Raw genomic sequence first — 144,179 nt, forward strand, 5'->3', positions numbered from 1 at the left:
CATCGACCCCATCTATTCTTCCCATAGATGAAACTGCCGCGAAGTGTTGCCCTGAGTTGGTTAATTCGATCTCATCTTGCTTTAGCGTGTTTATTTCCAGTCGTTGCAGAAGATTGGCGTCATTTGATAGGGAAAAAGAGCGGGACCAGGCCCCGTCCGAAGATGTTTCTTGAATGCAGGTTTTATCCGGAGTGTCCATATTTTGGGGGGATTCTTTCTTGTCTGAATTTAAACTGCTGGATACTTCCTGTTTCAAATTCTGTGTAGGCTCACTTATGTGAGCCTACACAGCCTACCTATGCAGTTGTTCCTAATATTACATGCGGTGTGGTTTTCCACTGTCAGGCCAGGTTCTCTATGCTGTCTGTTCGGTGAAGTTTCTGTGCACTAGGTGAGCTTTCGTTGAACTTAGTTGGCCTGGCATGTAGTTTGGAAGATCCTTGTTTGTGTTGACCTACTTTGTCCATTTGGTTCGGAATTATTGTACTTGGTAGGCCAGGTGCCTCGTCTGTTGGGGCGTATATAGCGGACATTGGGTCTTTTAATAAAAAAAGAATTTCTGTTTTCAATTTTTTTCACTGAAGTTAAAGTGTGCTAGTTCTGGTGTTGGTGCTAAGACCAGCCCCTCTTTCCGCCTGGTCATGTTCTTTTTTTTTTTTTGCTCGAAGTAGGCATGACAACCTTTGAGAGGTCGTTTTTCCTGGTTTTTCTGGTTACAGCTTGACAGATCTTTCCTGATCTCATGTTCTCCGATGAGGGATTTACTGTTTGGAACAAGTTATAAGTTTGGCAGCTTCTTTTGTTTGCTTAGTTTATGTGGCGTTTTGTGGTAGTCTTACGTGGTCAAAGGATTTCTGGTACCATCTGAGAGCCAGTAGTGGTCTGGTTTCTGGTGGTCTCACTCTCTGGGACTGTTACAGGTATTTCCGTAGTCTCTCTTGCAGGAAACTGGCCTTGTACCCAGCTCAATGTTTCCGTGCACCTGCCCGTGATCCTGATTTAATGATGGGTAATTGCCCGTGGCCCCTGCTGCACCGCTACTGGGCTGTTACTCGTCCGAGCCAGGGGAATGCTACAGCTGGTGGCGTGCCTAAAAAAGAAAAATGAGTCAGAAGAAACAGAAGAGACAAGGTGAGCGGAGGGGATCACATTCTAGCCTCCAGTGTGCCCCCCTGTCACTCTAATGCAGGAACGCCGCCTCCGGGAGTCTGCGAGGTTTCATGGGCTTGCTATATAGTATTGGCCTGTTATTTGCCGGGAATGTGTACCTCCAACCTGAACCCTGCAGCTGGCATGGCTGCCCTTATGCAGCTGAAGTGAGCACTAAAATGAGATGGATTGATCCCTGCTGCTCTTGCACACAGGGGCAACACCCTCATAAACTGGAATCTGGACAGTAGTGATCCACCTTAATGTAAGAAGAAGATTCTCACCAGCCCCTGAATGTGAACCACAATGTACTCCTTAAGTACCCAAACAGAGTACAACACTCAAAGCTATGAGCCCTATTTATTACGATAAGCTCCCCTTGGCCCAACTGGTCTGTTTTAGAAAATGGTAGAGCCACTGCCAGAGACCTGCCCAACCAGCTGATACCCTCTATCAGGAGACAGCCATTTATGTCTTTCATTAAATCTGCCACTAACTCTCCTAGTCTTAAAGCTTTATAAAAGGCCAAAAAGAAGCCTCAACAGTGGACGATCAGACATCTGGAAGCCTAGCCACTATGCTGCCCAATCAGCTTGCATGGCTTGGTCTCCATGTATCCTGACATCTCCCTTCCAATCTTTGACAACCCATGAGTGCCTTCCTAATAAGAAAGGACCTTCACAAATCCGTGAGACCCCCTAGCTTGGAGAAGAATGATAATGCTGACACATGTTGCCTTGTATTAATCGCAGGTCGGACTTTCTGTCTTAGATGGGAAGAACGAAACCCATGATGTTTCAGAAAATGCTTACCCCCCACTCCCTTGACCCACAAAGGACAAACAGCACTGAAAGGCCCTATCATTTACTCTTATTGACTTGGGCCTAAGCTGGCTGCCACTAGGTCTGGTGGGAGAGGTCAACAAGCTTCCACAGATTATCTGGGACTGTTGACTGTCTCTCCGTGGCTTCCAGGTGGAAGTGTCTGAATTCATGTAGCTTGAAGTGAAACAGAGAATCAGTGGCATTATTTGACACATCTGGAACATGCTGAGCTTTGAGTGTGACATTATTTACTAACAAAACAATATCAGTTATTTAAGCAATCTGAGCACCATCTTACAGAGCCAGCTTCTGAATTATGGAGTCCATTAGTTCCATGTTATTTGACCCGAAAAACACTGACTGATTACAAAGAGGGCTAAATAACCTAGTTAGAGAAACTATTTTGGAGATCAGCTCCAGAAAAGATGCACTCTCCAACAAACCAGACTAAACCATTCTGCAGGCCATAGCTACAAATGCCATTCTGCTCCGAATATTACACCAAAACCAAATCTTCAGGCAGCATCTGTGAACATGCCCAACTCCAGGCTTGATCTGGGGGCAGCCAGTCACAGTACTGACCCGAAAAATTGCTACATAAAAGAATCCTACATTCTCAAGTCCTGCCTCACTTCTACTGAGTGCCTAGTCTGGTGATGCTTTTGCTTCAGACCTGACATTGCCTGTGCTATGGATCTGGAGGACAGGCACACCATAGGTATAATGTGCAATGTTAAATTCAGTTGCCTGACCAGTACTTGCAATTTTGGAGCATATATTTCCTAGCCCCAAACAGGCTCTGAAGGATTCCCTTAACTGTGGCACCTTCTCCACCAGTAGTTTGCGTAGTTCTGCCACTGAATCTAGCTCAATACCCAGGAAGGTGATTCTTGTGACAGGCCTGCATGTTTTGTCTTCAGTTAATGGGACCTGAAACTGCTCTTTAAGTTAGTAATCCCCTGAAGTGCTTTGCGGAAAAAAGAGGATTCAGATGGATTCAGAAACAGGAAATCATCCAGGTAGTGGATGACCCATGGAGATCCTGTTACCCGTTTAAACACTGACTCAAGGAAAGAACTGAACTTCTCAAAGTATGTGCAAGAGACTGAGCACCCCATTGCCATGCATTTATCAAAACAGAATGAACCCTCAAGCTGGAATCCCAGTAGATGAAAGTCATCAGAACAGGTAACAAACTGAAAGTGGACTCCATGCCAGCTTTCGTCAAAAGCACAACTGAGTAGCACTTGTGGGACATAGCAATGGCTTGATCAAAGGAAGCCTATGTCAATGAGCAAAGGGAATGATCGATGCCTTCATTTACAGAACTTACCCTGGAGGCAGACAAGCTTTAAAACAAGTGGATTTCTTCAAGCTCCTTCTCACCACACAAGGAGGGAACGTACAAAAATCCTCAATGATACTGCATTAAAAAGACCCACTACCTTTCCCAACCTGTACTTTTTCATGATTTTGTTCCTAGCCATCTCCTTGTTCACTTGGAGGGGCTATTGGTTCCTGCAGGATGGGGCTCTAATTATGTCTTCAGCTGGGATCCTCAAGCCATGCATTTCAAAACCCCTGTGAAGTATCTACACCGCCTGTGTGTTCCATAGTTATTCAGCCTAGGGGGTTATTAACTGAAAAGTTTCCAGGATAAAAGCCTTTTTTACAAGGAAAAATGACATCACAGCTTCTGCTAACCCTTGTCCCTACCTTTTTTTGTAACATTTGAATTGTGGGTGCACTAGAATGTCACAGAAGGAGCAATTGTACTTACATTTGGAGTTCCTGGTGGCGTGGTACATGCCTTTTTGTCATACGCCCAGCATGCCTCTCTTTTTTTATTTCCCTCGAGGGGATCCTGATGCTGGACAAAATGACGTAAGTGTGCCAGCCTCTGGCTTTTTAACCATCCTGTGGCGAAGCCGCACATTAATACTAGTTTGGTCCCAAAACAGTGTTGAGCGTGTGGCTTTCTTTCTCCTAAATACACTATCATAATCCTTTTAGGAGTTACCACCAAGCTCATCATGGGCGCACACAATCCTTTTCTGGTAACATGATAATTGCTGCTCATGCCCGGGGAACTTTTTGACCACAACTGCATGGACAACTGTGAACCCTTTAACCCAATTCATCAAAGTTTCCTCAGCTTACCGCCTGTGGTGCATTTGAGAACAATCTTTTGAGTGTGCACATTCCTTGCATCACTTGGCCTCTTTTCAAACAGAAGTGTCCAAAAACATATCAAATGTCTCTATGACAGCCTTCCTAAAATGTTTTCTTTCACATCTACAGAAAACTGCCTACCCAGCTAATCATGTTCAGATTGTTCAGTGCCTAGCCCCACACTAAGCAGTGGTAGAACAGTAACTGGTGATGCAGTTACTTTGCTCATAGCCTGCTGTGTGGACATCACCCCCTAGCCACCTAGGTACATCTAACACATTGGGTACAACTGACTGCACATGTTTGAAGTAAGTGCAACCACTGCAGTTGTGGCCTTTTCCTGTGACTCCAACTGGCATGCTCACTCATGCCTCTGATTGCCTGCCCCACATTGAGCCAGAAATCACCTAGCGCTTTCCATGTTATACCCCTCAGTGACCCCTGCAGACACCCCACCCACCACGAGAGCTGAAGACATCTTCCACAACTTCCACAACACAGCCATGGCAAGATGTTTGCTAAGGTGGTAATCAAGTCGGGCTACTGAGCCAACTGTTAACGCTCTGCACTGGTCCCCGGCCTCTGCTGGCACAGAATCTTCAACCCTGTTAGCAGGAAAGAGCGCTGTCTGCAGCCAGATAACAGCTCACCCATCAAGTCAGTCCTATGCAAATATAATGCCTAATATACACTTAAAAAGAAGCAACCAAGAACCAGCAACACTTTCTTCAATAGTTTAAACAAGGAGCCCCCCAAATATATATCACACCCAACAGTGCCACCCAGGAACTACACTACTTACCTCCTTGTCTTAGCCAGATACCTGGCTAATAATGAGTCATGCTTGAAGCACCCAAGATGCTGTTGGTTGCAACAAAATTAGAAGGGGGAAAGGCAGGGGATAAAAGATAGCAATAGTTCCTAAACATGGGACTTCCAAATAGGAGAGAACAAGAGGAAAGCTACCCAGAGAAATGGAACTTCAGAAGATACAAAAGTCCCTGGACACAAGGAGAAAGTTTTACATGTGTGCAGCAGGCTGAATCTAGTCTTCAGGAGACAATAGTTGCCTGTGCACCACCATGAGGACTCAAGAATTAAATGAAAAAGGGGGCAGCCATTCCAACAAATAGCACACTTTCCCACAGACGGAGAGGAAGAACAACACCCGCTTAACTAGGGAATGATAGCCACCATACCCTTCCCTTCCCGAGGCCTCATGACCTAGCCAGAATCAAAATTCAGAAAGCACTCTAAAATGCTTCTAAACAACTGCCCCTCAGGAATGGAGGGACAGAGCCATGGTGCTCCCACAAACTGCCACTGCTCCCACCAAGGAAGCAAGCAGGCAATGCAGACTGTAGCAGCGGACTCGAAGAGGGTCGTAATGGACAAACAACAGTCCTGCAAATAACGCCTCCTGCTTCCAGCTGCAGAATCTTTCAATGGTGGGGGGAAGGTGGCGGGAGGCGTGACCGTCCTTGCAGCAAGGTGGTCAGCAAAAGAGGCCGAGCTCACCTCACCACACCTTTTGTTGTGGCCACCATCTGGCTATGCCCATCGCCGCCTCCTGCCTGTCATGAGATCACCATGAAGTCGTGGGGGATGAATACCAGCAAGAGTGCAGGCCATGCCCAATGGGTAGCGAAGCCTGCCATCTTGAAAGTCTAAGGTCGGTCCTGCCGTGCCCTCCATAAATGTCAGCGCTCCCCATTAGGTGGAGCACCTTTGGACAATATAACTGCCTAAGCCAATGTGGTGTTGTACTAAAACTAATCCAAGTGTGACCTCTACTTAAATAAACAAAAACAGGTATTAGAACAGGGAATAAAGTATGATACCTTTCATGTTCTTTTAATAAGGAAAAGAATATCGAGCGTACTTAATGAGTGCTGAAACTGACCACAACAGTCAAAAGAGAGCATGAGGCCAATGTAAACTTTTTGGTTAGAGAAAATCTTTTCAGGCTGTATTAATTTTAATAAAGCATTGCATAAGACAAAACAGTGAGATCCATCAACACAATTCAGCAAAACAAAAAGGAGGCAATTCGGAAATTGAGTGTTGTAAATCTGTAGAATAAGCAAACTTATAACCCACTGGCCTAGGACTCTCCTTAGTTGAGCATTATTTCAAGGCCTTGCACCTGGAGCAGCTCACCTTTATGCAACCTCATCGCCGAGACCCCCACTGCAAGAGGTGATTGACAATAACACAATGGGTAGTCCTGGGAGTTATATTCGTTCTACATATCTATGAAGCCCCTGCACCTGGACCAGTGAACCCCATGATCCAGGCCATGGTAAAATTATGGGCACATGCCCATAAGCTTCTTTAACCTCCATGACAAGGCGCCACTAAGGGTCAACACCTGTATTCATATTGGAGGCAAAATATTAAACTGGGGTCTTTGGCACGAGGCGGGGATTCCTCTCTCTGCATCATGTAATAGCCCAGGGGGCAATCAAGCCCTTTGAAACACTCCAAGAGGTATTACACCTACCTCCCCACCAATAGTGGAAATATACCCAGTTATGCCATTTCCCACCAAGATGACTGGGTTCCAAGCCCTGGGTCATCCCATCTCCCATGTGCTGTCCTATCTCAATTAATGGTGGAATTTCGGGCTTTTACAACCTCTTGATCTGGCACCTGTCAACCTCGGACCCTTTAGATCTAGAACCATGAAGTTGGCCAAGGGAGTGCCACAGGGCTCATGTTTGAACCCTACCCTGTTTAACATATATGTCACTCCTCTGGCAGATCTCCCGAGGTAATCTGGGTTTACACCAATCTCATACACTGATGATACGCAGCTTATCTTCTCCTTCAATAAATCTACCCTATCAGCCCAGGCTACTTTCTCTTCGGGCATGATAGCGATATCCAATTGGACGAAGAGTAACTTACTCCAGCTTAACGTCGGGAAGATCGAGATCATGCTTTTTGATGAGGCCGCACTGCTATGGTCACTGAATTGGTGGCCCCCGGATCTCCGTTCTCCCCCTACCCCAAAGACAGTTGTAAAAAATCTTGGTGTCCGCCTGGATCAGGCGTTAATCTTGAAGAAACATGTGGTACATACTGTTGGTGACTGTTTACTTGCGCTGAGCCTGTTGAGGCTTATTTTTCCATTTCTTCCGGACTCTTCAAGGAAAACCCTCATCCAGGCACTGGTACTACGGAGACTAGATTATTGCAACGCTCTGCAGGTATCAGCTAATGAATCTTCCTTGTATTGATTGCAGGTAGTCTAGAACACCGCGGCGTGCCTGGTTTAATTGTACCTTCTAGAACGACCTTGGCCCCACTGCTACAACAGCTCCACTGGTTGCCGGTGTGCAAACGTATCAATTTCAAAATTTTCTGCACTGTCCATAAAGCTGTATTTGTCAAGAGCCCCGTCTACCTTGCTGAGAAATTCAATCATTATACTCCGGCCAGGGATCTGCGCTCAAGAACTAAATCCCTTTTTGTAGTTCCCCGGGTCAAGAAGGCTAGGATGGGGGGGAAAGCCTTCTCCCATCTTGCACCGCGGCATTAGAAAGAGCTTCCCATCACGCTGAGACAATGCCCAGATCATCTACAATTTAGGAAACTCCTTAAAACAGTCCTGTTCTAATTGATTGCCCTCAGCTTTCTCTTGTAGGCTCCGCAGTGCAGAAATACCCCTTCGGGGGTGATTCAGGCGCTATAGAAGTCTATAATAATAATACTGCAGTCGGGGAGACTGAGGGCTAAGTGGCAGACTTGGCTCCAGCGGAGTACGAGGTTGAGGACTGCGATGAGCTATTGGACAACCTGAGCTCTGGGGCAAGAGCCTAAAAATTCTGTCTCTTCAAAATAATACTTTACTGCCTTTAGATTATCGTAAAACTCAAGGCTGTAGGGTTACTGCCACACTGCAATTGCTGGCATTGGGAACATACACACAGGGACATGGTACAGATCCTGCATGATTGCCCTACCATCTGTCAGTCAGTCAGTCAGTCAAACAAAACTTTATTGGGTTTGTTACAACCATAAAAGTACGATTTACCTCTTATCCTAATAGGAGAACAACAGGCATAAAACAGCGGTATCAAAAACATATTGCACCTCAGAATTCATATAATTTAACTTTCTTTTTAAAATCGGAGTATTATAACATTCTAAGTTATTAAAATCACTTAATTCATACATATACAGTTTCTTCCACCTTTATGTAATATTAAGGAGGAGCCTTTCTAGAACTTACTCTGTGCTCTTGAGGAACACCTTGACTTTATTCATATATTTCCCCAGAGCACAGGCTATATCTAAATTACCCATTTCGACCAGAAAGTTAACGGCTTGCCTCCAGTTCATAATCTTATAATTTTTAAAAATCGGACTTAAAAACTTCTTTCGTATATCTAAAAACCTCATACAATCCAGTAAAATATGTAAAATATCACAGGTGGTACCTAATGTACAAGTGCATTTACCATTACCTCCTATCATAAAGTTTCGGACTCCATTATTCGCAAAGCATGGGTTTATCCCAATTCATAGTTTGAAAACTTCCCGCCTTAGACTTGAACTTGGTAGCCGGTCCACATAGGGGAAATTTTGATTGGATCCCAGGCCAATGTCATGTGGGCTACCGAGGTTTTATGTAAAAGGTATTCCCGATCATAAATGCGGGACATATCGGACCCTTGAAGCCTTAATTCTCTCTTACCTATTGTTGAATTGTCTTGAGGAGGACATACCTTCAGATCGAGTACCCCATATGCGTTTCTTATTGATGCTCTAGTCTCTTTTCCCCAGGGTAACTCGCTAGTGGCAATTTCCTCTTTGGCCCATTGGGAGATTTTAAGAAGCTCCCATGCTCCCAGTCGCTGCCAATCTGAATCTTCTGGGCGGACACGGAACAATGCTGAGTGGGATGATAGGAATTCCCACCCTGATGTCATTGCACCCTGGGCATTCTCGATGATACAGCAGACTCCCCTTCTTTATCCCACCATGAACGCAGGCTGCTTCATATGGTACTTACACTGGCAAAGATCTGTGTCCTCCAATACCGGCACTCCCGACACCAACCCAAATACAAAGAATGCCTCATAGAAATGTATAAAACAGCCAAACATGAGCAACTCATCTGTGATCTACAAGGCAAGGTTGACACATTTCTCCACATATGGTCGCCCTTCCTGCATGATTACTGAAGATGGTCATCAGGCATCTGGGCGTTGGTCTTGGCTGATCACACCCATGCTATGGCTCTAGCTGCTGATCCAGGGACTGGTATCGGGCCACTCCCCTCCCTTTCTTCGGCCTACCTGGGGCCCACAATAAGTCTCCTTCCCTGCCTACCCACAGTTTCCATTTCCACCATGCCTGCTTATCCTTGTCCCCGTGGCCAATCATCTTTAGCCTTTATTTTTCAGCGTTTGTTATCCCTAATTTCATGGTATCCAGGCAGAGTCAGGCAGACGTGCTGTAATATGGATGTTTTCTCTGTTTTCTTTACATTCTTTGTATTTACTTGTGCATCAAAGTTATCAGTGTATGGTGACAAATGTGTTTCTGTATCACATAGTTAAGTGACTAAATAAACACAAAAAAACAAATCTGTAAAATCCTTGTGTTACCCGAACAGAGTAATATAAACAATAAATTCCTAACCAGCCATCTCTATCCCTGCCCCGCATATATATACATTTTTTGTGCGATCATAATCCGAGTCTTCCTGTTGAGCACCTGTATTCTTCTATCACATTTAGTTCCCCCAATTAGTATTGAAGAAGGAGCCAGTAAATATCATTGCTGTAAAGAAGCCCCTTGAAATTGGGAGCAAAAGAGACACTCAGATGGCAAGCGGATAATATGTAACACGTGGAGATTCCCCGTGCACCCCTGGAAGCCACCTGGGGTGGTCTGGGTAAACAGGACATAACTTGGTCTCCTTGTGCTTTCCTAATATCACCCCATAGAGCCACCTGAGAATTGAGCACCAGAGTGGAAGGCCAGTGGCAATCCCAGCAGTGTCCATCCCCAAGCCCCTGTTAAAAGGTTAACCGCCAACTCCCCATCTTATTCTCTTAAAGATGCCCTGATGACCATAAGTGAACCCACCACAGCATGGGATATAAGGTTTACCTACATTCTGGCCACCCACCTGGCTGGGACAGAAATTGTGAGGCGAAAAAGAAGACTGAGTATACAGAAAGTTATTTATCTTTGCATGAAAGGTGAACACCCTGCCAGCACCCGCCTAGGAACAATATGTTTCTGTGTCACCATTGCCTTAGGGGAATTGTTGAGTTAACCATGACAATTGAGGAACAAACTTATCGTTCAATTCATGGTGACTGTACTGCATAAGATCATTTCCACCGATGTGCAGGATAACTAAAGCGGAAGCCACCTCTCATGTATTCTTTCAACAACAGGTCTCATACTATCCAGGCGTAGATCCACAAAGCCAAACCATCTTATTTTGAAATCGACATCCTTTGCATCTTTATTTGAAATTCACATCCTTTGCATGTGCTGCATAACCACCATAAAAACTGTCTTATTATGCATGTTTGCTGAAAAGCTATATGGCTTAAAGCACATAATACTGGAAGTCAGAGAAACCACTTAATAGATATAACAGAAAAAAATGTGCTCACCAAAGCAGCTGCTCATCAATGCATATTTAGACGCATGCAATACCAACAACAGTCCAATTTCCATCTAATATTCCTTTGCACTAGCTGAGGTTCTGAACCCAAACCCGCTTCTGAGGTTGCAACCCCAATGTGGTAGGATTGTGAGCAAACGTTGGTGGGGTCAATCCCAGCCCTTACACGGGCCATTTCTAAGACACAGGAGAATTGAAACCTTGATACAGAAACTCCATTAGTATCCTATGCCACCAACTCCAGCTCAGGGTCCCCGCAGAATGGTTCCTCATCTTTGCCTGATCACCGGGGGAGGAAGACCACAACCCCCAGCCTGCTGTGAGGCTTCCTACACAGCCAACGCCGGCGATGCTCCAGCAGGTGCTTGAAACACAGCTCAGGGCACCCGCAGAATGGGACCTCATCTTTCCCTGATCGCCGGGGGAGTGAGACCACAACCCCAGCCTGCTTTGTGGCTTCCCTCACCACCAACGCTGTACCAGGAGGCATTTGAAAAATGTCTCTAGGCTCCCGCAGCATGGGATGTGAGCAGGCCTGTCCGAGCCGTGCCCGTCTGCATCCGTCAAAGCGAGGAAGAAGCTGGGCTGGGCCACCCCTCTAACCCCTAAGCTTTGAGGAACTTTGCAAGGTACAGTTTTGTCAAGTTCCTTCTAGCACGGTTGTTGAAAGACAATGGGAAAGAGGAAGCAAACAATGAGCATGACAGGTGGAGTGGGGACAGTAACTACTCTTGACATGTTTTTGGCCTGGACGGCAAATGTCTTCTCGAACAAAATCGGCCTGACCGAAAGAAGACTTTCGTTGGAGATATTTAACCATCCACAAAGCCCGTTACCACTTGGTGTTCCTTTGTCAACAGAAGTGCAAAGCAAGATGGCATCCATCTTATTAACCAACACTGATTCACCAGAGTGAGTGGATGGTAATCAAGTGGAACGTACATTTACGTCTGAACCTCCGGTCAAAAAGAAAACAGGAGGGGGAAAAAAGCAGTGCAGGCTCCTAAAAAGTATGCGTTATCAGTTGTCCTTGATCCAGTGCATGTGGACTTGAGTCAGAATTTGTCAAACCAGCCATTAAAAATGGAAGATATGTTAAAGTTACTCTTAGTTCCCATTAACTCATGGCTGGCTAAGATTGAAGACTTGCTTTGTCAGTCTAATGAGCTTTACTCTCGACATCTTTCTAGTAACCGGGAAACAGAGTTTGTGGAAAGGACTGGGGGAGCTGGGCTTATGCAGCAGGGCAGATCAGTACTCATAGCTCCCTCAACTAACAGTGGCCAATGTTTAGATCAAAGAGGTAGTACCCAGTTTGAGCAGGGGCACAAAAAACAATCACTAGGAGGCTCACGTTTACAAGAGAGTCAAAGAATATCTCAAAACAATACGGAGTAGGGGGTGGCACAGTTGTATCTTCGCAAAGGTCGTTTGCTGTTGATAAGATAGACCCCCGGGTTAACCTTGGGCCCGATCTACAGAGCCCTAGCTCCTCCAGTCTCCCTTTAAAGGGGGGAGAAAGAACTGACATCTTAAACCTGCCCCCCGAGTTAGCACCTTTAGTGGCCGCTCTGACTGGTGTTTCACCAGTCAAACAGGGTTCTAAAGGGTCAACTGTAGATCTGTTACACAAAGTGACCTATTGGCTGGATAGATAATTGATAAAAGGACGGCATATAGCATCCCATGATATCATGGGTAGAAGAGTGGGATGGGTGGGGAGTGCTACTAAAAAAGATAGGGCCGGGACTGTATTGTGGTCAATTTAATACACCTGTCGCACACAAGAGCCATGATTCACAGCCAGTACAGACAAGAATCAAACACTGGAATCCAGTTTAACCAGCGTCACCTTTCTATCCTGCCGGGGCCCAATGTCAAAGATTCCAGAGCAAAAACTTTAGTCTTTTTCAGGAAGGGACGTTACAACGCCCAAATGTGTGTTCAAATGTGAGTACAGCCATCCCCCTTGTAAATAGATTTGCTCCACTGAGGGACTTAGACAGTATTGATTGACTACCAGTTCCAAGTGAGGATATGGATCCAACAGGGTACTCTCTGTTAGCTGGGTAGGTAATTGATATTTGCCCACAATTTTCTCATTCCCTACAAGGTACTTCGATTTGTAAATTAATGTCTTGGAACATTGCAGGATTGAGGGGAAAAAAGAAGGACGCCAAGCGGTTGACTATAATAAGGTCTGGTTATATAGTCTCACTACAAGAAACCTGGGATACATCAGACTTGTTTGTTTTGGATGGGTTTGCGTCTTTTTATAAAGCTGCTTCCCCCTCCTCTATAGGACATGCTAAGGGACGCATGTTAACTTTGATATCACTTAAATTGGCTTGTACAATTAAGAGCTTGTCTAGCCCGTACCCCCACTTGGAGGATTTTAATGTACATCACTGCCCCTCTAACTGTACATTAGGTAGGGGATCTTAGGATAGTTTGGTTCCTTCAGCCCATTTTGAACATTCAGCCCAAGACCATCTGTTAAAAAGCTTACTTGCTATTAATAATCTGCATTGTCTTGAGCACATGGATCCAATAGATTCAGTACCTTCCTTTATTGGTAGGGGCTATTGCTGAACCATAGATTATATTGTGGTATCCGCCCCCTCTGCTCTCAAAATACTAAAAGTAAGCTCATTATGGAGTGGTTAAAGTGATCATAACCCAATGATTCTAGAAAAGATGGGGTGCTTGTCTTTCACGGGGATGATACAAAGAGCCTCTTAAATAGGGATTTTCATCCAACAGATCAGGCGAGCAAAATTAAGTGGGGGAAGATATTGCCAGAGGCTTTTCTAAACCAGCTATACATAGAGGGTGAAGAAGTCCAGAAAGCGATTATGGCCACTTCTGTTCGAAAAGCCCCGGGCCTGATGGGTCCCTGCAGATCTTTATAAGGGAGCTCCAGGGACATGGGCAAAGATCCTAGTGAGAGTTTTCAATGCTGCAACAATTGTTTTCCCACCTCCATCATGGTCAATGGCGGTGATCCTACCTATTTATAAAGAGGGTGCTAGGGACGATCCTGCTTGTTATCGCCCAATCTCTTTACTGGATTCGGCAGCTGAAGTTATGGGGAAGGTGATTTTCGATTCCCTAAGCAATTGGCTAAATGTCAGTAATGTGATATCAGATCTGCTGTATGGTTTTAGAAAAGAATGGGGACAGTGGTCCAATGTATGAACCTATTGATGATGACTAGCAAATATACACTCGCCAAAAAGGGACGTATGTACATGGCATTCATTGACTTAACGTCCACTTTTGATAGAGTGAATAGGTCCAAATGAAGGCCTCTATTGCTAGAAATAGGCATGGATGCAGACCTGGTGGCCTTCCTGAACTGGTCTCACCTCAATCTGACTGCCTCTGCCAGATACAATGAAAACGGCTCCCTTATAAAATTGTGAGAGGTTAAGCAGGGTGAGGCAGGGATGTATTTTGACCCAGGTCTTATTTACCCTATACATTAATAATCTGGGGGCCGCTCTATGCATTGCCATTAAGGACACCTCTAGAGTAGGCTCTAAACTCATCCCTGCTCTTTTTATATGCTGATGATGCAGTTTTACTTGCTAGGACACCAATAGGACTGAAAAGACTTGTAAACACGTTTATTGATTTATAGTCTCACTAGACCTGTCCTTTAACATTTCAAAATCCCACAAAATGTCTTCTGGAAATATATAACGTGATAAGTGTATGCTGATATGCAAAGGTGGGAAATTGACCAATGTCGCAAAATTTCCTTATCTGGGTATTCTATTCGATGAAAAGGGATCATTAATGGCACAGCGAACACTTAAGAAAAAAACCCTATCTAAGACAGCAGGAGCAACAATGGATTTTGCCAGGAGACTGGGGAGCAAACCATTACAACCACTATTGAAGGTCTACAACGAGAAATGTGTCCCAATGGCAACGTATGGTAGTGAGGTCTGGGGCTATATGGAGATTGACAATCTGCAAGGGGCTGAAAATAAATACCTAAGGAAACTTTTAGCTGTACCACCTTGTACCCCCTCCTTTTGGTTCATGAAGAACTAGGGGAGGGTTATATTTCTGATCGTATAGCAGTGAACTCTATAACATGGTGGCTAAAAACATGGTCTAACCCCACAGCCTGCTTAAATCAAATCATGTTATAAGATTGTATGAGGCTAGACAGGGCCGCAGATATTCCCTGGTTAGGTTATGTTTCTCAGCAGTTATCGAAACAAGGGCGCCCTGCGCTTTTTAGGCATCCCAGACAGATGCATCCTGGAGAGCAGAAAGATATTAAAAGTCAATTTCTAACTAGGAGGAGGGTGGAAAGGGAAAACAGTGAACTTATTAAACCCATGATTAGACAATATATGATATTAAGCCTTGGTATTTTAGATCAATCCTTCTGTTTTTTTTAATAAAAAATGTGCATCATCGTTTTCTTTTACCTAGATTTAGGTTTAATTATATTCATGAAGTTTTTTGTGTTTTTTATAGTGGTATCCGAATAAAATATATTCAACCTCTTTTAAAAAATTGCCATTTTGCACAAGTGAGACCTGCTTTGATATATCTGCAAACACTGTCCTCACACGCAATATGTTATGGAGTTGCGAATTTCTTAGCAGGGGCATCACCCCGAAGGAACACTTTGATTGGGCACCGAACTGGGACTAGTAATGTAATCTTTTAGGAAGTACTGTTTTTATTAATTCTGTGTTGATATTGTATAAAATGCACTTTATTTAGGACTATGCCAGTACTGTAGCCATATGATGACAAACCGAATATATACAAGGGCCAAGAAATTATCTCACAGCAATTGTACACGAAATATCTGCCCGTTATTGTTATGTGTCGCATAGTTTTATCTGTTCACTTTTTGTTATGTGGGAATGTGCTTTAATGGCCATAATGTGGCTGTATAAAGTTTTATTGACTGACTAACTGACATTTGAAGTTTTGAAGATTTTGAAGATTGTTGTGTTGTGATTTCTGCACCATATTAGTAATTTAGATTTAGATTTTTTGTAGTATTGGTAGGTATGCTGTTTAGCCTTCGTTCCTCAGTTGGATTTGCTTCACCGAATTCTGCAATTTAACCATATGCTGATACAAATAATTCTAGAGATAAGAGTTTTGATTATAATATGTCCGTTATTGATTATAAAAAGAATACCTATGCTCACTTGTTTAATGAATACCTAATAATAATGTCTCAGACTATTATGCACATACTTGCCTGTTTCTATGTCCACTATCCTGATCATATGGACTGACCTCGAGCATTTTCACATCAATTCTTCATGATCAATGTTTTCTAGAAACCAGAGATGTAGATTTAAATCTTCCCTTAGAGAATTTGCTTCATATTGAGGTTTTAGATACTATTGCAGATCATTTAAAGCTTCTTAAACCTATGTGTTGAGAAGAGTGTGTGTACATTGAGTAGTGTTAAGGAAGATTTTGGCAGAGAATTTAATGAGGGAAGAGTGAAAGTAAGCAGAAATTAGGATGTAATAAGGGAGATTGAATTACAAATTGAGGCTGAAGAAAGGTTTATAAATCTAAAGATACATCCAGATTTAAAATTGAGCAAATGAAACAACTAGTTGTATTTTAGAGACATGAAAAGTGAGATGGTTTGGAGTGATAGGGAATTGTTGGAGAGAGTTAATGTAGTTATGTTTATGGTGTCTAAAGAGTTTCTGAAAGGCAAAGAACATATGTATAGAGGAATTTGTTGTGTTTTTGGTAAAATTGATTATTTTAAAATACCACAAAATTGGGTGCGTAGTTGCTACATTGCTTTAGTGTTTCCTCTGGTGTATTATGTGAATGAAATAAGTGAAAGTGAACTCCAAAGAGTGAGGCATGGTTTTGCCAAGTGTTTATGGGTATATTTGGTTTTGATTCTTCCTATTGGTGTTGCTGTGAATGATGTGAAGATTGGAAAGTTGACAATTTTGGTCGATCGACTTGCAACCAATACTGCTGGTGCATTGACCAAGATTAATGAGAAAATGATTGCTTTGTATGCTTTGGTTCTACAGATCAGATTAGTTTATGATATACTTCTTGATAAAGAAAGCAGTGTCTGTTGTGTGTTGAAAATGAGACTGTGGTGTGTGTGTTCCTGATAAAAGCAGTCTCAGTAATGTATTGTTCATATAATTAATGTTACAAAAGACACAAGAGCTCTTGAAGAAATAGGAGTGTAGGAAACAATTGGGTAATGGCTTAGTAGGTTAGAGATAGAATTTCCCTGGTAGGTAAAGGTTGGTAATGTGTGTTCTTGGAAAGTTAAAAAAGGTCCTAACACCACTAATCATATTATGTAATAGGTTTAATAGTTATTCTAGTTCTTTGTAGTAATATGTTATAGAAGAGGGCTAAATATTGGCAGACATGGAATCTGCATTTCGGTCTTGCCAGTCTATTGTGGTGATTTTCACTTTTTGGGTTTTCAGTTTGATGACTCTTTTCACTGCAATAATTGTCTGCTTAGGACCTGAGCGGTTTCTTGCTCATATTTTGAGAAGTTCTGCATCTTCCTTTTTTGAGTTTTCTTGCGGCCCCTGGTTTAATCTCAATCTGATAAGCCTTTCATAGCATTTAATAAACTGCTAGCAAGACTGGGAACACCTTTATAAAAGGAAAACAACTGTGACTGGCTACTACCTTGATTTTCCTCGTAATTGAGATAGACTCTGTATTGGGTATACGTAAGCTATCAGCTGATAAAGTCTTGCTTTTAAACACTCCATTCAGGACTTCCTTGGGTACTCACAAAGTTACGCTACATCAGCTCTGGGTTTTGGTTGGTCAGCTAAATTTTTCATTCCGAAACATTCCAATGAGAAGCATTTTCTAGATCCATATCTCAGGCTATGTCTGGCCTGAAAGTTAATCGTCATAGGACCAGATTCACTGTGGAAGTATAGCAAGATCTCAGGGTTTGGCCCGCATGTTTGGATGATTTCAACAATTCTGTGGTTTTGCCTACCACGCGGAAGTCATGCCGGGAATTGGGATTCATTATGGATGTGGCAGGTAGTATTGGTTTTGGGGCAATCCTGGGAACATGGGTTTGTGCTCAGAGATGGACATCAGAATGGTTTAAGAATTTAGCCTTCTTCAGGCAGGATTAAGGGGAAGCGCTTACTTCCCTGCAGTCCAAGAAAGCACAGGGACCGACCGGGTTACCGATTGAGATCTTCAAGAAGCAGGCGAGCATTATCACAAGCCCCCTTTACGAATGTACTCGGAAGCGCGACAGGTGGGTATATTACCTCCTGACCAGAGAGAGGCCACAATCGTAGTCATTCACAAAGAGGGAAAACCGGCCAATCAATGCTCCTCATATCGACCAATCTCGCTCATCAACGCCGAAGCGAAGGTATTGGCCAAGGTCTTGGCAAACCGGCTGCTTCCGGTCCTGGCTGATCTCGTGCACATTGACCAGTCGGGCTTTATGCAGCACAGGAGCACCTGGCACAACTTACGTCGCCTTTTTGGCGTGCTCTATATGACGGAGGATGTGGGGGACACACAGACTGCATTGATGCTGCTGGACGTCTCAATGGCTTGCAATAGTATTGAGTGACCGTACCTCTTCATGGTCCTACAGCACTCGGGTTTTGGTCCAATTTTCTGCAGTTGGGTGCGCCTCCTGTATGAGCAGCCATTGGGGCACATGCGAGTTAACAGGACTGTGTCCAGAGCCTTTCCACTCTGGTGAGGCACGAGGCAGGGTTGCCCCCTATCCCCCCTCCTGTTCACCTTGGCCCTGGAACCGCTGGCTCACTGGATTAGGAGGGAAAGGTCGTTCTGGGGCTTGGCACTAAATGACGACTGGGAAGAGCCCATTAGCTTATATGCAGACAACATTGTGTTGTATATGGCTAGGCCCTACCAGTCGATGGCGCAGGCGCTCCACCTCTTTGAGCTCTTCGGCAGCTACTCGGGATACAAAATAAACTTGGCAAAATCGGTAATCTTCCCGCTTTCGGGTCCCCCTCCGCGGATACCGACCGGGTGCCCTGCGGTGCTGGCGACGGAGAGCTTCAAGTATCTGGGGGCGTATATTACCACAGACAGGGCTGTGTTCCTCTCTAAAAATCTGGAGCCCCAGTTGATGCGCCTGGCGACGGATGTGGGCCACTGGCGCAAGTTGCCTCTTTCCCTCGCGGGACGTGTTGCAATGTTCAAGATGCTCGCACTGCCTTGCCTCCTTTATATATTACAAAACACGCCGTTCCCGATTCCGCCAGGGGTCTTCAAACAAATAGCACAGACGGTGCGGGTGCTACTCTGGGATGGTGGTCACCCCCGGATAGCATTGCGCAAACTCACGAGGGGGGTGTACGATGGGGGGATGGCCATCCCAGATGTGCAACTATACTATTGGGCTTCCCAGCTGCAGGTGTCAACGACTGGGTGTATTCTGCCAGATCGGAGCCGGCATCCAGGGTGGACCAGATGGTGATGCCGAGTGGGAACTGCAAACCACTGTTATATGCCTGCAGGTCACGTATGGACTGGCCCTCGCACACCAAGGGGGTGGTCCAGTGCTGGAGGGAGGCGAACAAATTTATGGGGTGGTCGGGCGTGCTGACTGGTAGAACCTCTCCTATGGTTCAGTGACCAATTGGCAGAGGTGTCCCAACTGGTTGGCTTTCGGGGTTGGAAACTTATAGGGATCGAATGCCTGGGGGACATGTGGATGGGGGACGCCCCGTTCGTTTGAATACTTGAAAAAAGAGTATGACATGCACGAGTCACAGAGATATCACTACCTGTGGCTCATGCACACCCTGCGCTCCCACATTAGGGGAGGTAGTTCCATCCCCGAGTATTCCCCCATGGAGGATCGCCTGCTCCTAGATCCTATCCCTGAGAAGCTTGCCTCTGGGATTTATCGTAAGCTTATAAACAATATGTCTGATCCCTGAGTGTCGCGACCTTGGCGCATTAGAGGATGATGATTGGCAGGATGCTCTACAGAGCCCTCGAGAGATTGCGATCCGTGTCCGGTTAGTGCAGCTGAAAATTTTGCATTGTGTGTACTACCCTTGCAACCATTTATATACATGGGGTGGATGTCAGACGGCCTTTGCGTGAAGGGCTGCCAAGGGGAAGGTTCCTTCTATCATATCCTGTGGGAGTGCCCCAAGATAGCACATTTTTGTACCAAGGTCACTGATACAATGGCTGAGGTGGTGGGCTCTCCGGTACCGAGGGAACCCAGGTGGTTATTATTAATGATCAAGGGGGCCACTGACTGGACCAGATATGGGGAACTTAGGCTAGCGCTGGCTGCTGGTGTCGCAAAAATGAATATCGCTAGTGCTTGGGGGGCGCAGGCTCCTCCGCAATGGGATCAGTGGGTACTAGATCTTGATTGGTGTCAGAGGGCAGAGGAAACTATCTACAAAAGCAGGGGCAGTAATAAAAAATGGAGTAGGATTTGGGGCCCTTGGAGAAAGTACAGAGAGATGGGGTGTGGCTCGGGTGGGGGGTCTTCTTCTTGAAGGTTTTACAGAGGGTTATGCCGGCTCTGCTTTGTGTTAAGATCTGTCAACCTAGCTCATGCTATTTAAACATTGTACCATAAGCGTGACTGTGATAAGCAATGTTAATAAAAAGATTTTAAAAAAAAAGAATTTAGCCTTCTTAGAGTTGGGACCCATTATGATGGCACTATGTGTGTGGCTTGTCACTTCCTGGACCAGTCAGCAGTTTTCTGGTCTGATGACAAGGCAGCTGTGGAGTCAATAAATCAGTGGCATGCAAGTTGGTGTTGAGGCTGCTGAAGGTGTTTGTGTTGCTATGTTTACAAAACAATGTGATTTTCAAATTTCATAGCAAAGCATGTTCCTGGGATAATATAAAATGCTGCTGGTGAGCTCTCTCATTTCAAGATTTAGGAATTCACACACTTCCAACCAGAGGCTGCAACAAATTTAGCATGATTCCCAAGGATTTGATGTGTTTTGGTGCACTGTCCTACCAGATCTTATTTTTGCTAGCTTAGCTTCAAAGTCAAGACAAGCTTATGAGAAGGCATTACAGTGCTATTTATTTCTTATGATTGGAAATGTATAGCTTTTGTCTCTGAAAGGGTGGGTGGAATTCCTTTCTTTCCTGAAAAAAGGGCAAGCCTGCATCCTACACAAGGAAGCGTTGGACTGTCTTACCTTTCTTTGCTAAGATATCAGGGTGTGTGATTATTTTAACTTGTTCCACATAACGAGGGCATTAAAGTTGGAAAGAATACTAGGGTTAAGGAAAGACCATACAAGTCCATGACAGCCCTATGTCTAGCATTCAGGGTAGAAAACCTAGTGGTGAGAGCTACGGCCACTGTTGGAAAGTATTGAGTGGGCATCTCCATCAGGAATTGTTCATAAATGTTTTCTCTAATGTCATTTCATAGTCTGCTCACAGTGGGTCTTTACAAATTAACCAATAGCCTTTTAAATCATTGTCTCTTTGCTCTGGCTCAATCCTGGACAATTAAGTCAATTCATCTGACCACTGTTTGCTCTGACTCTCTTTCACTAAACTCTGAATCTGTTTGATCTGTCTATTCTTCAACTGCTTGATGTCTGAGACTTCTGTTGGGTACTCTCCTCTCCCTCTCACACTCTAAGGTAGACCATCTGGGAGCCAGCTTTCTTCTTCAGACCCACTAATGACAACTGCTGCATCTACATCTTCACATGCCACTTGATCTATACAGACTTCAACTGGAATAGTTTTACTTGCTCTGAGTTTTTTGAAACTCAAATGTTTGCCATCTTATTTTCTTGACTTTGAGTTCGTTCAGTTTATGCTTCTTTTTGTATTTGCACAATCTATTCTCTACCCCCTCTCGATCCACAAAGTGAACTTGAGCTTGACATTGCGAATCATTGGTTGGTGTGACCAATTTTTCATCTACAGTGGCCATTCTCTTTTTGTGAGACTCGTGGATCTACTGTGACAAGCCTGTATACTTCATAGCAGTATTAATCAGAAGGATGACTTAGGAGGGTCTGTGCCACCTTTTATCCAGACAGCTCTTCCTTACTTGCTTCTTCACCATGACCCTGTCTCCCCGCTGTAAATCATGGCAGTGTTCTTCAGTTACCAAAGCTGTCCTTAATTTCACCTGGTGAGAGATAGAGTGCAACACATCAGTAAAGCACATGCAGTAATGTAAGGCAAGATCATCAGAAATGTTCTCAAGATCAGTAGAAGGAAAATCAGGAACTTGCATCACACTCCCAAGACTATCTCATGAGGGAAAATACATGTCACGTTGTTGGGAGTACTTCTCATGCTCACCAAGGCCAATGGTAAAGCATCTAACCACTTAATTGATGTTAAGTTGCAACGTTTTAAGTACTTTGATGTTAGAATGCCATTGATTCTCTCCACAATTCTGGAAGCTTCTGGTCAACAACTGAAAAAGAAACGCTGATTTATTTTCAATACTAAGCATAGGAACCTCATCTACACACTCTTAAAGTGAGTACCTCTATCTAACTCTAAAGGAGTGGGCAAACCAACTCCACGGATCAATTCCCTCAGTAAGCTCTTGGCTACATTCATACTGTTATTTTTTCAAGCAGAATAAACTTTCTCCCATCTGGAAAAGAAAGATGCATAGCTGCCAAAAATCTTCAGCTGCATTCCCAAAATGAGGATTAAACCAAAGCATTTTAAAGATGTGAGACATGACATCACACCCAACATGTGTTAGATCTTTTATGTATCTCACCATGTCATGTAAAACAGAACCCAGGAAAACCATGAGGTGAGCTCCACTAATTGTTCTCATCCATGGTACAACCCACTGAAACCCACCTTTTCTTTTCATCCTCAGGTACATTGTTTTGCACGACTTTCAAGTCATCTAATGTTTGCATTGTTTTTGCAAAGAAACAATTCACACTCTCTGTTCCAGAGCTACATTCTTCATTTGATACTAATGTACTGGACACAAGGGCATAGTATTTTGCAACTCCATCATCATAACAAATGCCAATTGCAATCATGTCATCTCCACTCTTATGTGCTGCACATTTCACAACCACACCTTCCTCAGGTAACTGAAGAGCATGAAGCACTTCCAACATGCTTTGCTCATTTTTTTATGGGGAAGCCAGAGGTTGTCAAGAAACCCCCTTGTGACCAAAGCTGGTCAAACTCATGAAGGATGCTAAACCCAAATATAGTTATCTGTGTATATTGTAACACTAAAATCATTGGTCATTCAGCATTCTCTTGTTATTGCAATTAATTCTACCATGTCTACAGGGGTTACATTACATATGTATGATGCTTTAACGATGTACACAATTGTGCAAACTGCAATGCTACTCTCAAAATACCTTGTTGTCTCTCAAATAAGAATCATCTTCTAATAAAATCAAGTCAGATCATTTGAGTGGTACAACTTGAATGTTTGGTCTTGGTTTGGTTCACAATTCTGTTACATTGATTCAGACATGATCACAATCATTGTCTTCATCATTGGAAACTACCCCATCAGGCATTGTCAAGAGTGTGCAGGGTTCAGGGTACTGCAACGTCTGACTGAAATATTGTAAGCTGCAAGAATGGTCTGTTCATACTTAGCTAAGTGACTGCTTGTTAGATTCCGAGTTCGAGTATGAGTCAGCAAAATCTCAACTGAATAAGGGACTAATGCAAAAAGTGTTTAACACTTATACCAATCCCTTCAGTCTGCTCAATGGGAGCAATGCTTCTCATGCAGCCCATAAAGGAGGCAGCTATTGGATCTAATGCAGCTGCTCCTCAGTATTACTAGTAATAGTGAGAGTGAGCACCCTTCTTTTTAATGACAGAATGAATAAAAATATTTTTTTAATAGGCTTTCCAAGAGCGGTTGCAGTACAGAGGCTGAGTCTGAGCACCAGGAGGGAATTCATACATCCACCATCTAAGGGCACCGAATCACTTCTATCACTGTGAGTAAGTCTTTGTAAAGGCTTTGCAATTAGGGAAAAGTTTGGAAATGACAGATGACAGTAGCCAACTAGCCCTAAAAACATTCCCACTGCTTTCCGGGTTACTGGTGGGTTTTATTTTCAGAATTACAAAGACACATTCTGTGGAAACCTTCCTCATACTTTTCTCAATTTTTTGACCCAAGTAAACAACTTCTTTCTGATAATATTGCAATTTTGTCTGGGACCTTTTATGACCATGCTCTGCAATACGATTAAGCAAAGCAATACTATCAAGTTTGCAATCTTCACTTGTTTTTCACATGACTATCAGGTCATCAATATATTGCACCAACACTGAGTTGAAGGGCAGAAGCAGACTTTCTAAATCTTTCTTCATAATTTGGGTAAACATAGACAGGCTCTCTGTATAGCTATGTTCGATTCGACATCTTACAGTTACTCTATTTAAAAATCTAAACACAAAGAGATACTGGCTATTCTCCTGAAGAGGAAGGGATCAAAATGCTTGCCACAAATCTATGATGATAAACCATTATGCATCTCCAGGGCTTTGGAACAATATGATAGATGGATGATAGCTGGATTCAGTACCAAAGGACAACATGGGATTACAACATTACAGTGTTGTGTTTTTAAGGGTGTTCCTTGAGGAGGTTAGGTCCTTACTGAGGATCATTGTCCCAACCCCATGGGCACCCCATAAAAACATGATCTATCACAGAAGTATGATTCCCAATACGGGTGTGGAGCGCAGCCGACTGGAGAAGGCTGCCCCCCAGGCATTTTGGGCAGGTATTAAAGTTCTTTAGGGCTTTTGGTAGGCTTTTGGCTGGGTCTAATAGACAGGGGTGGGGTTTTAGAGTTAGGAGAAGGTGAACTAGGCTTACATGGTACAGCTGCACAAGGGGAGATAAATATTATGTTTGCTGCCGGTGAGCAGGTGCTATTAGATGGGAAACGTCGTTTACGACGCAACTTTTAGCACGCAGTGCTATTACAACGCAGACTTTAAAACGCATTCCATTACATCGCATTACACTGGGGGGCGCTCTACGATAGGGAATACTTTTAATTTACTATCCAACACCTTCCCTAGTGTCCACGGGGGCTGGTGTTGGAATAGTAAATTAAAATATTCACTATCCAACACCCCTTAGTGTAATGCGTTGTAAAAGAATGCGTTTTAAAACTTGCGTTGTTACAGCATGCGTGCTAAAAGCATGCGTTGTAACAACGTACATCCCTATTAGATGGTTTGCAGAGAGATTTGTAGGCTTCAAAGCGGTTTTATTGCTGAGAGGTTGGGTGAAGCAGTTTCAAGGGAAGGTTGGGAGTACGTTTTCACCTGCAGAAGGCAGGAAGCTAAAGGTGTACAGTTACAGGATGTTTTAAAACAAAAGATACTTTGATTGTATTGGTGAAAAATGGCAGAGAACAAGAGAGAAATTGTAACTGGCATTTTTGCTAGGAAATATTGAAACAGTAGTGAGTCTTCGGCATATTTGCCTGGTGGTGCTCTGAGCATGGTTCCAGATATGACAATGAATGGGTGGCTTCCCTCTGAAAGCGCTTATGTACTTTTAGAGGAAGTCCTAGTGCTGGGAGTTGGGCTATATTAATTGACTTAATCTTGTCGGTAAACAGTCATAATATCGATTCCAAAATATAGAATGGACATAATATCGAAGTAAAAATATAGAATGGACAAAATATCGAATGGACACAATATAGTGGTTAAAAATATCGAATTTAAGGTAAGTAATATCGATTTTCAAAATATAGAAGTCAAAATATCGAAGTATACAATATAGGCATTAAATATATCGATTTTTTAATAATATCAATTTTTTTAAAGTGTTTTGTATTTTAGTATATGTGTGAAAAGTGTATATTAATTTTTGTAATGTATGTTTACTGTATTTTAAGTAATGAATTTTATGTTAGTTAATTTTTGCGTGATTTAATTCTGTAGCGGGTTGTGGGTTTATAGGGGAATAGGGTGGGAAGTAATTTAATTATATTAAATTAAATATTATTTTTAGAAATTAATATTAATTTGTATTTAAATTTTGCTTTTTAGTTCTGTAGCGGGTTTTGGGTTTATAGGGGAATAGGGTGGGAAGTAATTTAATTGTAATTAATTAAATATTTTTATTTATTTATTGGTATTCATTTTGAATGTATTGTTCTTTTTAATTGGTAATTAATTTTTATTAATTGCCAATTAATTTGTATTAATTGATTAATTGTTAATTATGTTAATTTTCTAAATTTATTTTCTGTAGCGGGTTGTGGGTTTATAGGGGAATAGGGTGGGAAGCAATTTAATTGTAATTAAGTAAATAATTTTTTTCATTCATTGGTATTGATTTTAAATGTATTGTTAATTAATGTTTAATTGGTAATTAATTTCTATTAATTGGCAATTAATTGTTATTAATTTGTAAATATTTTGTATTAATTAAATATTTGATAATTATGATAATTGTATTAATGTATTTTCTGTAGTGGGATGTGGGTTTATAGGGGAATAGGGTGGGAAGTAATGTAATTGTAATTAATTACATGTTAAAAATACTGTTTGTGTATTGATAATTAATTTACTGTTAATTTCTAATTGGTATTAATTTGTATTATTCATTAGTTTTTGTTATTGAAAATTAATTAGTTGGTAAATAATTATGAATAGGTTATTAGTTTTAATAACTAATATGTAGTTGTATTTCTAATTAATTATTACATAATATTAAATTAAATAGTCACGCTGTACTGCAATATTGTATAAATTCCTCACTTCTGCACACTCGCGTGGTGGAGAAGAGTCCAGCCGGTGGCAGTGGCTGACTCTATCCGCTCACGCTGTGTGTCTCCTGTGTTACACTGCAAGCGCTGATTTCCAATAGCGTTTTTAAACTTTGGCGAATGCTGCTAAATTTTATGTTTGTGTAATACTATGTAAGTTTTAAATAGCGCCTCACCTGAAATCACTCTGCTTCACTTTTAAAACTCCCGCCCCGGTCCGCCGCGTCCATCTTGGGCGTTTGCTGCGGAGGGTGGAGGAGGAGCCCAGCACTTCCGGGCGCAGGGCTGCTAGCTCAGCGCTCTAGTCACGCTGTACTGCAATATTGTATAAATTCCTCACTTCTGCACACTCGCGTGGTGGAGAAGAGTCCAGCCGGTGGCAGTGGCTGACTCTATCCGCTCACGCTGTGTGTCTCCTGTGTTACACTGCGAGCGCTGATATCCAATAGCGTTTTTAAACTTTGGCGAATGCTGCTAAATTTTATGTTTGTGTAATACTATGTAAGTTTTAAATAGCGCCTCACCTGAAATCACTATGCTTCACTTTTAAAACTCCCGCCCCGGTCCGCCGCGTCCATCTTGGGCGTTTGCTGGGGAGGGTGGAGGAGGAGCCCAGCACTTCCGGGCGCAGGGCTGCTAGCTCAGCGCTCTAGTCGCCCCTAGGTCGCCTATAAAATGTGCATAGGTCCGCGTCCGCGCAGCGGACGTGTGCAGCGGGCGCGCCGGAAGCGAGCCGAAGTCGAGCCAAAGTCTAGCCCGTCTGCGCCTGTCCGCGACAGGACGGGGCGCGGGGCTAGGACTCCTTGCCACCCTCATTCTTTACCGATACGATATGATAGGCAGGCACTGCTGGATCTATGTCCCGATGTCCCCCTTCCATGCAAACACGCTATGGAGGCACTCTCCCTGCATTGCTGCCCTTCGTGCTCATTTATGCCGATTCAGGCACCTACTAAGGCTCCTAACATCAGGCAGATTAAGGCTGGACTAATTAACTGCCGCTCACTTTGCAAACACAGCATTCAAATATATTATTTACTCGAAGATGAAGGATTTGATATCCTGTTCTTAACTGAGACTTGGTTAGGTGAATTTTCTGACCCTCACATTATCGAGGCTATGCCTCCTGGATACTCCCTCTCCAGAATAGATAGAAAGGATGGTAGGGGAGGCGGAATTGCTATAGCCATTAGATCTCCCATAGTTTGCTCCCTATCCCCTATTACAATTGACCATTGTGAAGCAGGCTCTTTCACTATAGTTATCGGACCTCAACTTTCCCTGTCAGGCATTCTTGTATACAGACCTCCTGGCAGACTGTATGATTTCACAACCAGCCTGATAGAAGCTACAGCCCACCTAGCAATAAGGAAAAGCAGACTGCTGGTGCTTGGTGATATGAACGTCCACTTTGACGATCCCCTCGATACAGAGGCTAAGGACATTAGGTCTGAACTTCTCTCTCTACAGCTCGACCTTACTAACAATGAGCCCACTCACAGATTGGGCCACCTTTTAGACCCTATCTTTATGAATGGTTCCGGAGTACAAGCCACTTCCCCTATTCCGGTCCCCTGGACTGATCACCTTATTATTCCATTTTTCATGCAGTTATCCGAATCTGATCCTAAACCAGCCTGAAATCACCGTTACCTGCGACGGAACTGGAAATTTTTTTCCCATGAGACTTTTAACAAGCTACTCGAAATAGGAGGTCCCCAGGGAGGCACAGATTGTGAAACAGCCTATAGTCACTTGCAGAATCACATCTTAAAGGCCCTAAACAACACCGCTCCTATTCGGAAAATGAAAAACCCCAACATTGCGAGGAAATCCAGCCCATGGTACACGCCTGAACTTCAGGCTATCAAATCTGCATGCAAGAAACTGGAGCGTGAATGGCGCACCAATTTCTGTCCTACTATTAAAACACAGTATAAAAATGCACAAAAACAATATAATAAAATAATCCGCTCCTCCAAAGCTCTCCACTATAAAATCCGCATAGGGGAGGCTGAGAACTCCTCTAAAGAGCTTTTTAAAATTTTCAAAGAAATTTCGGTGCTTACCAATGACAACCAATCCTGCAATGATTCGGTGGAAACCTGCAATAAAATAGCGCAGTATTTCTCCGGGAAAATCACCACCATATATGCTAACTTCTCTGGACACCTGACTTCCGGTCACGACTTTAAGGAAAGCTCAGAAACTGATCCTATGGAGCAGTGTCTCCAACACTTTTTGGTACCTCCCACGGAAACGCTTATAGACATTTGCAAAAGCGTTAAATCAGGCTCCCCCCGTGACCCAGCTCCTCCAAAAGTTCTAACCACTAGCCTACAAGTACTGGAACCTTACTTCAGGCATGTCATTCAAGTATCCTTTTCCTCGGCTTGCCTCCCGGAGGACTGGAAAAAAGCTATAGTTTTGCCCATTAAAAAGAAACCTAACGTCAGTCAGGATACTTTAGAAAATCTGAGACCTATTTCTCTCCTTCCTTACCTCGCGAAAGTGGCCGAGAAAATTGTAAACAAGCAACTTATGGCCCACTTAGAAACCAATAATTCCCTGCATGGATCCCAATCTGGTTTCAGAACGAACTACTCTACGGAGACAGCCCTCCTAAGAGCGACTGAAACTCTTCGGGCAGGAGCTGACGAGGGTCACACAATGGCACTCATCATGCTGGACCTCAGTGCTGCGTTTGACACTGTAGCACACTCCATCCTGCTACAGTGTCTAAACAAAGCTGGGGTCACCAAGACAGCACTAGGTTGGCTTAAAGCTTTTCTTTTAGGCCGCAGCTTTCAGGTCCAAAGAGGCACATTCCTCTCAGATAGCATTGCTCTTGAACAGGGGGTCCCTCAGGCCTCCGCCCTGAGCCCCACCCTGTTCAATCTTTATATGGCCCCACTGGCAGATGTGGTACAATCGTACGGCATAAAATTAGTATCTTACGCCGACGATACCCAACTGCTTATCTCGCTATCCCAAGCCCCTACCTCAGCTGCAACCAACTTTAAAAGTTGCATGCAGGAGCTGGCAGGTTGGATGAACCAACACTGCCTGAAACTCAATGGCTCCAAAACAGAGGTTCTTGTGATAGGTGGTAGCGATACCAGCTGGACTCAGGATTGGTGGCCACCTTGTCTGGGACCTTTACCTACCCCCGGCAAGGAAGCCAAGAATTTGGGGGTCTGGGTTGATGTCTGGGACCTTTACCTACCCCCGGCAAGGAAGCCAAGAATTTGGGGGTCTGGGTTGATCCCAAACTCTCCTTTGACGGCCACGTCCACAAGGTAGTAGGGAAGTGCTTTGGGGTGCTAAAAACCTTAAATCGTACTCTGGACCTCCTCCCTCTAGAGGCCAGACGCACCCTTACCCAAGCACTAGTTACCTCCCGTATTGATTACGGAAATGTGCTACTTCTAGGGACAACAGGAAAGAATATGAAAAAGCTACAAGTCCTACAAAATACGGCAGCACGGTTAGTCCTTAGGTTCCCCAAAAGAGCTCCTTCTAAACCCACCTTGGACGCTCTCCATTGGCTTCCTATAAAAAAAAGGATCCTCTTCAAAGCACTGCTCATATGCTACAGGATTAACTCTATGAAAGCCCCTGAATACCTCAAGGACCTAGCCATACCCTATGAGCCAACCAGAGCACTTCGCTCTATGGGAACTGGTCTCCTCAAAATTCCTCGTATAAGGAAGGCCAGGATGGGAGGACGATCCTTTCGTGTGCTGGCGGCAAAAAATTGGAATTCCCTCCCCATAAACATCAGACTAGCTGGAACAGAAACAATTTTCAGGAAACTCCTAAAAACCTACCTGTATACCCTTTAATTTTTCCCTCGCTCCTGCTACTCTCTCCACAGTGCGGGGATACGCCGGGATGGCGTCACCAGGCGCTTTACAAACTCCTTTATTATTATTTATTATTATTATTGTTTTATTGGGATTGATATTTAATTTATTTTTAATAATATATTAAATCATTACTTTCCCTACTGTTAAAATCACTGGAGTGGGAATAGTAATTTTCACCCTCCCGCTATCCAACGCTTTCCCTACTGTTGCACTCTCTGGAGTGGGAATAGTATTTTTTACCCCTACGCTATCCAACGCTTTCACTACTGTTGCACTCTCTGGAGTGGGAATAGTAATTTTTACCCCTACGCTATCCAAAGCTTTCCCTACTGTTGCACTATCTGGAGTGGGAATAGTAATTTTCACACTCCGGCTATCCAACGCTTTCCCTACTGCTGCACTCTCTGGAGTGGGAATAGTATTTTTTTACCCCTATGCTATCCAACGCTTTCCCTACTGTTGCACTCTCTGGAGTGGGAATAGTAATTTTTACCCCTACGCTATCCAATGCTTTCCCTACTGTTGTACTCTATGGAGTGGAAATAGTAATTTTTACCCTTCAAATATCCAACGCTTTCCCTACTGTTGCACTCTCTGAAGTGGGAATAGTAATTTTTACCCCTACGCTATTCAACGCTTTCCCTACTGTTGCACGCTCTGGAGTTGGAATAGTAATTTTTACCCTCCCGCTATCCAACGCTTTCCCTACTGTTGCACTCTTTGGAGTGGGAATAGTCATTTTTACCCTTATGCTATCCAACGCTTTCCCTACTGTTGCACTCACTGGAGTGGGAATAGTATTTTTTACCCCTACGCTATCCAACGCTTTCCCTACTGTTGCACTCTCTAGAGTGGGAATATTAATTTTTACCCCTACGCTATCCAACGCATTCCCTACTGTTGCACTTTCTGGAGTGGGAATAGTATTATTCACCCCTACCCTATCCAACGCTTTCCCTACTGTTGCACTCACAGGAGTGGGAATAGTATTTTTTACCCTCCCGCTATCCAACGCTTTCCCTACTGTTGCACTCTCTGGAGTGGGAATAGTAATTTTTACCCTTACGCTATCTAACGCTTTCCCTACTGTTGCACTCACTGGATTGGGAATAGTATTTTTTACCCCTACGCTATCCAACGCTTTCCCTACTGTTGCACTCTCTTGAGTGGGAATAGTAATTTTTACCCCTACGCTATCCAACGCTTTCCCTACTGTTGCACTCTCTGGAGTGGGAATAGTATTTTTTACCCCTACGCTATCCAACGCTTTCCCTTCTGTTGCACTCACTGGAGTGGGAATAGTATTTTTTTACCCCTACCCTATTCAACGCTTTCCCTACTGTTGCACTCACTGGAGTGGTAATAATAAATGTTACCCTCCTGCTATCCTACGGTAAAATATTGCACATTTTTTATTAATAACTTAAATTAATTATATCTTAATTTTAAGGTTATTTGAGTATTTTAAAGTATGTTTTAGTTAATTATATTTATTATTTCATTAATTTTAAATTACTTTTAAGACATTTAAAAAATTTGATATTTTGACTGACTCTATTTTTTTTACAGACTATATTTTGGATTCGATATTTTTGTACTTACCTGTTTGTAGATAGGAATTCGATATTTTGGCATTCTATATTTTGGTGACTATATTTTGGTAAGTCTATATTTTGTCATTCTATATTATGTCAGTGATCCAATCTTGTCAAATATCTTTCCTTCCTCGCTGTATCAAGCTCTTCTTAGATCTTTATTGTGGCTTTTTATAATTTGCTTGTAAAAGATTCGCAAGTTTGGGTGAAGAGCGTTGATGCAAATGAGAATCCGATTCGTTCTCGGTAAATGGATAGGACAAACACACATTAATCCTAGAGAATGAGGGGTGGAATGTGAAAGAGACCAAGAGCGAGAGGTGATAATTGTCTGCTTCTTTTGCCCAGCAGCGAGGTCTCCAGGGTCAGCAGAGAATGTAATTCTTTTATTTTTTTAAGGTTCTTTTTTAAGTAATAAACACAATCAAATAACATTTGACAGCAGGTGGGTGCAGGGCCTGTGTACATCTGTAGTTATAACATTACATTAGACCAACATCTTCATCTCTTTCGTTACATTTTCTATCATATTGTGAATACACTTAATTCTCCTCGAGCCTGTAGGGAAGACTCGTTAAAGTGTGTACATGTCATACATTTACGTTTGTTCCATGCCCCCCCACATTTTGGTCCACTTTTGTGGCCACCCTCTCCCTTCATATATCACCCTCTTCGCTTGCATGCACCAGTCCATGTCTGCCTCCCACTCTCGTAACCTAAGCACATTGTCACCCTTCCAGGATCTTGCTATATTACACTTCGCTACAACACATCCAAGGGAGACCCAGGTTCTTTCACTGGCTGTCAGATCAATTGCATCCCATACATTGAGGAGACACCATCGGGGTGAGATTGCCATTGTCTTCCCACAGATCTCCAGCGTTTTTTAAAGTATTTCCACCAGAGAAGTGACCAAACCAACAATTTACTATTGAGCTTTTCTTTTTTTAAGTAACATTTTATTGATTTTAATGTAAGCATGTACATCAAACATAACAAACCAAAAGAACACTTCATCCACCCCCTCACTTCGTAGCCCTCTGTGCACTGACTGACCTACCACAGATCTATGTTTATGACATGGCTAGGTAGACAATCTGTAGTATCCCCACCAACTTTCCCACATTTTGTGGTGTTTTTTGGACACCTTCTAGTGGAATAGTTAGGCTCTTCTTGTTTAGCACACCAGGCCATCGTCCATTTTCACTTTAACAGAGCTGGGGAATCAGAGGAAACCATTTAAGTACAAGGTCCTGTTTAGCCACAATTGTGGCCATCCCCACTAGCATGAGGTTCCTCCGGAACGCACCCACATCTTACAGGAGGCCCAGAGGAGCCTCCAGTTCAACTGCTCCTTCCAGTATCTACGACATCGTTTAGGAGATCTGATTCCAGTACTTAGCGGCATATTACCAAGCAATAGCGATAATTATCGCTATTGCTTGGTTAGAGACAAAAATTTACCGCTGAGCTGCGGCGATTTTTATCGCAAATAAACCTTGGTATTACCAAGGTTTATCGCAAATGCGATAAAAATCGGCCGCAATGCATGAATATCACTGTAAAGTCTGCGATATTCATGCATTACCGAGCTAATGCTCTTAGCCATGTTATCCACCTCCCATTGGATAACATGGCTAAGAACTGCTCAGGGCAGGTGTTAGCTTTTGCAGATATTCGCGCTTAGCGTGAATATCTCCAAAAGTTGGTAATAGGAGATAGCGATGTTAGCGACTGTTTCCAGTCACTAAAATCTTGGCACACCGACTTTGCATGTCATTAGTGATAAATATCACTGACATGCAAAGTGGGGCCCAAGATGGTCGCTATCTCCTACTAGCTGTCGCTAACTGGTGTTAGCGACAGCTAGGTAATAGGGAGATAATTTTATCTCCGCTTTCTTGGCTTTTAAAGCCAAAAAAGCGGAGATAAACCCCCTTGATAATATGCCCCTTAGTTATACTTGGGCATTGCCACGCCGTGTGGTAGAAATATGCCTCGCAGACCATGCATCGGGCACATGTGGAGTCAGCATGCAATTCGGCTCTGCCGAGCCATTGTGGTGTGAAGAAGTCATGTGGAGATAGTGTAGTTGAATCATTTGAAGGTGCGCCAACATAGCAATCTCTTGGTGAGCCATGCAGGCCTCCCACCATTCAGTGTCATAAAGGCACTCACCTACTCCTCACACCTGTGATGGAGTTTCCCATGTGCGTTTGGGGCATTGCAATTCAGAGAGCGGTACAACTGAGTTCTGAGTTCTCCTGCCACACCCCAAGCAACACACAAGAAGTTTCCATCGGACTAAAATCTGGTAGGTAGTTTAGTTCTGTGGCGTGACATGCCAGTGCTTGGCAAAGTTGGAGTTCTTTGTGCAATGGGTAGGTGAGAGTTTTAATTATACCTGCAGGTCTTCAAAGGATATCATGTGATACACTTTCTCCAGACATCCCCCAAAGTGGTGATGTCTATTTAATCCCACTTTCCAAAGCCTTCTAGATGGGCAGTTTGGTGTAGCCATCGGCCCCTCCATAGGGGAGTCTGTTGCATCAGCCTCTTATCCTACCACATGAGTCAATTAGTGGTTCGCCAGATGAGAATCAAAATCATTGAAATCTCAAGAGTATGGGATGGAATGGGCCAGTCATATAACAGCTCGATAAAATTATCTGCTCCCAGTTTTAAGCTTTTCTTACAGAACTCCTTGGCGGGTTGCGCTGATGTGAGCCCCACACTAAGCAAAGGTCTCGGCATGGAACGCCAGGATATCAGAAGTGCCAGAAGTCTTGTATGAAGTGGAAGAATGAACAGAACCAAAAAAGAGAACAATAATAGCCATTCCTAAGCCCTGCTGTCATGAAGGACATGAAATAGAGGAAATAACAAGGAAGGTGAGAGAAACAGAGTACAATGTTGAACAAGCCATGTTTTGGAGTCATACAGCATGACATAAAGTTGCCAGACACCTTCTGCATGCTAACCTTCTGTTAAAATATTTCATCTTTAGACGCTCTTGAAATGTTTTCATGTAACTTGTAACTGATGTAATTCTGTAATTTTGTGGATCCTTATGTAAAGCGCTCTGATACCTCCGGGTCTAGCCAGCGCTATATAAAACTCAAATAAAAAAATAAAAAAATGCTCCTGCTCCCAAGATTCCACCCTCAAAGACTAGCCTAACCCAGAAGTGTGTACAGAAAAGAGTCAACCATATATTCATCTGTCATTACCTCGTTTGTCACTGCTTCAGCCATCCTTACATTCGATTCTCCTCTTATGTGGAATCCGTTAGCTGCCTTGTCCCTTACATTGAGCTGTCTGTGCTCTCTCACCAAAGCTTGTGCAATCTAACCCCCTGATAGCTTGACACGGTCTTGAACTCCTGAGACTAGAGAAACCCCCACTAATGTCCATGAATGATGCAGTTCACCAAAAAGACTATAGGTGCCTGTAGGAAATTTGCCAGCCAGAGTTTCTGCTTTCTGCTGAACACCATTTCTTTGCTGGCTGTAGAGCTGTGTGAATTTTACCACTGCTAACCAGTGGTAAACTGAGCTCCCCATTCATCATGTTGAAATCAATATACTCCTAATTACCATATTTAACTTACCTAGAAGTCCCTAGTATATGTGCAAAGTGTACCCAGAGTGTGTAAGTTAAATATCACTAGTGGATTGCAGCACCCATTTTGCCACCCAGTACAGCGACAATGCAAACATGACTGCAGTCCTACCATTTGTAGCCTGGCTGTTGCACTTTTATATTGAAAAATTCGACCTGTCAAAATAACCTCTTTTGAAAGGTCAAAACCTTCCTTTTAAATAATTATCAATATGGATTATGTAGGCCTTGTTGCCCATAAGGCAGGGTGTATGATATTTAAAACAAGACATGTAGAATTTTTTTTTAATTTTCATTTTTCCTTGACATTCAAATTTCAGACATCATATTGGAACATGATACCCACACCTCCATAATATATAAATATGCCAGAGAATGAAATTTCAACACATAATAGGTCCAAAAGCAGCAAAGAAACGTCAGGTTTTATCATGACAAAAAAACCTCCTAAAGAGATTTCTCACTAAGACCTCTACAGGTTATCCTGAGACTTCCTCCATAAACTGCCCCCACGCTTTCTCAAATTTCCTAATCCCCCCATAGTGTAAAGCAAAGCATAGGGCCACTCCTTATTTCTTACTTGTATCACTTTTATAACCCATTGCCCTTATGTGGGGATCAACTGTGTTCCCCATCTTTGGTGCCTCAGCCAGACTCATTTTGGACATCCCTCGGCAAGCTCACATTTCAGACCACCTGAAAGACCTCCATTGGCTCCCTGTCAACAAGAGAATAACGTTCCGTCTCCTCACCCACGCACACAAAGCCCTCTACGACCTAGGACCCGAATGCCTTAACACGCGTCTATCCTTCTACACCCCCTCCCGCCAACTACGATCGTCCAATCAAGCCCTCGCCGCAATTCCTCGCATCCACAGATCCACCATGGGGGGAAGATCCTTCTCCTACTTAGCGGCTAAAACCTGGAATTCTCCCCCCACCCACCTCCGCCTCACTCAGAACCACCTCTCTTTCAGAAAGCAACTAAAAACCTGGATATTCGATAAGTAAATTCACATCCATCCCTCAAGCGCCTTGAGACCCTCTGGGTGAGTAGTGCGCTATACAAATTCCTGAACTTGAACTTGTAACAAAGATCTGGCCACTGCCATAGCGATATATATTCATTTTGTGATCTTAGAGGGGTAGTCGAGTATCCGGATAGTATCCCAAAACTAACCACCAAATACTGGGGTCAATTTGGTCTGCCAGGACCTCTCCAGATACTCGAATATTTCTTGCGAAATTCTTGAATAGGAGCACACTGACCGATAACATGCAACCAATTAGCGACAGCCCCAAAATTTAATCGAAAACAGTGACCAGAGGAGCTCAGATTAACCTGTGCTAAAAATTGTGGGGTTCTATAAATGATGCATTTGTTGAAAAAAGCATTCTGTGTCAATTGGCTCCTCTTAAAACCTTAAAATTCAGCATATTAATTTCATCCCCCATATTTTTCGTTCATTCAAACCCTTCATGCTTTACTCATTTTTTAATTGCTTTCTGGAGAAGATCCGGACTCTTTAAGGCTGCAAGCAGCCTTTTCCATTGTCCCACTCGCTTGTAATCGGAAGCTTCCACCAATGCTGTTACCACTTTTTGACTACCCCAAATCTGTCCGCACTGTAAATTAATAAATATACTGATCGATGTTCTAAATGAGACAAGAAGCAAGAAACTACCTTGCACAGCTTCACTAATTTCTGACAAGTTTTTTCTGTCTCCTACCAAACAAAAAGTCTGCTACCTTCCTAAATCCAGCCCTCTCCCATTTTCGCACTAATTCACTATCCAACTTAGTGCCATTATCCTCGGTCAATTGTAACAAAGGTGTGGCGGCATTAATATGGGGAATAGCGTATCTCATGTAGAGATCCGGACACTACCTAAACAAGCATTGGCAATGCAATAGGTCTCACATTTACGAGAGTGTGAGCTATTGGCATTGTAAATGACAATACCTTTTATTTATGTAGAACACAAAACGGTTCTGCACTCAAATGTTAAGGTAAATTACTACTTAATGGAGATTAGTGTCCAAAGTCAAATCCAGATTATTAGAATATACAGTACTGAGTGTACATATCAACAATTAAATGCAAATGACATCAACATTGCATGTCCCAGATGAATCGCTTTGCCAGTCATGGTACATTGAATATGATTGGCGCTTTGTGCTTCACAGTGCTATTTGTACTTAAAACTTTAAAACATCATATATCCAGTTCCCCATATGTATTTTTGTCGTTTTTGGATTATTTTGTCTATTGCATTTGACACTATTTTTCTAATTCATTTTGGGATTTTTATTGTTTTTACATTTCAAATGTATTACTGTTTTAGTACATTACACATCACCTCTAAGTGTCGCATTTGATGAATTTTCATTACTTTACTGAATTTAAGGAGTTCACCCTGACAATGATTGTAGTAGTTCCTTGAGGTGGGTATTCACCCACCTCAAATAATAATACCATTCTTTCCAGTACTGAATGCCAGACAGTATCTATTCTCACACGTTGCAACACCCCATGTTGATGCATAGCAATATTTGATGCACCATGCTTGCACCACATTGTCAAACCTTACACACTTACCCACCAAGCATGCAATAGGGCAAGGTTTAAACAACATCCTTTCAATCATGCATTTAGAAGAGCATCCAGCAACATGGTGCAAATCAGAGTGAATGAGGACCTCGTTAAGGATATATAGTGTTTCATACATAATTCAATTGAACAACCTAGAAAGTACTTTGGATACAATACAATACAATACAATTGTAAATTGTATTTTTGTAGTGCTTACTACCCCTGACATGGCGTTTAAGCACTTTGCGGTGAATAGCACGCTATTCTTGAACCTAAGGTTAGACGTAAACAGTAGCAGATTTTCCTTGCAGGATTAGTCGTGCTTTGTTTGTGCTCTAGAGATCATATGCATTTACTTGAGCATTTTGAATAGGGATAGATACATTTAAGTGGATAAGTAAATAAAGGATGTGAGATGTTATTAGGAACAGCGGACATGTTTTTCTATTAGCAGGATGAATTGGATAGAAAAGAAGGAAGAATTTGGAAAGCATTCTTAGAGTCCATAGTAGTCAAAATTCTTCGGGATGAGTCAGAGAGTGGATAGAAGGGAAGAGGTGATACTAATACATAGATATACACATATATATCAAAATCTATACATATATGTATACATATATACAGACACACATATTCACATTTTACTTAGACATATCTCTACACAAGACAAAGACTCATATGTGCGTGATTTTTGATATCTAAATATATTGTTATGCCCTTATACACAATATCCTTACGTGGATGTACCTAGCCATGAACGTTATTTTCTACATCTGGCAAGCATGTATTTTTTAAACAAAAGAAGAAGAAACACCATACACAGCAATTTGTGTTTATATATGAACTCTCTACAAACTATGACATGCATATATATGAAGTTCATAACCTTACATTTATTATCTTATAGACAGTAGATGTATATATATTTTTTTATTTGTTTTTGCTAAGTATAACTCTTGGATCTTTATACAGTGCATAATCGAAGTACATAGATAGATCTATATAGCCATATTTACACAGCCATACATGTGTGTCCCTCTAAACCTTTAGGCAGGGCTACTGGAATTATGAGGCAGGTGAGGACCAAATTATGCGACAGGCTTGACTAAATTGTGTGGGTAGAAAATGTAAATAATGTTCTGTGATGCCACGTATTTGGGGATAGCATTGCTTTATTATTTGGAAATGTTTTAAACACAGTAACACTGAGGAAAGATTTCACGACATCAGTACCAGTTTATAACCAAAATACAGCAATTAACATCAGAAAGATGTCTAGTCAACCTTTGTGAAGGGCCTCCCACTCCACACGAATACGTGTTGCCACATTAGAGGCTCACCTGGCCCTGGCCGGGAGCAGCAAGGGACCCTTCAAACCCTGGCGGTCTTGTGCAGAGTTAGGCAGTTTACCCATGCCCCTTTCCTCTCACCCACTTCCTTCCATCCCTCTCTTCTCTCCTCTCCCAACCCCTGATCCCTCTCTCACATTGCAGGCCATTTTCTTTCACCCCTTTTTACAACTTCTGAACTCCGCCGATTCAACCTCTCACTTCACCTTTAATCACCTCTTGCCATTCTGTCTTTTCACTGCCCTCATCTCGAACAGTCTTTCGCATTTAACTCATGGCCTCTCTGGCCCCGTCACCTCCTGTGCACCTCAGCACTTCTCATTCACCTCAAGTCTCTCCATTCAGATTTTTGTCTATTTGTATCTTACACCTCTCCAGTCCCCCCATTCATCTTTCACATCTCCCCTTTGTCTTCCACACCGTCTTGAACCAACGCCCCTCGCCCCTGTTACCTCAGCACCAGCACCTAATTTGAGAAGGTGGTTTCCGGTGCTCCGCACTGGCACCCTATTATGCACACTGACACTATGACTGACTTCCAGTCGTGGCTCTGTCTGTGTAATTTAGAGATGAGCAGAACAGCTGTTTATTAATTCAATATACACTAAAAATGATAACCTACTGACACCCATGCCATTCTTTATAGCTTTGGGGGCTTGAAATAGCCTGAATAGTCACACTTGTACGAGTGTTCTGGTTGGTCATTGCATAGGTATTGTCATTGGCCGCATAGGCCAGGCAATGGTGGATGGTTAAAGTTGCAGTGGCCTACTGGTGGGGGCCTGGCATATGTTGTATTACAAATTAATCACTGCTCAGAACACACCCAATACTCCCTCTCTTCCCCTATCGCTGCTGTCCCTTACCTATGTCGCATCAAATTATCTTTTTAGGTCACAGATCATCTTTCAGCTATCTTATCTCAGAGTTTAACAGTAGCCCTCATCTTTTGCTCACACTCACTTCTTGCGTTTCTGCCCTTCGCTTCAGAACTCCACATTTCACCTCATCCCTGACCTCTTCAATCGAATTCTCCCACTCCCTTGCTGTTATTTCATCTCTCCTCATGAAGCATACTGGTCGGACCTGTATGCCTCTCTCACCCTGTGCAACTCTGCTTATTGTTCCCTAATGCAGGAAGGCATGAATTGTCTGTCTCGCTGTTTTGGTGCAGGCCGCGCAGTTATGGAACTTGAACGCTCCTCTGCTTCGCTCCACCAAGAATCTATTATCCTTTAGGAAGATATAAAAACCTGGCTCTATGCTCTGTAGATCACCCCATTTGGCTGGTTCTCCTTCCCCTTCTGTTTGTTTCTCGTTTGCCTTCAGGCAGCAGATGGTTATTAGCCCCAGGACACCTTTTGGTAACAGTAGCGCACTACAAATGTAAATAATAATAGACAGAAGCAGGGGATCCACTAGACCCGAACTTCGGGGCGGGGGCTAACACTTCCAGCCAGGGAAGGCCCTAGCACTGGTCGCACATGGTACAACAGTCTTTCCACCTTCTCCATGAATCCCCTCACTACCACTCACCAACAATATACCTCATCTCTCTATAGCACCTTTCTGACAAACCTTTCATTTTTTATATCGCTACTCATAGTTTACTCACACTCAGTTCTGTGATGTGCATGGTACATGTTCTTTGCACCAGGCACTTTAACCTTCTGCACTGTATGGGTGACAAGAGTGCTCATGTGACTGCACCGTGAGCGATGCAACAGTGTGAGAGTAGGGTAAAAGGAGTGACTGCAGGGTGAGTGAGGTGACCATATGAATTTGGGTTTGGCTGTAAGTGCAGAGTGGGACGAATTAATGCATGGTTAGTGATGGCCTTGTTTGAGTGAGCTAAAGATTGAGCAGTGAGGGGGGGACAGGTGAGTGAAGTGTCACATGAGTGCAGGGTGAGTAGTGCGCTTGTGCGACTGCATGGTGAGGTACCGGGTGAACAATGCAAGCACATCACTGTGAGTGCAGGGTGAGCGGGTGAATGTTGTGAGTGCATGGTGATCAGTGTGAGTGCATTGTGATCACTGTGAGTGCATTGTGATCACTGTGAGTGCAGGGTGAGCGGGTGAATGGTGTGAGTGCATTGTGATCAGTGTGAGAGCATTGTGATCATGAGTACCTGGTGATCAGTCTGAGTGCATAGTGATCACTGTGAGTGCAGGGTGAGCGGGTGAATGTTGTGAGTGCATGGGATCAGTGTGAGTGCATTGTGATCAGTGTGAGTGCATTGTGATCACTGTGAGTGCAGGGTGAGCGGGTGAATGTTGTGAGTGCATGGTGATCAGTGTGAGTGCAGGGTGAGCGGGTGAATAGTGTGAGTGCATGGTGATCAGTGTGAGTGCATTGTGATCACTGTGAGTGCAGGGTGAGCGAGTGAATGGTGTGAGTGCATGATGATCAGTGTGAGTGAGAGTGAGCGGGCAAATGATGTGAGTGCATTGTGATCAGTGTGAGTGCATTGTGATCACTGTGAGTGTAGGGTGAGCGGGATAATGTTGTGAGTGCATGGTGATCAGTGTGAGTGCATTGTGATCAGTGTGAGTGAATTGTGATCACTATGAGTGCATGATGATCGCTGTGAGTGCATGGCGATCGCTGTGAGTGCATGGCGATCAGTGTGAGTGCATTGTGATTGCTATGAGTGCATGGTGATCAGTGTGAGTGCATTGTGATGGCTGTGAGTGCATGGTGAGCATGAAAGTGAAGGCGAGAATGAGGAGTGAGTTGTCTGAATGCAGGGTGCATTCCCAGAAACTTGAAGCGTAGGATTTCAGATATAAGTTAAACTATTGCTATAATGGCATTAATCAGGGATCGAGGGTGGAGGAAATAAATAATGTGTTGATCCTGCAACAAACTTCCAGTCTAGTGATCAGGGTTCCCAGCTCATTATGTCGATGGCCCAAAAATACGCAGTCACCTAAAGCTGTATTTTTAGCACTTATCTCTGAATATTATCTGTGAATACTTAGGACAGCAAATATAAATAGAAAGCACTTTTAATTGTGTCACTTTTAATTGTGTTCTAGGGCTGCCTCAATGGTCCATGACTGAAAATTAAAGAGAACAAAGACAGAAAAGTCACATAACTAATTAATGCATTTAACATTAGATATATTCAGCCAGTAAACAAGTATAGCGCACAAGAATGGATTGGAGGCCATCAGATACTTTTTAAAAAATCGTCCCATGAAATATACGGAACACAGTGAAATGCTGCTTGAATTTTTGGGCTTCTGTTTGTATAATAACATGTTTCTCTTTCAGGACCAAGTGTACAAACAGGTAAAGGGAACGGCCATGGGAACCTGCTTCACCCCTAGTTACGCAGACTTGTACATGGGCTGGTGAGAGAAGTGGGTGGCATGGTCAGACACCTGCAACAGATGGGTTGAGAGAACAGTCAGTTGGGGACGTTACATTGATGATCTCTTTGCGATTTGGCAAAGAACAGAGGAACCACCCAAAGAGTATATCCAATAACTCAACTGTAATGATCTGAACTTGAAGTTCACTAGTGAGATTAGTACGACATAGGTCAACTTTTTGGATCTGAGGGTATTTGTTAAGGATGACAAGGTCCATACGGCTTTGTTCAGAAATTCAACGGCAGGAAAATCAGTGTTGCATGTGGAGAGTAGCCATCCTATTAGATTAAAGAAAAGTATCCTGTATGGAGAATTCTTGCAGGTAAAAAGGAACAGCTCAAGGGAGGAAGATTTTCAGAAAGACGCACAGGAGAGCATAGGAAGATTTGAATTGAGGGGTACCAAAGGGAGAGCGATTAAGAGATTTCATGAGAAGAACAGGACAGATTTTTTGAGAGAGGAGTCCAAAACAAAAGAGTCTAATATAAAGGATAACCTCAGTCTGATTACAAACTTTTTTTGCCTTTTGATGTTTAATGCGAGACTGCCCTCGCGTGACAGAGTACCTGCTAGGGAGTGCGGGAGTACGCGCAGACTTTGGAGCAAAATTCCTATATATATATATATATATAGAAAAAATGTTTTTTAATCTGATTAGAAAGAGTAACAGGAGTATTTGGTTTGGTGGGGTGTGTGGAATTTGGCTTCTTGTCCTATGATTTATATGGGTATGCTGGGTATGTGAAATTCTTGAGGCACTAAGCACGGAAATGTAACAAATAACACTAAGTCGACATCACACAGTTAAAATGTGATGTGAACTCCAAATAGTCTGCAAAAGCTTGGATTACAAATCCATATTAAGAGGGGGCATTGGTAATGGTTTACAATCTCACATACTTGATGTTAGAACCATCCAGTGCCATCGGTACGCCATAAATTTAATGTTGGTTGGCGAGCACCAAGTTTAACAAAGTGAAATCAGTATCGAATGGGACAGGGCATTAATGTATTGTACTAAAATACACAAAAATTCACCAGTTATAGTTAGCAGAGCTAACTATAAATTGCGCTCCACCCTCACATATTACATCACTCATGAAATGTTCTATGACATTATTTATGACATTCTCTGGAATACGAGCACTCCATCCATTGTCTATCCTTGTCCTCATCGGGGATTCCAAAATTGAGCTCTTTACGTATATTCTTTAATTTCCGTTGATATGACTGCACTAGTCAAGGGAACTTCAGTACCTTTAGGCTTCGCCTCCTTGGTCACAGACTTCAAAGCTGTGGCCACCCTTGGAGAATTTTACACTTTAAGAACTGGCCTAATACCTGCTACCTGAGAGATCTTGAAGGTGCAGGTGTAGGCCCGTTCTCCTTTGTGGAGCCAATCCATGAAGCTGATTGGGTGGCTAGTCCCTGTACTCTGCTCCCCCCAAAAAGGGACCAGCCTCCTAGTTTTTGTTATGTTAAAATCGGTTTTATATAGCGCTCAGCTACTCCGAGGAGTGTCCCGGCGCTTTGCCAAGCTATCTTCTCAGGTACTCCAAAGATATAACCTCTGCGAAGACATCGACTGTCCCCCAACTTTGGACAGCCATGGCAAATAATCTTACTAAACTGAATATTAAATCAGGCTAGGTGTTGAGGGGGGTGGTACCTGCTCATCACTACAGCTGCTGCAAGAACTCACTCACTCACAGCCATGCAAATATCACCTCTCTGGAGGATGCTGCTTGCGACGGATGACCCCCTCTGGGCGCTGCCCACTGACCCATCAGAGACCAACACATTAGAGCTGTGTCCATCCTTGTCGTGCCAGTGTTTTCTTCACTTGGACCCCTTGTGAGCCCTTTAGAGCTAGTGCATGCACCAGTGTCTGTGCCTCTGGCCCTTTTCTGGGCTTCTTTGCCACCAGTAGGAAGATCACCCCTGGGAGGGTCCCCAGTCCTTCTAGGTGCCATTTAACCACCTCTGTGGCTGTGGGTGTAGCCCCAACTTTCCTCACTATCACTGCAGGCCTTAAAATTGCCAGCAGCTCCTTCCCTGAACCAAGCCTTCTCATGACTCTTTGGGTATCCTGGTCCCAGTTCGTGCAGCTTGCCACCTCTTTGGTTGTCTTAGAAGGCATACCCACTACCCAAGCTGCCTTGCCAAGCAGTACAGAAAAAAACATGTCCACTACTGACAAACAACTCCTCAAAATACCACAGATTTAGTTGAAAATGCTCCAAGAAATTGCAATAACAAAAAACAGCAAAATGAATTTAATCCCACACCCGTCTTCTTACCTACTTTGTCCAGGCACAGGCCAGAGGCTCGCAGGCACCTCCAGCCAAATGGAGGCAGTGAGTGGCATGAATAATGTAATGGGCCAAGATCCCAGCTGCAGCCCACAACCCGGTGCGGCAGAAGGAGGTAAGCGTGACTCAAAGACTACAATAGGCTGCTGATCAACAAACGCGGTAATGTGCTTTGCACTCTTTCCTATTTATATTATGTGCCTTAGGGCCCGATGTAGGTAAACGGGATTTTCCGATTTCAAAATACCGAGGCGGGCCGATTCGGTATTCTGAAATCGGAAAACGAGATGTAGGAAAAAAATACCGAATGAAAACCGATTCGGTCGGCATCGGTAATGAGATTCGGTACGTTCCGATTCAGCTCGGTCCGAATCGGAAATTACCGAATCGGCCAACAACGAATCGGAAAACACCGATTCGGCCAACAACGAATCGGAAAACACCGAATCGGCTACCACCGAATCGGATATTGCCGAATCGGCGAATACCGATTCGGTAAAAGCCGATTCGGTAAAAACCGAATCGGCAATCATTGACCCATGGCGAAAAAGCCCATAGGAATGCATTGCATGAACCGATTCGGCTTTTACCGAATCGGATAATACCGAATCGGATTTTACCGATTCGGAATTTACCGATTCGGTAAAAGCCGACTCGGCAATAGGCGATTCAGCCAATGAGGTGGCTCCCCCTCCCCCACCCAAACAGGGAGTGGCAACCCTGGCAGGTGCAGCCAATTAAGAAGTTTCTAGAAGTTTCTGGAAAGCCTGCCTGAGCCCAACACACAGTTAGCAGCAGTGGGAGAAGGAGGTTGCAGACTGAGCAGGAGCAGAAGAAAATGGCAGATCAGGCAGGAAGCCAGAAGTCCTCCCAAAAGAGGAAGCCCAAATTCACAACCACAGAACTACAGGTGCTGGTTGAGGAGGTGGTGAGGGTGCACCGCCAGCTCTTTGGCAAGCTGTCCCTCAACGTGCCAGACAGCACCAAGAGGAGATTGTGGGCAGACATCGCCCAGAAGGTCAATGCTGCTGGAGTCACCCCCAGGTCCATTGAGGAACTTAAGAAAAGGTTTTATGACCTCCGCAGCCTCACCAAGAGGAAGCTGGCCGACCTCCAAAGGCAGGCAGGACACACCGGAGGAGGCAAGAACCCGGCGCCACCCCTCACCGAGCTGGAGGAAATTGTCTCCAGCACCATCGAGAGGGAGAGCATCGTAGGGATCGGGACCCTGGACAGCACTGCGATGGCCACAGCTACAGGTAAGAAGCATGCGCATCATGACACACCCTACCAGACACCTCCCCATTAGACACAATGCATAGGCAAACACCAGCACTGTACTGTCACCAACATACAAGAGACAAGCATCATGGTACATGTAGTCAGCAGAAGTTAGCCAAATATGTCAGTGCAGAATCACAAGACAGGAAACAGTGTGACACGGTGTAAGGAGATGCAAGGACATGTGGAATGCCATAATTGTACTGACTGTAATACATCGGCACTCAGTTTACAAATGCTTCTTTGTACCTAGGGGCACCATCAGGCGGCACCACTGTGGCAGCAGAGGGAGCTTCGACATCACATACTGCAGTGGCAGGGCCGAGCACCAGCCAGCCTGGCCAGGAGGAGGAGGATGAGGATGAGGAAGGAGACACCCCAGGGCTTGGAATGGAGGGAGTCCTGGTGATTGATTTCCAGGCAGTGCACTCCCCAGTACTGGCCAGCTCACCCCCCTTGCAATTTTCACCATACAACTCCCCAACAAGGCAGACCATTCCGCCGACAACAGCTCCTGCCACAACCGTGGCCTTGCCACCCGTTCCACCTGTCCTGGGAGCAGGGGCTCCGGGACCGGCCAGCACCACACCACCACCAGTGGCACCCCAGCCCACTCAGCAGGCCGGAGGCAGCAGTGCCAGACGCCGTGCCACCACCACCACCACCACCACTGCTGCACCAGCACGGGAGGGCAGTGTGTTCCTGGGCCTGGAGGGCCAGATGGTCAAAATCCAGCGCCAACAGGCCAGATCCACCATGGCCTGCCAACGCCAGCTCCTGCAGCACAACCTGCAGATGGGGGAGTTGGTGAAGGGGTTCCAGGCTGTTGTGGACAGCAACAAGGAGGTGGCAGCAGGGTTGGGCAGGCTGACCACTGCCATCACCCACTCCTCTGCCAGGCAGGAGGAGCATGAGGTTGCGCGCAGGAGGGATGCCCGGGTGCTCAACCGGGCCATGGCCCGCCTTGCAGCGGCGACCGCCCAGCTGTGCATTCGAAGCGCAAATCAGGAGTCGGTGCAGAGTCAGCAAACGGCTGAGCTGACCAGGGGGATGGCCAGGGTCACCACGGCCATGGAGGCCATGTTAATTTCAAACGCCGCCTCCAATCCTGCCCTGGACCTGGGTGATGCTGGAGACAGCAGCAGCCGCAGCAGCCCGGCCAGCGCTGCATCAGAGCCAAGGAGGAGCACCAGGCGATCCGCTGATGCTGCAGGCCATTCGGAGGGGGCCGAGGGACACCCCAGTGGGTCTGGAAAGCGGGCCAAAAAATAGGCTGGCAAGGGGGGATGATCATACCAGAACCCTGGACTTTATTTGTTTTGACAGACTCCATTTTTTGATGCACTTCAGTGATGTAACTGTGGTGCATCACTATTAAAAATTTTATTTTCCAAGCAACATTTAGCTGTCTTTGCATCTGTACTCAGTCAGAAATAGTTCTCAGTGATCTCCTCACGTCTGTATCTGCCATCACATGGCGTACACACCCCAGCTGGCTGTGTCAGTGGCACAGCTTCGTCGTCATCATAGTCCTCGTAGTCAGACAACTCCACCTCAGTGCCCTTCTTGACCGCAAGGTTGTGTAACATTGCACATACAGCTATGATCTTGCAGCAGGTGATGGGGGTATACTGCCTTGCACCTCCACTCTTGTGCAGGCATCTGAATCTACTTTTCCAGATGCCAAAGGTCCGTTCAACAACATTCCTGGTGCGTATGTGGGCCCGGTTATACCTCCTTTGGCTGGGTGTGGAGGGGTTGAGGTAGGGGGTGAGTATGAATGAGCGGAGGGCATATGCACTGTCGCCTGGAAGAGAAAGGGGTCACATTAGACACATGCATACATGTATTACACCTACCTACTATGTGTTATGGGGGTCTGATGATGTGGCTCACCTAGGAGGTATCCTTCTCCAAAATCGCCAGCCATCAGCCGTGCATATATGCCGCTCTGTTGGAATATATAGGAGTCATGGGTACTCCCTGGAAATTTTGCTACCAGGTCTGTGATGGTGCACTTGGCATTGCAGATCACCTGCACGTTGATGGTGTGTGTCGATTTCCGATTGCGGTATATGTATTCGGTGTCCGCTGGTGGGCAAATCGGAATATGCGTGCCATCTATGCAACCGATGACTTGGGGAAAGTGTGCCATCTGGTAGAAGTCCGCTTTGGTTTGTAGCAGTTCTGCGTGGGTTGCAGGGAAAGAGATGTATTGGTCCATCCTGTCTATCATGGCGTCAAGGAATATGTGGAAGAACCTTGACAGGCTGCTCTGGCTCACCCCTCCTGCTGCTGCTGCTCCACTTTGATAGCTGCCAGACGCTACCAGGTGTAGGCTGCATAGCACCTGGACGTGCGCAGGGATGGCGTGTGCCCTTGGGGTGTGGTGGTCCAAGTATGGCTTAAGGTCCCTGATGAGCTCAAGTATGGTGTCAGAGTCCAGCCTGTATCTCTGTAGGATCTCAGCCTCAGTGAGCATGAACAGGGTTATCCTCTGTCTGTAGACCTGTTCATTTCTTAGCCATTCCCTCTGTCCTTCCTGCTGTAGCCGTAGCCGCCTCGCAATGACATAGAAAGCTGCCATCCTGCAAGTTGCAATGCATTTTGGGACTGTTTATATGGGTTGGAGTTGGTTACCACCTGATTGCAATCCATGGTAAATACCGAGTGAATTCTACCGATTTTGAGCCGATTTCGGTGTTTCTGTGCCTCCCTACATCTCCCCAACTGTCGGAATCGGGGTATTTCCCGATCGGAGATTCATACGAATCGGCATGTTTTCCGATTCGGATCATGTCCGAATCGGTATTTTTTCCGATTCGGTACATGGACCGAATCGGTGATTTCCCGAATCGGTGTCACTAACGAATCGGTAGTGGGACCGAATCGGTGATTTCCCGAATCGGTGTCACTAACGAATCGGTAGTGGGACCGAATCGGTGATTTTCCGATTCGGTGTCACTAACGAATCGGTAGTGGGACCGAATCGGTGATTTTCCGAATCGGTGTCACTAACGAATCGGTACATGGACCGATTCGGTCTTTGTAACCGAATCGGTGTTTTTCCGATTCGTTACATATCCGATTTTCGGTATGTACGTATCGGATTCTTTCACGTTCGGTACACATTCCGAATCGGTTTTCTATCCGATTCGTTCTGTTTTTGGTTCCCTACATCTCGATGGCTGTTTACCGATCGGTAAGGGCCAAAAATCGGTATTTTCGGCCGATACCGATCGGTAAAGCCCTACCTACATCGGGCCTCTAGTCCTGCTAGGCTCGAGTATGGCAAAACGGCAACTACAACAGGAACAAAGAGTGAGCCTTACTTTGTTGTGTCCTTTAAAGGCAGTGGTTGATGACCTACCCATTTCACCCTCAACCATCTTGACATCCCAGTGTGATACCACATGCTGTGAGGAAAGGCAGAGGGCCATGGCTACCTGGGCTACTGCTTACTGGCCCACAATCTTGCTGCGTATCATCCTGCCACACCATCCATTAGGCCTGCTCTTCCCATTCTGGGGAAGAGCACTGTGACATTCTATAAAGTTAGCTAGGAATGATTCATTTGCCATATGTCTGTAATTGTTAGGGCCCTGAAGGTCTATGTTGGTTTTGTTTAATATTGGGCTAATGTATGCCTTTTTAAGTCTTCTGGAAAAACTCATGTTGTTGAGCAGTTGTTGACCAGTTTCTGACTGGAATAGGCACTGAAGTTGTAGGAAGAATGGTTTAAAGATTTCTCAGTTGGCAATAGTACTGTGAAGGAGTGCAGAGGCTCTGTTAATCTTCCCCTGGAGTGATTTGTTCGGAAAGTGTTAGTGTAGTTGGTTCTTTTGTATGCTGAGTTATGTTATGTTATGTTATTTGCACTTGTATCGTGCACAGATAATCCGAGGAGCATCCCGGCGCGAGCCTGGAGAGAGGGAAAGTGAGCACGGAACGCATGAAGCTACGTTTCCGTAAAGATATAAGTCTTCAATTTTTTTTAAATAGACAGAAGTCTTGAATACAGTGGAGAGCCAAAGGGAGTGCATTTCAAGCTGTTGTAGCTCTAACAGCAAGTGAGCTACCCCTCACTCTAGTGAGCCGGAAGAGGGGAGTATGGACCAGGAACTGAGAAGATGAACGAAGATATCTGGTGGGGGCATAGAACTGGAACCTCTTCCATAAATAGGAGGGGTCGCAGTCATTCACGATGGGCCAGGGCTTTAAACTTGACTCGATTTGCCACAGGCAACCAATAAAGTGATCGCAAATGCTGTCTGACACTGCTTCTTATTGGGATGTTAAAAACAGGCCTTGCAGCAGCATTTTAGACAACCTGTAATTTATTAAGAAGGTAGTCCCGGCAAGCTGGCATACAGAGCATTGGTGTAGTTGAGCAGCGAAAGTATCAGGGCCCTGGTCACTGTTTCCTTAGCTGCTCTGGGAGAAGCGGGAGACATTTTGTAAGGGTTTTAAGTACCCCAAAGCAGTTCCCCGCAAGCTTCTTTATCTGGGTGGAGAAAGAAAGATTCCCTTTGAACCAGACTCTCAGATTTTTCACGGGTTGCCCAGTTGCAGCTGGCCATGGAGAATCAGCTGGCAATAGAGTTTCTCTGAACTGGGGAGGGAAGGTCCCATAGAGAAGAATTTCAGACTTGTCCTCATTTCATTTAAGCTGTGCTGAGGAAAGCCATTGAAAGACTGCTGCCAGGCATTTTTTGGCCAGTAAAGGGGAGCAGTCTGATTTTCCCCATGTGAACAGCAGCTGAGTATCATCAGCGTACGCTATAATTTTGGCTCCCAGCTCTTCAGCCAAATAAATCAGAGGGGTTACGTATAGATTAAAGAGAAGGGGGATCAAGGAGGACCCCTGTGGCAACCCAGTCATCACCTCCTTAGGTGAAGAGAACGGAGGGAGCCAGACTTGTTGGGTGCGCCCTTCCAGGAAGGATTTTAGCCACCTCAAGGCAGCATCCGAGATCCCCATATCCGCAAGGCGGGTTTGCAACAGAGAGTGGGGGACCGTGTTGAATGCTGCCGAGAGATCCAACAAAATAAGAGCTGCCCTCCCTCCAGCATCCAAACATTCTCAAATAGCCTTTGAGACTTCCACCAAAGCTGACTCAGTGCTATAGGAGGCTCTTAATCCGGAATGAACTGGATGAAGTAGGCCAGCACCCTCGTCGAAATCTGTGAGTTGTTTATTACCCACCTTTTTGCATGCTTTCTCCATAATAGGGAGGAGGGAGATAGGGCGGGAGTTGACTGGGTTCAGCAGATCTAAAGTGGTTTTCTTTAAGAGGGGCAGAATCTTAGCCTGCTTCCAGACTGAAGGAACAAGGACCTCCTGAAGGGACAGATTGATAAGTCTATTGTCTTCAGGGTTCACTGTCTCTGCAACCAAGGCCAGATGTCTGGCTGCACAGGGATCAGTCAGGGTCCCTGACTTCAAGGCCTTAAGGAATCGGATCTTCAGTCACTCAGGAAGGTCAATAGGTAAAAAAGCCGTCAGGGAGGAAAACTCAGTATGTGACATCTCCAAGGGGTAGGGCCTGGTCATCCAGTGATTGCCTAAAATAAAGGAAGTCTTGATGGAACAAACTTTCTCACGCCAAGCGTTTGACGTGGGAAGTGTGACAGATTCCCCCTAGGGGCCATAAAGCTCTGGACGAAGGAGAATATTTCTTTAGAATTGTTCCTCGCTAGATCGATGTGATCTGCATAGTAAAGGCTTTTTGCCTGAGCTATACAGATATAGTTCAGCTTCTGGACTTTCCTAAGGTTCAATTTCGCCACAGGGCATTCGTCGAGCCACCATAAATGTTCTAACTTTTTGCAGTGTTATTTTTGCAGTCTAAGCTCATGCGAAAACCATGGCTGGGATGGGGAATCCCTGGATAGTTTAGGGAGGGCAGTGGGAGAAGAAGGGGCCACCGCCCTCTTGATCCAACTGGAGAAGTTTTCAAGAGCATCCTCCAAATTAACAGAGGGGGCTGGTCTGGACACAACTAGGGTGCAGCTGAAAGTCATCTGGTCGATTTTACCAAAGGCAGGACTTTGACTGGCATTGCTTGGGGCAATACTACCCTGTAGAACCCAGAAAAAAGTATGTTAGGAAATGATAGGATCAGGGTACAGGCAGAAGATCCTCCACCTTGATAGGGAAATTGGAACAGATAGGATCAAGGTTATGTCCACCTGAATGTGTCGGTGCCCTGACCCATAGAGTAAACTGGGCTTGGTTAAGAGAGTTAAGGAATACCCTGGTGACTCCCACATCATCTTTATCCAAATGGATGTTAAGTTCTCCCAGAAAGAGATAATTCATAAACCGCAATGCGCTGAGAATGATAACATCTGCCAACTTTTTGAGAAAAGGCCCTACAGGTCGCGGGGCCTATAAACCAATGTACCACCCAGCGAGACGTGTGGGGAGATAGTAACACTAAAACCGAGGACTTCACCCTCTCCTAGCTAAGAGGACTCCGCACAGCGAAAAGCCCATTTATCCCTGAAGATGACCACAAAACCACCACCCCTGCCAACTTTGCAATCTATCCAGAAAATCTGAAAACCGCCAGGTATCGCCAACTCAATGATAGGGTTTGAAAGGTAATTGAGCCAGGTCTCAGTAATAAATAATAAATTAACCGGAAGGGGGTGGGAACGCCTACTTCCTGCTAGGAACGACTCCCTCCACTCAATCACCAATCTAATCGGTGTGGTGGACCAGGGAGCGGAAAAGAAGGGGCGTCTAATGAAGGTGAGCAGATTTAGAGTGCAGCAGTAAAAATACTAATGTGGCAGCAATAGTCACACTCAAACACCATAAATCCAAATGAAAGCAGGTGAAGAACAGATTAAAATTAACCCTCATTCTTTAAAAAGTGAGTAGGGGTGAGTGTCACCAGAAGCACTGTGTGCACTCCCTTCTCAAGGCTTAGACTGAGCGCGTCGGCGCCATCGCCTAAGATATACTTGGGCCTTGGTGTAAATTGGAGGAAGACTAGAGCGTCTCCCTTCCAAGGCGGCCACTGAGTAGGAATCCAATAGTCTGCTTTTGTTATGTAATGTGTTGCCAGTTTGTAACAAACCTACTGCGAAATGGGTGAGTTCCTTTGTCACATTTGAGATTGCGGAAATCTTTGAGTATTTAAAAATATATTTTTATTGGGCCATTTTGCATTGGGCATTCCACATTTTTTACTATTTTTAATGTTGACTTCAGGGAAAAAGATGGGTTCTTGCCTATCTCTTCTGTTACGTCTGTGTAGGTGTTGTAAGTCTTGAGGGTTGTTTGTTTTGAGACATACAAGATGAAGCTTTGCGATTTGTTGTTTATATTTTTTTAATCTGCATTCATCTGAGGTTTTTTTTATTCTGTTATGTTTTGATTTTTTGTCTGGAATTAATATATCAAAGCTTCATGGTGCTATCAGTAGAGTTTTTGCACTGTGTCCAGATCTGTGTTGAAAGTAAGGAGGGCTTCTAGCTCCCCCAAATTCATCTTGTTTCAAGGTCAATAAGTTGTGGGCAAACTGAGTTTACCTGGGGTGAGTTGATCTGTGCTAGAAGACAGTAAGGAGGTGACCAAGTGACTGGAGTAACCATTTGGAATGCAACTTGGCCTGCATTGCAAAAATTATATCCAAGGGGTGTCCTGCAATGTGTGTGGGTTGTGGAGCAAGCTGTGCTAGATTGGCCATGTCTAGGCCAGTGAGGATTGATCTGGAGTAGGGCATATAAGGTTTGGTAAGTGATATGTTCAGGTCACCGAGGATGCACAGGTATGAGTATTTGGTGAGTAGGTTTAAATCTGCATCTAAAACGGTGTTTAGGATTGTTCATTGCTAGGTACTGACGTCTAAAGCTGGAGAAAGGTACAGGAAAATGTTGTTTTGGTGAGAGTTGTTGTTTCCTTAAATATGACAGCTAAGTATCTTCCTCTTTTGATTATATGATTTTGTGCAACAGTTTGATAGCCTGGTGGAACAGATTGGTGTACTGTTGGAGCCATGATTGTTGGAGCCATGACTGTACGTATGTATTTAGATATGTGCATTTCTTAGTACAAATATATATACTTATTGTTTAAAAATATATAGATATTCTTTAGGTCTGCTTACAAACGTATATATTACTTATGGTTATAAAAAATTATATATATATTGGTGAACTAGCCTGCTGGTCAGGCGAAACGCGTCCGAGGGCGACATGAAATAAATATTTTATGGTCAGCACACAGTCTCGTCACCTGTAGTTTTTCTACTTGAAAGGTGGAGTGTTGTCAGGACCCGACTTCGGAGGTCCTTCTTTTCTGGCGAGACGCCCGCTGTTCTGGCAGGCGGCAGTTTTCTTTCTGAAGTTACGAGGAGTAGTAGATATATATATATATATATATATATATCCTTCGACACTTTCTGTTCACACGGCGATTTTCCACACCAAAACAGACAAAGGACCCCGAAGCAGCAGATGTATTTAGTGGGAAGATTTATTAGCTCTTTCAAGTGGTATTCCAGGCATGATGCGTTTCAGTTAACTAGTAACCTTGATCACATAGCGACACTGCAGTTAGGCGCATGTTTAAATACTCATTTTTTTCAACCATTCCAATCATGTGATGCTAAACAGTGATAAAATACTTCTGTTGACCATATATTCCTGTGTATCAGTAGCGACCAGTTTAAATATTTGCTAGGTTCTGGTTTGCATAGTTATACATATATATTACTGCATGAATACATAATAAAATAGTGTGCAACATTACGCAATAAATAGCTAATAGTAGTTTATAAAAAGACCTAATTCTCATTTTCATCATATTTGCCATGATTAGATTAAAGCGCAGTATTCCCTTATATTGGTTGAGGAATTATAACAGCATAAATGCTTGATGATTGATATGTGCAATATGACGCATAGGTTATGTAAATATTTTATGTTTATAAAACTCTATAAAATTATTTGATATGGAGTTAAAACATGTTAATATAAATACCTATAAAAACCAAATGTGTGCAAAATCACGCTTATTAGTGCAAATTATGCTTCTGTGCAATTGTTGCAAATAAGTTGATGGATAACAAGCCATTTTAGTCAGAACCTTAGTCACAATATAAACTGTAATAATCATTGCAAATGAGCTAAACTGGGTTACATGGTATATATATGTATATAAACGCTCCTTGACTCCACTTCGTCAACAGGAGCACTCGTGAACGGGTGCAGGCAGCGGTAGTGGACAACTGCTTAATTTTGTTACTCCAACTCTCCCAATCCCAGGAAAAAGATATGCCACACTCTGGGAGGCATTTACAAAGTGTTTATTTTCGCCGCAAAGGACACAAACGTTTCGGCGTGAGCCTTCCTCAGTGTTACTGACACACTGAAGGAGGCATGTTTTATCAAGTAATTCTGGTGCATTAATGAAAACAAAGAAGGGACATTCATTTCCATACATAGAGCAAGTGCCATCTTGTAATGGTATGCAGACCTTGAGCTTCTGGTCTGCCCATACTTTAAAAACATTTCCAGAGAAATAATTTAAATATTCCAATTCTAGAAAATATATATATATATATATATATATATATATATATATATATATATATATATATATATATATATATATATATATATATATATATATATATATATATATATATATATATATATATATATATATATATATATATATATATATATATATATATATATATATATATATATATATATATATATATATATATATATATATATATATATATATATATATATATATATATATATATATATATATATCTTGTTCCAAACTCCACAGTGCTCACTCTCGGCAAAAAACGGAGAGATGGACTCTTCAGGTTTCTTCAGTTGCAAGTGATACTTATTTATGTTATTTTAATTTAAAGTGCAAAGTGCTGTGCCATCAAAAACACCGTACGCGTTTCGGCGGGCTCCGCCGCCTTGCTCACCGGTATTAAACATTCAGTTCCCCCTTTACGTTTAAAAATACACATCTACCAATCACCGTTCGCTTTGGTCATCACTTCTCATTCATGAACATGGAAGATGGGACATAGCGTTATGCAACATTTTTAAAGTTCGAGAAAACAGACTCTATTAACCAAAAGCCCACCTTTTTGTATAATTTACATGGCATGCAATGTGGAAAACGGCAATTTAAAGTACATTTTCTTTTACATTTTTGCACAAATGCTAGGAAGTTTTAAACCCCTCTTAAAAAATTGTCAATGCATTTGACCTTATCCCTTTCACTGCATTTTATCAATCAAAAAGGTAATGATGGCAAATTCTCATGAAATTCACGCGATTTTACTGTATCTCTCTAAAAACCTTTGTCCCTATCGATGACCATTAAAGTGCCTGTGCTCAATTATAAAGTGCCGTTTTTGAAAGAGCAGCTACGAGAGTCCAGCAGTGGCTGCCGCTCTGGGGTGAACCTACTTAAACTGCTTACCGCACCCGCTCTGTGTGTGCCGCTTCGCCGTTCCTGGCCAAGCCTCAACACCCACCTGGAAAATAACTGGTGCCTGTGACTTGGGGCGGCTCTTCATTGCCAAAGGAGAACGTGCTGAGAACGCCTGCAGGGACTCAATCTCCCAGGAGTCCCTGCCTCATTACCATCACCTGGTTCCGCGTTCTGCCTCAAGCCCCGCCCACAGGATTGCTCCCGGATTTAATCACCTTGACTCCAATCATACCTGGGTGTCGTTTTTGAAAGAGGAGCTACGAGAGTCCAGCAGTGGCTGCCGCTCTGGGGTGGACCTACAGAAACTGCTTGATGCACCCGCTCTGCGGGTGCCGCTTTGCCGTTCCTGAACAAGCCTCAACACCCACCTGGAAAATAATTGGTGCTTGTGACTTGGGGCGGATCTTCATCGTCGAAGGAGAACGTGCTGAGAACGCCTGCATGGACTCAATCTCCCAGGAGTCCCTGCCTCATTACCATCACCTGGTCCCACATTCTGCCTCAAGCCCCGCCCACAGGATTGCTCCCGGGATATATTAATAACTTGGGCATCCGCTGCGCGGGAGCGTCCCGGGAGCATCCCGGGAGAAGCCCGGGACAAGAGCGGGACCGTCCTAGGCCATCAAGGGCCGGAGAGGGCCGGGTCGGGCCACCCCCGAACATTTGCTGTTATAGTGCCTATCACGACATAGGTGAGCGCGACCGTCCCTTCATCTAGTACCTTATCTGTTTGTATTAGATTTCTGTGGTATCTGATATAATTAGTAGAAGACCTCGCCTAGAAATCATGGTGTTTCAACCTAGGAAAGGGGGGAAGATAGCGCAAAGTGAAACAGGGGGTAGTGTGTCAGGGACATTAGACAACTTTATCAAAAGAGCTGCAGTAGTGCTAGAGCGGGAGATAGCCATCACAGAAAAACGTTTATCCTTGGAATTCCTGGGCACAAATCGGTCCTCTTTGGGTAACATTAAACATGCTACAACACCCGAAAGAGCAAATCTTAAAAGAAACAGTAGGTTGGGCCTGAGGAGCATAAATACTGAGTCAGACGAGTGTAGCCTCATCAGTTTTGAAAACAAGACACTTGATAGTGAATCCTCTGTTGATGAATATCGACCCATCATAATAATCTCTAAGAATGCTCCAGTTGATGACAGACAGACAATATCGCATCATAGCCCCGCACAAGCAGGGAAAAGGAAAAGGAAAAGGGGGGGGAGGTTGTCAAGCGGGTAGAAAACCTAAAGTTCCAAAGGTGTCTAATAAAGTAACCAAATCACTTCCCTTGGAAGAAAAACTGGCTAACAACACACTACCCACTGTTACGAAAGAGCCAGTACACAACCCCCGAAATCACATTCCATCCACCTTTTTGCGCCACACTCGGTCCTAGCGACTCAGTAGGTCTTATCCCCCAATTGGAGCAGCTGCTTAAGTCCTTTATGTTGGTTATTGTAGAGAGACTGAAGATAATCAATCATAATCTAGGTATGTTACAAGAGGTACCGTTAGCAAATACCCTTAAACTAGAAAGCCTCTCAACTAGTCCCCAAATGGGAGGCCCAATGCCGCACCTTGGCACTCAGTCTATAAATCCCATTTTACCAGCCCTTAATGCTCTTGAAGCCGAGCGACAAATCATACCCACTAAGGAGCATGTGGTAACCGAAGGGTGATCTAAATCATCGGGGGCCACCGGTAAACCGGGTGAAATGGGTAAGACAGTTGAGCACTCTATGGACAAAACGATCTTTGCCTCTGTGGGAACGGGTAAATCAGAGGAAAGGCCAAGTAACACAGATAAACTTTAGGTTATCGATCTACCGCCAGAATCGACACCGCTAGTACTGGTTCTAGGAAATGTTCCACCCCTCCCAGTAGGAACCAAAGAGGACTTCAACCAACTTATAAACAAGGTCACCCATTGGTTGCACTGTAGCACCAGGGAGGGTCACGTGATAAAACACAACGTCCTTATGGTTCGACGTGTGTTCTGGATAGGCAGCTCTCAAAAATCTAGGAAAGGCAACTGCATAGTTGTGAATTTTAATAACCCACTCATAGCATAAAGCATACTACGGGATGCGGAGTCAAGAGGGGGCGCGAGGGAGCAGGGAATAGAGATATTGCCCCTAGGTTTTTTTATAGAGTTAGCACCCAACCCCAAACTGGAATCAGGAATGAGGGATACCATAACAGGACACCCTATTTTAGATGGCATCAGAGAATGGGCCTGCAACAATTAAGACCATCAAGGGTGCCCAACTGGGGTGCATATGGACCTCCACCTTCATTTGAGAGCTCGAACCACTTCGCAGTTCTCTCTGGTCTAAATGACTGTGACTGACTGCGTGGGGAAAGTCAAGCCCAGAAACTCTATCCCTCTGATTCCTCACCCTTAAATAGCAGCTTACGGGTTGACCCAGTGACTGATCCTGTATTTTTGTGACCATACAGGATACATGCATACACACTTCTCCGGAGGAGGTAAGGGAGGACAACCTCCCCGAAATACTACAGCCCGGCCAATCAGGCGGGGTTGTGCAGCGAACCACCGAGTACTACCAACCCCACAATGTTATATCTTGGAACATTGCAGGGTTGGCAGGCAAAGTTACAGAACCCTCATGGATACAGTTTATTAGCAAGTTCACGCTGATCTGTTTTCAGGAAACATGGCTGGTGAATTGTGACATCGCGCTGCCAGGTTATAGTGCTTTTTTTTGTCCCAGCAACCAGAGTAGCCAGTGGTAGAGTCAAGGGAGGGCTCGCAATTTTCGTATCCCTGGCTCTCGGCTGTCGAATTAAGGTTATCTCTATGACTAATAATAATATCCAGGCGATTTCTTTAGGACAAAAGGGTAGTCCCTTACTGGTGATAAACTTTTACAATGCAACCAATAAAGGTAAAGGTTGTGGGATTGCTGAGCTAAATAGATTTGTTAAGCACTAAGGTGGCTCTCATAAAAATAATTTTCTTATACTTGGAGACTTTAATGTCCACCCATGTGGGGACCCTATACTAAGTCCCCGGGGGACATTGGGGTGTCCACTGATATTGGGCCTTCACTTTGAGCATACTGCTGAGGGTGACGCACTGAATGACATGCTCAATGAGCAGGACTTATCCTCTACAATGGGTTCTGCCCCTCCACAAAGTAAACAAACTGAACCCACGTTCAAGGGTAGAGGCTGCGACACCTTTATTGATCATATATTATTATCAACATCTATCCTATACCTTCTCCAGGGTTTTTCTATTGTCCCTAGCTTATATAGTGACCATAATCCTGTATGTGTTACTATGGGTGGGAGTTTAATGAGGACAAAAGATAAAGTACAGGGCAGTAACAACTTGCAACCCATTAACGGAGGGTGGCGGATTAAATGGAGTAAGATAATTCCGACCACCTTCCATGATGCCTTTACAGTAGCCTGTGAGGCCGAGTTTTCATGTTGTCGTAACCACAATTCTTCTTACTCTGGTATCATAAAGTCCTTCGAGGCAATCGCATCCAAAGTAGGTGGTATGTTGCTTGCACATAGAAAAATCAGTATTACAAGTGCACCCAAATGGTTCTGCCGCGAATGTTCTAAAGCGACGAGAAACCTCAAGGCGGGGCTGAAAACAACACCGAGGGACAAAGTGTTGATCGTAGCTCTAAGGAAAAATTATAAAAGTGCCATGGCCAAGCGCAAGGCAGAAGTAAAAGAAGCACTATGGAGAGAGCTTTTAGACCCGGTTACCCTGTCAAGTAGCTCTAGATTTTGGAGTACCATCAATTGATCACCTTTGTTTTCGGAAGGGGTCAGAGAAGTGGGCACCAACATCACTGAGGACGAATGGGTGTCTCTCTTAAAAACACGTGCCATCAACCAGACTTATCGGTCAGGGTAGCAAATAGAGAAGTAGTGGTGTTCACTGAGCACGAAATTAATGAGGGTATTGCCAACTTGAATAACAAAAAAGCACCAGGTCCGTATGGTATTCCCCCGGACCTTTTTAAATCAAACCCGACATTCTTGGCTGAAATTTTGACCGCTGTGGGTAACGCTGCGGCCATAGGTGGATGCCCAGAATACTGGGGCATCTCAACGATAGTCCCAGTATATAAAAAGGGGGATCGTAATTGCACATTGAATTATAGGCCAATTTCCTTAATTGACTCTGTTGTTTAGGTCATTGGGCGGGTCATATTAAAAAGACTGTGTATTTGGGCAGAGGAAAATAAAATCTTGGCGGATGCTCAGTATGGGTTCCGTCCAGGTCCCTCAACCATGACACAGTGTCTAAACCTTTATGTGATCATAGGGAAGTACACCATGGCTCGACCGGAACTAACTACATGGCCTTCATGGACCTGTCATCCACCTTCGATTGTGTTGATCGTGGGGGGTTGTGAGGGTCCATGGAGGCCATGGGAGTGGATCGTAGCCTGGTGGACTTCCTGAGGGATCTACACAGGGACACCAAGGCCAACATCAGATATTCCAGGGACCTGAAGGTGTCGAGGAATTTTCACATCGAAAGGGGTGTAAGGCAGTGGTGCATATTGGCCCCCTTCCTTTTCAACCTATACATCAACGATCTAGAAAATTACCTGTTGGAAACAAAGGCTGATTATCCGTATGTGGGCAGGAGAGGACTGCCCGTCCTGCTTTATGCGGATGACGCAGTCCTCCTGGCACAAACTCCAAAGGGGCTACAAACACTACTTGACTCTTTTCACAGTTTTATGGACAACGTGATCTGTCCATAAATACCACAAAATCATACGTGATGCAGGTGGGGTTGCGCCCCAGAGTTCCATAAACTTTTACTGTCAACGGTGTGAAGGTCCAAAAATGCTTAACGTTCTCTTACCTAGGTGTCCTGATAGACCATCGGCTTAACTGGGCTGCACTCTCACACAAAAAAGGGGTGAGGTCAAGAGGGCAATTGCAGCCCTATTCGGCTTTGCATCCAAAATGGGCAATCGCCCAGTGGCAGCAATGCTAAAAATCTACCAGGCCAAGTGTATCGCCATAGCCAGCTATGGAAGTGACCTATGGGGATACTGTGACCTAGAGGGCCTTCAGGTGACAGAGAACAACTTTTTAAAGTGGCTATTGAGCGTACCCAAGGGGACTGCAAATCTGTCTGTCCATGAAGAAACTGGTATGCTATTTATAAGTGATATTTTAGCCCTACGTCCCCTCATTTTTTGGCTGCATTGTTGGCTTAACAAGCACGTTGGTCTCACCCATAGCATTTTAAGAGAAGGCCTGAGTTTAGATCACATGATGAACATTCCTTGCTTTAAGTATTTAAAAACTTGTTTTACGATGTTGGGGCGACCTGATTTGTTTTCAAAGCCCGAAGGTATTACAAGAATGGACATTAGGCTCATAAAGCACTCCTTCACACAAAGAAAACAAATGGGAAGAGAGGAGAGAGAATTGTTGAAACCCAGTGTGAGGACACATTTATTGTTTAAAACCTCCCTGGGCATGGAGCCGTACTTGTTTTGGCCGCTCCCAGCCTATGAGCGATTTCTTTTAACCAGGTTTAGATTTAACCTTTTCCATTTTTTATTAGCAGTTCCTAGGGATAGTCATAAGGGAACGGTGTTAGCATCCTGTGGCTGCGACAATAAGTCTCCACAGGATTTGCTTCACTTTGTTTTCTTTTGTAAATATTATGAATTTTCCAGGACCTTTTATCTTAAATCGCTCCTAAGACAGCTAAAGTTTGCACAAGTACCTCCAGCACTATTTTATTTGCAACTACTCAAACATGAATGTATCCCTTTTGTGGCCGGCTTCTTGAAATGTGCAATGAACCTCAGGAAAAGTTGGGACTTTTAATAAGTTGCTGTGTTTTACTGCTTTTACTTGTGGTTCTTATTAATTCCCTCTCATATGTGCTAATGTTGTCAGTATAAATTGACCATTGCTTTTATATTTTTACATACTGTGTTCTTAACACCATGGCTGCTGTGCATTTTCCCCTCCTGTGCTGACATTTTATGAATCCTCATAGTTCATGACGAGCTCAGCTCGTCATCAGCACAGCTCAACTGTGCCTCATGACGAGCTGAGCTCGTCATGAGCATCGAAAGGGTTAAATATGTAACTAGTTTTATTGTAACTTTTATGGTTTTTATCAATGAATGCCGAATAAAGTATTTTGAAATTGAAAGTGCAATAAGAAACCCCCAATCGGGGGGTTCATAATATTTAAATATTAAATATCAGTATTGGGGCAGGGTTCAGAGCAGAGGTAGCCAAAAAGAGTTTTTTTCTCACAATTTTAGATTCAATATTAACAGTTCTAATACTCCAATTGGGCATGATATTGGTGAAATGCTCATACTGTAACTCTTATTTCATAGTAAACTGTATTCAAATTGTTAATCAATTTTAGTGGTCAAAATAGTCCATGCTATGGCGTCAAAAAAACTGAATAAAACCACAAGTTTGAGAAATTCATGATAAAATACAATTAATACAACACCAGACAAAGAGCTAAAAAACCTCCTAAAACTAACCAGTTAGTGTAAAACTTAAAATATCTGTTGTTAAAAATATGTAAACTTCATTTCAGATTAAATATTTTATATCATTTAAATCCAATTATTTGATCTAAAATCATAGTTCTATGCCAGCGATATCAAAAGATAATGATCTAAATCTTCACAAATATTCATCCCTCTGGGGCTCTTTGTGTTTAATTCGAGGATGTATTTAGTCTCTAATTGGCATAAAAGTTTTTCTCTATTGCCGCCCCTCTTATTTGGTGGCACGCTGTCTATCACAAAATATTCTAACACGTTAAGATTGTTTTTGTGTTGTGATTTAACATGTCTGGCCACCGGATAAGTTGGATCAGAATTCACGGTGGCCCTTAGGTGTTGCAAAATTCTAGTGTGCACTTGTAATTTTGTGCTGCCTACATATTGAAGCCCGCACACGCATTTCAGTACATACACGGCATAGTCTGTTCGGCACATGTAATGTCCCTTGATTTTAATGGGAGTGTCTGAGAATGCTTTATTGTAAGATTTAGTATTAATGCTGAATTTGCAAGCCCTACAGGTGCTACACCTGTTAAAATCATTTTTGGTTTTTAGCCAATTATCCTTGTGGAACATCTCCGGGCTTGATTAAACCAAATTGCTGCTCATGGAATAAGCTTTTCGAAAAGTGAAGTTTGGTTTAGAACCTAAAACACTATTAAGAACAGTGTCAGTCAGCACTATAGGCCATTTTGCGTTGATAATCTTTTGTATTTTTGAAGATTGCCTGCTATATATAGTGATGAATCTGCATGTGTTCTCAGTTTTGGGTATTTGGATACTCTCTTCTGATATTTGTGTGAGAGAACTGGAACCACTGATGGAATTCAAATTGGATTTAATTAAAGCGGATCTATCTTTTAAATTGGCCTTACTCATTGCCTGATCCAGCTTTTTCTCATTATATCCACGTTCCATCAATCTACACTTAATGGATGCCTGGGCTTCTTTTAATGCCATCTCTGTACTACACGCTCTGCGAGCCCACAGAAATTCGCTATAGGGCAAACTGGCTATTGTGTGGTGAGGGTGGAAACTGCTGGTGTACAACAATGTGTTGCCAGCTGTTGGTTTTTGATACAGACGTGTTTCTATCTTCCCTTGCTCGATATAAACTTCAATGTCGAGAAAATTCGTTATTAGGGAATTGATTTGGGAGGTAAATCTGAGATTTAAATCATTAGTATTAAGAATCTCAACAAAATTACTCGCATCATCCACAGTTCCCTTCCATATAATAAAAACATCGTCAATGTATCTCCACATTTGTACCACATGTTTTTCGAACAATGTCCGGTGTTCCCGCTTGAGGACATGCTCCCTCCCACCAGCCTTCATGTAAGCATGCATAGCTGGGGGAGAAGCATGCCCCCATAGCCACCCCTTGTTTTTGTTGGTACACTTTGCCATCAAATGAAAACAGGTTATTGTATAAACACCAGTGTATCATGTTTAAGAGCATTCTATTGTGTTGATACAGTTCGATGTTCCTGCTTTTCAGGTAGAACTCGATTGCTTTGAGTCCATCTTGATGCTTGATACATGTGTAATGGGAAGCAATATCCATCGTTAAAAATAAATATCCTTCACAACATTGCATGTTCTCCAATTTTGAAAGAAAGTCGCGTGAGTCCTGTAGGTTAGATGGTAATTTGACCACAGATTCTTGTAGGAAATAGTCTACATACCTAGGTGTATTTTCAAGCATGCTATTAATGGCTGAAATAATCGGCCTTCCTTGCAATGGCTCTATTCCTTTGTGCACTTTTGGTATTAAATAGAACGTTGGAAGGGTAGGGTGTTCCTTAAATAGAAATTTATACTCATCTTTGGAGATCAATCCTTCCCTTTGCCATTTAAGAAGATCATTCTTGTAATCTCCATTCGTTTTGCGCACATTGGCTCCATTGCTTATTTCATAACAATTTACATCGTTTAGATGTCTGAACGCCTCTGTTCTATAGGTTTTCTTATCCCACAAGACAATATTTCCTCCTGTGTCCGCTCTGTTTATCACCACAGAAGCATTGTTTTTCAGTTTGCTCATAAGTTTGAAGTATGCCTTATCCTTATTTTTGATTATCGTTTTACTGCTGCATGTGTTTCTGTGTAAAGCTTTTAATTCATCCGTTATTCTTTCATGGAATACATCTATGGCATCCCTGGGCATTGTCGGAACAAAGGTTGAGGGTGCTCTGAATGGACTATTCCCTGGTGCACTGATGTTGATATCTTCTTGTTCCACCAATGCCTGTGTGCTAAGTGTATCGGTTTGGGCAGCATTCTCCCTTAAATTATATAGTGTTTTGTATAATGGGATCTCCCCCACCGTTAGTCCCCCTTCACCTTATTGTTTTGTTGTAGATGCCGTTGTTTTATTTTGACCATGATTTTTAATTGTATAGCATTTCCTTAATTTTAATTTCCGGATGAATTTGTACACGTCTACCCTTGTTTGCACAAAATTAAAGTTACTTTCTGGGTAGAAACTCAATCCCAGCATAAGCAGTTGTTTCTCCGCTTCGTTAAGTTGGATGTCGGTAAGATTGACAATGGTTCGATTATTATTAGTAGTTACTTTCTCCAATTTAGTTTCCATGATTGCCCTCTGCCTCTTCCACTTGGAACATTTCCTCCGTTCCCGCTGGCGTTTGTTCCTTTCGCTGTTTGTGATCCTTGTTGGTTTCGCTGTCGAAGAGATTGGATTCGTTGTTCTCGAATGAAATCCATCTCTTCCGCGTAAGATAAAGGGCCCATGGTAGCTGACCTATTGCTCGAGTCACTACCTTGATCTGAATCATTGTCACTTGAAATAACGCTCGATTCTGAGCCTGACACTCCACTGTGCATGGTGGTTGGCTGACTGTTCGAATTTGGTCCACTAGGGACGCCTTGCATAGCTTTGCCCGCCGTTTGCTTTTTCACCATGTCGGATTTACGAGAAAAAGTAAACACCTGTCCCAGTTCATAATCATTTTTGTCTCTGGCAAACTTCCAAATTTTTCTGGTTTTGATAGTTTCTTCGTGTTTCTTTTGTCTTTCGTGCATTTCTTTGGTTGTTTTTACAATCATGTCTTTATTGCTGTCGTCTTTAAGGGCGTCAATTTCTCCTTGAATACGGGTAACTTCTTTGAGGTCAGTTTCACGGTCTATTTTGGCATATTTAATCAGGAGGCAAACTAAGCGCATAGACGCCTTCAAGTTGCTTTCCGCCCCGTCCTTTAAAAGTAATGGGTTTGGTTTATCAAAGATCAAAGCTTGGCGCCAACATAATCCTTAATCCCAGTGGTACTCTTCCTGCCTCATGGTATTTCTCCAGGGACTTGACCTCCCACCACTTGGTTAATTCACTTTTGTGGTGTTTTTTACAGCAATTTAAGTAAACTCCTTATATTGGGATGTTGTTCGCCTGTTTCCGCATTCATGCCCATTCTTTTGTCTATTGTCGGTAAATTTTGAAATAGCTCCTCCGACACCTAATCCCTGTCTTTAAATTAATCCTCCATACTGACGGCACAGCACAACAACAGCATTCACTTTAATAAGTTTTGTTCTTCGCCTTTGTACTTGACGAAAATATCCTTTGTGCAACTGGTCATACCTCCCCTCCTGCTAAGCTCGGTTGGAAAATGACGTGTTTTATGGGGTTTCTGACTTACTGTTGTAAACACCAGCGCCGCCCAATCAGTCCTCCGACTTACTCAGCTACGCCTTCAGTCACAACGCAGAATTCCTCTACTTTTTCCGTTAACAACCGCGCAGGGGGCTGAGACCAACAAAGCTCACACGAACTTGAGACTCCCAGGTCGGCTTGTTGTGCAGTATTCTGCCTCTGATTGGGGAGGGGTCCCTTGTTGGGAAGCCAAGCCGAGCTTCCCCGATACACATCTTGTTCCAAACTCCACAGTGCTCACTCTCAGCAGAAAACGGAGACACGGACTCTTCAGGTTTCTTCAGTTGCAAGTGATATTTATTTAAGTAATTTCAATTTAAAGTGCAAAGTGCTGTGCCATCAAAAACACCGTAAGCGTTTTGGCGGGCTCCGCTGCCTTGCTCACCGGTATTAAACATTCAGTTCCCCCTTTACGTTTAAAAATACACATCTACCAATCACCGTTCGATTTGGTCATCTCTTCTCATTCATGAACATGGAAGACGGGACGTACCGTTATGCAACATTTTTAAAGTTTGAGAAAACAGACTCTATTAACCAAAATCCCTCCTTTTTGTATAATTTACATGGCATGCAATGTGGAAAACGGCATTTTAAAATACATTTTCTTTTACATTTTTGAACAAATGCTAGAAAGAGTTTTAAACCCCTCTTAAAAAATTGTCAATGCATTTGAACTAATCCCTTCCACTGCATTTTATCAATCAAACAGGTAATGATGGCAAATTCTATATATATGTAATTTATTACAATTGCTAATAATTGCTGTATTACTCCGTACTTTGCTTGTTACCCAGAAAACATCATGTTACTTTGAGTATACAATCCCGCCGTCTTTCGGCTAATGTCCCCTCTTATTGTGTTGTCACACATTGATTACATCCTAAAAATGGATTGCTAACATGCACTATAAACATATTTATAAATTCCATGGGTAGTTTCTACTCATCATACTCTTCTTCTTATTACAGCCACGTATTTCTCAGAAAGACTACTTAATGAACGTGAAGCAAAAATCATAAAACATACAGACTCAATCTCTTAACAGACTATACTTTCTAAATTTCATTCAATTTAAAATTTGATCACAATAAAAAATATAATTATATACATATATATATATATATTCCAGGAATAATCCGATGTAGCGCAGAGCTTTCGATCAGCTGCAAAAACGGACTCGAACCCAAAGTTCAGTGCAAAGATGGTAATTTATTCAGCAAGTGGTGTTCCCATAGTCATCACGACGCATTTCGCGCTTCACAGAGCGCTTGATCATATATATATATATATATATATATATATATATATATATATATATATATATATATATATATATATATATATATATATATATATTTATTTATATTGAAGCTCTGTCTCGCCTCGTATTTTCAAAGAAAAGAGAAAGCACTCTCAGGAGCGGGTTTAAAGTTTATTATAACGTTTATTATAAAAACCCACAGCGAAATAAACTTTAAACCCGCTCCTGAGAGTGCTTTCTCTTTTCTTTGAAAATACGAGGCGAGACGGAGCTTCAATTCATTGCGGGGGACACCGCCCGTGAAAGCACCCGCCCTTCGAGTGCGCGAAGTAGGTGTAAACCGAGGCAGCTTTGATATATATTTATATGTATATACACTTCACTGTTGAAATATTGAAGAAAACATAACAATAAAATATAAAAAAGAAAAAAATACACAAATAATTTTGTTTTAAATTACAGCAACACTTAAAAATCTGAATTTCAAACTATCTATCCCTATTTGCACATATGGAACTTTACGCAATACCATTTCATATCTCTTTATTATTTTCCTTATATATGTATACCCTTTCTATTCAGGTATGTATCTATATATTTTTTACTTTACTCCTACTGTAGAAAGAATAAATTAAGGGGAAAACGTTCTTCAAATCTCTCTAATACACTACTCTATGTCTCATCCTATACCTCTCTCAATATATCCTCTACCTCCCCTCGCTGACTCATCCCAAAACTCATTCTACTACTATGATCTCCTTTATAACCCTTTCTCAACTCTTTCCTCCCGTGGCCCTCCTTGATTCACTCCAGACCTCATTAGGTCTCGCTGAGTCAGCACGCATGAGCTGCTCTGGAGACATTTTGTAAGCGGGTTAAAAGTGCTGCTAGCAAAGGCTTGGCCACCAGCTTGCGATTACGCGCACAAGCGCGCACGCCTCGCTCCTCCCCTCCCCGACCAGTTCCGGCCATTGACAATTAAATGCTGCTTAGGGCAGCGTGCACACACACAACTCCCTCCGCCTCTCTCTCTCCCGCTGCAGCCCCCGCGCGCACACAACTCCCTCCGCCTCTCTCTCTCCCGCTGCAGCCCCCATCTGTGCATTCCGCGCGGCCAATGCTTGTTTAAGTTTTGCTAACATGCATTTTACCATGCTTTGTAAGAAAACAAGTATATTTAACCCCTTGCATGCTGCCGCAATTCTGCGCCTGTGCGACACATTCCGATCACGGGTGGGGTCATGTCGGCCGGGAGCCGTCATCAGCACACGAGCACTGTGTGCCATGACGGCTCCCGGCCGTCATCAGCATGCAAGGGGTTAAACGTCAAATAACCACATTTTCATAAGCACTAAAAATATCTGTCCAAACGGAGGATACCCTCCAGCGCCTAAAGCACTCAAATGTAAACAAGGGCGCAGAAGTTATACTAGTGTGATTAGGTCCTAGAGGTTCACGGCCATGAGTATGTGAGCAACTGCAGATTCATTGATAAACGGTGCCCCCCAACCTCTGCGGGTTTACTTCGCATGGACAGCCAGGCAAGTCATTAACTATCAACTGCTGTCAGACCTGCTAGATGCAGCACAAGTGGCATTGTCGATGTGCCAAAATGAAAATAAACCTTAGCCTCCCCCAACACCATGGATAGCTTCTACAAAAAATGGTCTCAAAAGCACAGACCATGGAAAAGAATCCTCCGAATCAAAGAGGTTACCAGCTCTGTGCAGGTCACAAACACCTGGCAGTTACCTCGGCATGTCAAAAGCAATACACCGCGGACATATGTTTTACAACAGCGTACTCATGCAAATTACCTTTCACAGGTTTCTGAACACGAAGAAGCACCGGAAATACATGCTTTAGCTGCTGACAAAGAAAGTTACTGGAGCACACGCAGGCATGTATCATCTAGAAAGGCAAAAAATTACACAGCCCAATCGGCAACAAAGTAAGAAAATAGCAACATAACCTGGCGATGGTGTAACTGTGTGCACGCACTGAAATAAACCCCTGGAATAGGTTAACTGTGAAGTTCCAGGCCAGTGCCTGCCACCGGCTATGTTTCTGCAATCATCTCAGTAGGAACAGAGCTCACATTGTGTATTCCTAAACTTCGACAACATCACTTGTTCTGCACATCTAGAAGAAGATACAATTGACGGCCTACGTGCTCATAATCTACTATTTGCACAGGTGGGAATACTCATAATCCAATCAAGTTTGGCTTTGAAATCAAAGGACACACAGTATCACCAAGCAGTAAAAAAGGCACTACAGGATAGGAAAGGCACAAAGGGTCCTTAACGTAATAAAGTATTAGGTTGTCTATCAGAATCCTTGCTGCAAACTTCCTTTAACGATATTCGTGTTTAGTACTTTAAGTCCCGCATTTATTAAGAATAGCTATCAGGCTAATTGTACCACCACCTGTATGTGCATGAACTAACAGACTAAGATTAACAACCCTGACTGCATCAGTGATGTACTGCGACAGAGAACTGGCATCACAAACACAAGTTTGCCCCTGTGTAGGGATGAAGGACGGGAGATAGAATTACTACCTTTATGCTCGACTGATGCATTTCCAACAGCTGCACAAAATGCATTCCACCACGCAACTTTGTGAAAAATGGGCATTGAAAGCTTTGCCACTACACTACCACACAAAAAGAAAGTATGTCTGTATGCTATGATGTAGGTGCTGTTTGCCTTTATCGGGGGTTTTTCAATTATTTGAGGTCAAATACATTTATTCAAACAACTTAAGTAACGTTATCTGTTCCTGTAAGTAAGAGATTGATTAACTTGCACCTACTCGAATGTTGCCAGCAGTCTCTTTTAGCACTAGCAAGATCAGATGCTCAAATAGGAATTATGGTTCTGACATGTTAGGGCACTTCTTCTGTGACATGACTGAAAGAACATGCATGAAATTGACAGCTACTTAAAGATGACATTAACCTTTAGGTTGCATGACTGTCAGTCAGTAGGTACTTTATTCGGTTAAGATTATTAACCATAAAAGCGTACAAAATACAAAATTCATTTACATTAAAATAACAATAATAATTTAAGGTAAAAATACATCAGTTTTCCTTACAATCAGACAATACAAAGTTGGTAGGAGTGATATCCTTGTTCTATCAGAGTAATATATCTGGGCCAAGGGGTAGGTTCTAGTAATTATAGGGGGGTAACTGCTGGTAACTAGTTGGTACAGGACCCCCCCTGCCCCCCCGGTGGTATCCCTCTACGCTCCATCTAGGGATTGGCGAATATGCAGATCTTGGGTAAAAATCGGACAATTCAAGTATTGATATAGGCCCATCTCCTATTTGTGGCTCCCAGCTTTGCAGATAAGGGACGACCAAGTTGTCCCGGAAGTTGACAATGACCAGGTCTCCCGCTATGTTCTTGGGACGGGAGCCTATCCACCCCACCCTTCTGACATTTAGGATTGTTCCGTTAATGTTGGATGGAAGCGGTCTATGTTTTGTCAGCCAAAACTGGACTTTGTTTTTGAGGTCCTGGTGACCTTCAATATTCCCGGTAGTGAGCGCAGGCACTCCCGAGAGGACACATACGTAGGGTGCTGCCTCTGGTGGTAAATTTATGGATCTATTACTCACGGCTAGCCCCTCAGAACATTTGCCTGTTTTCGACCACCCAGCTCTGGGAACAGATCTAGGGGCCATCGTCAGTTCATTGGCTACCTTCTTGTTTTTAATAACTGATAGTACAGGATCAGATGGGTTATTCTGGGCAATTTTGCTGTGTGCAGTCGTGTCAGACATTTTTGAGGCAGCAATTCTCTGAGATTGATTGTTTGACTTAGTTGGCTTGGTATTGTCGTCTATTGTTGAGAGCTTTTCCCCAATTATCTCTAACCTTTCGATAAGCGGGGATAATAGGGTTTTTACCAATTCTTCAAAGTGGGCCAACAAAATAGATGGTAAAAGGGATATAGGGGTTTCCAGTATTTGACCTGCTTTGGATGACTCGGGGGTGGTGGTGACAGTAACCAAAGAGGGGTTTAACGTTGTTTTTTGGTATTCCGATGGTTCCCCTTATATTTCATACCTTTACGTTTTATGCTCTGGATGAGAACCTGAGGATGTACTAACCCCTGAGTGGCAATTTTATCTGTTGTTACGACTGGTATTTCCAGTGGACTTTTATTAAGTTGATGCAAATTCCTAAACTGGGGGCTTCCAATACCCGTAGGGCATGTTGTGGAACTGGATTGTTCAATTCCCTGTTCAATGGGGATATACCTGGTTTTGCAAATGGCATTTAATTCCCTCTGTAATACAGAGTTCGGCGAGTCAATTAAGATTGGAGGGGATCGTTTGCTACCTATGGTGCCTTTAGGGAGGCTATGTTCTATTGACTCAAAAGACGATGTTACCCTAGTTAAGTATAGGTCCAGTTTCCCCTTAAGTGACCCTCCTTGAGAGGCAGATTGTTTGGCTGACCCTTTAGAGGTCATGATGCGACAAGCTAATGACCCAACTGCACACACCTTGTGTGAGACCAATGGATATCTAGGAAGACTAAGGATGACTAAGGGGCTACGGAAAAAATAGACAGGAACAATCGTTGGTAGGCTCTGGATGGTTGATCTCTAATTAAGCATACCTTAGTTCATGTCTTTAGTCCCAAGAGACCAACCAAGAGGGGTGGCCCGACCCGACCTCTGAGGGCCACAGAGGGCCCGCCCTTTGCCCGGGCTTAGCCCGGTGTCCCGCTCGCGTCCCGCGAGGGAGGTCTGACGATAGTTTTATGCGCCTCCTGGCGCTAGGATGCGGTCACGTGGTTCCCTGGTCTGCTGGGGATTGTAATCCCCTGACCTGCACTCCACGTGGCGGCCGGTGCCAGATGGAAGTGGGAGCGGGCAGCGGGAGGCTGGCGGCAACCCCAGCAGGTCAGACAGCAAGAATGGCAACAGCCCTCCACCCGGGCTCCCCAGCGGCAAAGTCAGCAACAATCAGGCAAGTTCCAAAAGGCTCCCAGGGACCGTCGTAGTTACCGTTGTGGCTGTAGCTGCAATAGCTGCTGCGGCATTAGAAGTATTAACAGCATTGACAGCCTTTTCCTTAGCTCCCCTGCCTTTTATGAGCCATAGTAGTTATATATGCGTTGTTCCTCTCCCAAAGATGCTTATAAGAATTTTCCCCCTTTTTTGGGGGGGGCCACAAAAACAGCACCAGTTCACCAGAAGAAAATAGAGGGGGCTCTGAGTATGATTGTTCCGCCCCGCTGCAATCCCCTGGCTACTAATTAATAGTTGTTGAGCCTGCCAAGGAAAAAGTCACGCCGCTTTTGCACTGTGCTGCTGAGAAGAAAACACTCACAAGCCATCGGTCACTCGATGAAACGTGGGGAAAACCTCTACCGGGTCTGGGTCCGGGTCCGGGTCCGGGAGAGAAGAACCTTCACTCCTCCCTTCTCTGCCTCAGGCCGTGACCATGGCGTTCAGCGGCAAACCCACACCTGCAGCCCGTCAGTATGAGACTGCACCGAGACCGCCCTCATCGCAGCAACAGACGACATCCGAACTCTACTAGACAACGGAGAAACAGCTGCCCTCATCCTACTTGACCTCTCCGTAGCCTTCGACACAGTCTGTCATAGCACCCTTATACAACGCCTCAGCAACGTCGGAATACAAGGAAAAGCATTGGACTGGATAATCTCGTTCCTCGCCGGAAGAACCCAGAGAGTCCGCCTCCCCCCTTTTAGATCAGACGACACCGAAGTAATCTGCGGCGTACCCCAAGGATCTTCACTCAGTCCCACCCTCTTCAACGTATACATGAGTCCCCTCACATCCATTGCGCGCCAACACAACCTCAACATTATCTCCTACACAGACGACACCCAGATGATCCTCTCCCTCACCAATGACCCAAACACCGCCAAAACCAACCTACTCGAAGGGATGAAAGAAGTAGCCGAGTGGATGAAGAACAGCCGTTTAAAACTAAACTCGGACAAAACGGAAGTCCTCATCTTAGGATCATCCCCCTCCGCCGACTCATGGTGGCCACCGGCCCTGGGAACCGCACCCATACCAATGGACCACACACGTAACCTGGGCTTCATTCTGGACTCCTCCCTCACGGTGACCAGACAAGTCAACGCCGTCTCATCATCATGCTTCAACATACTACGTATGCTCAAAAAAATCTTCCGTTGGATCCCCACAGAAACAAGAAAGATGGTCACCCATGCACTGGTCACAAGCCAACTGGACTACGGAAACACCCTTTACGCCGGAACCACAGCCAAACTACAGAAAAAACTCCAACGCATCCAAAACGCCTCAGCCAGATTTATCCTTGACATCCCCCGCCAAGCTCACATTTCAGGTCACCTGAAAGACCTCCACTGGCTCCCCGTCAACAAGAGAATAACGTTCTGCCTCCTCACCCACACACACAAAGCCCTCTATGACCTAGGACCTGAATACCTCAACACGCGCCTGTCCTTTTACACCCCCACCCGCCAACTTCGATCGTCCAATCAAGCCCTTGCCGCAATTCCACACATCCAAAGATCCACCATGGGGGGAAGATCCTTCTCCTACTTAGCGGCCAAGACCTGGAATTCTCTCCCCACCCACCTCCGCCTTACACAGAACCACCTCTCCTTCAGAAAACAACGAAAAACTTGGATATTTGATAAGTAAAGCTCCCCCCTCCCTCAAGCACCTTGAGACCCTCTGGGTGAGTAGTGCGCTATACAAATTTAAACTTGACTTGACTTGAATACCAGCACCGGCAACAAACCAACACGCAAAAACGGCTCCCTTCAGGAAGTTTTCACCAAGGAAGTTTTTCACCCGTTCACTTCTCCGCAATCCGTAATCAGCAAGGAAGTTCAGAGCTCCATTCCAATCCGGAAAGAAAACAACGGCAACAGCTGCAGTCACTCTGGGTAGGTCAGTTCCAGGCAGGACGCTCCGTACCTCTCACTCAGCCGCTGGTAACTGATGCTACTGGTTGCATGACTGATTTTTCCAACTAGAGGAATACTATTAACAAGCAACCCTTAAAACTGCGCCAAACGAGCAAAAACTTAAATTAATAACAGTGTGAAAATGGTGAAGCAGGCATGTCAGATCTGTGATAACGAGCTACTGACCACCCTCAGGCCACAATTCCTAAGGTCTGAGATACATCCGTGCATCACCCATGCTGTGACCTTGAAAATGTTGCTTTAGCTCCAAGTCGTCCACATCACTAAATCGATTTCCACTCCAACTCCTACTTTACTATTCAACGGTCCAGCACACATTTTCCACAAAAGTGGAAATTGATTTGCATATTGTTCCATGATGTGTGACGTCAAGACAATCTGCACGATGCTCTACTGAAAGACAATGGCTTCTAAAACAAGCATTGGCATAGCCAATAGGTCTCCCCTTTGGGACCTTATAAGTGTTTGGTTATCCAGCACAATATCCTTGGTGCAACAACATCAACTGTTGCATGGCTAAACACTTATAAGGTCCGAAAGGCGAGACCTTTTGGCTATGCCAATGCTTGTTTTACTACTGTCATCGCCAAAATAACACTTCCCAGTCTCTTTCCTACTGTATCTCTGCTGTGACTCATCCCAAATCCTCATTTTAATACTTTGATGTCCCCAATAGCCATTTCTAGGCTTTTCCCTCCTCTATCCATCCTATGACTCATCTCAGCCCTCATCTAACTAATATGATCTTCTAAATAACACTATGTATACTCTTCCCTCCTCTATCCCTCCTTTATCCCTGTCAATCAAACTAACAGACTCACATGTCCACTTCTCAAATTAAAATGTTATATTTCCCCTATACTAAATCACCACTAATCCTTTGGGTTCTGGAGTAACATGCTACTTGCCAAAGAGTGCTTCAACGCCTTGTCAGTGGTAGTAAGCGCTATATGAATAAAATTTCAATTACATTGTCTTCTCCCAGCCATGATTCAGTTATGAAGAGTAAGGCAGGTTCTGTGCCTGTCAATAAGTCAAAGAGGTGGTACTAGTTTTTAGAAATAGAGTAAGGGTTTATTAGTAGGAAGTGCCGAAGAGCGGTTTTTGGAGGTGGTGTGATTTTGTGCTGTGGGAGAGTGAGTATTGTCCTTGGAGATTGTAGGTGGCATGGCATTGGTGATTGTGTTTGCTGTAGCAGGACATAAATTGAATTGTTTTTGGGAGTCGTTCTCCTTGTTCAACAGGCTTAGAAGGCATTCATTAGGGTCAGTGTGGGTGGTGGGTAGACTGGTTGATATTGGGGCAATGGGCTGTGGAGGTGTCTTTGAAAAGTATTGTTTTTGCATGGTAGACAAGGTTAAGCAAAGTTATGATAGCTGGTGTAGAGTGCTAACTTTTACGTATATTGAAGGTGGAAGGGGAGTGGAGAATAAGGTCTGGTTTTGTGGCAACAAATTCAGTAATGGATGATAGTCATTGAGTGAGTCACAATGTGTATTTTTTAACCCAGTTGTTGGTGTCTATTACTTGGAAACTGTGAGAGAGAGATGGGTGAGAATGTGTGTTATTTGTGTCTGCATTAGGTGGCTTGTGAAAGTGTGTTCGTAATGTGGAATGAATGGAAGTTTTTGAATGACAGCTGTTTTCTAGAGAAAGATTGTGTGTGTTTGGGTATGTTTTGGTTAATATTATTGTGAGAATGTGGGTGTACTATATGATATGGCAGTGGGGCCTTTTTGTGCAGTACACTCGCAAATAATGTCTTGGGTGAAGTCAGGCTTGTTACTTAACCTCAACCTTGGGTAGCTCCATCGTTTTTGCCCCCTCAAGAGACTAAAAGGATTCTCAGGTGAAGGGTTTCTGTGTGTGTGTGTGGGGGGGGGGGGGGGGTAGCACATCATGAGTAATATGTGGCAAGTCCTTCAGTGTAATAGCAGGGGCTGTGTTTTTTGTCTGGTTAGACAGGTGTGTTTTTGTGCTGTGGAATAACCACAGGGAGAGGGCCCACTGTTGTTTTGTATGGTTACCACTATAAACAAGAATCCCTTTGAGCTCTGTTTATTATATGCACACTACACCCACACTCCTTCCAATCGTCACTCACTTAGCCAGTACCAATTAGAAACTCAGAAAGCAATATGCGAAAATCATAAATCTTTATTTTTGCTAAATATAAAAAAGCTCAGATATGTTAAAAGAGCTTATCTCAGTTGGAGATAAGACACAATACTAAAAAAAACGTAAACATACAATTTCACAATGGCGGGAGAATTTAGAGATGTATTTTCTACACATCAAGGCAACACCCTATTATATACTTTAAACACTCAGAAAACAATGCATTGTGGATACTATTACATCACGTTCAGTGTGTACCTATGGGAACTTTTTCTTATATTCATATATATGTTTTTTCCAATTTCCTAACTGGACCCCCCCAGATTCAGATAGGGTGTTGTTTTCAACCGACGCGTTTCAGTGGTATCTGATAATTTCCCACCTTCTTCAGGCTAACAAATAATAATTACAAATCTCCCCACGATTGATCTAAAAAATAACACAGTAGAAAGAATAAATTAAAATTACAAACTGACCTTTTCATCCACAAATAACCATTGCATAACATAGTGACCAAAAGCATTGACATTTGACATAGTATATCATATACAAAAGCAATAAAATCTAGTTTCTTTATATATTTTTTTGTAAAAAAACACCATGGGTTTCCACATTATATCCTTTGTTCTAAAACCGGTGCTGTTCATATTTATCAGTTTACAAAGCTCACTCACATTCTACCACAACATTTTATCATTATTCTTCCACCTAATGTCACAAGGACCAATGCAGATACCCACCCTTTCGTTGGTGAGTAGAAGGAGGAATGAATCTCTTCCAGTAGTAAGACCTGATGGCTGTATTAAGTACATCAGCAAAAAACACTCGGCATAGGGGCCCAAACCGACCTCCCTGAAATCACATATAAAAATATGTCAACCAACGAGAAAATCTTAATGAATGTCTAATTCAAGTCTTATAGCCTCCATTTATACTGCACTAAATCTTTTGAATATAGAGTTGGCTGTTCCGCCTTTTTTTAATATATAGGATCATACACTTCATTTGGACCTCTAAATAGAGACTTTCAAAATTAAAAAGATATATAAAAAAACAATTCTACCTAAAATCTATTGGTCCTTAGATCCCATCTATTAGAGGCTTGATTCGATGCCTAATCAAAACAGAACTCAGGGGCCACCGCCTCCTTGATTATGCTGGGAACGAAGAACATAAAGGCATATTCTTAGTATTCAATCCCTTGCCACAGGGTTTCCCAAAAAGTGTCTCTATATCTTTCATGAGGTACCTGTTTCGTAAGTTCATAACAAATAAGGATAGAAGGTCCAAGGATCCCAGAGCTATGTCTGTTTTCACAAAAGTTTTTTTATGAAGGCGGAGGAAACATACTTAAAACTCTGGACCTTTTAGAGTTTTGAAATTGAACAGTTTTTAAGAGAAAGAGAGTATGTTTTCCAGTTTTGTATACGTATTGTTTTAAGGTTGAATCCTGTAATCATTGATTCAGATTGCTCCAGTTTTAGAAAAGACAGAATTTTATTGGTTCGTGGAAACGCGTCAGATCGCTGGAGATTTATCTCCAAATTGAAATATTCCAGAAATTTGTTTTGTCGCATACCCATAATGATGCATACAAGAGAACCTAACAGAATGCACAAACAAAATTGAAATTAGCCTTGAGAAAGCCCTGGGGCAAATCGCCACAGAGGGCGAAACACGTGTCGGCTGTCAATGTTCGAATCTGCACCAATAAAATTATTTTCTAAAACTGGATCGACCTTATAATTTGAGTGGCAATCTGAATTAATGATTACAGGATCCAACCTTAAAACAATATGTATACAAAACTGGAAAACATACTCTCTCTCTCTTAAAACCTGTTTCGTAAGTCCAGGTTGTTCAAATTATAGGAGCTGTGATTGCCACACCCTCCAGGATTATTAAAAGAAATCGGGCGGTCTAACTTGCACCTGTATTGAAAAAACACAATTGTATCAGGCACCTGGCACATGCCATCCCCATTATTCACTCTTTTTAAATAGTTCTAAGAAGTATACTGGGGGAAAAATCAGCATGTTTGAAAATATGTTTGCACAGATGTTTAACTCTTAACTTCTAACCAGGTATTTTATAAATTGTGCGAGGGCTTCATGCTAATGTTTACGATCCCTCCCTCTCTTTTTTGTATTGCAAGTTATAGAAAACACCCCCCCTTTTGTATTGTTTGCCCCAGTGCATACACAACCGCGTCATTTAATGCAAGACTGTGCCGTCCCTGAAGCGCGACATCGCGGTTGAAACCGTTAAATAAACTCAGTGCTTCTGCGGTACAAAAGAATGTTTTAAAATGCCCATTTGAGCCTCAAAGCGGCTCGCATCAGTGCTTTGGATGTAAAAATAACCAAGACTCGCCCCCTCCTAACCAGTTATGCATAATAAATGGCTGCAGACTGCAATATAGTCACTCACTGCCCTCAAGCCCCCTTCTTCTTGATTATATGTCTGCTTACCGGGACTCTCACGTCTCCCGGCCAGCTCCTAATCTTCTTCAAACCGAGAGTGGTTAAGGGCCAGCAAACCATCCCCTCTGCTTTTAAATACACCTCACACGTAATTTCACCAGCTGCATCAATCGCAGTAGAAAGCAGACTCACTGACATGCGAGTGACGCCATCTTAAAGAGTGTTATTTTGAACAAATCCCCTGCATCATTTATACGTTGCATCTTATAACTGAAAAATTGAAAGCCTGTGCTGTTTTACTTTTATTGCTTGTGGTTCAGAACTCCCTATTGTCGGAAAGCTGCCTGTCTTCATCTTTCTTTTAGCCATGTCCTGTTTATACTATAATGCAGAGGGCAATATATTATTATTATTCTCATCACCACATTCCCCATCCACACTTAGAGGAATACTTTAAATGGCTGAGAACTCCTTACATATTTCTCATCTCCTCACAGATCTGTGGGTAGCCTGTCACTCAGGTCTTGTTGTAACCCACACTCAACTATTTTTTTTAAATAAGTAACAGGACTCTCATTCAATACCTGGTATGCGAGGCCTGCAGACATAAATGGTTAGCCCTATCGTGAATTGGAAAAACCACATTCTTGATTATAAGTCATATAACCTGGCAGCTCGGCCAACAATGTCCTATATGTTCATACTCATAAAATTGTATTTGTTGTTATCCCTATACATGACCTATTTTTATAGCCAGATGATTATAAATAAACTCATTTTTTCGATTCTTCCTCTTGAATTCAAAATGTCATTGCACTCCAATTTTTGATCATACTGTTCTTATGTCCATACATGGCCACTCCCAAAAAACCAAATTAATGTTATTCAGATTAGAAGTTTCTCCCATTCCTCACATGTGTTTAATCCCTCTCTGATCGTGTTGAGGATGGAGATGTACCATTGCTTCCTTGCTTTCATTGTATCCTCCATATTTCCTCCTTTTACAAAAAATTATATAAATAAACTAGATTTTATTGCTATTGTTATATGATATACTTTGTCAAATGTCAATGCTGTTGGACACTATGTTATGAAATGGTTATTTGTGGATGAAAAGATCAGTTTGTAATTTTAATTTATTGTTTCAACTATGTTAATTTTTTAGATCAATCGTGGGGAGATTTGTAATTATTATTTGTTAGCCGGAAGAAGGTGGGAAATTATTAGATACCACCAAAACGCGTCGCTTCTCTGTCTAGGAAATATTGAAAACAACACCCTATCTGAACCTGGGGGGGCCAGTTAGGAAATTGGGAAAAACATCTAGTGTGGATATAAGAAAAAGTTCCCTTATGTACACACTGAATGTGATGTAATAGTATCCACAATGTATTGTTTTCTGAGTGTTTAAAGTATATAATAGGGTGTTGCCCTGATGTGTAGAAAATACATCTCTAAATTCTCCCACATTTGTGAAATTGTATGTTTTTAAAGTTTTTTTAGTATTGTGTCTTATCTCCAACTGAGATAAGCTCTTTTAACATATCTGAGCTTTTTTATATTTAGCAAAAATAAAGATTTATAATTTTCTCATATTGCGTTCTGAGTTTCTAATTGGTGCTGGCTAAGTGAGTGACGATTGGAAGGAGTATGCGTGTAGTGTGCATATAATAAACAGAGGCCAAAGGGATTATTGTTTATAGTGGTTACTATTGGTGTCCTATCCCTTTGGCTGAATTGGACCCCTCTTTTTTTTTGTGGTTTTGTATGGTTAGACAGGGGTGTTTTGTGTGGAGGAATAACCACAGAGAGAGGGCCCATTGTTTATTGACAGGGAAGTGTGTCTGGGACGCATTTAATTAAGAATGTATTGTTGTGGGGGTAATATCGCTGGGGGGTTACTGACCATTGTAGTCGATGGGTCCAGTGGGCTGCGCAATTTTTCAGTTATTACCTGAAAAAGGTTTTTTTCCCCATGTTGTTCTAGTACCTAAGGTGAAGCGACGCGAACAGCGTTCGTTCATGGACAGGTGTATGGAGTCCATGATGCAAAAAATAGAGGACATGGGTCAAGCTATAGTGGAATTGAGGAACAAGGTAGATGGGCAGTATGGAATAGAGGGCAGACCCAGGCGAAAGGGGGTGGCTCCTAAAACAGTATTCACCCTGTGCCCAAAAGGCCAAAGCCTAGGAAACGGGTAGTAACTGCTACGCCACCACCTGGAGTAGGGGGGGTGGATAGAGCTGCGGCGTCTACGTCAGTAGGGGTGGTGCCGCAGGCAATACCGCCGGTGCCAGCAGGGGTGCTCCCACAAGCTAATGATGGGGGTGGTCAGCCAGGTGCGGCAGGGGCCTCTCCCCAAGGGGTTACTTTACCAGGGGGTTCAGGTAACGGACCCCCACCTCAGGCCGCAGTTATCCCTATGGTGGGAGGTCTGGCAGGGAGCCAACCAGGGACCTCTGATGCAAACCCTCTGGCCTCAGGTGGCCCGTCAGGGGGTGTCCTAGGGCAACCTGATTTAGTGGCGAGCCTGGCAGCAGTTCTGCCATGGTTGGAGAAGTCAGGTACTTGGACCCCAGCAGCAGGGGTGTTGGGTGGCGGGGAGTCCCCACTGGAGAAAGCAGTGAGGATGGTGGCGCAGTCTGGGGATGGGAAGCCCGGGAAGGGGGCAGTCAGTTCCGTCATGTGGGGCAGCAGTGGGTGGAGCAGATCCCGCAGGGAACGGAGAAGAAGCGCAAACATTAAGCACACCACTGGACGCAGGAAAGGAGAGATCAACGCAGGCAGCTGGAACAGGTATGCTCCGGACATTGCCAGTGTTAGGCTTAGGCGAGGTGCGCTCGTCCAGGGAAAAGTTGGCGAGACATGTGTCACAAGAGATGAAGGAAAAAATTTGGAAAGGAAGTTATGTGAATATATTTTCCTTGTTATTAGATGAGACTGAAAGAGAGGAGGCCAAAAAGAATGAAGAGTGCATGGACCCGCTGGAATGGGCGAACAGGTTGCAAAAATATAGGGTTGAAGAGTCTTTGGTTAATTGGATCAGGGGTTTCTCAAGCTACATGGCAGTCATGTCTGAGCGCTTTCCAGGCTTGAGAGCCGAAGTGGCATGCTACCAGAGTAGGATCGCAGGTGCTCACGATAAGTATGGTGGTATCGGATTGAAAGAATACGATAAGGACTTTAGGAGAGCTAAGGCTAATGACCCCGCCATCACTTGGGACCAGATTGACATGGTTTTGTGGTTAGACCACTTGGGGCACGGATCACAAGGCAGCCCAAAAGGCCAGTGGGGCCTTGTTTTGCAGTACACTCGCAAATAATGTCTAGGGTGAAGTCAGGCTTGTTTACTTAACCTCAACCTTGGGTAGCTCTGGTTGCGAGCAGTAAGGCTTAGCAAAGGGACTATGCGTACAGCATTTAACAGCACCAAACAACGAAATAAGAACGTCACAACACAAGAAAGAAAGAGGATACAAATTTATAACAACAGATTATATTTCTTTGAATTTTTAAAGATCCAGATGAGCAAAATCCACCAAATGGTTCTGGATATACAGATTTAAAATTTTATTATAACTTTTGACCTTTTGGGCGCAGCTCGAATTCCCCGCGATGCGGGCGAATTCCACACGTGCGAAAAAAACGAACGCCCCCCCCCCCCCGGCCGTCCAACGCACATGCCCACCGTGATGTTGGACTGCCAGGGGCCGTCCGACGCAGGCAAGGGGTTAAATCTAACCACAAACAAGCAATGGTCAACAAAAATGTTAAAAACTTTTGAAAAGTTTGAAACAGTTAGTTTGCCTGCTCCGGCCCAGGATGGGCGACCAAATCCAACAGGACATTGGTCAAGGGGCCAGAGAGGAGACTTTGAACAGTTACCTGGCCACCAGATCATTTTTAAGGCAAGATCCAAACTTTACAGGACAACCGTCATAGATTTTATTGGAGTTGTCCTGATGCTGAGGGATGCAAGTGAAAGATGCTCAAAGGAGGCTCTGGTTGTAATGTGGCCGACAAAGGTATCTTTGTGGTGGTTCCTCATTCCATGGGTGAAGTGTGGCGAACTTGGCCACAGAGATTCGGGTTCCTCGAAGTCCTCTAGTTGCAGTAAGATTTGAAGCTCTCCTTTTAAGCAAACCCCCGTGTGTGGCCATCCTGTGGGAGGAGGTGACGCCTCATTCCACAGCAACTTCCTTTGTTCCTGCGCTGGGGAGTTGTTCTCCAAACAAAGGCACTGAAGTCTGATTAGCAGGCTTCCATGCATTCTCAGAGTCAATAAATCAGCAGCATCAGTCAAAAAAATGTGGCGGTGAAAATGCAAAAAGAGGCATTTACTTACAATTGTGTGATATTGTTGCAGTGACTTGTGATGTAGCATATCAATTTAAGAGATTAACAGGCACATGCATCAAGCGATTTAGGAATCGCAAACGGTGCGAATCGCAAAATTCGGCGGTTTGCGATTCCCAAATCACTATTTGGGATGCATCATCCAAAAAGTGAAGAAATCGCTATTTTAGCAATTTTTTAAAGTGCGATTGCTTTTAAGGAATCGCAATTTTGCGATTCCTTAAAAGCAATGTATGAAACTGAAATAAATTGTGATTTCGCAATTAGAGAGAAAAAATTACCATGAGGTTGGACCTCATGGTAACTTAGGGCATGTGTGTACACAACATATGTGCATTGTTTGATTTCAGGGGTGCAACAGGGTGTCCTTTGGACACCCTTGCACCCTTGAAATCGCAATCTCAATTTGCGATTAGGTAATTGCGAATCGCAAATTGAGATTGTCTTCCCATTCATTCCTATGGGCCTCTAGGCCCATAGGAATGAATGGGGAGGGATTCCTTAATTGCGATTCGCAAAATGCTAATCGCAATTAAGGAATTCTAAGGAATCGCAATTTATTTAGCGATTTCTTAATGCATAGGCATTTGCGATTCCTTAATTGCGATTCCTTAAAAATCGCAATTAAGGAATCGCAAATGCCGAGATTGATGCATGTACCTGTAAGTGGTTTGGAGGTTGGGGGGTGGTGCGATTGTTTGTTAAAGGAGTGGCTCTAGGAGTGGAAGAGGGAATAAACAGGGATTAAAAGTGTGAGTGTTAGGGTAAGTAGGGTAAAGAGATAGGTTTATTGTTGAAGAGAAGTGTTGAAGTAATGTTGTACTGGGCTTTGCGTGGCAATAAGAGGGATATTGTGTAGGGGGAGGGTATGATAGGGGGTTGAGAGGGCTTCTATGAACAATATTTGGACTTGGCAGATGGTAGTGGAAGGGTTTAGTGAGAAAGGGGAGAGGGTGTGTGAGACTGTGTAAGTATGTATATGTACTATGTGGGCTAGTGGCATAGTGGGGATAGCTGGCGTTGTATGTTCTGAAGAATATATCCACATAAACCAACGTGTTTATCACACCACCGGTGTTGACTTATTTTTATGTACATTGCTCAGCATCAATACTGTTTATCTCTTGTATGTGTGCCCAGTACCTGCTATATGTTTCTCCGGTGCCAAGGTTTCTCACCTCTGGCTCTTAAGAGGTTTAGGGTAATCCTCTATACTGGTTGCACCGTTTAAATCTGTACATACCTACCATTTCCTTTACTATTTGTGTGACTGCTAGAGCGCCAGTGTCCTGCTTTTCTTCCAAACCCTACGCAGGCCTTCCATAGTGGGGATAGCTGTTTTGGATTTGGGTTTAGCACAGAGTTGTGGGTTGTGCAGAAGTGAAGGGGCACTTGTGTGAATGAAGGGGCAGAGGGGCATGTATGAGTATTTTGTAAAGGGGAATACTGTCTGGTGGTAAGGATAGATTGGAGTGATATTGGTTGCTGCGATTGGTAGGAGTTTGTTTGTTGAGAGATTGTGTGCATTGTGCTTGTTCTGGGTGAGTTCTGTTTGATTTGATAGGTAGAAAATGGACAACATGTCTGGCACTAGGCCCTATCAGACCCTATCACAGAAGTTATCCTTGTCTTCTCCGCCCTTTGCCTCAATGGCCTGGCTGAGACACCCTGGGAGGAGGGGATGTATGGGATGGTGGTGACCTTTTCTCAGACTTTTAGACTCACCTGCAGGCCTAGAAACCACCAAATTAGTTCACCTGGCAGAGGGGATGTTCAGATAACCAATCCACAACTTGTGCCTAGAAGAGCGGGTAGGGAGAGGGGAATGGTAGAAGGGAGAGGAGGGAGGAAGGAAGACTTGGTGTGGCAGCACTAAAGATTTGTTAACAATGATGGGCAGAAATGCACAAAATTAACAAGCTGTTGCAGCTAACAGAAGAAACAGAAGCAAAATTTGTCCCAAAAAAACTGGTCAGTGAAGTCTCAAATGGGTGCTTGATATTTTGGAGGAAAAACACAAAATATTTATTATGTAATTGCTTGTCTACTGATTTAGGAAAATACTGCACTATATCTCTGTGTCACTCTTTACTTGGAGTGGAGATGGACGAAAAACCAGAGGCAGCTGCCACAGATCTGAGGGGGGTGGAGGGTAGGGGAGACGTAAAGAAAAAGCAAATTAAACTTACCTCCTCACCACGCCTCTCCTCTGTTGTCCCTCTGCTCCAGTCGGAACAGGAAGCACACCCAGGCTCCCCATAGCAAATCCCAACGCTGCAATGCAGAGTTGTGATTGGTCTGAGTGCTGTGGTTTGGCACTCAGACGGGGACTGGGGGCCTGGGCATGTTCTCCACCTAGGCTGTTATGCAGCCTGGGTGGAGAACATGTAAAGTGGGCATGACTGTTTGACCGTCCCTAGACGGCTGGCCAAACATTCATGCACACTAACGGAGTGCCCACCCCGCTTCCCCCTGCTCCTCTGTCTGCCGAGAATCCCAGCCCTGCTCCGCCTACAAAGCTGCTGCAGCAGGAACAAATAAAATGATAATATTATTGAGTTATTACCATTTTATGTTTCGTTTATTTATAATTCTAAAAAGCAGTGGGGCAACGCTGCTCCGCATTAGTGGAGGAGCCGCCACTCTGAGAAGCCATCTTTGTACCTGAACCAAAAGTGATGACTAAGATGACTAGGACCATTGACTAAGGGCACTTCTCATCGCGTTTCCTCTTAAACGAGTGTGAATTCTGCTGTTTTTGAATGTTATGTCACAAAATACAATAACAGAAAAGAGGGACTGGTGATTGTAAAGGGTGCAATCTGAGAGAATGTCTACCATACCAGTGGGAGTCAGACAGCCAAACCACGGTGATCAGTGACCTTCGTGTTAGCAGCTTGCCTACCAGGGGCTCTACTGCACCACAGCTGCCATTTTTTCATTTCGATCGTGGGTCCTAAAAAGGCATTCTCCAAAATTACTGATTACTCCTGTACCCTATGAGCCACCTATGACCCCATTTCGAATTGTTTCTCACAGTCCTCATAATCATATTTTAAAGCATGGGTGGTTAAACGCCCCGTACCTAGTTATGGTGCAATTACATGCAAATTAGCAAATTATTCGTATTAGTTAAATAACATTCATTCACCTGGAGGTCATCAGCGGTTTACAGCACTGCAATTCTAATTTTCCAGAATAAGGCTGTTTAATTATTTAATCAATCATACATAAACCATGACTTCATTTGGAGGAGCTCTGTGCTGTGACGCTGGTGAAAATATCAAGGGGGATGCAGACAAGCCATCCATCTCTCTGTCTGGCAGGGGAGGGGCCCCTCCTCCCGGCACCCCGCAGCGCGGAGTCTAATCGGGCCACCAGCACGGCCTCCTGTGGTGCCGGCAGCCTTCTCCCTAAGAACCGCTCCGCAGGCTGACACCGCGGGGGGGCCTGTTCCAGCCAGCACCGGCGAGGCCTCGAAAGGATAAAAATAAAGACAAACAAGAAAACGCAGAATCTCGCGTTAAGCAGGTTGCCAAGGGCCGCGCTAAGCACACCCGGGAGTTGTGTAAATCGGGACTCTGTGTGTCTGAGGGTGGGTGGATTAAACTCGAGGTAAAGTAACGCTAGTTGTCAAACATATACATTCGCTAAAAAGCGGATGGGTGCTAAATGGACCGGGTTCCTTTTGAGGTTTAGAGGAAAGTGTCACACAGCTGATAAATAATACAAGAAAAGGAGCCATGTAAGAAACGGCAGAAGGGAGAGACCATTAAGGGGCCGACCCGGGCAAGCCCATCTGTGATTGAATAGTCTCTGCTTTAGTCTCCACTGCTGTCTTTACTGCTCTTTAATGTGGCATTGTTTACTCACAATTAAAGTCTTTAGCATTAATTTAACTTTCAGATGCTGAATTGGTCACACGCTTCGAGTCCCAGGGCCCGGGCAGATGTGTTCTATACACTTGTTTAAACACGGCTCTCATTAGGAAGTAATGCATGTATAGCAAGCTGATTACAGCGCATCGCAGGGCGCTTTATCACCGGGGCTCTCTGGGGGCGCAGCCGGGTTTGTCAGCTGCTTCTGCCACTCTCCTCCGCCCAGATAATGAGTGACGGCCAGGCCCTGGGCCTACCCCGCTGCATGCGAGGGAGCATCCCTCCCTCCAGCCCCCTCTCCCCGCGAGCGGTGACGAGCAGCTGCATGGGAAACGTCCATTGTTGTCAGCCTAAATTTCACAGCAAAGATAACACACACTTGCAACAGGGGTGCTGTGCAGCCGAGATAAACAAGCCTCCCCGTCTCACCTAATTAAACACCGCTGCAAATTTAAGCAAGATGTTCCCTCAAATACAGGCGCGCGCCGCCGCTGACACCCCGGCGGGCACTCTTGAGGAGTTCTGTTCGTGAAATGAATGTCTTTCATTTGCCTGGAGTCCAAGAAACAAAGACGTTTCATTACTGCGTCGGCCGTCCTTCGTTATGGTTTGTTTATATATTTATTTGATTCGCTTTCTAACACTCGCTCTATTGGACTGCGTCACTTCTGACTGTAGTGCAGCCCCGAAGATAAATTCGAATCTAACAATAATTCTGGATTGTCAAGCACATCTATCAAATATGTATGTTCCCATGTTTGCATTTTATTTCTTTTTTTATCGTGATGGTTTGCATTTTAAATCTATACAATAAACCATTTACCTCTCTTTAATGCGAAAATACACTCTTGACTGAAACGCATCGAAACTCTTTTTCTTCTTTGCTCGGTTGAGGCCTTAAGTTTTGGACCACCGTCATTACTTGATATCCTAGAGACAAAAACGGCAATTTCTGCCAAGAATGGGAATTCCGAGTTAACTTGGAATTAATACCGAATGCACCAAAGCAACGAGGGCAACATTCCGCCATTTCTGTGTTTTTCCATAATACGGCTGGAGTTTGCAGACCCTACATATTTAGGAGGAATTCACCCTACAAGTCCCCACACTCGCTTGGATGCTGCCAGAAAGTCATGGCATGGGCCCGGCTCTTAGGAAAGATGCTCATCTTAGCAGTGTGTGAGCCCCAGCGTGAGTTCACTGATGCAAAGGACTTTCACTCACCAGTAGATACATCATTGGGATGCAGATTCAGAGGAAACCCCACTGATCTCCACGTCACCCCCTGCTATGGGGCAGGAATGATGACTATTCTAATGTGTGTGTGCTCTTTATCCAGGCTGTGTTTGAAACATTGCCGTGGTGAGCTTCCCCAGGCTCACATAAGAGGCTTTTAATTGCTCACAGCGTTAGGAGTTCCCAGTGTGGAGCTTGTATTCATTCTTTCCTAGCTGAATTTTCTTGAAATGTTTCTATCACTCTATCGTGACCGCGCACTCACACCTTTATGGCCAACTGACAATATTACTTACCCATGTTCTCTATTTAATCGAGTGAAGTCCTCCAGTTCTGTAGTTGAATTTGTGGTGCTTCTGGCTTGGTCAGAGTCAGACCTCTCCTTGTAGGCTGTCACCAGTACCACCATATTCTCATGTAGGTTGAAACATGGCGAGATTCCACACAATCCCCATGCCATGATCGCAGAAACATTGAGCATGACACTTTGTTGGAAAGTATTTTTGAACAGAGATCTGGAGATTTCTGGTTCCTGGCCCGAGTAAGCCATCCAGTTCAGTTTGTCTTACTTTGCTTTCTGGATCTAGTAATCCTGATTTTTTAAAGCCAATATACACAGGCCAACAAGTGCATTCATTTTTATGCAATAGTGCCGAAAAAACAGAGTGGGTGAACAACTTACATATGGCATCAGAAAACTGGAGAGTTCTGTTCCGTCGTCATTATTACATGAAAAACCAGTAAAAACAGATACACGCAATTCATAAATATATTGTGCGCCGTTGCACTGGCATTTCGGGGAAAATTTACAAAGAAATCCTTGAGGTGGAGGAAAATTGTCACCCAACCTTTAGCAATCTGAATTTCCGATTCCAATGTTTTGTACTCAAGTGCCTATACTGTCTCAAACACCCATTTTCGAGGACAGTCTTGCACATTCGTTGTCCATACCCTGCTTCTCAACCACATGGATCTGCAGGGTCGCTGTCGGAATCAGAACCCCACACAAACTAAAACAGGCACTAGTAAAGCCAAAAGGTCTAAGTTTAATGTACCTGCAGCATCAGCACTTTAAAGTGAGACCCACTGGAAAGAGTTAGAAAGCAGGTGCAGAATGAGATGGTTATGGTTGTTACGTAGAGTATTAATCAGTTCAAGGCACGCACTCAAGTTGGGGTGCAAGGAAATACCAAAACAGCCAATAATATTAGGTGAGAGAGTAACACTCCACTGGGCTAAGTCAAGACCCGCTTGACACATTCCAAAGCTGCTGGCTAAAAGAGTATGGTTGAAGACGTTATTGGTTGTATTGGGCTGACCCAAAACTCATCCTATGCATGTTCTAAATAAATGGTATGTAGGGCAGCTGTGTTGTCAAAACGCTGACCTAAAAGAGGCCTACTCAGTTCTCCCCCACCAGGGAAAATATTACGCAAGTTATTAACGTTTAATCAAAAATTCTTAATGTTTAAAAAGACACAGTTTAAGAGGAACAATTACCCCTCCATATTAAGTGACTAAAAGGAGATGTAAACATCAAATAGTTTATACTAAACTTATTTTAACCTGCTAAAAAAGCTACATTCACCAAAGACCACAGAAAAGGTGTGTGTGACTTGGGAAAAGGTGTGGTGAAGAGTGCTCACTGTGCTGCTTTCCTGAGCAGGTGAGGAAGAAAGTTGATAATCATCTCCAGGTGCAAGTTGTTATACTCTTTGCCGCTGCAGCCACAGGAAACCACCATCCCGATGCAGTCCGCAGACTGCAACATAGGCACACTTGTGTCGTACCTGGAATCCTAGATCATAATAACTGACTGTATTTGTTATGATTTAAATATAGGTGTATTTGTGTTTTGGACTTAAGAGCTGCCCTGTTTTGTTCTCATGGGTATATATTGCTGGAAATGTTTGGGGCATACTGAACTTGTTAGGATCTAAAAAACTGGACAGACTGCCCCCCTCTTCATGAGGGGGGAGGGCGCAGCGTTTAGGACTCAGGGCCTCCATGGCCTGGCCACCTCACAATCCGGCGAAGTGCCGGCCGCGGGCGGGGCAAGCTGGTTTCACGAGCTCCCAGCTTTTGGGCACCGTGCCCCTGCTATGGGCGGGCACCGGAAGCTCGTCACTGCTTCGTGACGTCACTGGGATGGCCGGGGAGGGGTATAAAGACCCCAGGCCATTTGGCCGTGGTTTTTTTCACTCACCTGACCATCCCAGCGCCGTCGACGGGGAGCATAAGAGCAGCAAGCCACTAATTCACCCTCCCACCCGGCCCTATCTATTGGGCTTTGCAGGGTCTAAGTCACCCCTTCTTAGCAGGAGTGGGAGTATTCCAGAAGCAGTCCCCCCCAGGACAGCACCATGGGGTAAGGTTCTGCAGTCCTGGGCCAAACAGAGGATGTACACCAGCTTGTGGGCTAGGGTTCACAGTTAGATCATTGGGGGTCGGAATGGGGTGCGCTGCTCCTGCCCACTTAATCGCATCCCCTGGGAAGCTTGGTGTTCGGGGCGGTGCCCATGGAAAGGACTAGGGTACAGAGGCATGGAACCGCTCTTCGCGGATGCAGGTGGTTGCACCTGTGTGGTCCAATGGCATTCAGGATTGCGAGGTGGCCCTTGGGGCGGAGGGTGTACTTCAGGATCTTGACAAATGTTCTTCTGACAAATTGTATTTTCTTGGTATTTTGCGCACATTTTATAGACACTTTCGAGTTGATCTTTACATTTCTCACATGCATTTTTCTTCACGGCTTGGCGACTGTTTAAGTGTTCCAACTGTATTTTCACAATAACTGTATTTTCACGTTGAAGTTTATGTCAATGCTAATTTTGAATAAAACTTATCCACACAACTAAGCCTATCTGTAGTATTGTTGGTACCTCGTTTGGGTGGTGGGGGTCCGGTCCAGTCTGGGGGTGTCTGGGTTCTTTGATTCATACTATTACCTAGGAGAATACGATTGCAAGGCTCCCTTCCTGTCCTCAGTAAACTCCGTTTAAATGTCTCATTGTCCTGGTCTTCTAAATTTATTGAAATTTCTATTCATAAATAAGGTCTCAATAATGCTCGTCTCACAAATATTTCAGACTTCTTCCTTCTCTTTTAGTTGCTTATCTTTCGGTTTGATCATATAAGGCCTAATCAGAGGAAGAACCCTTGTGTTGTACAAATACATAAGATATGGAAATATTTGATATAGGACATAAACTAACAGCAAAGATTAAAACACGGGTTTGAAGTATATTTGCATACACTAAAATAATTCAGTTTTTCATTTTCACAGGTTTTCCGAGAAGCACATGCATTGTCGTACCCCAGTATCCCAGACACAGTGGCAGACTCAGGCAGAAATAAGTGCATCATTCTAAAATGGCATTCCGAAATGCCCTCAGTTTCCTCACTTGATAATCTCCAGAGGGTGGTGGTGGACTGGGAGATCATAATGTAATAATTATGCTGCAAAGGTCACCCGAGGACCATAATGCCAATGGTACATCGAGACAGGCAAATGAGTGGCGTCCTGGCGAAATGGCGCCAATTCCTTCCCTTGGGGATACGCCGGTAGCAACTGCTTCAACCCTGTCCATTTTTTCTTTCTCGAAAGTCAGCTTATGCAAATTGAAGGTATGAATGCCAATCCACATAGCTGTGGACGGGCTAAACCCACAAGGGTCAGTTTTGATTACTTCCACAGTCTAACGGATAATATATTCCTATTTCCAGGAGTCAAGTCACCAAGGAAATGTCCTTGTTCTGTGACTGCTTTAAATATCCACACTTATTGTGGCCCTTGTGGAATTATGTAATCACAAAATCTACTTTTTCTGCAATACATGACCTTTCAGGTTTATTAAGCAGACACCCCCACATGTTGTGATCCATACATTTACAATTAAAATCCTGCCTTCCGTGCAAAGACCCAGAGTGTGTTGTAAACCGTTTTCTGATTATTTTTCTTCTTTAGAGTAAATTAGTGTAACTCCTAGTGTATTTTCTAAAGCATTGTGTTATATTTATATGAATTAATGCACCAAAAAATCAAAAGCTATCCTGACACATATGATCGTCCAGGAATCATCTGTGGGCTTCCAGGTTCTAACACTTTTAACACCCATAGAGTTATTTGATCTACTTTTAGATTTTAAAACCAGTTTATACTTTATGCTTACACACTTTCATGATGAAAATTTCATAAGTGAAGTGCAACAGTCAAAAAGTGAATGGATGATAATTACAGACCGAGATTCTGAATATAAAAGTCAACAAACATTGACAAAGCCAATGATCTGGCTGGTCTTCATGTTGTAATGGCTCTTTGTAGTTGTGTGAAAGGTTTGGATGGACAAATAGAAAAGAAATATACAAGCACCAACATTCTCATCAATGATCTTATTTACAAAGAAACACAAACTCATACAGTAGGGCAACACATACAGGTCAGGTACATAGGCAACATATCGGATGGGCATGGTTGTTGGACACATAGGTACGGGTAAATGGAGGAAATGATAAATTGATGAATCAATAGGTGGATACATGTGAGCATAATTAATGGACATATGACTGTGGATTAATAAATGGGTGCATTGGTATTGGTATACAGCAGCGACGGCCGGTGGAGGGAGTTTCGGTGGGGCGGAGAGGCGGGGCGGGGGAGGGGCAGGGTGGGGGGTGATAAAAACTGGAGTATGGATAATTGAAGGTAAGTAAACAAATGAATAAATAAAGCGAATTTCGTAGCGCGCCCTGCATCGCAAAATGTGATGCAGGGTGCGCTATGAAATTAGTTTTATTAATTAAATTGTTTACTTACCTTCAATTATCCATACTACAGTTTTTAGCACCCCCCACATTGCCCCTCCCCCGCCTGCCTCTCCGCCCCACCGAAACTCCCTCCACGGGCCGTGGCTGGTATACAGATGCAGTGATGTGGTTGCACAGGACAAAACAAATCATTGCTGGTTACCTTGATCCTTTAGGGAGCAACAAGAAGTTCGTTTAGCGGTCAGTGGGTGGCGTGCCATCCGCTAGGCCAGGAGAGGGAGTAGTGAAGGACCACCCATCATATCTACAGATTCACACCTCCCAAGCAGGGATTTCTATGATGAAACTGCATCTGCTGGTGAGACAGATGCCCTTTCTCAACTGGTGAATGTTGAGCATGTCATACTATTTATTCAACCCATTGGCATGTGCTTAGCGTTTCAGAAATAAACACCAAAGCAAGGGTTTGTTTCTGAAAATCAGAAGGAAATGTTCCTGGTGCACGGGGAGTACAGAGACATTTTATTTTCCAGGTCAACCATGCCTTGTATATCACTCCTGAAAAGAAAAAAATCAGTGGTGGTAGTCCATTTTAAGAAGGATGGGTCCACCATCACTGTGACCTAGCAGCTTAGTGGAGGAGGAGCAGCGAGAGCAAGGATTTCCAATGCAAACCATGTGATCGCCCAACCTTCACATTAGGTTGGAGGACCACGAGTTTGGTGTGGCCAGTTATATTGATGCTCCATTGTGCCACATACTAAATTAGCTACTAAGTGTTTTATGAACAAGAATTACACAGCGAGCTAATAAGGTTCCATCTTATATTTGCAAAGGATGATCATTGTAGATTCATTTATATATTTCTTCAAAAGGGTAGTAACTCACTTTTCAATACATTTAATCTGAACAAGTATTTCTGGTGCAATTGGTCAATTTTTGTAAAAAAATATGCATCCCACCTTTTCCCAGCTAGCTGCCTCTGATCTAGCAAATCTGCTTAATCCCCAAACAGATAATGTGCTAGACCAAACGTGGCGGAAGAGCACTAAGAGCAAGCCAACATCACTTATAGAACATGGATAAAGCAGTAAGACTCAATACAAACAACCACAGCTTCAAGCCACAGCTTAAGATTTACGGGGTGGTTTAGAGCTTGGCAAACATGGTTGGCAAACACAGTAATCCGTTGCAAAGCAATGGAGTACCCTGACAAACTCATGGTCCACCCCCATTAATTTCGAGATGGATGGACCATTAGCTTTCCTCCGGCTGAGCCCCTATTGGTTCTGTCAACGGAAAGCTACCTCTGACTACCCGACGGAATAGGTGCCGTTAGAGTAAAGACTTCTCAGCTCACTCTATTAAGAGTGACCTGGACTACTGGCTGCTCTTAAATCTGGGCAAAATACACTGAATGAACATGCTGAGTAGACTTTAAAATTAGCCGACCTATTTTGCGTAGGGGATATTCTTGAGCTAAGAGATAGGGGTAGATTCATAGCAATGCACTAGAAAAAATGGATTCACTTTCAAAAACAGAGAAGGGCAGTCCATGCATAACAGCAGACAGTGCAGAATAGTAGGCTTCTCTCTTTTGTCAGGATACACTGAACAGATGTTCTAGCATAGACACAACACAAAATCCTTTACATGTATAAAATGTACCAGATAGAGAAGAATATGGCTCGCTTATACAAAAGGACAGACCATATGTGTGTACAAAATCACACACGACAATACAGAGCATCTTTCAATACCAAGATCATGAAAACTAAAGATAAATATACCTTGAATAGAAATGCCAAGTCTTTTTTTAGCTTTACTTTTTTAAATTCCCGGGACTGCTCTACACATACATCCCGGTCAAATGAAGCAGTCTACAGTGGAATCAATGCCCGCCGAAAATCAAGTGAATGAAAAAATACAATGAATACAAAAAAAAAAAAATAATACCCTTAATCTGCACTGGGTGTATGAAATCCGAAAGATGTTGCTTTAATAATTGACACACCCTTTTAGCATAATTTACATGTTTGAGACTGCCATGCTACAGTACCACTCCCACCCAGAGTAGAGGAATGAGAGCTGAATGTTATGCAGGTCTATGGAAAGTGAGCACACATCTATGTATGAGGACAGCTATTTCTTATTGGTTGGTGTAAATTTGGATAGAATAATTGTTAGTTAATAATATGTATGAATGCGGAGGCTGCACACAAATAAAAAAATATACACTGGCAATCAAAATGTTCAACATTTCAGTATACAGTCAGTCGCACATTGGCTTTCCATTAACCATTTTCTACCTGTTGCTGGACTCAGTGAAACATAATTAACAAGATGAGAGGAATGTGACAGGCTTTAAAGCTACTTTTACATTCCATTCGTCGACCTGGTGCATCCTGCCACTGCTGAGAGAAAAGGCATTGCATACAGGACAGGCAAGACACTGAGAAGAAACAAGCAGCATTACAAAGCATGCTAAGAACTCACCTATTCACTGCTACATACAACCTGCATCTTCCAGACAGAAGTGTTACTCTTTGATGTGGTATTAAAGTTAATAACGTGATTGTGGCTGCTCGCATAATTCAGAGTAATTTGGAGGAAAAATCAGTGCTTAATTTGTAAAATATGAAGTGCAGGTGCTCACATTTTGTTAAGAGGCCACACCCACTTCGCCCACTTCCTCCAGTGCCAAGCAAAGATTGAGAGTGCAAGATTGGAGTGTAATTACCCTTCGCTTCTAGATATCAGTGTCTTCTTTTATTTATGTGCTCTCTGTGTCCTTTAACCATAGTCGCTCCCCAATAGTAATTTGTGAAAATATTAAAACTTGTTTCAATAAAGATTTGCCCAAATCAAATATCTTGTTTGTGCAGTTGTTTGTTTGGAATATGTTAACCCATGTGACATGCAGTCCATCTTCTCCTTCTCTTAGGCTGTCTCATTCCCAAACAGTTCCAGTAGTTTAGCAATAGGACCAGGGGCTTTATGTTGAGGCCAATAAACAAAACTGAGGGGATCTGTAAAAGCGGCGTTTTTAAGGCTTTGATTTGGAAGAGAAGAGATCACTGTTAAATATCGAGGGAAAACCGGAGGAATGTGGGGTACTAGCTCAGGGCCCATGGGGATCACAAAACATGAAAAAAACAGAATCTTTCAGAGAAAGTTGGCGACCCTTCTTGAGGAACAAGACCCCTTCTACTGGCCCTTTCACTTTCACTTTATAATGATAGTTAAGAAAGAAAAAAACAAACAGAAGCTTTGTTTAGCTTAGAAACTGCATTTTACCCAATAAACTTTCCATGAAAGCTGCATTCAGACTGGTTTGGACACACTGAGGAACCGAAGTTGAACATGCAGTGTGGTCCCAAACATCTGATATTTTACATGCCTCGTGTCCCTGTTTCATTCAGTTCCAGGGCGTCTTGTCAGGCTTGTGTAGTACAGATTACAATAGCCCTTCTTTTTCTGCATGTGCAGATCAGATGACAAGAACCTCACAGGAGAATCAGTCTGTCCCTCAGAGCCTGGGCCTCACCCCGTCTAGGCTCCTCAAACACTGAGCTGCAGGAGACCTTCGCCTTTTTGCAGCAGCTGCAATGGTGATCTGATTGCGCGTCATTCCTGTCGCTTTTTCACTGGAAGATGAGGGATTCCTCTGTGACTCTCCTTTTTAAAGTCACTAACACCTTCGAATATAAAACAATGTCCAATGTCTGCATCAGTCACAGTGATATTATTCTGTAACTGGCCAAAGGCTGCATTTGTGTTGCTTGGCTGTGTGAGAGAAGGGTGATTTTGTCTCCTAAAAATGTGTAGTAAAATTGAGTGGGTGCTGTAGTCCCCTACCCCCTACTTTCAGTGCCTATGTAAACTCACCTGACCTCGATGGATCAGAGTCTTCCGGGGCCAAGCTTTGTTCCTGTGCCAGCTATTCCACGTGGATGTGGCTGGCATCCTGCTGGGAGCAAACCCCCTTGAAGGGTGGCTGACTGTTTGGCAGGGTGGATGCTGACCCTTCGTATTTCACCCTCTGCTGTGGGTGTGTGTCCTCAAAGCCGTCCGTTTTATATGCCTTTGCAGCATGATAGTAGCAGCTGCAGCAGATCCAGGGGCAGGAACCCTCGGTCTCCAGAATGAGAGACTCACAGCCACCAGAAGGAGCTTCTAAGCAGCCTCGTCCGGACAGTCACAGCAGGGCATCATAATGAGAGGCACAGGCGGCGGTGCGAGGAGTGGGGGCTTCAAAAACGAAACTTACAAACAGAACTTCCGCCCGCTCGCACCGCCCAGTTAATGACTACATTTTCTGTCTCAGGCCCAGCCTGCAAATCAACAATGTTGCCAACTTGCCGTGGTGCTGCAGCCCCATTGAGAGCACAGCTGAGCCAGTCTGGCCGGCGCAACCCGAACTGCAGAGGAAGATGTAAATTATCTTTAAAAACCAGAGCTTCAGCTGAATTCAGTTCAGTGCGTGCAAGGCTCGAGCTGTTTAAAAAGTAAGGCACGCACTTTTAATTTACTCCGACGACCTCACATTGACTTTGTGCGGAGAGTAGACACACACTTTCCCAGCCTGCTCCACCCCATCGACCCGGCCCTGTTGAAAAAGTGCCGGTGCTAAGCACCAGCAAGTACCGGCACAAATTAAGCACTAGGGAAAATCCTACAGTGAGGGCACATTTAGCGAGCGCGAGTGGCTGTCACGCTATTGTTCATGTCTTGTTGAATTCAGCCCTTATTCTAAGCACAAAATGCATTTTTGTGTCAGTTTTGGACATGGGGGAGGGGCACTTTTGTGCCGAGGAAATATTGTTAAATACAGAATTATTGTTCAAGCATAATTCCACTTAATGTTGTGGAATTTTTAGGTAATTGCATATGAATGATTACGCTACACAAAATTATATGAGTTTCACCCACCCATACTCCACATCTCACCTTGTCTCTGGCTCGATGGCTACCATTCCTGATGTGGGCTTTGGCTTTTAAGGTATCACAACATCAGACATCCAATATCCAATTCCTCCAATGCAAAAGCCTGGGGCTCAGCCATAAGATGCCCACGAATATATAAGTTGCCCTACAGCATCTGCAACAGATTTTCTTTGAAAAATACTCTATTAAGTAAGATTCCAGTTATTTGTTTATTAACTGCAATAATACAACAATAGAAAAATTGTCTATTTATAGGGGAACCAGAGAAATTGGTATGTGCTTTTAGTGAAGGCAAGAGAGGTCCATAGTATAAGGTGATGGGAGCAACTTTTCTTGTGGTCTTGATAACTCCGGGAGTTGAATGGAGTATTGCTTTGAGTGCCATGAGGTAGAACTCTGAATCACTGTGTTAGAACAGCATTTCTGAAGTCCAGAATCCAGAATATGAGAGCTGGAACTGATGTTTTAACAGGGCTGACGATATCACATGATGTTTGAGTGAGCAAAGGTAGAAATTAGCTGATGTGGTTATTAGTAGCAGGTTGATGAGCAGTGTTCAAGTTTAACTATTTGCGCGCAGGATTCATACAATCTGCTATATGCTAAAAAAAAATAACTTAAAAGTACAATAACACTTTTTCCATCCAAATAAACAGATAATATATCTAGAGTTCAAAAGTAAGAAGTAAAATCGTGTTCAATCAAACAAAACTGATCTAAACACAGTTCACAGCGAAATTCCAAATTTCTTTAGAATCACCAGTACTAAAAACTAAAATGTTTGTACTACAAACACAGAAAGTATAATTTTAACTAATCACTAGCATAGTTAGATACCACACTCCTATAGTGTATATTTCTAGAGTACTTTAATACCCTCTGTCACTCATTTAACCACTTGATAAATAACCTTATTGGAGGGTCCCTAGTGGTGGAATTTCAGTGCTTTCATATGAGCAAATATTCTGGATTCTTTAAACATTGAAAACAAATAACATCTTAACAGTTGCGGCAGGCCGAGACATAGTCTAATAAAAGGAGATAAAGACATTTTAGCAAGTGAATAGAGCCATTCTTATAATTTGTGACCCTGTTATAAAATAATTTCAAGTGACTCATTAAATTAATCTGCTGCAATCTTACCTTTATATAATAGCTATTTAAAAATTAGCATTTAAAAAACCTTTGAAATTCACAGAAAAAAACATAGGTTTCACCCACGTTATAGTAAAAAATTAGCATTTAAAAAACCTTAGAAATTCACTGAAAAAACCATAGGTTTCAAACACGTTATAGTTAGCTGGTCATTTCACTCATACAAAACCATTGAAATTCCCCCATTATAGTTAACTATAACTCGCGCGCCCGCAATGCACTGCTGATGATGTCACATATTACATCACTCATGACATGGTCAGTGACATCACTCATGACATCACTGATGACATCTCAAATGATATTACTGATGACATCACTAATGACATCATCCAGTGAATGTGTGTCTTTCTGAAAAATTAATATTTTTTATATGTGTATATCTAAAGGTCGTCGGTAGAATAAATGGGTAAATAAGTGTCGAAATAGATTTTTTAATAAAAATGATTGCATAACTAACTTATTAAATGTATCTTACTGAATACATGTATTAGCGAGTAATGTTTAAATATGTAAATAGCTGTATCAGTGTCTCACTTTGTGTATAAGTGGCTGCAAGGGTTGGTGAGTAACTACATGAGTGTGTATATGGGTTATTAGTTGTTTTTTTGAGTATCAGAATGAGTGTCTGTATGGTTTGGTGGGGGGGTATTACTTAGCGCATAGATACATGAATGGGTGACTCACTGTTTGTATGTGTTTTGAAGACAGCATGTGTGCAGGACTGTATGAGTGGATGACTGTGTATATGGGTGTATTAGTGAGTGAATGACTGCCTCGAAAGTGTCTTTATGATTAAGTACATATGTTTTAAACTAGTATATGCGAGTATTGATGTATATAAGTAAGGATATGTGACAGCGACAAATAGGAAGAGTTCCTGTATAAATAAGTATGGGTTTCTATAACTAATTGTTTAAGAGAGTAAGTATGTGTATGTTTCTGTAGAAGTTAGTGTAGTGGTGGGTGTATAGCTGTATGCAAGTAAATGGATGTTTGATAGTTTATTTGCATTTCCGAGTATGTGTGTGAGTAACTCTATAGATGAGTGTCGGTGTGTAATAAGATGTATAGGTGTATGAGTACATATGATGAGTGAGTACATGTATGAGTGCCTATATAGAACTGTTTGTGAATGAGTGGATGTGTATGTAGATGTTGGAATGACTGATGAGGTTGTTCTAACTGGTATTGGTATCTCCATTGGTTTGAAAATTTTACTTTCTATTTTTGAATGTGTGTGTCAAAGGTTATATTAGGGTGAGAGGAGGACTGCCACTCTGTCACAAGGATGATGTCATCAGTGATTTCATCAGTAATGTCATTTGAGATGTCATCAGTGATGTCATGAGTGATGTCACTGACCATGTCATGGGTGATGTAATATGTGACGTCATCAGCAGTGCACTGCGGGCGCAAGTTTTAGTTAACGTTAACGGGGGAATTTCAATAGTTTTGTATGAGTGAAATGACCAGCTAACTATAACGTGTTTGAAACCTATGGTTTTTTCAGTGAATTTCTAAGGTTTTTTAAATGCTAATTTTTAACTATAACGTGGGTGAAACCTATGTTTTTTTCAGTGAATTTCAAAGGTTTTTTAAAAGCTAATTTTTTCACTATAACGTGTGTGAAACCTATGTTTTTTCCTGTGAATTTCAAAGGTTTTTTAAATGCTAATTTTTAACTATAACGTGGGCGAAACCTATGGTTTTTTCAGGGAATTTCAAAGGTTTTTTAAATGCTAATTTTGAACTGTAACGTGGGTGAAACCTATGATTTTTTCAGTGAATTTCAAAGGTTTTGTAATGATAATTTTAAAATGTATTAATTGTTATGTTTTCTGTATACTGATTTACTACATTATTTTAAATTATTTATTTTAACTATTTTATTTTTTAAATTACATTACATATTTTTATATAAATTGAAAAATAAATGTTTTTAAAAATATTGAAATTGTAATATTTTTTTTATTTTTATATTTTTTTAATTTACATATATTTTATATAGCAGGCAATAATATCCTATGGAAGGAAATTCAAGTTACTGTAACTACGATTAGAATTACTTTTCATGATCAGTAGTGGGCTGAAAGAGGCAGCAATGAGCTCTCTCCTGATAACAGGTGAGTAAATCAGAATTCGTAGTTCAGCTGATTTTAGAGGAATTTTTTAAAGATCAAAAACTCCACACTTAGAAGAATTTCCAAGTAAAATATGTCAATGTTAGCCTATGAAAAAAAATTCAAGTTACTATAAGTATGGTTACATTTACTTTTCAGGATCCGTCCTGGGCTCAAAGATGCAGCACTGACGTCTCTCGTGATAACAGGTGAGTAAATCGGAATTCGTAGTTCGGCTGATTTTTGAGGAATTTTTTTAATGTTCAAAAACTTCACACTTGGAAAAATTTCCATGTGAAACCAGTCAATGTTAGCCTATGGAAGGAAATTCAAGTTACTGTAACTACGATTAGAATAACTTTGCAGGATCAGTAGTGGGCTAAAAGATGCAGCAATAAGGTCTCTCCTGATAACAGGTGAGTAAATCGGAATTCGTACTTCGGCTGATTTTAGAGGAATTTTTTAAAGTTCCAAAACTTCACACTTAGAAAAATTTCCATGTGAAACCAGTCAATGTTTTCCTATGAAAGGAAATTGAAGTTACTGTAAGTATGGTTACAATTACTTTTCAGGGTCGGTCCTGGGCTCAAAGATGTAAATGTAAATGTATAGGCATTTATATAGCGCACTACTTACCCGGAGGGTCCCAAGGCGCTTCGACCGCTGCGAAACCCTTCCTGGCTTCCCTGAGAGATGGTCCCTTAATGGGTATCTCCAGGGTGAGACCAGGCATCCCCGGCGGTCTGGTGGGGCCGTTAGTGAAGATGAGGCAAGCTAATGCCCAGAGTTGCCGAGCGTGATCGCTGATCAGAGTGGGCACCGAGGCGAGAGAATTATCGAGTCCGCTGACCCTGGTCCGGAAACTTGCCGCGCCGGGAATCGAACCCTGGTCCCGGCCGTCCTCTGCTCTCGGGTCTGCCGCCTCTAACCAGATGCAGCACTGACGTCTCTTGTGATAATAACAGGTGAGTAAATCGGAATTCGTACTTCGGCTGATTTTAGAGGAATATTTTGCTCAATTGTCAAGGAAGGGAGCGGGACCTGAGGACATAAGTGTGCAAACACGCCCTGTGGCGCGTTTTAGGTTGGAGAATATATTCCTCTTCAATCCTGAGCTCACCAGTGAGCCAACTAGTCCATCAGGTACCTCCAGTTTGCGCCAGGGAGCTCCATTGTAGAGAGGTGTTCTGAGGGCACGCCCCCTTTTTACAACACTCTGCAACGCAGCTCCGTGGCACTTACTAGAGGTACCTGTTCAACTAGTTGGCCCCTAGGGGACCTCTGGATTGAAGAGGAATATATTCCCCAACCTAAAACGCCCCACAGGGCATGTTTTCACACATGTCACCTCAAGCCCCGCCCCCTGCCTTGACCACTGGGCAAACATGCCCCGTAACACGTTCTAAGTTGGGGGATTAAGTCCCCTTGCATACTGGGGGGTCCCTGGGTGCCAACTAGTACACCAGGAACCTCCAGTATGTGCCAGGGGGCTGCGTTGCAGAGAGGTGTAAAAAGGGGAGTTGCCTCATTACACCTCTCTGCAACGCAGTCCCCTGGCGCGTTTGCAGAGGGAGAACTAATTCCCCTTGCATACAGGAAGTCCATGGGGGCCAACTAGCCCACCAGGAACCTCCAGTATGCGCCAGGGGGCTGCGTTGCATAGAGGTGTAATGAGGCCCGCCCCTTTTTACACCTCTCTGCAACGCAGCCCCCTGGCGCTTTTTCAGAGGGGGGAGTAATTCCCTTCGCATACTGGGGGTCCCTGGGGGCCAACTAGCCCACCAGGAGCCTCCAGTATGGGCCAGGAGACTCCAGGAGACTCCCTTGCAGAGACGTGTAAAGAGGCCATGCCCCTTTGTACACCTCTCTGCAACGGAGCCCCCTGGCATATACTGGAGGTTGCTGGTGGGCTAGTTGGCCCCCAGGGACCCCCAGGGATCCCCAGTATGTGAGGGGAATTGCTTACCCCTCTCAAAAAGTGCATGGCGCGTTTTCAGAGGGGAAACTATGGAAAATTGCATGGGGAAAACAAGTTTCTCAGCCCTCGCTTAACGAATCACCCCCAAACTTCCAGGGAAGGAGCGGAGCAGGCCATTTTCTTGGAGAACATTGCGAAGATTCGTCCACCGGCGCCAAAGTTATTCCAAATAGAATGTTGCGGATTTTCTTTGGAAACTAGGTTTTAACTGTAACTACCTACTGGCGACCGCAGGTTCACAAGCGTATACTCCAGCACATAAGGGCAATCAATATGGGTGATACTACCTACCCAGTGGCTCGTTATTTTAAAGATCACCATGACAGTCAGAGTCATCTGTTAAAATATTTTGTCATTGACTCAATACCTCCTTTGAAGAGGGGGGGAAATCGAGAAGCTATTTTACGAACTCTCGAGACAAGATATATCGTGGAACTTCCTAGCAAAAATCCTTCTGGCCTCAATGCCAGTGAGGATTTTTTTACTTGTTTATAGTCACCTCAGCATTTCCAATACATCCATGATTTAGGTTGTCCGCTAGTTTCTACCATTTGCTTCCTTTTACAGTGGACTAAAAATGTTAGGAAGTATCTAGGTTTCTATTGGAAAACCTCCTGCTCTAAGCAGTGGTTCTGTTCCACTTTTTAACTTGGTTTTTAATATTTCTCTATGATAGATGTGACCCTATCATGTTGAGTTCACTATTTGCACTATATTTATGCACTTTGTTACGTATGGTTTATACTATTGTGTACTTTGGTATCCTGTGAACAACGATTCAGTCTTTTAGCTTTCCCTAGATCCACTTACCCATTTGGGCTTTATTCAGGGTTGCTCCGGTAATATAATTTGTACAGCTATAACTCATAATGGATTTACCATGTATTGTCTCTTTTTTTTGTACTGAGTTTAATCCATTTCTAGGTCTCGCGACCTATCAATGCGCGCAAGCGCATTGAGCGGAGCGAGAATTCATGTCTTGAAAATCCTCGTCAAACCAAGGGCTTCGTTCCTGCGGTTTTCTTTAAGTTCATGTGAATCACGTGACCAAACAAGCATGCGCATTCACGGCTGCACAGCACATCAAAGGGCTTCGCCCAGCGTGCGCTCTGCGGCTTCTCCTCCCCTAATTATTCATGGCCAGCCGCAGGCCGGCCGTACTTTCAGTTTCCCGGCCTCTCCTCCCCTAATTATTCATTCAGTTTCCCCGTGTTGTTCTCTCCCTTGTTGACTTGGCAAACAATAGTCAAATCGTTTGATTTGAAATACTTTTAGAACACTATTTCTTGTTAATTAATTAAGAACAACCTATTTCTTTCTGGCGCAGCTGAACTGCTAATGATGTCCTGGTAACAGCGCCACAACGATGCTGATAGCAGCGAGTAAATGTGAATCTCCCAGCGCGCGCTTGATCCCGTCTCGAGTCGGCCGGCCGTACTTTCAGTTTTCCCGGCCTCTCCTCCCCTAATTATTCATGGCCGGCCGCAGGCCGGCCGTACTTTCAGTTTCCCCGTGTTGTTCTTTCCCTTGTTGACTTGGCAAACAATAGTCAAATCGTTTGATTTGAAATACTTTTAGAACACTATTTCTTGTTAATTAATTAAGAACAACCTATTTCTTTCCGGCGCAGCTGAACTGCTAATGATTTCCTGGTAACAGCGCCACAACGATGCTGAAAGCAGCGAGTAAATGTGCATCTCCCAGCGCGCGCTTGATCCCGTCTCGAGTCTGCAGACGGGCTTGTGCCTTGCGTCATGACTTCCTGCTGATATCCACCCGAAGAGGAAAGAGAGAGAGTGAGAGAGCTTCTATGCTGCTTCTATGCTTCTATAGGTCAAACAGCGCCACAACGATGCTGATAGCAGCGAGTAAATGTGCATCTCCCAGTGCGTGCTTGATCCCGTCTCGAGTCTGCAGACGGGCTTGTGCCTTGCGTCATGACTTCCTGCTGCTATCCACCCGAAGAGGAAAGAGAGAGAGTGAGAGAGCTTCTATGCAAAAGGAACGAGTTATTGGGAAGCCTGTCGTAGATGCTTCTATGCTTCTATAGGTCATTTGCAAAGAGAGAAGATATGTGGGTCACAGGGCAGCAGATCGTATGCAAGATGACCTGGTCATCAGGACCTGTGCAGCAGGAGGTCACATGCGATCATGTGTAGACTTAGCATGTCACTTCAGTCAGAGAAGTGAGAAATTTTGTGAAAAAGATACAGATGTGCAAGCTGAGGTCATTGCCTGTGCAACAGGCCATAAGCAGACGCCTGTCGCCATGGACATGTGCAGAAGACAGGCTGAAATAGATCTTACCAGAACCTCCAAGTGCAGTGAGAGAACAGGCGCTAGACAAGGTACATGTGGTGACTGGGATCCTGCTCAACAAGAAGCAAAGTGCCAGAAGAGCAGGCCTCTAGGAACTGTGCACAAAGAGACCTTTTCCAAAGGGAGAATTTCACCATGACCAAGTGTAAACAGAGCAAGTCACCGTGGCCTTATATAGCAGGCAACTGTAAAATATATCACCAAGACCCTGCCCAACACGAAAAAGAGCAACAGGCCTCAGTCATATGCAGCAAACTATCAGGTGCCAGAGAAGCATGTCATCGTGGTTGCATTAGGAAACAAGCACTGGCGTTGCCAATAGGTCTCGCAGTAGGAAAGTTGGAGCTATTGGTTTTGTAAATGACAAAGCCCTTTATGTTTTTAAAATGAAAACAAAAATAAAAAGCATTGTTATTTGCAATTGTAATAGCTCCAACTTTCCTACTGCGAGACCTATTGGCAACGCCAGTGCTTGTTATGTGAGGAGTAAATGTGCATCTCCCAGTGCGTGCTTGATCCCGTCTCGAGTCTGCAGACGGGCTTGTGCCTTGCGTCATGACTTCCTGCTGCTATCCACCCGAAGAGGAAAGAGAGAGAGTGAGAGAGCTTCTATGCAAAAGGAACGAGTTATTGGGAAGCCTGTCGTAGATGCTTCTATGCTTCTATAGGTCATTTGCAAAGAGAGAAGATATGTGGGTCACAGGGCAGCAGATCGTATGCAAGATGACCTGGTCATCAGGACCTGTGCAGCAGGAGGTCACATGCGATCATGTGTAGACTTAGCATGTCACTTCAGTCAGAGAAGTGAGAAATTTTGTGAAAAAGATACAGGGCCATGTGCAAGCTGAGGTCATTGCCTGTGCAACAGGCCATAAGCAGACGCCTGTCGCCATGGACATGTGCAGAAGACAGGCTGAAATAGATCTTACCAGAACCTCCAAGTGCAGTGAGAGAACAGGCGCTAGACAAGGTACATGTGGTGACTGGGATCCTGCTCAACAAGAAGCAAAGTGCCAGAAGAGCAGGCCTCTAGGAACTGTGCACAAAGAGACCTTTTCCAAAGGGAGAATTTCACCATGACCAAGTGTAAACAGAGCAAGTGACTCTGTGTATTTATAAAGTCTTAACTTCCTACAACTCCCATAATACACCTTGAATTGTTGGTCTTCCGTTTCCTTTCATAAAATACTGCATTCCATTCTATTCCTTCGTTTTTATAAATGTTTATGCAGACTTTAGTAATGTGTATTCCAATTTCATTTAGTTGCAGTACCTGTAATTCGTAGAGTCCTTGAAGGCAGGAACAGTTTCCTATCTTCGTCCCTTGCCCGAAATAAACACCAATTATCCTGGCTGGACTCTCCGTGCCTTATACTTTCGAATTACAGGTACTGCAACTAAATGAAATTGGCATTTAAACGGCATTGCTAGCAAATGAGCATCACTGTTAGCACTTTGAACGGACTGGAATACACATTACTAAAGTCTGCATAAACATTTATAAAAACGAAGGAATAGAATGGAATGCAGTATTTTATGAAAGGAAACGGAGACCAACAATTCAAGGTGTATTATGGGAGTTGTAGGAAGTTAAGACTTTATAAATACACAGAGTCGAACGCGGCGCACTAATGACGTCGTGATACAGCTAACCCAGATGCAACTTGCTCACCTGTGATCAAGGCTACGACGATAGCTGAAACGCGTAAGGGATTAGCAAGCTGTGGAGACATCAAGCAAGCTGTGCATTGCATATTAAAGTGCCTTTTCAAAAGTCCAGGTCTGCGCTCTTCTTTCTTCGGAATGGAAGTTTTGCTGTGGATGTAATTGTGGGAATGTCTGCCCCCACGCGCTGGACCGCCCTGTTGAGGTCGAGGCTCCTGGTGGACAAGGAGTTGGAGTTGAATTGAAAGGAGTGGGACCCGCCTGAAATAATTCCAAAGTATAAGGCACGGAGAGTCCAGCCAGGATAATTGGTGTTTATTTCGGGCAAGGGACGAAGATAGGAAACTGTTCCTGCCTTCAAGGACTCTACGAATTACAGGTACTGCAACTAAATGAAATTGGCATTTAAACGGCATTGCTAGGAAATGAGCATCACTGTTAGCACTTTGAACGGACTGGAATACACATTACTAAAGTCTGCATAAACATTTATAAAAACGAAGGAATAGAATGGAATGCAGTATTTTATGAAAGGAAACGGAGACCAACAATTCAAGGTGTATTATGGGAGTTGTAGGAAGTTAAGACTTTATAAATACACAGAGTCGAACGCGGCGCACTAATGACGTCGTGATACAGCTAACCCAGATGCAACTTGCTCACCTGTGATCAAGGCTACGACGATAGCTGAAACGCGTAAGGGATTAGCAAGCTGTGGAGACATCAAGCAAGCTGTGCATTGCATATTAAAGTGCCTTTTCAAAAGTCCAGGTCTGCGCTCTTCTTTCTTCGGAATGGAAGTTTTGCTGTGGATGTAATTGTGGGAATGTCTGCCCCCACCCGCTGGACCGCCCTGTTGAGGTCGAGGCTCCTGGTGGACAAGGAGTTGGAGTTGAATTGAAAGGAGTGGGACCCGCCTGAAATAATTCCAAAGTATAAGGCACGGAGAGTCCAGCCAGGATAATTGGTGTTTATTTCGGGCAAGGGACGAAGATAGGAAACTGTTCCTGCCTTCAAGGACTCTACGAATTACAGGTACTGCAACTAAATGAAATTGGCATTTAAACGGCATTGCTAGGAAATGAGCATCACTGTTAGCACTTTGAACGGACTGGAATACACATTACTAAAGTCTGCATAAACATTTATAAAAACGAAGGAATAGAATGGAATGCAGTATTTTATGAAAGGAAACGGAGACCAACAATTCAAGGTGTATTATGGGAGTTGTAGGAAGTTAAGACTTTATAAATACACAGAGTCGAACGCGGCGCACTAATGACGTCGTGATACAGCTAACCCAGATGCAACTTGCTCACCTGTGATCAAGGCTACGACGATAGCTGAAACGCGTAAGGGATTAGCAAGCTGTGGAGACATCAAGCAAGCTGTGCATTGCATATTAAAGTGCCTTTTCAAAAGTCCAGGTCTGCGCTCTTCTTTCTTCGGAATGGAAGTTTTGCTGTGGATATATATATATATATATATATATATATATATATATATATATATATATATATATATATATACACTGAAAAAACATAGGTTATAGACCATATATAGTTAGGAATTAGCATTTACAAAACCTTGAAAATTCACTGAAAAAACCATAGGTTATAGACCATATATAGTTAGGGATTAGCATTTACAAAACCTTATTTTACTCGCGCAAAACCATTGAAATTCGCATATATAGTTAGTTGCGCTAACTATATATCGTGCACCCGCAATCCACTGCTGATCATGTCACATATTACATCATTCATGACATGGTCAGTGACATCACTGATGACATCACTGATGACATCTCAAATGACATCACTGATGACATCTCATTTGACATTACTCATCACATCACTGATGATATCATTCATGTGATAATACGATGAACCTCTTCAGATTCTAATATAACCTTAGATACAATCAGTGTAAACAGACACTCACAGACTGTCACTCATCCATGGAGTTACTCACACACCTAGTCAGTCATGCAAAAAATCAATCACACCTCCATTTCCTCAACTATACAGTTATACACACCTTACTTATTCAAACATATACTAACACATATTTACTCTCTTATACAATCCCTGATACAAGTTTACAATGATCCATACAGCCACTCACACATTCACTGGCTCTTATGCACAGATTTTTATATATGTCAACTCTCACATGTACTGTGTTTTACATATGTACTTACTTTGACATGTAGCACTGAGATATCCATTCACTCACCAATACACTCATGCACACACCCAACAGCCCATACAGCTGTTTCCACATGCACTTTTGAACCCATACATCTAGTGAATCAACTGCTCACACATCTATGCACAGAGTCATACACCTCCCAGCCACCCACACACACACTCAGTCTCCCATAAAAATACTTGGGCAACCAATCAATAACCCATATAGTTACTCATATAGCTACTGATCAACACATGCAGCAGTTTACAGAACAACAGACATAATGATGTACAAATTAAGATAGTTTAGTCACTAACCCATGCACTCAGTGAGACACATTTAATCACTCACTCATACAGTCAGTCATGCACCTACTAAATCCTTCATCCAGACACTTATACATCCACTCATTCTTCAATATGTAAGACATATTTTAACTTTACAAAAACATACAGTCACTGGATTTTGTCATCAGTGATGTCATCAGTGATGTCACTGACCATGTCATGAATGATGTAATATGTGACATGATCAACAGTGGATTGCGGGTGCGCGATATATAGTTAGCGCAACTAACTATATATATGCGAATTTCAATGGTTTTGTGCGAGTAAAATAAGGTTTTGTAAATGCTAATCCCTAACTATATATGGTCTATAACCTATGGTTTTTTCAGTGAATTTTCAAGGTTTTGTAAATGCTAATTCCTAACTATATATGGTCTATAACCTATGGTTTTTTCAGTGAATTTCAATTTTTTTTAATAGCAAATATCAAAAGCTGTCAAATGTCAAGTACGTGATAGGTAAAAACATTTTCGTGTTTATGCACGCTGATGTGCATTGAACGCTGCCCCCCCTCCCCCCTCTTTTCTCTTAGGACTACTCTCTCTTTGCAGATAGTGAAGGGTAGTTAACGCAGGCCTTTGCCCCCGTTGTAATCCGTCGTGCCTGCTTCTCTCTCCATTTGATTGATTGTTATCCAAGCATTTACTGTTTTAGAATTGGTTCTCTTTGATTCATTCTCTATTTACAAACAAGCACAGAGTCGCAATACTCTGTTTAGTCTTTGCAGATAGTGAAAAATCGTTTAAAAAAACAAAAGGAATCGAGCAAAATCAGTAGGCCACTAATTGGATCTCTTTTTGACCTCGCTAAAATAGAAACATTAAGAACAACCCCTCATGAGAAATACGAAACTAGTGAGATGAACTGAGCTCCACACCATGATGGCTGCAAGACAGTTTGGCTCCACCACCCACCCCACCCAAAATAACGACAAACCCTATGCAAATATTATAAATATATACAACACACCAGCAAAGTAACAGGGTAAAACATTTTATTAAATAACTATTTAGATAACTATTTTATACTTTTTGTTGCCCGATCCGGCTAGCTCAATTGATCGAGCATGAGACTCATGCACTCTGATCTCCTTGGCCTCAGTCAAGCATCAATAGTAAGATTTTCATACATGAGTGTACGTTCATGGTTTTGGTCTCTGAGTTGCTTCGATGTCACTGCCTTGCACAAATGGCATAAGTCCTGGATGTTGGGTGCCATAGTTCAGAGTTCTGAGCAGCGCTTGTAACACTGTCTGAAGCTTATTTGCACCTGCTGCAGCTTCACTATTCTCAAAGTAAGTGGGGGCCGTTTGTGGACCTGACTGCATTTGAAAACAATGTGATGCGGTGCCTCCCTAAACCGCTTGACGGAGGCCCCCGAGGGGCGGTGTGATGGCGCGGACTCGGAGGGGGCGCTTGGCTCTGACCCCCTCCCCAAGTCTTGTTGCCCTTGTGTGGCCTGAGATCGCCCCCGACATAGGCGGCCGGCTCCCGGGGTCAAGCCGAACTTTTTGCCTTTTGGTGACTCTTCCATTCTGGACCTTGTCCCACAATCCGTTCGACCTGAAGACACGTCCTGCGGTGCCCTAGTCCGACCATCACATATTCCTGCACCAGGAAACGGCGTGGGATGCACTAGAAGGGAGAGGCGGCGCGAACGAGCCTCCCCCACCTCCCCAGGTGGAGGTTTTTCAGGTACACCCCAGCGCTTTACGCAACCAGCTGAGTTGCGCCCGCTCTTGCGGCTACAGCGTCTCGCCCACCATCCACTTCAATTGCGCCCACTCTTGCAGTGCAGCGATAGGCGGCTGCCACAGGACTCTCAAAATGGCGGCCGGCTCTTCGGATTTAGGCCTGGCCCACTAAAATGGCCCTGGGACACCTTGGAACTCGGACGCTTGACTGCTAGGGCATGGACCCCATTCCTAAAAGCGTCCCCTCAGCCTTGAAGATTCTACAAAAGTCACCGGGGCCCCGACTCCCGCAGACTTCCGGTGGTGAGCGACTGCCATGATTGCTCGCTGAATGGCCACGACGTAGCCACGGGGTGCTCTCATGCTGACGCCAGCTTCAATCTGAAACATCCAGAAACACTGTAGACTACCAATTCGATCAGTTCCGGTGGAGCCCCAACGTGACCCGGTAGAAAAGAACTTGCCCTCCCCTTTTTTGAGTGATGGTTCTTGTTGCCTGTCCCTTCTGTTGTCATTTTACAGAACTTTTTGGACTACTGAAAGGGGTTGTGTTCCGACCGCTGGTTGGTGGAGACATTTTGACTGTATTCTGGACCTACGTTGTCGCGTAATGCGTCATATGACGCGTCGCTTTAGCGCACCCGGAAGTGCTCCGGTGCGCGAGGCGCAGCTTCCCGGAAGCGATCCAGAGCGCGGCGCGTAACGTAAGCATAACAGGTCATGTGACTTGTTAATAAAACTTTTCATTGGTTCATTTTACTTTTGTTATTCTAATGATGAAAGGCTTGGTCATATGACCTAAAAATAACGCTTTTCATTGCTTTCGAACATTTTTTTTTCCCAAATGATGAAAGCCCCACCTTTTTTTTTCTCACTCTGACTTGTAAAGCATAGGACCCAGATGCATTTACAGTTTATCACTAACAATGTTCCAGGCTAATGTATTTTCCCGGGAAATTTACAACTGTCCTGCAAGTAAAATATTCCTTTTTCGAGAAAAAGGGCGTTTCTTCGTCCCATGAGGGAACCGTTGAGCAAAAGAGGCTCAGCCTGCTGTCTTAGTCGCTGATAGGCATGAATATCAGATTCTTATCGATCACTTTATGTTGCAGGAGTAGAAAACACAACAGCCCTTGACCATTTATCTGTACTGCGTTCCTGCGTATTATACCTTTTAACCGTCATGTAATTGGACTGCTTTATTTCACTTGCCTTTTACTGATTCGAAAACAGTGGCTATTATTCAAAACTTTACCAATGTAAGTACTACTACCATGTTTTGTTTTAAAAACCTTTATTGTGAAAATGTCAGTATACAAATACGGGCCTATAACCACGTGGGCCGGCCACGGAGCAAACTGGAATCGTATATGATGAGGGGACATTTACACTGTAGAAGAACGTAACGGGCGGGCCATTAGGTTTCAAGAACTAAGGTGTCTAACAGTTGCGGAATCGATGGACATACATTTTATAATTAAAATACGACAAGCCAGTTACAATAAAATTATCTAGATATACATTTGCGGGCAAGTACCATGGGTGACGTTAATTCGAACTTTCAATAGTACAGTAATCAATAACACATCAGAACTTAATATCAATAGAGATGTCGAAATGTTCAATCAATTCTCGTCCCCGCCCGCCATGTGCTTCAAAACTGCATACGTGTCTCGTGATATCAAGGTTGGGCAACCAGTACACAACAAGGAGTTACGAGTCCCATTTATACCGGCGCCATTTTGGGCGAGGCCGGGCAGGTCCAGGATATAGTCAAAATGTCTCCACCAACCATCGACTATGATGATGTTCATAAGCTCTATTGATTAGACTAACACTCCTCTCTCCACATGAAAATAATTTGCCGCAAGTTAAACATGTCATTTTCATTTGTCCAAAGTTCTTCTGAAGATTTAGAACTGTTTCCCTTGCCTCTGATGCTGTCACTGCCACTTCATTGGTGGATGTACTGGCAGGTCGGGGGTTATCCACCAAATCTCGAATTTGGGCAGCACTATAATTAATCGGGTGCCACCTCTCCATATGACGATGCATGGTATAATTACCATAACTATATTTTTTTTCGGTTCCTCTGGAGAGTACATCGTGGCAGATGAGGCAGGTAACGTACCGGGCATTTACCTTTTTTGCATGTGGAGGAAAGGAAAAAAATTTGAGCGTCCCAGTTCCAAGGTGTCCCAAGGCCATTTTAGTGGACCAGGCCCAAATCCAAAGAACAGGCCGCCATTTTGAGAGTCCTGTTGCAGCCGCCTATCGCTGTAGCAGCAAGAGCGGGCGAAACTCAGCTAGACGGCGCCCCACTGCAGATGAAGTGCCTCCACCTGGAGAGGCGGGAAAGGCTCATTTGTGCCGCCTCCCCCCCCGCAGCATTGTAGGATGGCCACACCAGTACGGCAACTTGCTGGACACCACCTCGGTGCCATCCAGATCTCGGCGCGTTGTGCTGCCTTCGGCCTACTGTAGCCGCAAGTGCGGACGCAACTCAGCTGGATAGCGAGTGAAACACCAAGGGGCGCCCCACTGCAGCCGAGGAGCCTCCATCTTGGGGGTGAGGCACTGCATCACATTGCTTTCCAATGCAGTCAGATCCTCAAACAGCCCCCATTTACTGATGCCACCTCACAGGCCAACAGGGCACCCCACGGCGACTTTCGGCGCAGCATTGTAGGATGGCCACACCAGTGCGGCAACTTGCTGGACACCACCTCGGTGCCATCCGGATCTCGGCGCGTTGTGCTGCCTTCGGCCTATTCGCACATCGGTCCGCTACTGACGCCGCCTCACGGGCCAAGGGATTTTTTTGGCTTTTTATAGCCCAAAGCCGCATAACAGGTCATGTGACTTGTTTTAAAAACTTTTCATTGGTTCATTTTACTTTTGGTTTCCTAATGATGGAAGGCTTGATCATATGACCTAAAAATAACACTTTTCATTGGATTAAAACATTTTTTTTCCCAAACGATGAAAGCCCCACCTTTTTTTTTGTCACTCGGCAATCCAAAAAGGTTCTGTTAGATGACAATAGAGGGGACAGGCAACAAGAACCATCACTCAAAAAAAAGGGGAGGGCAAGTTCTTCCCTACCGGGTCACGTTGGGGCTCCACCGGAACTCATCGAATTGATAGTCTACAGTGTTTCTGGATGTTTCAGACTGAAGCTGGCGCCAGCATGAGAGCACCACCATCTCGTAGCTCCGTCGTGGCCATTCCGCAAGCAATCATGACAGCCGCTCCCCACCGGAAGCCTGCAGGAGTCGGGGGCCCCCAAGACTTTTGAAGAATCTTCAAGGCTGAGGGGACGCTTTCGAGAATGGGGCCCAAGCCCTAGCAGACAAGCGTCCGAGTTCCAAGGTGTCCCAGGGCCATTTTAGTGGACCAGGCCCAAATCCGAAGAGCCTGCCGCCATTTTGAGAGTCCTGTGACAGCCGCCTATCGCTGCACCGCAAGAGTGGGCGCAACTCAGCTGAATGGCGGATTTTGGCACAGTGTACCAAAAGCGGGCGGAATGGCAACTGAAACGGTAAAGGGGCGCCCCACTACAGCAGACGAGCCTCCACCTGGGGAGGCCCGTTCATGCCGCCTCCCCCCCCCCCTCCCCGGGGCGCCCCACGCCGTTTTTCGGAGCAGCATTGTAGGATACCAAAACCAGTGCGGCAACTTACTGGACATCACCTGGATGCCATCCACATCTCACCGCGTTCTGCTGCCTTGGGACTATTCGCACAACAGACCGCTACTGACGAGGCCTCCCCCCCCCGGGGCACCCCACGCCGTTTTTCGGAGCAGCATTGTAGGATACCAAAAACCAGTGCGGCACCCAGGTGACATCACCTGGGTGCCGTCCAGAACTCAGCACGTTGTGCTGCCTTGGGACTATTCGCACAAAAGACAGCTACTGACCATTGTTGCTTCTTTTTTCAAATTTCTTTTTAAATGTGTTTACTGTTTTTGTTGCGTTGTATATATTTATAAGTTATTAAAGTTTTATAATCCTACTTCTTTGTTGGAGTGCTATATATTTTTAATGTGACACATAATTGTAAAAACTTTGATGTACAAAGAGGCATCCCTGGAATCTTCCGCTTCAGGCTCGGTCCCACACACCCTCACAGTGAGAATCCCCTCCCCAATCACAATACAGGATGGTTAACAGATAGTAGGAACGCGTGTGCTGTGACGGATCTCATGAGGTGGGGCCCTTGATCTACTGTAACTCCTTTGAAGAGGGGTGATTCTTTAAAGTTGGGGCCATAAACTACATCCGCACGGCTAGGTGATAGCCTAGGACCGGCCTGGACAATTAGACACAGAGGAAGAGGAGTGTCAGAGGGTGCGGTAGTGAATAGGGTGAAAGGGAGGTGTCGGGCGGGCACAGGGTGTGATTCTCAGGGAAGAACAGCGCAGATGGGGGAGGTTTATGGCCCATGCATGAGAGAGAGAGCGGGGGTGACCAGTGCGTGGGGGAGATGCTTGCGAGGGTGGGGAGCCATGCTGAGGATCGGCGACGTGCAGAGAGTGGGTCTGGTCAAGGCATCTAAAATGGCTGCCGTGCACGACAAAATTGTGGCATTGGAAAAAGGGCAAGATGGCGAAGACAATGTTTATCAATACGGATTAATTTATAACAATTATTTTTAACAAAATATTTACTCGCAGTGACAAAATGGCGGTCAACACTTCCTGATTTCCTTCGAATCGAACGTTAATAGACGTCACGCAGGGGAAAAAAAAGAAAACGCTCACGGGCAGCCGCTGGAAGACATGTATCAACATATATTAGCCTCCACAGCCACCCTCAGAAAACATAAAGGGTCAGGATACGTCTCCCGTACCCCCTTATACCCTGTAATTTAATTAAAACAAAATACAAAATGGCGAATTCCCGTTTCGCTACCTGTTCGCGACCCTGTTCGCGAACCGGGAAGCGCTTCTACTGTGAAAAATCACTTTTTTTTCCCACGGGACCCTTTATTAACCCCAACATCATTCCTAGTGGGTCAAGAGGGGTCTACCTTGCCCCCTTTCATTAAATTCCCCCTTCGTTTTTCTCCTCCTCTTTTCTCAGAGGCAAGATGGCGGCAGCTCCGGGCTGTTTAGAAAGTTGACAGACACCGGAGAGCCAATCAGCTTCGCTTCGCAAAGCTCCGTAACGCGACAAGTACGCGAACCGGAGCGCTACCCGGGACGCTGTCACAGATATATACATTTTTTAAAACGTTAATTTCTCAAAATCCACTGGAGCACATATATTGAGACCCAGCAAAGGTACATCGGGCTAACAGTCCCTACAATTTTGCCAAGTTTCGTGCAAATCCATTCAGCCGTTCGAGCTAAAAGTGAGGCAAAACGCCCTATGGAAAACTCAATGTTAAAAACGCGTTTTGGGACCCCCCTTTTTTCTCGGCCCCCCCTTAATGAAACCCCCCCCCAAATTTTCAGGAGCTGCTTAGAAACAAAATGTGCCATTTTCCTGAAAATTTCAGCCGATTCCGTCCACAAACGCCAAAGTTATTAGACATAGAATTTTCAAAAGTTACATAGAGAAAAAATCCTAACTATATATACCTACTGGCGACCGCCAGTAGGTATAAAAGGGGCGTCCCAAAATGCGTTTTTCCCATGTTAATTGCCATAGGGCGGTTGGCCTCACTTTTAGCCCGAATGGCTGAATGGATTTGCACGAAACTTGGCAAAATTGTAGGGACTGTTAGCCCGATGTGCCTTTGCTAGGTCTCAATATATGTGCTCCAGTGGATTTTGAGAAATTAACGTTCAAAAAAAGATATATATCTGTGACAGCGCTCCGGGCAGCGCTCCGGTTCGCGTACTTTTCGCGTTACGGAGCTTTGCGAAGCGAAGCTGATTGGCTCTCCGGTGTCTGTAAACATTCTAAACAGTCCGTAGCGGCCGCCATCTTGTCTCTCGGTAGGATCGAGAGACAAGAGGAGGCCAAAACAAAGGGGGAAATGACCATAAGGGGGCATAGTAGATCCTCCCTGACCCCCTAGGTTTGATGAGGAGGTTTTAAAAGGGCCCCGAGGGGCAAAACATTTTTATTTTTATTTTTATTTTTTTGCGTGGGAAGCTCCCGGTTCGCGAACCGGTAAGCGGCCCGGGGAGTGTACTATGAGGGAAAAAGAATTATAGACTTTTCAAATATTGTATGTTAATTGATTGTTCGTTTTTTTTATTTATTTATTTATTTATTTATGTTGATTAAATAAAAATTCATTGGTCAGAATTTTCATAGTTCAATAAAACTTCCAGCATTAAATCATCTGGAATCTCCTCAAACATGCATGTTTCTATGTCTTGTAAGCTTTCAATAAATTGTTCATCAAAAGACGCATCCATAAAATCTTCATCCAAAATTTCTTCAGTTAAAATCTCTTCTGTTGTAATGTCAAAGGAAACATTGATTTTTTCGTGCTCCCCTTCCATTTTTTTGCTGTAAATTGCATAAAAAAATAATTATATTAGAAGAGTTAGGGCACTGTTGGGTTTAAGTTCAGACAGGTAGTTCTGTTTTTTTAACAGTGAAGTTAACCACATCGATGCAAGTGTTATTTTCCTCCTGTGCTGATATTGCTTGATTCCCATTGTTCATGACGAGCTCAGCTCGTCATGAGTGTATGGAGGTGTACATCATGACGAGCTGAGCTCGTCATGAGCGTCCAAGGAGTTAAAGTAAGTAAATTCATAATTATAGCAGAGAAGTGTAAGTCAATCAATAAATATAACAGAGGAGCCTATCTGTATCTATAACTATAGCAGGGGGACAGTAAATAATTATCAAAAAACGTTTTTACAAATTAATTTAAAGTGTCACTTACAAATTATCAATTTACTTTACAGGGAGGTGAAAAGGCTCTTGAAATGTAGTTCAGGAAGTAGTAGTGAAAATGGCTGTGTTTCCTTCTCTTCATTTATATATATTCAGGTACATAACCAATCAAATGTCAGGAAAAAAAAATGAAAATGAAAGTAACATTTTCATTGGTTGTCAATTCCAACACTTCAGATGTGTTTTGTGAAGTAATTTACCTCAGGGTATTTAGATAGGTCTACAGGCTAAATGGCTAAATGGAATTCCAAACAAATTTATGAAAATGGCAGGGAATGGTACGTTGTATGAGCTAATCTATATTTGGTGAAAGTGTTTCCAGTCGTTTTTCTGTAAATTACTTTCCCACCTTTTTTGATGGACCATTTCCCGGGGAGCTCCCCGGTACGCGAACCAGCAGCGTTACGGGAGTCCACCATTTTGTGTTTCAGACGAACTAAGATACAAGATGGAGGGCAAATAATGTTCAGAATGGGTAGAAGGGGGCACGGTAGACGTATCTTGACCCCCTAGGTTTTCTGAGGGTGGCTGAGGAGGCCCATATGTGCGGGAAAAAAACATTTTTTTTAGAAATTTCGCACGGTTAGCTTCCGGTTCGCGTACCGGGTAGCATTCCGGGGAGCATAGTTTGTTGAAAATTAGAGAAAAAAGTTAGAGTAAAATAATAATTGTGAGTGATCAGATGTAGGGTAGCTCTGAGAAGAGCTTTTGGGTTTATGGTACATTTAGGTACTTATAAGTAGGTACCAATGCACAGTCTTAAATTCAAAATGAAAATTCTGTTGCCCTCATCTGAGAAGTGAACTACATCTCCTCTGTAGATATCTTGCATGCAGTAAAACAAGTTATTGTTGTACATGGAGCCCATTCCATGGTCTCTCATGTAAGCTAAAACAGATTTGTTTACATGCTTCCTCGACTTCTCAATTTGTGGACAAAATTGGTTCGACCACCTCCATTTCTGTCTTTGGCATATATTTGAATATACCAAGGCAGTTTGAGGAAAAAGTGTCATTAATTGCTCAAAGGTGTCCTTTAAAAGCATTTCCAGACCTACCCCAGTCAAAGTGCCCAAATCATTACCTCCACAGTGCACAATTAACAGGTCAGTTTTTGGCAAATGCATAAAGGTTTTCACCAATGGTATCAATTGGTGACATTTTAATCCTCTGTGGCCCAACCACTTAATTTCCACATCTTGTAAATTGAGGTTAGGTAAATTTCTGTTCTCAGCATACCTTTGAGCCCAGTAGATGTAACTATGTCCAACAACCCAGACATAAAACATGGTGAGAGAAGGTTGTGCTGCAGTCAGATGAAGTGTGGTAATGAAAGGGCAGTTGAAACAGTAGGAGTTTGTAAAGAAAAAAAAACTGTGGAGTTTCAGTGCTAATGATTCATTAGCAGTGATTGGTGAATTTCCATTTCTGAAAACAGAAAGTTAGGGTGCATGGATGTGTTCTTTGAAAGATGTAATTTGAATGGTCAAGAAAAAATCATTTAATGAAAGATTGCACTGGATACGCAGGTGCACTGAGAGTTCAGAGTTCAATTGAAACATTGTTGTGTGAACTTGCAAACATCAGAGGTCTTTCAGGAGGTGGTTGCTATGCAAAAAAGGCAGAGAGGGCAGAGGGGGAAGGGTTTTGATTTGAAAAAAGTGAGGGAAGAGTTTTGATTGGCTAACATGAGAGATATGTGTAATGAATATCTGCATTTCTGTGCTTTCTATAGCTGCAGCCTCTGGAGTGCATACTCTTTGTTCTGCTGAAGACAATTTGGTGTATTTCTGAGACTGTTTTGAAACTCATAAAGAATTTGCTAAGGTGAGAAAAGATTTATTTAATTTAGATAGACTATAGTATGCTTTAAGGACAAAATTATGAAGAAAGCTGTGTTTTTAAAATGTTGCTTTGTCTAAAGTGTTTTAGAAATAGATTTTGTTTCTTTGAGAAATTGTAATTGAAAATAATGTGAAGTATTAGCACTGTCAGGGTGTTTTTGTACATAGGAGCTGTGCAGTGTTTTCAAATTATTACTTGAAAATCGTTTTTGAGGAAAAGGAATGCTTTTAAAATTTATCACAAGGAAAAAATGGTGTCTGCTTCTTTATAAGGCATTTGAGTATCTCTGATGTTATTTTTCCCATTTTAATTTAAGAGCTTTCGCCGTGGGGCTTGTTCCTTGTAAATATGCTCCCACCTATGCTTGGAAAATTTAGATTTTGATTCTCTGAGTTACATAGCCATGTTAAAAGTGACCCAAAAATGGTGCAAGGGCAATCAAAAAACGCTTTCATGTGTCTTAAGGACATTTTAAGTCATTTCCTCTTGAATGTAGGTATACAATTGATTTATATGTTGTGTTTAAAAACGTTTTTTGAAATCAATTACATTTCTGGATATGTACTGCTAGAGCTTCATAGGTTGTTTGGGGCATATTTATAAGGCATTTGAGTGTCTATGATGTTATTTTTTCCCATTTAAATTGAAGAGCTTTCTCCGTGGGGCAAGTTTCTTGTAAATATGCTCCCACCTGTGCTTGGCAAATTTAGATTTTGATTCTTGGAGTTACATAGCCATGTTAAAAATGACCCAAAAATGGTGCAAGGGCAATCAAAAAACGCTTTCATGTGTCTTAAGGACATTTTAAGTCATTTCCTCTTGAATGTAGGTATAGAATTGATTTATATGTTGTGTTTAAAAACGTTTTTTGAAATCAATTACATTTCTGGATATGTACTGCTAGAGCTTCATAGGTTGTTTGGGGCATATTTATAAGGCATTTGAGTGTCTATGATGTTATTTTTTCCCATTTAAATTGAAGAGCTTTCTCCGTGGGGCAAGTTTCTTGTAAATATGCTCCCACCTGTGCTTGGCAAATTTAGATTTTGATTCTTGGAGTTACATAGCAATGTTAAAAATGACCCAAAAATGGTGCAAGGGCAATCAAAAAACGCTTTCATGTGTCTTAAGGACATTTTAAGTCATTTCCTCTTGAATGTAGGTATACAATTGATTTATATGTTGTGTTTAAAAACGTTTTTTGAAATCAATTACATTTCTGGATATGTACTGCTAGAGCTTCATAGGTTGTTTGGGGCATATTTATAAGGCATTTGAGTGTCTATGATGTTATTTTTTCCCATTTAAATTGAAGAGCTTTCTCCGTGGGGCAAGTTTCTTGTAAATATGCTCCCACCTGTGCTTGGCAAATTTGGATTTTGATTCTTGGAGTTACATAGCCATGTTAAAAATGACCCAAAAATGGTGCAAGGGCAATCAAAAAACGCTTTCATGTGTCTTAAGGACATTTTAAGTCACTGAGGAAACACAGGTGATGTAATTGTGAATTGAGGAAAAGAAACTCCACATTTTTCAATTACATCACCTGTGTTTCCTAAGTTTATGAATAACATTGTGCAGATGAAGTTTAGGTCTGTCCACGGACACAAAAGAGATCTGGCCTTTGTTCAAGAGTGAAGTGGACATGACTTACTTCATTGGTAGGCCTTCACATGTATTATCTCCTCTGTATTCTTCAACAAGCGTAAATCTCATCTGTAACCGTGAGTAGGCCTCACCTCAAACAAACAAAACAGGTGATGGACCGAATGCGGATCAATGTCACACATTCACCCCAGTCCAAAGATCTGGGCCCAAACAAACCTCTGGATAGGCCACACCTTATCGTCATCCTGAATCAATCATTTAAAATGTTAGGGACAGATTTATGATAGGTGTATGCCTGTTTTGTACCACTGTGCGTCACTTTTGTGACGCAGTGGTGGTGCAAAAGATTTGCTATGTGGCAACATATTTACAACTTGATGCATCTAGGCAGATGTGTCATGCTGTAAAGTCCTGTGCCACATGAAACCTGCGTCAGGTTTCATATAGGTGTTTTGTTGCAGGGTGGGCATTCAACAATTTTACTATTATAGTCTCTGAGATTTGTGTCTTAGTCTGCAACACCTCATTGTTGTTCTCTTTTTTTAAAGATAACGACAACATCAAGCATGAGTGATAATGAGCAATCAGTTGATCTCGATCTTATCGTTGAACTTGTCATTGAAACGTCAGTGGAAGTAAATCCCTTACATCATTTAAATCCTGAGGATGATGAAGAATATGATGAGAATGCCGATTTGTCAGAATTGTTTGACTTAGGGTGGGAAGCTGATCTGCTTGAGCCTATGTAGTAAACCGTTTCATTTAAAATTAAACACAAGTTCAAAAATAGTTTGTGTGTAGTGTCTTTATTAAAATAATCAAATATGCTCATAAAATTAGTTCAGATTCACATATAAAACAACACAGGTAAAATGTAGAAGCATTCAATTTCTTTGCTAAATTTGCCAATGCACTAAAAATTGTTCTATGTTAAAATAATAAGTAGGGTGTTAAGTTTTTGATGACTGTTATTGATTTACTGTTTGGTAATAGTGGTTAATAACATTTTTTATTATATTTTACCACAGATTCAACTGCAGATCATTTCAAAATTTGAAAATGACAACTAAGAATCGAATTAGAAAGGCTACAAACTGTCAAAGACAGCAGGTTCATCTATTACTGCAGCAGTCCTCTACAAAAAAAACTTGTCAAGTCACCAAGAAAGCTCCGGGTAAGACCACGAAATCATTCATAAGAAATATTTGTAGTAAAAAAAGTATTTCTACAGAAAATGTTTCAGTCCAGAAAAAGAGAAGCAATTTAAACGGAAAGGAAAGACCAATCAAAAATGTTACTGCTAGAGCAAGAGATAACTCTGTGCATGATAGTAGAAGGAAACAACAGTTTAGGGACATTCGAAAACGAATGATCCTCAACAGGATAATAGTCAATTTGTTAAAAAATATTAAGAAAGGCCAACAGAAAGTGGCATTTTATAAGAAAAAGAAAAATGTAGAGAAAATTATTGATCAGGCTTTCGAAATTAAGCGAAAGTTATTTATTTTGGTAATCAATAGAATTAGGAAACTAAACAAGGTAATTTCTGATTTCAATTCAAATAGTAGATGGAAGAGAGTAGTTAATCGTAGTAATTTTTGTGAAGTTTTTTCCGGAGAATGGATGCATAGTTCAAGTTGTGAGGCATTTTTTAATGAGGAGAGTTATTTCCAGGATAATGATTTGGTGCTTGCAGTTGACACCAGTGGTCGAGCTTATGAAGTGAAAGATGGTTGTCCAGTTGAAAAAGAAAAACTTGTGACAACAGAGACAGAAGGGGTGTTAGGTAATGAGGTTTTAGGAAGACGTCCTAAGGGTCCTGTGTACATTTGGAAGTGTAGTAGTATTTGCAGTGTGCGACAGGATTCCATCAATTTGCTTTGTGATTTTGTACGGACATTTAATAAGAAAAGTTTGAAGCAGAAAATGAAGTTGTTGCAAGAATTAGATCCTTGCAGATTGAGAGAAGTGACAGGTTTGCATGGTCATTCACTGGCTTGTCTTTCCAGGAGAGTATGCCAGAGTGTTTTTCATCATTTCAGGATGCTAGCAGTGCATCATAATAAAGTGAGGAAATTAGTGAGAATGTTGTATTATGCTAAGAGTCCAGCAATTATGCTTAAACAATTATGTGCTGCTCTTTTCCATGGTTCTGAAATAGATGTGAAGAATATTTGTGAAGAAATTGAGTTTTGTTACTTTGGAAGTAAAGATGAGAATGTTCAAATTGACCCAGAAGTAGAGGGTAATGTTGAAGATAATGTACAGGTTTCTAGTCTGGACCCTGTCCATTCCGGACGCTCCTTCACGCTTCCTGCTTGCAGACCCCGAGCGTGAACCTCCTCCCAGCGCTGTTGGGAACTGCTCTGTGGTATCGTTATGCTTGTAATTGCTGGCGCTCTCTACCTTAACTAGCGCTGAGTCACGCCCCCTGATTTGCGCATTTATGTGCTTTATTATTATTTATCGTGGTATTTTCGCCGAACTCAAGGTGCTGCTTGATACTGCTGCTTTGTATAGCTTTTTCGCCATTTGTTTATTGATTTTGGAACTTCTGTGCCCTCTGCCTCGTCTCACGTTCCCCTCCCATTCCATTTGGTGTGCAGTCTCCTGGCCCGCCTACCCTCCCCGATACCGCCTCCCAGCTGCCCCTCCCACCCACGAATACCTTGCTGACCTCCCCCCTCCCAGCGCTGTGACCGTCTGTCGGATTGGTGTCAGTACAACGCGGATTTTTACATCGCATTCCATTACAACGGAATTTTTACAACGCAGGATCCATTACATCGGATGCCATTACAACGCATGGCATTACATAGCAGATGCTATTACAACGCATGGCATTACATCGTAAGTATAGGTAAGTATACCTTTTTAAAAAAAAATTAATTAAGTTAATTTAATTAATTTAATTTAATTAATTTAATTAAAATACATTTTAAAATAGCCATTAATTTTATTTAATAAAATAATATCTATTTAATAAATGTAATTGTAATAAAAAATGGAAATAATTTAATTTAATTAAAATAATGAAAATAATTTAATGTACATATTTTTATAAATGAAATGAAATTAAATTAATTGAAATAAGTTAATTAATTTAATTAATTTAATTTAAAAATGTAATTAATGTAATAAAATTATTTTAATTTATTAAATATATTTTATTTAATTTAAAAATGGTAAATATAATTTAATTATCCCTAAACACAAACCTACCCCTGAACCCTACAATACCCCTGTACCCCAAAACCCAAACCCTGCCCTAAAACCTAAAAACACCCCTGTACCGCAAAACCCAAACCCTGCCCTAAAACCTAAAAACACCCCTGTACCCCAAAACCCAAACCCTGCCCTAAAACCTAAAAACACCCCTGTACCCCAAAACCCAAACCCTGCCCTAAAACCTAAAAACACCCCTGTACCCCAAAACCCAAACCCTGCCCTAAAACCTAAAAACACCCCTGTACCCCAAAACTCAAACCCTGCCCTAAAACCTAAAAACACCCCTGTACCCCAAAACCCAAACCCTGCCCTAAAACCTAAAAACACCCCTGTACCCCAAAACCCAAACCCTGCCCTAAAACCTAAAAACACCCCTGTACCCCAAAACCCAAACCCTGCCCTAAAACCCAAAAACACCCCTGTACCCCAAAACCCAAACCCTGCCCTAAAACCTAAAAACACCCCTGTACCCCAAAACCCAAACCCTGCCTTAAAACCTAAAAACACCCCTGTACCCCAAAACCCAAACCCTGCCCTAAAACCTAAAAATACCCAAACACCCCAAAACATATACCTCAGTACCCCAAAACATATACTCCTATACTCATACTTATTTAAAAAATTACTTAAATTAATATATTTAATTTATATTATTTAAAAACATAAATAAATATTTTTATTTATAATTAATAATAATTAAATCAATTATATAATATTAAATAAAATTTAAAAAATTATATACTTACCAATACTTACGATGTAATGGTATGCGTTGTAATAGCATCTGCTATGTAATGCCATGCGTTGTAATGGCATCCGATGTAATGGATCCTGCGTTGTAATAGCTTCGTTGTAACAGCATTACGACGTAAAAGTTGAGTTGTAAGTGTTACATACCCCGTCTGGACCCTGTCCATTGCGGACGCTCCTTCACGCTTCCTGCTTGCAGACCCCGAGCGTGAACCTCCTCCCAGCGCTGTGGGGAACTGCTCTGTGGTATCGTTACGCTTGTAATTGCTGGCGCTCTCTACCTTAACTAGCGCTGAGTCACGCCCCCTGATTTGCGCATTTATGTGTTTTATTATTATTTATCGTGGTATTTTCGCCGAACTCAAGGTGCTGCTTGATACTGCTGCTTTGTATAGCTTTTTCGCCATTTGTTTATTGATTTTGGAACTTCTGTGCCCTCTGCCTCGTCTCACGTTCCCCTCCCATTCCATTTGGTGTGCAGTCTCCTGGCCCGCCTACCCTCCCCGATACCGCCTCCCAGCTGCCCCTCCCACGCTCCGCCCCTATCCACCATTTAAGGCAGATGCCCCAACGCGCAGCGTCCACGCGCTACGGCCGTGCCGAAGGTGCACCAAAGGTAAGCCCGTCTATGCCCGTCCGCGCCTGGACCGCGCCCAGCGCCAGACCCCCTGGCCTCCGTCCTACCCACCCCACCCGCATTACTTATGCCGCTTCCACCCTCCTAGCTCTTAACACCGGCCGCCTCTCCAACTGCGCTCAAGCCGCCCCCGGACACACCCATGGACCCTTCACGTGCAACTCCTGCAAGTTTGACGGCACCAAGACCAACTCCACATCCACTAACACTAAACAGAGACCTGACGCCAACCACCTAGAATGCATCCTACTCAATACACGCTCAGTCCACAGGCACGCTATCGACCTCTGGAATCTACTAGACACCTTCTCTCCAGATGTCGCCTTCCTAACAGAAACATGGATGAACTCTACTTCAGCCCCAGACATCACCATTGCCGTCCCGGAATGCTACAAGATCATCTGTAAGGACCGGACCAACCAAACAGGAGGAGGCATCGCTATCGTCCACAAGAAATCCATCCGCATCTCAACCAGCTCAGATGTCAATCTCGCAAACACTGAACACCTCCACTTCCAGATCCACATCGATCCCAACACCACACTCAGAGGCACCCTCCTCTACAGGCCACCAAGACCCCGTGCACAATTCAGTGAAGACATCACGGACTTCATCTCCCCACACGCCCTCCCCTCCGAGGACTACATTCTTTTGGGAGACCTCAACTTTCATCCCGAAAAGAGCAACGACCGCAACGCCACCACCCTTCTGGACAATCTTGCCAACCTCGGACTTAAACAACTTGTCACTACCCCGACCCACATCGCAGGTCACACACTCGACCCTATCTTCACCTCCAGCAAACATGTCTCCTTCACCCACACCACAGCTCTCCTCTGGACGGACCACAGCTGCGTTCACTTTACCTACAACAAGACCACAACCAACAACCATCCTCAACCCACTCTGCGAAGAAACTGGAACAAAATCACCATCGACCAGATCTCTTCATCGCTTCTTCAAAGCCCCCCTGCCCACTCCACAAACCCTGACCAAGCAGCCATTAACCTCACCCAATGGCTATCCAACAGCGCCGACATCCTAGCACCGTTGAAAAAACGTCAAATCAATCTAGGCAGCAAGAAGGCTTCCTGGTTCAACGATGATCTTAAGAAATCTAAGAAACTCTGTCGCTCCCTTGAGAAGGCCTGGAAAAAAGACCCAAACACCAGCACCAAGGACGCCTTCAAAAACGCCACCCGTATACACCACCAACTGATCAGGACCGCCAAGAAAGACGCTTTCAAGGACCGACTAGATAACAACGCCCACAACAGCAAGGAATTATTCAACATCGTCAAGGAATTTACCAACCCCTCAGCCAACTCCAACGACATCACCCCCTCTCAAGCCCTCTGCGACTCCCTAGCCTTATTCTTCCACAACAAGATTCTATTAAAATTATTTGTAACGCGCACTATCACCATCGGTTTCTTGGCGCTCGTTGATATATATAGCGTTGATCCAGGGTGAGGAGTTAGTCGTACGCCGCTTGGAAGAGCAGTGTTTTTAAGAGGGTACGGAAACAATCATATTTTGGGCAGAGACGGAGAGAAGGGGGTAGGGAGTTCCAGGTGGTAGGAGCCAGGACAGAAAAGCTCAGGCCACCATGCTTTTTCCTCTTAAATCTAGGGACCTCAAGGAGGTTTAGAGATGCTGAGCGCAGGGTTCTGGTAGGGATGTGGCGGGACAAGGCCGAAGAGATGAACCTAGGAGCTGCGTCCGATAAGGCCTTGAAGGTAGTGCATGCCAGTTTAAAAATGCAGCGTTTGGAAACGGGAAGCCAATGCAGGCTACGGAGGAGGGGGTGACGTGCTGGTGTTTTGGCTGGCCGAAAATCAGGCGGGCAGCCTGATTCTGCACCAGCTGAAGTCGGTGGAGGTGACAGGCGGGAATGCCTGCATACAGAATGTTGGCGTAATCAAGCCTGGATGTGATAAGCGCAATGACGACCTGGATCAGGGCCTCTTTGGTGAGAAACCTGCTGATCTTGCGGATCCGTCTGAGGTGGAAGAAGCAGGCAGATGTAACCGCGTTAATGTGTGGTCTCATTGATAGGTCTTCAGAAATAATCACCCCCAGGCTTTTGACTGAGTTCACAGGGGTAGGTGCTGTCCCCAATGATGTCGGCCAAAAGGTGGCATTCCATGGGTGGTTGGGGCCACCCACCAGGACGAGCTCGGTCTTGGTGGGGTTCAGCTTTAGGTGGCTGTGGTACATCCACTCAGCAATGGTCAGCATGGTAGACTGAAAGTTGATGCGGGAGGAAGGGAGGGAGTCAATGGGAAAAATTAACTGAAGATCGTCAGCATAGTTAAAGATTGTGACCGGGGAGTTAAGATTGCAGAAATCCACAACAGTTTCGACAACCGACCCGAAGACCAACCCACCCAACCCTCTGCAGGACCCCCACCCCCCTTGAACATCCTCAACGACTGGAACCCAATCTCCACTGAGGACACCATCCGCCTGATGAACTCCATCCACTCAGGATCCCCCACAGACCCTTGCCCTCACCACATCTTTAACAAAGCAGACTCCATTATAGCACCGCACCTCCGAGACATCATCAACTGCTCCCTCAACTCCGCTATCTTCCCGGAAAGTTGGAAACATGCCGAACTCAGCGCCCTTCTGAAGAAACCTACAGCTGACCCCACCAAACTCAAAAACTACCGCCCCATCTCGCTCCTTCCATTCCCGGCCAAAGTCATTGAGAAAGCTGTCAACAACCAACTCGCCGCCTTCGTCGAAACCAACAAGTCCCTCGACTCCTCACAGTCCGGCTTCCGAGCCAAACACAGCACTGAGACCGCACTCATCACAGCAACTGATGACATTCGAACTCTGCTAGACAACGGAGACACAGTCGCCCTCATCCTCCTCGACCTCTCTGCAGCCTTTGACACAGTTTGTCATAGCACCTTAATACAACGCCTCAGAAACATCGGAATCCAAGGAAAAGCACTGGAATGGATCACCTCGTTCCTTGCCGGAAGAACTCAGAGAGTTCGCCTTCCACCATTCAAATCAGAAGCTACAGAAGTCATCTGCGGCGTGCCACAAGGATCTTCACTCAGTCCCACCCTCTTCAACGTATATATGAGCCCCCTCGCGGCCATCGCACGCCAACACAACCTCAACATCATCTCCTACGCTGATGACACCCAACTGATACTATCACTCACCAAAGACCCCAACACCGCCAAAACCAATCTACATGAAGGAATGAAAGAAGTAGCCGAGTGGATGAAGCACAGCCGTCTAAAACTGAACTCCGACAAAACTGAAGTCCTCATCCTTGGTACCTCCCCCTCCGCCTGGGATGACTCTTGGTGGCCAAAGGCCCTTGGAAAAGCACCCATCCCGACGGACCACGCACGGAACTTAGGTGTCATCCTGGACTCCTCACTTTCTATGAACAGACAAGTCAACGCCGTCTCATCTTCTTGCTTCAATATTCTTCGCATGCTCAAAAAAACATTCCGCTGGATCTCCACCGAAACTAGAAAAACGGTCACCCACGCATTGGTCACAAGTCGCCTCGACTACGGAAACACCCTATACGCTGGTACCACCGCAAAACTCCAGAAAAAACTCCAACGCATCCAGAACGTGTCAGCCAGACTCATACTAGACATCCCGCGTAAAGACCACATCTCCGGACACCTGAAAAACTTCCACTGGCTCCCCGTTAACAAGAGGATTACTTTCCGCCTCCTAACCCACACACACAAAGCACTCTACGAACTTGGACCCGAATGCCTCAACTCACGACTTTCCTTCTACACCCCTTCCCGACACCTACGATCCTCCAACCAAGCCCTTGCAACTGTACCTCGCATCAACAAAACCACCATGGGAGGCAGATCCTTCTCCTACCTGGCAGCTAAAACCTGGAACTCACTTCCCACTCACCTTCGCCTCACTCAGAACCACCTTACATTCAGAAAGCAACTTAAAACCTGGATATTCGACAAGTAACTCCTCACCCTCCTCAAGCGCCTTGAGACCCTCTGGGTATGTAGTGCGCTATATAAATCTCTTGACTTGACTTGACTTGACTAGTACAGATAATTTTCAGAAGGAAATTGCTACGTTTCAGGTGAAATCAAGTGAGAGGCCTAATTTCACTTGTGTGTGTTGTCGACGCACTTATTATAAGAATCAGATTAAGTTAGTGGATTTATATGCAAAAAGTGAAAGGGAAAATAAGAGTGAATGGAAGGATTTCGCAACATACTTGATGGTAGAAAATTGTTTTGATTTGGGATCGGATCAACGTGTGTGTACTTATTGTTGTAACAAATTAAACCAAAACCAGATGCCAGCTAGGGCGGTTCATAATAATCTGGAATTGGTTGAGATTCCTTCTGAATTGAAGGATTTAAATACTTATGAATCTATTTTGATTCAAAGTATCCATCCCTTTCAGGCTATTGTAAGAATGGAGCCAAAGACAGGGAAGCTGCCTCCATCAGATTTACAGAGAGGATTAAAGGGAAGAGTTGTTTATTTGCCTCTAGATTTGAACAAAAACATTAACACAATTGGAGTAGAAAAAGTGGAAGAGGAACCTCTGGTTATCTTAGTTAATGGGGTTCCGACAAAGAATAAGAAAATATGGCAAGATTTAGTGGATGTTAGGAAAGTCAAAAAGGCAACATTGTATTTGAAAAAAAATAATAAGTACTATAAGAATGTATATGTTGCAGAAGAGGAAGTAAGTGATGAAGAGGATAGCGATTTGTGTGCTGGCCAAATTGAGAAAGTAGAAGCCTCTAAAAGTGAAGAAATATATGAACATTATAGTGTTCATCCTTTGCATTCCAAGGAAGTCATGGGGAATGCTATTGAGTTGTTTCAAATGAAACAAGCCAAAGGGAGTCCCATTAGTGTTTGGGAGGAAAGTTTGGAAGCTCGGTGTTTCCCACAGCTATTTCCAACAGGTCAAGGAGGAAGATATGATGAGCGACCTCATCAAATTCCTGCTTCTGAATACCGGACTTTACGATTGTATGCAGAAGATGCTAGGTTTCGACAATGCATTCCCTATTTGTTTCATCTCCTGTTTGAAAGCGATCTGTCTGGACTGTCATATGCAGTGAACCACATCTTGAAAAGTGGTATACAGATGCGAAACATCTCGGCAAGTGACTTTATGGATAAAGTCAATGTCCAAGACAGTATTTTGGATTCTCACCTAATTAATCTCATGGCGTGTCAGTGTGGTACTAATGAGTACTGGTACCGTCGTCATGGTGATTTAAAATGTATGCTGAGGAACTTAGGAACTCCGACATGGTTCCTCACTCTGAGCTGTGCCGAGTATGGCTGGGAAGACTTACTTGAATTTCTACGAGAGGCAAATGGAAACATTGAAAACATCGAATTCAAGACACCCGGAGAACTGTGCTCTTTGGATCCAGTCAATGTATGCAGGTACTTCAATCATAGATTTGAAGCTATGATGTCTTTCATCATGAATAAGAAGAATCCACCTCTTGGAGAGGTGTTGGATTTCTTCTGGAGAAAGGAGTACCAAGCAAGAGGTGCTCCTCATATACATATGCTGCTGTGGATCAAGGATGCACCTAAATTTGGAACAGATCCGGATGACTTAGTGATGAGTTTCATAGAACAGTATTCTACGTGTGCTGTTCCAAACGCAAAGGAGAAGAAAAGCCTAAGAGAACAAGTTCTACGTTTCCAAAGCCATTGTTGTGGAAAGTACTGTTGTCGTAAATTCAGAAACAAGGACAAGTTCTACACCAAATGTCGTTTCAACTTTCCACGACCGGTGATTTCTAAAGGAAGAGTAAACAGTTTGATGTCTTCTCTGCGACATAATGTGACGAGGAAATCACCCAAAAATACATACAATTTGAAAAGGAACGAAGAGTCCAAGTACATCAATGACTACAACCCAGTGATTTTGTCCATGTGGAATGCTAACATGGATATACAGTTTGTGGCTGATAACTGTATGGCTGTGGCTCGGTATGTGACATCTTACATCACCAAAAAAGAAAAGACAGAATTGAAGGATATGTGGGAGGACATTTCCCATGAAAAGAGCCTCAGCAAGAAGTTGTACAGTTTCAGTCTGAAGATGTTGTCGCATCGAGAAATCGGAGCTTACGAATGTTCTGACCGGTTGTCTTCAGCAAGTCTCTATGCCAAATCCAGGAGTATCGTTTGGGCGAGTCTTGGTCTTGCTGCAACGCGTAATCGAGTTCTGAAACCTGTGCGGGAAATTGAGTATTTGGCGGAAAAGGAGCCAAACAGTACCGACATTTTGAAGACCAACATGTTGGATACATATTATCCAAATCGAAGTAGTCACCTTGAGAATGTTTGTTTGTATGAGGTTCTACAAAATTACATATTCAAGAGGAACATCAAAGAAGATATTGAGAAAGTAGTGTATGCTGTAATTGGAAGTGAGGGATGTCTGGTCAAGCAAAGAAAATGCCACTTGGTAAACCATCGAAAATTGAGTGGCGAATCTCCAGAAAAAAAGGAGTTTTTCTATTTAGCACTTTTGCTACTTTTCAAGCCTTGGCGTGCAGAAGAGGAACTGCTTGGAGATTTCCTCTGTTACGAAGACTCTTTCACTGCCGCCAAGGAGACCATAGAATGCCCTGCTTTTCCCAAATATCAAGAAATGTTGACTTTGGAAATTGAGCAGGAAGCAACGATTGCAGCCGAGATTGCCAGAGACAGTTCTCAGGACAGTCAGAGTTCTGTTTCATTGAGTCAGGATCCACTAGGAGGACCTGTTATCGAAAATGAAGCTGCCACTGCTATGAATGAAGTGGAAAGAGCCATGGCACATGCTCAGGAGGATGCGGTTAACTTAGAAGACTTGGAAAAACAACTCAACGTTGAGCAGAGGAAAATATATGACGAAGTTACCAAGCAAATTGATCATGGATTAAGTCATGAGAAGAAAGAGAGCTCGTGTACGTCGTTGAAGCCTGTCCGACTGTACGTGAGTGGAGAAGCGGGAACTGGAAAAAGTTTCCTCATTAAAGCAATTTCTTGTTATTTGCAGGCAAGGACTGAGTCATCGCTGTCTTGTGTTGTCACCGCTCCAACTGGACTGGCAGCACATAACATTAAAGGTATTACTTTGCATCGTCTACTGATGCTGCCAGTGGAGCATGACAACAAATTTTAATACCACAAGTTATCTGGAGATGCTTGTTGTGAAGTATCAAGAGTCTTGAGGAAAATGAAACTTCTTATCATTGACGAAGTAAGCATGGTTTCCAATGTCATGCTTGCCTTTGTGCATTTGCGAATGCAAGAAGTTCTTAAAACTGAGTATGATGTGTTATGTGGTGGCAAACACATCATTGTTTTCGGAGATCTTCTGCAGCTGACACCAGTGAAAGGACAACCTGTGTTCAAAATGCTCACGCATGAAGATACCAGGAAGTGCCTAGGGAGCATTGGCAACGTCAATATATGGTTAAACTTCAATTATGCTGAACTGCATGAAAATATGCGTCAGGCGAAGGATGAAGATTACAAGAATATTCTACAAGATGTTAGAATTGGAAAAGTGACCAAGCATGGGAAAGAAGCTTTACAAGCATGATTACTGTCAAATTTATATCCAGAAGAAGACGTTGTGCCTGAGAATATTTTTCAGAAAATTACTGAGAAGAAATCCGGAATATGTTTGATGCCAACTCTTGCAGAATGTGCCATCTTCAACAACAAAATGTTGCATTTAGAAAAGCAAGAGATTGTGAAACTGGAAGCTATTGACAGAATAGAGCATATGGGATCAACAATTATTTTGTCTGAGAATTTGAAATCAAAATTGGATTCATTAGAGAAGACTATATCTAAAATTGCGGGTTTTGAAAAGACTTTGAATGTGTGCTTAAATTGCCGAATCATTTTGAGAAGGAATTTACATGTTGAAAGAGGTCTGGTAAATGGATCAATGGGTAATGTTGTTGATTTTGAGAAATACAGAAGTAGAGATGGAATTGAATTTTTAAAAATTAAATTTGATGGCATTGAGGAAGTACAGTTAATTGGTCGTTGCTCTGCTAGGTTTTTGCTTGTTAAAGACTTATATGTTCGCCGTAAGCAGTTTCCTGTTTGCTTGGCATATGCGGTGACAATCCATAAATCGCAAGGTTTAAGTGTAGACAGTGCATTGGTGAATATTGGCAGTTCTGTGTTCAAGGAGGGTATCACAGGGGGAAGTGGAGCCAGAATGTGCCCCACACCGGACGCACAGCTTTAGGTGCAACATACTGATGCCAAAAGTCGTTCAAGTTCATCAATTTTTATTTTCTTTAAAGTTATTTCATCCATTACGTTGTTCATGGTTAATCGGTCACATGTTGGACAAACTATGTTCACATTTAAACACCTTAATGCTAAAGACATGCCATGACGAGCCTTGTTCTGTAGCCAGGAATGTTACATAGATTTTCTTCGATTAGATTATTTCCGTCACCCAATGCATTTCATGCCTTTCGTTGCACTTCGTCAGGGGTTCACTACAATTATTAAAAGACATGACTATTAGGTTATATCTAAAAATGACTATGATTTATCAATTTATACAACAAATAGACCTTGTGTCAGGTAAGTTGGTTTGTAACTTAAAGCTAATAATCAATGTTTTGCCCGCTGAAATTCATGTTAATAAATGACATTTCCTAAATGTCCATCGTTCACTTTGCGCTCCTTTCCAGTCAATCCCCTAAATATTTTCAACCCAGTAACTACCCTCTTTCTTCTCAGTTGCTTGTTTCACATTTAATCCCATAAGCTCGTACCTCGAGTGTTCTGGTGACTGCTTCCTCTCATTTCCAAAGTCGTACTAAATGTTAGCCTTCCACTTAATTATAACCACCTGTGTTATAAACCCGCTCTCACATCTGGATTGTTCTTGATTGACTGTGATGTCACAAACATTTGTGCGGATCTAGATTGTGTAAAGGAATACAATAGGTTAAGAAGAGAGTATGCGCCACATTTGCCTCAATATCCTTTGTTTGAGAAACGTGTGGTAGGCCGGAAACGAAGAAATATCAGTAATAGTAGGGAGGTTGTAGCAAAAAGCCCAAAAGTCGATGAACCGAAAATTGTAAGCAGAAAGAAAATGGATTCTGTTGAAGATGTTGTCGGTTTTCAATTTGAAAACAGTTCTGGTGTCAACTGCTATGCTAATGTAGTTGTTAATGTTGTCTTTTCATTAGAGACTTTAAAAGAACAGATTGTGATCAATTCGGAACAAAGTTTATGCTGTTTGTTGAATTCTGTGTTAGAGAAATGTAGCACTGATAGAACAAAAGTAGAAAGTGTGTCTGAAGTTCGTTATCTGTTAGACGAATGTTCAGGTCAAACAGAATTCTCTGAAAATATTCAGCAGGATTGTCAGGAGTTTTTAATGTATATGCTTGATGTATTGCAATATGAGGGTGTAGATGTAGATCACCTGTTTGGACTTTCTTATCATTGGCAGCATGACTGCGAGAACTGTAGGGTATCAAGTACTACTAGTGTAGACTCAGAAAGATTTATATATTTAACTTTGCCAGACAGTAAATCAGTGTCATTTAATAAGCTAGTAAAAGCAGCTGATCACAACATGGAGTGTAGCCAATGTAAATCTGAAATGATGTCAACATTATTTATACGAAGATATGGCCAGTATGTCATTTTAATGTTCCAACGATGTAGGCCTGATGGAACAAAATTGACAACTTTAATAAAAAATGTTGTTGCTTCGCAGTTGTCAATATCAGGAAGGACTTTTGTAACTGCAGCAATTATATATCATGACGGTCCTTCAACAACATCAGGACATTACACAGCTTATTTAAAGTCTAGAAACGGCTGGTCATTCCGCAACGATTCTGTTATAACTTTCAAAAAAAAATTGCCGTATGACCTTAAAAATTCTTACCTGGTGTTTTTAAAACCAAAATTTTAGGGAAAGAATCTCGGGATGTGCTCTGAGGAATTTCAAGAGGTTCATGGAGTAGAGGGAATGTAAGTCTGCAATGCTGTCTAGATTATTGGTCAAAACGTTTGATTATAATGTAATTTTAAAAATCCAACTATATAAACCTGATGCAAGTAAGTCTGCTTCATAGTAAGCAGTATCAGTGTCATAGGAAAAGTAGAACATGAGTGAGCAAGAAGGGTAAGATATTAGTAGTCCAGGATTGTGAAAGTAATCTTAAACGTTTTCTTTCTGAAACTTGCAAAAATAAAAAATGACGGAATTCCAAGAGTTTTAAATCGCTCTAACATGATTTGGCCTTGTGGAAACATGTGGTAGAATGTGAGAAGTCTTTTATCGTATGTAACATATTTTTCAAAACGATAGAGGTTTTCTTTCAGAAAGTGGCGGGCTGAAAATATTAATAGCACAACAGAGTGTAAGCTGTTCATAGGACATCCTTCGACGTCATGGAAAGTAAGTTAATTTTAAGGAGTTTTGAATTCTGATTTCTTATGTTGTATGGGTTTTTTTCCCCGCTGTTACATGATGAATACCTTCAAGTCACTGATTTTAGTGAAATTTGATACATTCTGAGAACAGCAAAAATAAACCATTTAACATGTATAATTAATTCTCTACTTTTTGTACTTATGATATACATTTAGAAATGTGAGGTAGACATGGAGAAACTGAGGCTTCTGTAAGTGTCAAAGTTAATGCATACAGTGCTGCACTTCTGGGTACTGTTTTATTTTGAAACCTGAATAGGCCTCACCTCAAACAAACCTCTGGAAAGGACACATCTTATTTGCATCCTGAAACAATCATTTAAAATGTTACGGACAATTTTATGATGGCTTTACATCTCTTTTGCGCTGCCATTGCATCACTGTTGTGAGACATCAGCAGTGCAAAAGATGCACCATGTTCCAAAATAGGCCTCACTTCATCAGCATCAAGATACTGTTAGTTTAAAATATATATCTTTAGGACTGTGTAGGGGGCCTAGAGAAGCAGAGGCTTCTGTAAATGTCAAAGTTGTTGAAAAACTGTTTGTCCTTTAACCTTTTCCCTTGTCTTTTCTAATTTTTAAATACATGTTTTAATATTTTTCAAATGTTTCTTCTCTCTTTCACAGATTGAAAGTATGAAAAAAAATTGTTATCAAGAATTTTAAGGTAAATGTTTTCTACTCTTTTCGTTACATTTCTATCACATTCACCTACTATAGGGCTTCAGTCTATAGAGCTTTAAACAAAGTTTAACTAAATGTGGAAATTTGGAGCTGTGCCCGTGGCTTTTAGGTCAATGCGCAAGTGCATTGACCTAAAATGCGTGTGCACATTACCAAATTGCCGTCTGTTCCCTCAGGCGCACTCATCCCACACCTTTGAAGTGAAGATTAGCTTCACTTCAAAGGCCCTGGCTGCTTTACACCCTCATTCTGCTGTCCCCGCTCCGTCCCCTCCCCTGTCCGCCGTGTGCATTTCTCGTCCCCCCTCCCCCCTCCCCCCTCCCCCACAGTAACGCCACTCACACACGCAAGTTACTCATGCACCTACTCAGTCTTTGCATGACTGAGTAGGTGCATGAGTAACTCCATGGATGAGCGACAATCTGTGAGTGTCTGTTTACACTGAGTGTATCTAAGGTTATATTAGAGTCTGAAGAGGTTCATCGTATTATCACATGAATGATGTCATCAGTGATGTCATCAGTGATGTCATTTGAGATGTCATCAGTGATGTCATCAGTGATGTCACTGACCATGTCATGAATGATGTAATATGTGACATCATCAGCAGTGGATTGCGGGTGCGCGATATATAGTTAGGGCAACTAACTATATATGAAATTTCAATGGTTTTGTGTGAGTAAAATATGGTTTTGTAAATGCTAATTCCTAACTATATATGGTCTATAACCTATGGTTTTTTCAGTGAATATATATATATATAAGAGCACAAAGTTCCCCCTCTTCGAGATCTGCGTTCGTGGTCAGAGCCTCCACGCCATCAACAAAAGGGAATTCGGACCACCAAATCAGCAAAGATCTTGTTTATTTAATCCACAGAAGCCAAACCAGCGACGCGTTTCGAGCACGAGTGCCCTTGTTCACGCTGCAGTTAAAATGAAACAATCACAAGCCTTTTTTAAATGGTATGCTAACACTATGTTACCACCCCTTGGTGGTAACCTCCCGTGTCACATGGGTAACAACAGTGAAGAAAGACTTTTGCTGCATAGATTGCATGTAAACAGCACATTTTAAATAACAGTCACGGGTTGAATCCAAAAGTCACGATGTGATGGCATTTAAGTGCACATAGAATTACAAATGACTGGTTAAATCCAGAATGACTCTATAAAGTGCAAGTATTTCTAATGACATGAAAACATGAAGATCTTCTTATATATATATACATATATATATTCCACACGCTGTTACCAATGCAACACTCCTTAGGTAGAAGGAGAGTTAAAACACTGGAGCCGCGGCCTCAAGTATTCAGTACAAGTTTATTTCAACACGATGTCCTACGCATTTCAGAGTTTCAGGCACTCCTTCTTCACCGGCGCATGAAGAAGGAGTGCCTGAAACTCAGAAATGTTGGGAGCAGTATATATTTAACGGGTACACCCCCGTTACGTGTGCACCCGCTCTGGAGTGCGGCAGGCTGGTGTTTTGGAGCGATGAGATATATATATATATATATATATATATATATATATATATATATGGCGGTCGCCAGTAGGTATATATAGTTAGGATTTTTTTGAATAGGGATTTCTGCAAATTCTATGTTGAATAACTTTGGCGTTGATGGACGGAATTTGTTGACATTTTCAGGAAAATGGCACATTTTGTTTCTGAGCGTCCCCTGAAAGTTTGGGGGGGTTTCGTGAAGTGGGGGCCGAGAAAAAAGGGGGGTCCCAAAACGTGTTTTTAACATTGAGTTTTCCATAGGGCGGTTGGACTCACTTTTAGCTCGAACGGCTGAATGGATTTCTATGAAACTTGGCAAAATTGTAGGGACTGGTAGTCCGATGTGCCTTTGCTAGGTTTCAAAATATGTGCTCTAGTGGATTTTGAGTAATTTAGGTTAAAAAAAATATATATCTGTAAGCGCGCCCCGGTACGCGCACCGGGGAGCGCTCCGGGTGCGCTACGCGACTTGCGCGCGGAAAGCTGATTGGCTCTCGGGTGTCTGTAAACATTCTAAACAGTCCGGAGCGGCCGCCATCTTGTGTCTCGGTAGGATCGAGACACAAGAGGTGGCCAAAACAAAGGGGGAAATGACCATAAGGGGGCAGAGTAGATCCTCCCTGACCCCCTAGGTTTGATGTGAGGGCTTTCAAAGGGCCCCGCGGGGCAAAAAAACCCCAATTTTTTTTAGTTTTTTTTGCGGGGGAGCGCCCGGTACGCGCACCGGAAAGTGGTCCGGGGAGCGTACTGTGGGAAAAAAGAATGATATACTTTTCAAATATTGTATGTTTATTAATTGTTCTTTTTGTTGTTTTTTTTTTTTTTTTTTATTTAAGTACCAACATGTAGGTACCAATGCAGAGTCTAAAATTTAATATACACCGTCCTTTTTGTAGATATCTTGCATGTTGTTTCAGAAGTTATTGTGGTATTTGGAATTCTTACCATAGTCTGTCAGGAAAGCAGAAACAATATGGAGGCAGGACATGATAAAGAGATGCTAAATACACATTAGAGATAATATAGTTGGAGAAAGGAAGTAACTATGAGCAAACTTACTATGTAACACAAAAAAGTTGCACAGTATATTTTAAGTCTCACTTTATATTATATCTTTTTGGGTACTATTTCATAATTTTCATATAAAAAAGAATAATGTCTCAAACAATTTTAACTTTAAAAATTTAAATTTATTGTTGTGATTGTTCAAAATCTAAAAGAATTTGCAACATTAATTCATCTGGTATGTCCTCCTTTTCATTCCATCCTTCAATTTCTTCAACACATTTAATTAAGTCTTGGTCTACAGTGTCATCCAAAAAGTCTATTTCTTCTTTGTCTTCCTTTGGATTGTTTTCCATTTTAATTTGAAATGAAATATTTTCATTCTGTTGTGCTTCCATTTTCTTGCTGTAAATTGCATAAAAAATTAATATATCAGTAGAGATAGGGCACTGTTGGGTTTAAGTTCAGACAGGTACTTGTGAGTTTTTAACAGTGAAGTTATCTTTGGGCAGTGTATGGTTTCAGGCAGGAAGTAGAACTATTAAAAAGTGCCTGTGATGAAGTCTAAGTAAATTCATAATTATACCACAGAAGCCTAACTCAATCAATAATTTAAATAAATAAGCCTTACTCAATGTCTAACTCCTATAGAGGGACAGTATATAACTATCTGAAAACGTTTTACAAAATTAACTTAAAGTGTATAACATAGTTCTCCTTTCAAATTAACAACTTACCTTCTTCAAAGTAGTTTCTGTCAAATTCTTTTCCAAATGTACCTTAGGTAGTGTTAGTCAAAATGGCTGTGTTTCCCTCTCATCTTTTATATATATTCATGTACTTAACCAATCAAATGTCAGCACATAAAAGTACAAAATGTAAGTAACATTTTAATTGGTTAAAAATTCAAACAGTTTCATATGTGTTTTTGTCATGTAATTTACCTCAGGATATTTAGACAGGGCTACAGCCCAAATGGCTCAATGGAATACCACCAAATTTGGGTAAATGGTAGGGATTGCTATGTAGTAGGGCCTATTCTATATTTGATGAAAGTGTCTCCAATGGTTTTTCTGTAAATTACTTTCCCACCTTTTTTTAGCGAGCGCTTATCGGTGCGCGCCCCGGTACGCGTACCGGCAGCGTAATGGGAGTCCTCCATTTTGTGTTTCGGTAGAATTGAGACACAAGATGGAGGGCAAACAATGTTCGGAATGGGTAGACGGGGGCAGGGAAGACACTTCCTGACCCTCTAGGTTTTCTGAGGGGGGCTTAGGACGCTCATATAGGCAACAAAAAAAAAAAAATAATTCACGTAGGGAGCTCCCGGTACGCGCACCGGTAAGCGTACCGGGGAGCGTAGTTTGGAGAAAAATAGTGAAAAAAGTTAGAAAAAGAAAAACTTTCTGAATGATCAGAGGTAGGGTAGCTCTGAAAAGAGCTTTTGGGTTCTGTGGCTGATTTAGGTACCTACAAGTAGGTTCCAATGCACAGTCTAAAATTCAGGAGGAATATTCTATTCCCCTCATCTGAGAAGTGCACACCATCTCCTCTGTAGATGTCTTGTATGTTGTAACGCATGTTGTTGTTGTATATTGAACCCATTCTAAAGTCTCTCATGTAAGCAGAAACAGATTTATTCACATGTTTCCGTACTTTCTCAAATTGTGGACAAAATTGGTTGGACCAGTTCCATTTCTGTCTTTGGCATATATTGGAATATACCAAGGCAGTTTGGGGAAAAAGTGTCATCAATGGATGAAAGGTGTCCTTTAAAAGCATTTCCAGACCAACCCCAGTCATAGTGCCCAAATCATTTTCACCACAGTGCACTATTAAGAGGTCAGGGTTTGGCAAATGCATAAGATTTTTTAAATAAATACATATAAAATATATTTTTCCTTTAAAAGCAGAATACATTTTACAGCTTTTGATATTTGCTATTAAAAAACCATTGAAATTCACTGAAAAAACCATAGGTTACAGACCATATATAGTTAGGAATTAGCATTTACAAACCCTTGAAAATTCACTGAAAAAACCATAGGTTATAGACCATATATAGTTAGTAATTAGCATTTACAAAACCTTATTTTACTCACACAAAACCATCGAAATTCGCATATATAGTTAGTTGCGCTAACTATATATCGCGCACTCGCAATCCACTGCTGATGATGTCACATATTACATCATTCATGACATGGTCAGTGACATCACTGATCACATCACTGATGACAACTCAAATGACATCACTGATGACAACACTGATGACATCATTCATGTGATAATACGATGAACCTCTTCAGACTCTAATATACCCTTAGATACACTCAGTGTAAACAGACACTTACAGACTGTCACTCATCCATGGAGTTACTCATACACCTAGTCAGTCATGCAAAGAATCAATCACACCTCCATTTCCTCAACTATACAGTATACACACCTTACTTATTCTAACATATTCTAACACATATTTACTCTGTTATACAATCAATGATACAAGTTTACAATGATCCATACAGCCACTCACACATTCACTGGCTCTTATACACAGTTATTTATATATGTCAACTCTCACAGGTACTGTGTTTTACATATGTACTTACTTTGACATGTAGCACTGAGATATCCCTTCACTCGCCAATACACTCATGCACACAGTCAACCACCCATACAGCTGTTTCAGCATGCAGTTTTGAACCCATACTTCTAGTGAATCAACTGCTCACACATCTTTGCACATAGTCACACACCTCCCAGCCACCCACACACACTCTCCCATACAAATACTTGG

Source organism: Lissotriton vulgaris, chromosome 12 (genome assembly GCF_964263255.1).
Source record: "Lissotriton vulgaris chromosome 12, aLisVul1.2, whole genome shotgun sequence".
NCBI classification, from domain to species: Eukaryota; Metazoa; Chordata; class Amphibia; order Caudata; family Salamandridae; genus Lissotriton; species Lissotriton vulgaris.